We start from the raw sequence: 131,597 nt of genomic DNA, 5'->3' as shown, positions 1-131,597 counted from the left end.
TTATGAAGCTGGTCCACATGTCTGTTATCTCAGAGTTTATGAAGCTAGTCCACATGTCTGTTATCTCAGAGTTTATGAAGCTGGTCCATATGTCTGTTATCTCAGAGTTTAAGAAGCTGGTCCACATGTCTGTTATCTCAGAGTTTATGAAGCTTGTCCACATGTCTGTTATCTCAGAGTTTAGGAAGCTAGTCCACATGTCTGTTATCTCAGAGTTTAGGAAGCTAGTCCGTGTGTCTGTTATTGTCTCAGAGAGGTAGAGGATATAGCCATAGCTTGAAATTGGTGACCAGTATGTAAAGGGCCCATGTTGAAACATGGATTCAGAAGATCATGATAGAAGATGTTACTCCACATTATTCACAGTATTTAGTGGTATTTATGTGGTATTTGTCTTCAGTTAAGGTAAGTCGCTCTGGATAAGAGCGTCTGCTAAATGACTTAAATGTAATGTAAATGTAAAGGTAGATTTTTACATAAAGTTTGGAAACAAAAAAAAAACAATCCTAATTTCTCCCCCTTTGTGTGCATCTCTCTTTCTCCCCCATACCACCTTCCCAATGCTTGTTTTCTACTTTCTTCTCCCCTGTTCCATTAGCTACCCCCTTCTTCCTCTTTCCAATCTCTCTTGCTATCCTTCCTCCGTGCCCCCCCCCCCGTAACTGTAAATAGGAGACCCACCTGTTACTGTATATAGGAGACTGACCTGTTACTGTATATAGGAGACACACCTGTTACTGTATATAGGAGACCTACCTGTTACTGTAAATAGGAGACTGACCTGTTACTGTAAATAGGAGACCCACCTGTTACTGTATATAGGAGACTGACCTGTTACTGTATATAGGAGACCCACCTGTTACTGTAAATAGGAGACCCACCTGTTACTGTATATAGGAGACTGACCTGTTACTGTATATAGGAGACCTACCTGTTACTGTAAATAGGATACCCACCTGTTACTGTAAATAGGAGACCCACCTGTTACTGTATATAGGAGACTGACCTGTTACTGTAAATAGGAGACTGACCTGTTACTGTAAATAGGAGACTGACCTGTTACTGTAAATAGGAGACTGACCTGTTACTGTATATAGGATACCCATCTGTTAATGTATATAGGAGACTGACCTGTTACTGTAAATAGGAGACTGACCTGTTACTGTAAATAGGAGACTGACCTGTTACTGTATATAGGAGACCTACCTGTTACTGTAAATAGGATACCCACCTGTTACTGTAAATAGGAGACCCACCTGTTACTGTATATAGGAGACTGACCTGTTACTGTAAATAGGAGACTGACCTGTTACTGTATATAGGAGACCTACCTGTTACTGTAAATAGGAGACTGACCTGTTACTGTATATAGGATACCCATCTGTTACTGTATATAGGAGACTGACCTGTTACTGTAAATAGGAGACTGACCTGTTACTGTATATAGGAGACCTACCTGTTACTGTAAATAGGAGACTGACCTGTTACTGTATATAGGATACCCATCTGTTAATGTATATAGGAGACTGACCTGTTACTGTAAATAGGAGACTGACCTGTTACTGTATATAGGAGACCTACCTGTTACTGTAAATAGGAGACTGACCTGTTACTGTAAATAGGAGACTGACCTGTTACTGTATATAGGAGACCTACCTGTTACTGTAAATAGGATACCCACCTGTTACTGTAAATAGGAGACCCACCTGTTACTGTATATAGGAGACTGACATGTTACTGTAAATAGGAGACTGACCTGTTACTGTATATAGGAGACCTACCTGTTACTGTAAATAGGAGACTGACCTGTTACTGTATATAGGATACACATCTGTTACTGTATATAGGAGACTGACATGTTACTGTAAATAGGAGACTGACCTGTTACTGTATATAGGAGACCTACCTGTTACTGTAAATAGGAGACTGACCTGTTACTGTAAATAGGAGACTGACCTGTTACTGTATATAGGAGACCTACCTGTTACTGTATATAGGAGACTGACCTGTTACTGTATATAGTATACCCATCTGTTACTGTATATAGGATACCCACCTGTTACTGTATATAGGATACCCACCTGTTACTGTATATAGGAGACTGACCTGTTACTGTAAATAGGAGACTGACCTGTTACTGTAAATAGGAGACTGACCTGTTACTGTAAATAGGAGACCCACCTGTTAATGTATATAGGAGACCCACCTGTTACTGTAAATAGGAGACTGACCTGTTACTGTAAATAGGAGACCCACCTGTTACTGTAAATAGGAGACCCACCTGTTACTGTATATAGGATACCCACCTGTTACTGTATATAGGAGACGGACCTGTTACTGTATATAGGAGACCCACCTGTTACTGTAAATAGGAGACTGACCTGTTACTGTATATAGGAGACCTACCTGTTACTGTAAATAGGAGACCCACCTGTTACTGTAAATAGGAGACCCACCTGTTACTGTATATAGGATACCTACCTGTTACTGTATATAGGATACCCACCTGTTACTGTAAATAGGAGACCCACCTGTTACTGTATATAGAGGACCCACCTGTTACTGTATATAGGAGACCCACCTGTTACTGTATATAGGATACCCACCTGTTACTGTAAATAGGAGACCCACCTGTTACTGTATATAGGAGACCCACCTGTTACTGTAAATAGGAGACCCACCTGTTACTGTATATAGGAGACCCACCTGTTACTGTATATAGGAGACCTACCTGTTACTGTATATAGGAGACCTACCTGTTACTGTATATAGGAGACCCACCGGTTACTGTATATAGGATACCCACTTGTTACTGTAAATAGGAGACCCACCTGTTACTGTAAATAGGAGACTGACCTGTTACTGTAAATAGGAGACCCACCTGTTACTGTAAATAGGAGACCCACCTGTTAATGTATATAGGAGACCCACCTGTTACTGTATATAGGAGACCCACCTGTTACTGTAAATAGGAGACCCACCTGTTAATGTATATAGGAGACCCACCTGTTACTGTAAATAGGAGACCCTCCTGTTACTGTATATAGGAGACCTACCTGTTACTGTAAGTAGGAGACTGACCTGTTACTGTAAATAGGAGACCCACCTGTTACTGTAAATAGGAGACTGACCTGTTACTGTATATAGGAGACCTACCTGTTACTGTAAGTAGGAGACTGACCTGTTACTGTAAATAGGAGACCCACCTGTTACTGTAAATAGGAGACTGACTTGTTACTGTAAATAGGAGACCCACCTGTTACTGTATATAGGATACCCACCTGTTACTGTATATAGGAGACCCACCTGTTACTGTATATAGGAGACTGACCTGTTACTGTATATAGGAGACCTACCTGTTACTGTATATAGGGGACTGACCTGTTACTGTAAATAGGAGACCCACCTGTTACTGTAAATAGGAGACCCACCTGTTACTGTAAATAGGAGACCCACCTGTTACTGTAAATAGGAGACCCACCTGTTACTGTAAATAGGAGACTGACCTGTTACTGTAAATAGGAGACCCACCTGTTACTGTAAATAGGAGACCCACCTGTTACTGTATATAGGAGACCCACATGTTACTGTATATAGGAGACCCACCTGTTACTGTAAATAGGAGACCCACCTGTTACTGTAAATAGGAGACCCACCTGTTACTGTAAATAGGAGACCCACCTGTTACTGTAAATAGGAGACTGACCTGTTACTGTAAATAGGAGACCCACCTGTTACTGTAAATAGGAGACCCACCTGTTACTGTATATAGGAGACCCACCTGTTACTGTAAATAGGAGACTGACCTGTTACTGTATATAGGAGACCCACCTGTTACTGTATATAGGAGACCCACCTGTTACTGTAAATAGGAGACCCACCTGTTACTGTATATAGGAGACCCACCTGTTACTGTAAATAGGAGACTGACCTGTTACTGTAAATAGGAGACCCACCTGTTACTGTAAATAGGAGACCCACCTGTTACTGTATATAGGAGACTGACCTGTTACTGTATATAGGAGACCCACCTGTTACTGTATATAGGAGACTGACCTGTTACTGTAAATAGGAGACTGACCTGTTACTGTAAATAGGAGACCCACCTGTTACTGTAAATAGGAGACCCACCTGTTACTGTATATAGGAGACTGACCTGTTACTGTAAATAGGAGACCCACCTGTTACTGTATATAGGAGACCCACCTGTTACTGTAAATAGGAGACTGACCTGTTACTGTATATAGGAGACCCACCTGTTACTGTATATAGGAGACCCACCTGTTACTGTAAATAGGAGACCCACCTGTTACTGTATATAGGAGACCCACCTGTTACTGTAAATAGGAGACTGACCTGTTACTGTAAATAGGAGACCCACCTGTTACTGTAAATAGGAGACCCACCTGTTACTGTATATAGGAGACTGACCTGTTACTGTATATAGGAGACCTACCTGTTACTGTCAAAGCTGGTGAAATCCTGACCTTAACCAGGATCCACATGTGTTTTTTCAATGGAAAGCACCTCTTATTGTGTAATTTACCTGATCAGTTAAGGGATGAAAACGTAATCATCTGTGTGCCCTCAGGTAATTTCCAATGACTTGATGGGGTGAGGTTGGTGTGTAGGTACATTCTGTGGCATTTCTATGGAAGATAATTCCAGTTCTGTGAGAACACATCAGTATCTGTACTTTAGTAACACAATTTCACTGACTTTAACTCACTCACTTAGTCTAACCCTTCACCCCTGTCCTGTTCTAATCCAACCCTTGACCCCTGTCCTGTTCTAGTCTAACCCTTCACCCCTGTCCTGTTCTAGTCTAACCCTTCACCCCTGTCCTGTTCTAATCTAACCCTTCACACCTGTCCTATTCTAATCTAACCCTTCACACCTGTCCTGTTCTAATCTAACCCTTCACTCCTGTCCTGTTCTAATCTAACCCTTCACTTTTGTCCTGTTCTAATCTAACCCTTCACTCCTGTCCTGTTCTAATCTAACCCTTCACCCCTGTCCTGTCCTGTTCTAATCTAACCCTTCACCCCTGTCCTGTTCTAATCTAACCCTTCACCCCTGTCCTGTTCTAATCTAACCCTTCACCCCTGTCCTGTCCTGTTCTAATCTAACCCTTCACCCCAGTCCTGTTCACATCTCCACATCTCAACATCAACTGTTCAGAGGAGACTGTGTAAATCAGGCCTTCATGGTCGAATTACTGCAAAGAAACCACTTCTAAAGGACACCAATAAGAAGAAGAGACTTGCATGAAACACAAGCAATGGACATTAGACCAGTGTAAACTAGTCCTTTAGTCTGGAGTCCAAATTGGATATTTTTGGTTCCAACCGCTATGTCTTTGTGAGATGCAGAGTAGGTGAACGGATGATCTCTGCATGTGTGGTTCCCACCATGAAGCATGGAGGAGGAGGTGGGATGTTGTGGGGGTGCTTTGCTGGTGACACAATCAGTGATTTATTTAGAATTCAAGGCACACTTAACCTGCATGGTTACCACTGCATTCTGCAGCGATACGCCATCCCATCTGGTTTGTGCTTAGTGGAACTATCATTTGGTTTTCAACAGGACAATGACCCAACACACCTCCCGGGCTTTGTAAGGGCTATTTGACCAAGGAGAGTGATGGAGTGCTGCATCAGATGACCTGGCCTCCACAATCACCTGACCTCAACCCAATTGAGGTGGTTTGGGATGAGTTTGGCCACAGAGTGAAGGAAAAGCAGCCAACAAGTGCTCAGCATACGTAGGAACTCTTTCAAGACTGTTGGAAAAGCATTCCAGGTGAAGCTGGTTGAGAGAATGCCAAGAGTGTGCAAAGCTGTCATCAAGGCAAAGGGGGGCTACTTTGAAGATTCTAAAATCTGAAATATATTTTGAGTTGTTTAAACACATTTTTGGTTACTACATGATTCCATGTTTGTTATTTCATAGTTTTGATGTCTTCACTATTATTCTACTATGTAGAAAATAGTAAAATAAATCAAAGTGCGAGGACCGACGCTGGAGACGAGAAGCAGGTTGTAACGGGGGGAGCTGTATACTCTCCACCACCCAGCCCCTGTCCCCACCCAGCCCCTGTCCCCACCCAGCCCCTGTCCCCACCCTTCCCCTGTCCCCACCCAGCCCCTGTCCCAATCCAGCCCCTGTCCCCACCCATCCCCTGTCCCCACCCTGCCCCTGTCCCCACCCAGCCCCTGTCCCAATCCAGCCCCTGTCCCAGCCACTGTCCCCATCCAGCCCCTGTCCCCATCCAGCCACTGTCCCCATCCAGCCCCTGTCCCCATCCAGCCCCTGTCCCCATCCAGCCCCTGTCCCCATCCAGTCCCTGTCCCCATCCAGCCCCTGTCCCCATCCAGCCCCTGTCCCCATCCAGTCCCTGTCCCCATCAAGTCCCTTAACCGATGTAATTTCGCTTCAACGTGCTATTGGTTCTTCACATAAAAATGAATAGTGTAACGTGATCGATGGCTTCGCCCATGTGAGTCATTTCCCTCTGTGTGTAATGTAATGTAACGTACTGTAATGTAATGTAATGTAATGTAATGTAATGTAACGTAATGTAATGTAATGTAAAGTATTATATAGTAGTGTAATGTAATGTAAAGTAATATATTGTAGTGTAATGTAATGTAAAGTAATATATTGTAATGTATTGTAATGTAATTTTTTGTAATGTATTGTAATGTAATGTAATGTATTGTAATGTAATGTAATATATTGTAATGTAATATATTGTAATGTATTGTAATATAATGTAATATATTGTAATGTAATGTAATGTATTGTATTGTAATATAATGTATTGTAGTGTAATGTAATGTAATGTAATATATTGTAATGTAATATATTGTAATGTATTGTAATATAATGTAATATATTGTAATGTAATGTAATGTATTGTATTGTAATATAATGTATTGTATTGTAATATAATGTAATATAATGTAACGTATTGTAGTGTAATATAATGTAACGTATTGTAGTGTAATGTAATGTAATATATTGTAATGTAATGTAATGTAACATAGTGTAATGTAGTGTAATGTAATATATTGTAGTGTAATGTAATGTAACATAGTGTAATGTAATATATTGTAATGTAATGTAATGTAACATAGTGTAATGTAGTGTAATGTAATATAGTGTAGTGTAATGTAATGTAACATATTGTAATGTAATATATTGTAATGTAATGTAATGTAACATAGTGTAATGTGGTGTAATGTAATATATTGTAGTGTAATGTAATGTAATATATTGTATTGTGATGTAATGTAACGTAATGTAATGTAATGTAATGTAAAGTAATATATTGTAGTGTAATGTAATGTAAAGTAATATATTGTAGTGTAATGTAATGTAAAGTAATATATTGTAATGTATTGTAATGTAATTTTTTGTAATGTATTGTAATGTAATGTAATGTATTGTAATGTATTGTAATGTAATGTAATATATTGTAATGTAATATATCGTAATGTATTGTAATATAATGTAATATATTGTAATGTAATGTAATGTATTGTATTGTAATATAATGTATTGTAGTGTAATGTAATGTTATGTAATATATTGTAATGTAATATATTGTAATGTATTGTAATATAATGTAATATATTGTAATGTAATGTAATGTATTGTATTGTAATATAATGTATTGTATTGTAATATAATGTAATATAATGTAACGTATTGTAGTGTAATGTAATGTAATATATTGTAATGTAATGTAATGTAACATAGTGTAATGTAGTGTAATGTAATATATTGTAGTGTAATGTAATGTAACATAGTGTAATGTAATATATTGTAATGTAATGTAATGTAACATAGTGTAATGTAGTGTAATGTAATATATTGTAGTGTAATGTAATGTAACATATTGTAATGTAATATATTGTAGTGTAATGTAATGTAACATAGTGTAATGTAATTTATTGTAGTGTAATGTAATGTAATGTAATGTAGTGTAATGTAGTGTAATGTAATGTAATGTAATGTAATGTGACATATTGTAATGTAATGTAATGTAAAGTAATATATTGTAGTGTAATGTAATGTAAAGTAATGTAATATATTGTAGTGTAATGTAACATAGTGTAATGTAATGTAATGTAGTGTAATGTAATGTAGTGTAATGTAATATATTGTAATGTAATGTAACATAATGTAATGTAATGTAACATAATTAATGTAATATATTGTAGTGTAATGTAATGTAATGTAATGTAATGAAACATAATGTAATGTAATATATTGTAGTGTAATGTAATGTAATATATTGTAGTGTAATGTAATGTAATGTAATGTAACATAATGTAATGTAATATATTGTAGTGTAATGTAATGTAATATATTGTAGTGTAATGTAATGTAATGTAACATAATGTAATGTAATATATTGTAGTGTAATGTAATGTAATGTAATGTAACATAATTAATGTATTATATTGTAGTGTAATGTAATGTAACATAATTAATGTAATATATTGTAGTGTAATGTAATGTAACATAATTAATGTAATATATTGTAGTGTAATGTAATGTAATGTAACGTATTGTATTCTTATGTATGCTGATCTGTGGATATGAAGGGATATGAAGGGTAGTTAGTTACTCATGGCATTCAGTTCGACTTCTCTCCCCCTCTCCTCCTCTCACTGACTCAACCCGACACACAGGCAGCAATCCAGCCAGCTATCGTTATTTAAAGGGCCAGTGTAGTCACAATTCTGTTTTTTCCTTCTGCGTTAATTCCTGATAGTTGATGGTTGAAAATACATTCTGAAACAGGAACTGGTTGCATCACTGCCTGGTATGGCAACTGCTCGGACTCCAACCGCAAGGCACTACAGAGAGTTGTATATAGCCTCCACATTGACTCTGTAACGTAATGCCCTGTATATAGCCTCCACATTGACTCTGTACCGTAACACCCTGTATATAGCCTCCACATTGACTCTGTACCGTAACACCCTGTATATAGCCTCCACATTGACTCTGTACCGTAACACCCTGTATATAGCCTCCACATTGACTCTGTACCGGTACCCCCTGTATATAGCCTCCACATTGACTCTGTACCGGTACCCCCTGTATATAGCCTCCACATTGACTCTGTACTGGTACCCCCTGTATATAGCCTCCACATTGACTCTGTAACGTAATGCCCTGTATATAGCCTCCACATTGACTCTGTACCGGTACCCCCTGTATATAGCCTCCACATTGACTCTGTACCGGTACCCCCTGTATATAGCCTCCACATTGACTCTGTACCGGTACCCCCTGTATATAGCCTAAACATTGACTCTGTACCGGTACCCCCTGTATATAGCCTCCACATTGACTCTGTACCGGTACCCCCTGTATATAGCCTCCACATTGACTCTGTACTGGTACCCCCTTTATATAGCCTCCACACGGACTCTGTACCGGTACCCCCTGTATATTGACTCTGTACGGTACCCCCTGTATATAGCCTCCACATTGACTCTGTACAGGTACCCCCTGTATATAGCCTCCACATTGACTCTGTAACGTAATGCCCTGTATATAGCCTCCACATTGACTCTGTACCGGTACACCCTGTATATAGCCTCCACATTGACTCTGTACTGGTACCCCCTTTATATAGCCTCCACACGGACTCTGTACCGGTACCCCCTGTATATTGACTCTGTACGGTACCCCCTGTATATAGCCTCCACATTGACTCAGTACCGGTACCCCCTGTATATAGCCTCCACATTGACTCTGTAACGTAATGCCCTGTATATAGCCTCCACATTGACTCTGTACCGGTACCCCCTGTATATTGACTCTGCACGGTACCCCCTGTATATAGCCTCCACATTGACTCTGTAACGTAATGCCCTGTATATAGCCTCCACATTGACTCTGTACCGGTACCCCCTGTATATTGACTCTGTACGGTACCCCCTGTATATAGCCTCCACATTGACTCTGTACCGGTACCCCCTATATATAGCCTCCACATTGACTCTGTACCGGTACCCCCTGTATATAGCCTCCACATTGACTCTGTACCGGTACCCCCTGTATATAGCCTCCACATTGACTCTGTACCGTAACACCCTGTATATAGCCTCCACATTGACTCTGTACCGGTACCCCTTGTATATTGACTCTGTACCAGTACCCCCTTGTATATAGCCTCCACATTGACTCTGTACCGGTACCCCCTGTATATAGCCTCCACATTGACTCTGTACTGGTACCCCCTGTATATAGCCTCCACATTGACTCTGTACCGTAACACCCTGTATATAGCCTCCACATTGACTCTGTACTGGTACCCCCTGTATATAGCCTCCACATTGACTCTGTACCGGTACCCCCTGTATATAGCCTCCACATTGACTCTGTACCGGTACCCCCTGTATATAGCCTCCACACGGACTCTGTACCGGTACCCCTGTATATAGCCTCCACATTGACTCTGTACCGGTACCCCCTGTATATAGCCTCCACATTGACTCTGTACCGGTACCCCCTGTATATAGCCTCCACATTGACTCTGTACCGGTACCCCCTGTATATAGCCTCCACATTGACTCTGTACCGGTACCCCCTGTATATAGCCTCCACATTGACTCTGTACCGGTACCCCCTGTATATAGCCTAAACATTGACTCTGTACCGGTACCCCCTGTATATAGCCTCCACATTGACTCTGTACCGGTACCCCCTGTATATAGCCTCCACATTGACTCTGTACTGGTACCCCCTTTATATAGCCTCCACACGGACTCTGTACCGGTACCACCTGTATATTGACTCTGTACGGTACCCCCTGTATATAGCCTCCACATTGACTCTGTACCGTAACACCCTGTATATAGCCTCCACATTGACTCTGTACCGTAACACCCTGTATATAGCCTCCACATTGACTCTGTACCGGTACCCCCTGTATATAGCCTCCACATTGACTCTGTACCGGTACCCCCTGTATATAGCCTCCACATTGACTCTGTACCGGTACCCCCTGTATATAGCCTCCACATTGACTCTGTACTGGTACCCCCTGTATATAACCTCCACATTGACTCTGCACCGGTACCCCCTGTATATAGCCTAAACATTGACTCTGTACCGGTACCCCCTGTATATAGCCTCCACATTGACTCTGTACCGGTACCCCCTGTATATAGCCTCCACATTGACTCTGTACTGGTACCCCCTTTATATAGCCTCCACACGGACTCTGTACCGGTACCCCCTGTATATTGACTCTGTACGGTACCCCCTGTATATAGCCTCCACATTGACTCTGTACCGGTACCCCCTGTATATAGCCTCCACATTGACTCTGTAACGTAATGCCCTGTATATAGCCTCCACATTGACTCTGTACCGTAACACCCTGTATATAGCCTCCACATTGACTCTGTACCGTAACACCCTGTATATAGCCTCCACACGGACTCTGTACCGGTACCCCCTGTATATAGCCTCCACATTGACTCTGTACCGGTACCCCCTGTATATAGCCTCCACATTGACTCTGTACCGGTACCCCCTGTATATAGCCTCCACATTGACTCTGTACTGGTACCCCCTTTATATAGCCTCCACACGGACTCTGTACCGGTACCCCCTGTATATTGACTCTGTACGGTACCCCCTGTATATAGCCTCCACATTGACTCTGTACCGGTACCCCCTGTATATAGCCTCCACATTGACTCTGTAACGTAATGCCCTGTATATAGCCTCCACATTGACTCTGTACCGGTACACCCTGTATATAGCCTCCACATTGACTCTGTACTGGTACCCCCTTTATATAGCCTCCACACGGACTCTGTACCGGTACCCCCTGTATATTGACTCTGTACGGTACCCCCTGTATATAGCCTCCACATTGACTCAGTACCGGTACCCCCTGTATATAGCCTCCACATTGACTCTGTAACGTAATGCCCTGTATATAGCCTCCACATTGACTCTGTACCGGTACCCCCTGTATATTGACTCTGCACGGTACCCCCTGTATATAGCCTCCACATTGACTCTGTACCGGTACCCCCTATATATAGCCTCCACATTGACTCTGTACCGGTACCCCTGTATATAGCCTCCACATTGACTCTGTACCGTAACCCCTGTATATAGCCTCCACATTGACTCTGTACCGTAACACCCTGTATATAGCCTCCACATTGACTCTGTACCGGTACCCCCTGTATATTGACTCTGTACCAGTACCCCCTTGTATATAGCCTCCACATTGACTCTGTACCGGTACCCCCTGTATATAGCCTCCACATTGACTCTGTACCGGTACCCCCTGTATATAGCCTCCACATTGACTCTGTACCGTAACACCCTGTATATAGCCTCCACATTGACTCTGTACTGGTACCCCCTGTATATAGCCTCCACATTGACTCTGTACCGGTACCCCCTGTATATAGCCTCCACATTGACTCTGTACCGGTACCCCCTGTATATAGCCTCCACACGGACTCTGTACCGGTACCCCCTGTATATAGCCTCCACATTGACTCTGTACCGGTACCCCCTGTATATAGCCTCCACATTGACTCTGTACCGTAACACCCTGTATATAGCCTCCACATTGACTCTGTACTGGTACCCCCTGTATATAGTCTCCACATTGACTCTGTACCGGTACCCCCTGTATATAGCCTCCACATTGACTCTGTACCGGTACCCCCTGTATATAGCCTCCACATTGACTCTGTACCGGTACCCCCTGTATATAGCCTCCACATTGACTCTGTACCAGTACCCCCCTGTATATAGTCTTGGTATTGTTATTTCACTACTGCTGTTTAATGACTTTTATCTCTTATTCTTTACTCTTATCTCTTATTCTTATCTGTATTTTTTTAAATGCATTGTTGGTTAGGGGTTCGAAAGTAAGCATTTCACTGTAAGGTGTACAACACCTGTTGTATTCAGCATTTCACTGTAAGGTGTACTACACCTGTTGTATTCAGTATTTCACTGTAAGGTCTACTACACCTGTTGTATTCAGCATTTCACTGTAAGGTCTACTACACCTGTTGTATTCAGCATTTCACTGTAAGGTGTACTACACCTGTTGTATTCAGCATTTCACTGTAAGGTCTACTACACCTGTTGTATTCAGCATTTCACTGTAAGGTCTACTACACCTGTTGTATTCAGCATTTCACTGTAAGGTCTACTACCTGTTGTATTCAGCATTTCACTGTAAGGTCTACTACTACTGTTGTATTCAGCATTTCACTGTAAGGTCTACTACACCTGTTGTATTCAGCATTTCACTGTGAGGTCTACTACACCTGTTGTATTCAGCATTTCACTTTGAGGTCTACTACCTGTTGTATTCAGCATTTCACTGTAAGGTCTACTACACCTGTTGTATTCAGCATTTCACTGTAAGGTCTACTACCTGTTGTATTCAGCATTTCACTGTCAGGTCTACTACTGTTGTATTTGGCGCATGTGACAAATAACATTTGATTTGAACTTCTAATCAGCAGGTTTGAATGGTCAGGAGTTTCGGCTTTCCATGGTGACATCACCATGAGGTAAATTAGTGAAATAGACCAATAAGAAAGAGAGTTCCAATTCTCTCTGCCAATAACAGCTGGTTTTCAGTTTTACCCTCCCCCCTCAGACCACTCCCAGACAGTCCTAGAAAAATTATATTCTAATGAAAATCTATTACATTTCATTTCATTAAGCCACCATCTCAGATGCTTCTGAAATGGTTTATGTAGTTAAAAACAGATTAGATAAGCATTCCTGACACATTATTTTGTTGAAAGACAATTTTAACTCTCAGAAAGCTAAATGAGTGAACGCAAATTGGTCATTTCAATTGATATGATTCATATAGTATTCGATAAATATAGTACCCAACATTCAATTTGTACCAAACCTAAATGAATAAAACTTAAGGAATCAAAATAAATGGTCAAATCTCACCGACAGACCCCTCCTCATGTCTTAGCCATTTTTAAGAAGAGGTTTTGTATCCAAATTGAATGTTGTGTGCTATATTTATTGAGTATTACACAAATCCAACCAATTGAAATAGCCAATTTGGGTGCAATCAATTAGTTAATTTCCCAGAGTTTAAATTATCTTTCAACAAAATAATGCTGTAGGAATGCTAATCTTACCTGTTTCTAACTACAAAAACAACTTCAGAACAAAACCGAGATGGTGGGTGTTTAAGTCCGCTTTCTTGTACTTTTTAAGGTGGAATGACTTAACACGGCTGCCTTGGGCCTTTAACCCTTAACAGTGTTTCTGCCTGGCCCAGTCCATTCCCAGAAAAAGTGAGAAATACCAAATTTGCCTTACGGCATGCCACGCATTCTACAGCCAGACAGTGGAGACGATATGTCATGGTGAGAAAGGAGAGGGAGAGGGAGTAAGGGAGAAGGAGGTGAGGGAAAGGGAGACGGAAGAAGGCAGAGGAGGGATGTGAGAAAGTTTAACAGTGTGGCTCCATGGTTGGCACTCGCTCTCGCTCTCTCTCTCGCTCACTTAACCGTCTCTTTCTCTCTCTCTCTCTCTCTCTCGCTCTCTCTTTCTCTCTCTCTCTCTCTCTCGCTCTCTCTTTCTCGCTCTCTCTCTCTTTCTTGCTCTCTCTCTCACTCTCTCTCTCGCTCACTTAACCGTCTCTCTCTCTCTCTTTCTCGCTCTCTCTCTCGCTCTCTTTCTTGCTCTCTCTCTCTCGCTCTCTCTCTCTCGCTCTCTCTCGCTCTCTTTCTCCCTCTCTCTCTCTCTCTCTCTCACTCTCTTTCAATTCAATTCAATTCAAGGGCTTTTTTGGCATGGGAAACGTGTTAACATTGCCAAAGCAAGTGAGGTAGATAATATATAAAGTGAATATATAAAGTGAAATAAACAATAAAAATTAACAGTAAACATTACACATACAGAAGTTTCAAAACAATAAAGACATTACAAATGTCATATTATATATATATATATATACAGTGTTTTAACAATGTACAAATGGTAAAGGACACAAGATAAAATAAATAAGCATAAATATGGGTTGTATTTACAATGGTGTGTGTTCTTCACTGTGGCAACAGGTCTTTCTCGCTCTCTCTTTCTCGCTCTCTCTCTCTCGCTCACTTAATCGACTCTCTTTCTCGCTCTCTCTCTCTCGGTCTCTCTCTCTCTCTGTCTCTCTTTCTCTCATTGACCACGTTTACATGCGCACACTATTCAGGATAAGCTGTTTACATGCATCTTTGGTATCCCCCTCACGAGTATCCCTGTATCCCTGAATAAACAGAAGATTCCTTGTCTAAATTCATACGAGTTAAATGTAATATTAACTGAAATATGGACACTGACTGTCGACCGATAACCTCTCACATGTAACAGAATATAAACTCCTGCACAATTATGCATTTCTTCCATAAAATGTATGAACAAATGTTAATTTTATAAATGTTATTTATTTATTTCAGCATCTCTTGAGAAAATGTGAATGAGTCTGTACGGTGTAATAATTGACACAGTATTTCAACTGCATAAATGACGCACCCAAGATCAACTGAAGTCTTTCATCATTTTCTCAGTTTTTAATTTTCTGATGACATTTGGACATTTTGCACAGGACCATGGATATTTTTTTGTTTTGTTAATTATTGCGTTTTCTCCCAGGTCCCTAAACGAAACAGACAACTTTACCAGTGTTAACTAGATTACTCTTCATTCTATCAATATAAGACATTATTCTGGTGAGCACTACTTTATTTAGTCTCATAGGGCAACAAGGTGAGACAGAAGAGAAGCTGCGTGTATCTAACTAGATGACAAACAAATGGCCTACCAAATGTAGAAAATGATACGCGGAAATGTGTCTTAATTAGGAAGGAAAATAGTCAGTAGTCCAGTGTGGTGCAGTGGGGAGTATCAGCTAAATTAATTATTAAGGAATTATTATGTTGAACTGTGTAGATGTCCTTCTTTTTGAAGTGATTTGTTTCACAATCAGATCAAAACATAATCACTGAGCCTGCGCAGACCGTGAAAAACAACGGTCAGCCTAAATACGGTAAAATGTTAACATGACATAGCATCCCGTCTAAAATCAGCATAGCCCACAATCCGTTTCGGGTTATTGTAAACGGGATCTTCTGGTAAAATATATTGATTTGACTGTGTTTGCCTTGGTTTCCCCATTAAATCAGTCAAAATGCATTCCCGAGCTATAGGTGTTGTTGTTTAAAAAATAAAATAAAAAATAAAAATAAAAAAGTTGCATTATTAATCAAGAGACGTCATCAATAAAGGTGATTGGAAGTGGAAGTCTGGCGTGAATGTGTGGATGTGCGTGATGGCCACGTCACATGTTGTTGGGATGTTGGTGTTGTTGTTGACAAACCGAGGGGGAACAAACAAACCTTTGAACGCGCGTCAAGGTTGCCTGGCAACACGACTTTTGAGTTGCATTGAATCCTATGTGGGCCAGAAATCAACGTTTGCACCAGGAACGTTTCCTTTCACGTCACCTCTACAAGCCCAGAACGTTAAATAAAATGAAACGTGCCTGATTCAAACACGCATTTCTGCCAGACATATCATTCAATGCAATTACACATCGGGTTTCCGGGCAAATGTTATGTTGTTCAATCTGTATTCGACCTGGTAGATGCGCACATCATTGCACGAGCGCGATATCATTTTGCCAGTATTCTACACTCCTACTCACTCATAACGACTCTCGCCATTCAATCGCTCAATCCAGTCAATTGGAAGAGAGACCAGTGTAATATGATGTTGGAGAGAGAGACCATTATAATATGATGTTAGAGAGAGAGAGAGACCAGCGTAATATGATGTATGAGAACGAGAGACCATTATAATATGATGTTAGAGAGAGAGAACAGTGTAATATGATGTTGGAGAGAGAGAGAGACCAGTGTAATGTGATGTTGGAGAGAGAGAGACCATTATAATATGATGTTGGAGAGAGAGAGACCATTATATTATGATGTTGGAGAGAGAGAGACCAGTGTGATATGATGTTAGAGAGAGAGAACAGTGTAATATGATGTTGGAGAGAGAGAGAGACCAGTGTAATATGATGTTGGAGAGAGAGAGACCATTATAATATGATGTTAGAGAGAGAGAACAGTGTAATATGATGTTGGAGAGAGAGAGAGACCAGTGTAATATGATGTTGGAGAGAGAGAGACCATTATAATATGATGTTGGAGAGAGAGAGACCAGTGTGATATGATGTTAGAGAGAGAGAACAGTGTAATATGATGTTGGAGAGAGAGAGAGACCAGTGTAATATGATGTTGGAGAGAGAGAGACCATTATAATATGATGTTAGAGAGAGAGAACAGTGTAATATGATGTTGGAGAGAGAGAGAGACCAGTGTAATATGATGTTGGAGAGAGAGAAAGACCAGTGTAATATGATGTTGGAGAGAGAGAGACCAGTGTAATATGATGTTGGAGAGAGAGACCAGTGTGATATGATGTTAGAGAGAGAGACCATTATAATATGATGTTGGAGAGAGAGACCAGTGTGATATGATGTTAGAGAGAGAGACCATTATAATATGATGTTGGAGAGAGAGAGACCATTGTAATATGATGTTGGAGAGAGAGAGAGACCATTATAATATGATGTTGGAGAGAGAGAGACCAGTGTAATATGATCTTAGAGAGAGAGACCATTATAATAAATTGGAGAGAGAGACCAGTGTAATATGATGTTGGAGAGAGAGAGAGACCAGTGTAATATGATGTTAGAGAGAGAGAGGCCATTATAATATGATGTTAGAGAGAGAGAGAGACCAGTGTAATATGAGGTTGGAGAGAGAGAGAGACCAGTGTAATATGATGTTAGAGAGAGAGACCAGTGTAATATGATGTTGGAGAGAGAGACCATTATAATATGATGTTAGAGAGAGAGACCATTATAATATGATGTTGGAGAGAGAGAGACCAGTGTAATATGATGTTTGAGAGAGAGAGACCAGTGTAATATGATGTTAGAGAGAGAAACCAGTGTAATATGATGTTGGAGAGAGAGACCAGTGTAATGTGATGTTAGAGAGAGAGAGACCATTATAATATGATGTTGGAGAGAGAGAGACCATTGTAATATGATGTTGGAGAGAGAGAGACCCTTATAATATGATGTTGGAGAGAGACCAGTGTAATATGATGTTAGAGAGAGACCAGTGTAATATGATGTTTGAGAGAGAGACCATTGTAATAAATTGGAGAGAGAGACCATTATAATATGATGTCGGAGAGAGAGACCAGTGTAATATGATGTTAGAGGGAGAGAGACCAGTGTAATATGATGTTGGAGAGAGAGAGAGAGACCATTATAATATGATGTTGGAGAGAGAGAGACCAGTGTAATATGATGTTAGAGAGAGAGACCAGTGTAGTATGATGTTGGAGAGAGAGAGAGACCAGTGTAATATGATGTTGGGGAGAGAGAGACCAGTGTAATATGATGTTGGAGAGAGAGACCAGTGTAATATGTTGTTGGAGAGAGAGAGAGAGACCAGTGTAATATGATGTTGGAGAGAGAGAGACCAGTGTAATATGATGTTAGAGAGAGAGACCAGTGTAATATGATGTTGGAGAGAGAGACCAGTGTAATATGATGTTAGAGAGAGAGACCATTATAATATGATGTTGGAGAGAGAGAGACCATTGTAATATGATGTTGGAGAGAGAGAGAGACCATTATAATATGATGTTGGAGAGAGAGAGACCAGTGTAATATGATGTTAGAGAGAGAGACCAGTGTAATATGATGTTAGAGAGAGAGACCAGTGAAATATGATGTTGGAGAGAGAGAGAGACCATTATAATATGTTGGAGAGAGAGAGAGACCAGTGTAATATGATGTTAGAGAGAGAGAGACCAGTGTAATATGATGTTGGAGAGAGCGACCAGTGTAATATGATGTTGGAGAGAGCGAGAGACCAGTGTAATATGATGTCGGAGAGAGAGACCAGTGTAATATGATAATGGAGAGAGAGACCAGTGTAATATGATGTTGGAGAGAGAGACCAGTGTAATATGATGTTGGAGAGAGAGACCATTATAATATGATGTTAGAGAGAGCGAGACCAGTGTAATATGATGTTGGAGAGAGAGACCAGTGTAATATGATGCTGGAGAGAGAGAGACCATTATAATATGATGTTGGAGAGAGAGAGAGAGACCATTATAATATGCTGTTGGAGAGAGACCAGTGTAGTATGATGTTAGAGAGAGAGAGACCAGTGTAATATGATGTTGGAGAGAGAGAGAGAGACCAGTGTAATATGATGTCAGAGAGAGAGACCATTATAATATGATGTTAGAGAGAGAGACCATTGGGATATGATGTTGGAGAGAGAGACCAGTGTCATATGATGTTGGAGAGAGAGAGAGAGACCAGTGTAATATGATGTTAGAGAGAGAGACCAGTGTAATATGATGTTGGAGAGAGAGACCATTGGGATATGATGTTTGTGGGGAAATTTTTTTAGCGTCTTTTGAAGAGGGCGGAGAGAACTCATAAAGGCGCACATGATTGGATAGACTCGTGTGACCACGCCCGTTGGTGGTATCTTGGTCTATATTCAAGCGCTGCGTTCAACCACTGTTGAAACTAGTGGGTATCCTTCTACGGGAGCGACAGCTTGAAGTGCAAGGAAAAGTAAAAGAAACTTGCTATTATTTTTTTCTTCAAAGGATCCCCCCCAAAAAATATTATACGATCGCCTTTTATTTTTGCCATTGGATCCATAACACTGCGCGGGGCTGGATTAAATTGAGACCACTTTTTGTGTTTTTCCTTTGAAATTTTATTTAAAAACACCGAGCAACGATGGGTTCCCAAGCGTCCAAAGGAGAGGTAGTCGGGGAGGCGAAAGCTGCTGCCGCGGACGCGGCTGCAGTCGCGAATACGGCTTCCGTCAAAACGAACGGACAGGTATGAAACTCTCTCATCCCTGGGCCACCAGACGACACACCTTTTTTACTCAACTAACTAAAAAATAGCTTCGCTAATATTTTCTGTAGTATAATGTTGCTATTTAATTTTAAAATCGAGGTTGGTCTGTTTCGATTATATTATTAGGGGATAAATGTGCATCTTGGTTTAGTCTGGCTCGCATGGTCACCAGTGACGGGTAGCTAGTTACCAACACTAGATTGAGACGCGGGGGGGATGAAACTGCAAGCGTGCTTGCTGCTAAAGCCGTGATATAATATCTAAAATAACGTAGTTAATCGGGGTTTGGACCGGGAGCATATGCCACCGTTAACTAACCTTGGTTCTAGTTAGCCTCACTAGCTCGGTCACAGTTCCAAAGCCGTGGCCATGAGGGGGGTTGGAAAGGCGAGGGCGCACGTAGACAAGCTACCCCCTCATGCAGAAAATATCAGAGACAATTTGTGAATTATGGATTCAAAAGCAGCGTTTTAACAGTGGATATCAATCTAATCGCACCGAATTTATGCAAGCCCATCCATGATGGATGAAGTTGCAGACCCTCAAGACCGGGAGAGTCTAGACATGTCTCGATCAGTGACTGTAAACGTTATTTTATAGACAAATGCAAAATCGACATAAATCACATCTTCACCTTGTGAAATGAATGTACATTTTTGTTAATGCATCATCAGTTTCATTGAATTTTTTTAAATTTAAATATAATTTGTTTTTTTTTCATCGACTGGGCCAGGTCTTTATTGAAAAGATACCCCCCTCCTGTGTGTGATGTTGCACCGTCGCCGCCTGTCGTTTTCTTGTGGTTCTACAAGGCGTCGGCTTTTGAGCGACACGGTGGTTAATTGATGAGCACGACGAATCATCGTTATAAAGCTAAATGTGTTGATGGTTGTGTTTGAGTCACAGTGTAAAAATATAACGTCAATTGTATTTTCTTTATTAATTTAATTGTATTATATATATTTTTTAAACCATCCTCTAATTTAGTTCCTTCAATTTCCCTCCTTTCCTCCTAGGAGAATGGCCATGTCAAGTCCAACGGTGACGTCTCTGCCACAGAGACGGCCGCCACCAACGGTTCCACTGACGCCGCCGAGGAGCCCGAGGCTGGCGCAGGAGGGGACGCCATCGAGCCAGCGCCAGCCGCCGACAAGGATGCCCCCAAACCGGTAGGTGAAGCCGCCACCAAGGATGCCCCCAAGAAAAAGAAGAAGTTCTCCCTGAAGAAATCATTCAACTTCAAGGGCCTGAAACTGAAGAAGACCAAGAAAGAGGAGGTGGTGAAGGAGGAGGCGGCCGCTCCCGATGAGGAGAAACCAGCTGAGAACGGAGCCGCTGTGGCTTCGGAGGAGAAGAAAGAGGAGGTGGTGAAGGAGGAGGCTGCTGCTCCTGCTACAGAAGCCCCGAAGGCAGAGGAGGTGCAGGCTAAAGCTGAGGAGGTGAAGGAGGCTCCTAAGGAGGAGGTGAAGGTGGAGGTGAAGGAGGCGGCTGCCGCTGCTCCTGCCACAGAGCCCACCAAACCAACAGAGGAGACCAGCTCGACCCCCACGGCAGCAGCTCCCTCCCAACAGAAAGTAGAGTGATTGTATCTTTACCCACAACAAGGACTGTGAACTGTTTTTCAAGAGAGAGAGAAAAAATTGAGTTATATATATATTTATATATGTGTATATGTATACATATGTATAGATATATGTGTATGTAAATATATACACATTTATGTGAGAGACTCCTTCGTGCCACTTTTGTCATGGTAACAAGATGACAGACTAGATTCACTAGTTCACTTCCCTGGTTACGACCCCTGGTTACAGCGAGACATCTGAACCCGTTAGTATTATGTGCTGATTGCTGTGGGACAACGGGGAGAGTGGAAGACACAGTTATGGATGGGAGTTGAGTTGACGTGTCTTTCTCAAAACGCCCAGCTCAAAAAGATGCATCAACGCGAACGAGCGAGACACCAACCAACCACCACATGAAATAAAACAAATAAACAAAAAAGACTTGCCAACTTTATACATTCCTATATTTTAACCCAAAATTTGAAGTATTTTGTGGTGTTACAATAGAGAACCATTTTAAAGATTCAGAGAAGCTATGTCTTGTTTTGTTTTAAAGAAGAAGAAATCAATAAGTTTAGATTTTTATCTTGGCTATAAAAAAATAAGAGAGAAAAAAAAGAACAATTAAGCTTGCTATGTTCACTGTTGCAGTTTTAAAAGTTGTTGATCTGTCTGGTGTGTAAAGCCTGACTCTTGCTCAATGGTCTCTGTAAATACATTGAACTGATTCTGTTCTTTATTTTGCTAATGTTGACAGATGTTTATGGTTTTATTGTAAAGTTGAAAATGGTAAATAAATGTTGGTTACCAATACCTGCCCATTGTTGTATGGATACTGTTATTTTTAGTTGGGAAGGGTGATTTAGTAGTACAGCGCGCTGGCTGGGGAAAACAACATTCGGATTTATTGTTTATTCCTCTTTTACCCGAACAAAATCAATAAACACAGCATGCAACCATTTTGAAGCCTTTACAGTTCATATGAGGAAATCAGTCAATTGAAATAAATTCATTAGGTCCTAATCTATGGATTTTCACATGACTGGGAATACAGATCTGTATCTGTTGGTCACAGAAAAAGGTAGGGGTGTGATCAGGAAACCAGTCGGTATCTGGTGTGGCCACCATTTGTCTCATGCAGCGCCACACATCTCCTTCTCATAGAGTTGATCAGGATGTTGATTGTGGCCTGTGGAAGGTTGTCCCACTCCTCTTCAATGGCTGTGTGACATTGTTAGACATTGGCGGGAACTGGAAAACGCTGTCGTACACGTCGATCCAGAGCATCCCAAACATGCTCAATGGCTGACATGTCTGGTGAGTATGCAGGCCATGGAAAAACTGGGACATTTTCAGCTACCAGGAATTGTGTTCAGATCCTTGAGACGTGAAGCAGTACATTATGATGCTGAAACATGAGGTGATTGCGGCGGATGAATGGCACGACAATGGGCCTCAGGATATCATCACGGTATCACTGTATTCAATTTGCCATCGATAAAATGCAATTGTGTTCGTTGTCCGTAGCTTATGCCTGCCCATATCATAACCCCACCTCCACCATGGGACACAACATTGACATCAGCAAAGCGCTCGCCCACACGACACCATACACTGCGGTTGTGAGAGGCCAGTTGAACGTACCGCCAAATTCTCTAAAACTACATTGGAGGCGGCTTATGGTAGAGAATGGAACATTACATTATCTGGCAAGAGCTCTGGTGGACATTCCTGCAGTCAGCATGCCAATTGCACGCTCCCTCAAAACTTGACATCTGTAGCATTGTGTTGTGTGACAAAACTGCACATTTTAGAGAGGTCTTTTATTATCCCCAGCACAAGGTGCACCTGTGTGATAATCATGCTGTTTAATCCGTTTCTTGATATATCACACCTGTCAGATGGATCGATTATCTTGGCAAAGGAGAAATGCTCACTAACAGGGATGTAAACAAATTTGTGCAGAAAACTTGAGAGAAATAAGCTTTTTGAGCATCTGGAACATTTCTGGGATATTTTATTTCAGCTCTTCAAACACACTTCACATTTTGTGTTTATATTTTTGTTCAGTGTACAATGTGCTTTCCAATTCTAAGAATCAATGAGTTACAAGAATCACATTCCTATCGGAAAATGTAATGTAAAGAGCACATTGATGTGTTTTAGACTTCTCATAGTTCATAATCCCAAGATTAATGTCCATCTAAGAGATAGCCTGACATTCTTGACAAGCCTGACCAATTAAATATGTAATCAACCAATCACACATAGTAGTAAACCACCTACAACTGAAAGCAAGAGGGGACAATACCTAATTTGTCATCATTTATTACTTAGGCTATTAGTTCACACAGAGAATAAGTTTTGATGGAGAATTGGTAAGTGCTGATGGAGAGGAGAGACTACTGCAGAGTATTGAGATCCACCCCATGATCCTACATTCTAGGGCTATGGCACAATCTCAATATAATTTTCTTGACTCCTTGCGTCCTCTCTCCTCATCTCCTTTTCAAAAACATATTGGATAAGATAGTTAGAGGGACTTCCCTCTGACCTTCTCCTCCAATGTGTTTTGAGATGTGAGGAGTCAAGGAAATGCAATTGAGATTCTCCCTATGTACCTGTTTTGTCTCTCTTTCTTCCCAAAGTGTGGAAAACTCCCACTAGCCCATTCCTCCACCAATCCAATGCTTTTAGATTTGTAATAAGTAGTGAACAGAACAAGTGCACACTTCTGGAAGCAGCCAATGATCCTTGCATGCGCGCCCACATTATCCCCGTGACCTCTGTAACCCCTGTAGTGACAGTATCTCTCAAGACGTCATTGCTTAGGACATATATACCTCCTCAAATCACACAAGAAATAACTTCTCCTCGTGTAATTCTTCCTCAATAAAGTTAATTCAATTGAGTTTGTTGAACTCTTAAATCGTTGATCCTGATCTGGGTTGGTTGTAGGTTTGTATCCCAAATGACATCCTATTCACTATACTGTACATAGTGCACTAATTTGGACCAGAGTCCTATGGGGAATAGGGTGCCATTGGGGATACGCCCACTGACCTAGTTCACATGGTGATATGATGAGTTGAGATCAGAGTTATTTCTAGTCATCCCAGCCTTCAAACAATGATGAATTATTCAAACACAGATGTAGCTCCACATTTGTGTTGCTTCAGCCATTTTGCACAGATTGCAGAGGCATTTGTCGAACTCAGTCTATTAATCTAATCACTGAACTGACAATTTGTGAATACTTGAATGAGGTCGTTACGTAGCTTATTACTGTGGATGAGGTCTTTAGGAAGCTTATTACTGTGGATGAAGTCTTTAGGTAGCTTATTACTGTGGATGAAGTCTTTAGGTAGCTTATTACTGTGGATGAAGTCTTTAGGTAGATTATTACTGTGGATGAAGTCTTTAGGTAGCTTACTAATGTGGATAAGGTCTTTAGGAAGCTTGCTAATGTGGATGAGGTCTTCAGGAAGCTTGCTAATGTGGATGAGGTCATTAGGTAGCTTACTACTGTGGATGAAGTCTTTAGGTAGCTTACTACTGTGGATGAGGTCTTTAGGAAGCTTGCAACTGTGAATGAGGTCGTTAGGTACTAGCCTACTACTGTGGATGAGGTCATTAGGTAGTTTACTACTGTGGATGAGGTCGTTAGGTAGCTTACTACTGTGGATGAAGTCGTTAGGTAGCTTACTACTGTGATTGAGGTCGTTAGGTACTAGCCTACTACTGTGGATGAGGTCATCAAGTACTAGCCTACTGCTGTGGATGAGGTCGTTAGGTACTAGCCTACTACTGTGGATGAGGTCATTAGGTAGTTTACTACTGTGGATGAGGTCATTAGGTAGTTTACTACTGTGGATGAGGTCGTTGGGTAGCTTACTTCTGTGGATGAGGTCATTAGGTACTAGCCAACTACTGTGGATGAGGTCGTTATGTACGAGCCTACTACTGTGGATGAGGTCATTAGGTAGCTTACTACTGTGGATGAGGTTGTTAGGGAGCTTACTTCTGTGGATGAGGTCATTAGGTACTAGCCAACTACTGTGGATGAGGTCGTTATGTACGAGCCTACTACTGTGGATGAGGTCATTAGGTAGCTTACTACTGTGGATGAGGTTGTTAGGGAGCTTACTTCTGTGGATGAGGTCATTAGATACTAGCCTACTACTGTGGATGAGGTCGTTATGTACTAGCCTACTACTGTGGATGAGGTCGTTAAGTACTAGCCTACTACTGTGGATGAGGTTGTTAGGTACTAGCCTACTACTGTGGATGAGGTTGTTAGGTACTAGCCTACTACTGTGGATGAGGTTGTTAGGTACTAGCCTACTACTGTGGATGAAGTCGTTATGTGGATGAAGTCGTTATTAGGTACTAGCCTACTACTATGGATGAGGTCGTTAGGTACTAGCCTACTACTGTGGATGAGGTTGTTAGGTACTAGCCTACTACTGTGGATGAGGTTGTTAGGTACTAGCCTACTACTGTGGATGAAGTCGTTATGTGGATGAAGTCGTTATTAGGTACTAGCCTACTACTATGGATGAGGTCGTTAGGTACTAGCCTACTACTGTGGATGAGGTCGTTAAGTACTAGCCTACTACTGTGGATGAGGTCGTTATGTACGAGCCTACTACTGTGGATGAGGTCGTTAAGTACTAGCCTACTACTGTGGATGAGGTTGTTAGGTACTAGCCTACTACTGTGGATGAAGTCGTTATGTGGATGAAGTCGTTATTAGGTACTAGCCTACTACTATGGATGAGGTCGTTAGGTACTAGCCTACTACTGTGGATGAGGTTGTTAGGTACTAGCCTACTACTGTGGATGAGGTCGTTAGGTACTAGCCTACTACTGTGGATGTGTTCGTTAAGCACTAGTCTACTACTGTGGATGTGTTCGTTAAGCACTAGTCTACTACTGTGGATGAAGTCATTATGTACTAGCCTACTACTGTGGATGAGGTCGTTAAGTACTAGTCTACTACTGTGGATGAGGTCGTTAGGTACTAGTTTACTTGGACTATCAAGGAAGTGAGTTTTCATACTGAACCGTATCATGATCTAATGAATTCAAATGGTATATTTGTCAAAAATGTTAAGATTTTATCAATCATATCACATTTTAAACAAACGTATCACGGCTCAGGGTATGACCTAGATGTAGACACAGGAGGTGGATAGTTCTATTCTCGGAATAATTATTATATTAAAGTGGCAGGTCGAGGGCAGGTCGAGGGCAGACGGAGGTTGGCAAAGCCAAGGCATAGTCAATCAGGGACAGAACGGCAGGCAGGCTCAGGACAGATAGAAAGGCCAGAACCGGGAGACTAGAAAACAAAAACTTGAGCGCAGACGAACAGGGGAGACACGCTGGTAAGACCTGACAAAACACGACGAACTGGCGACAGACAGAGAGAAAACGCATGTATAAATACACAGGGGATAATGGGGGACAATAGGAGACACCTGGTGGGGGGGGGGGAGACAAGCACTAGACAGGTGGAACAGATCAGGGCGATACGAAACAAAGACAATCGATTATTCTCCACATCATCTTTGTTGTCGACTATTATCAAAAAATACAAAGGACGCACAGAAACTTAAAAAAACACAACAACATTTATTGAACTAGGCAAGTCAGTTAAGAACAAAATCTTATTTTCAATGACGGGCTGGGAACAGTGGGTTTAACTGCCTGTTCAGGGGCAGAACGACAGATTTGTACCTTGTCAGCTCGGGGGTTTGACCTTACAACCTTCCGGTTACTAGTCCAACACTCTAACCACTAGGCTACCCTGTCACCCCCCTTTAACCACTAGGCTAACTGCCACCCCCTCTAACCACTAGGCTACCTGCCGCCCCAATATCGGTTATTCAATGCCAACTGCACTTGTGTTTGTCATCACTCACTTTATACGAATGCGTGCTTGTGGTCGATTGATACTGTAAGATTAAATTAATAAAAAAGACAGTTGAATGAGAGTGATGAAACATCTGAAACTTGAAAAGTCTTAAACAGTACGAAATATTAAACACTGTAATGGTTGGTAAGGGAGGAGAAATTGTTGTGTCTGAGTCCCACAAGACACTGGCAAGGACAGGTACCCCCCTTTTCCCAATCTGTCGGAGGAAACACCGTTCAACTGACGGCAGAGGTCAGCCTGCAGGCGCCTGGCTCGCCATAAGGAGTCGCTAGAGCTCGAAGAACCCCCCGGGCCAAACCTTCCCCTAACCTGGACAGTGCTGGGCCAACCGGTTATGAGACAGCCTGGGATCGAACCCGGGTCTGTAGTGATGCATCAGTGCCTTATAACGCTGTGCCACTCGGGAGGCCCCACCCTCTTTTGTTTCTTGAACGTTGTTTCTTGTTTTAGCACAGCATTCCCTTTATTGAGCTCACTTACGTATGTAACCTTTGACATCAGAGATCTCCTAGTCCAAATATGTTTTGGTTTTTTTAGCTGAGAGATGTTCTTCAGTTCAGAGATCTCCTGCTCCAGCTCACAGATTAGCTTCTTCAGTTCAGAAAAGTTTATAAATCAAAATATTCTTCTTCTTTTTTTACCTACAAGCTACCTCTCCTCCTCAGTCCTGTCCTGAGGACAAATCATGACACACACAGTAATTATGGCATGTTACTACTGACCTGTTTGGGACTCTCAGACTTTATTGCATCATCATCATGACCTTTGTGTCCCCCGTCCCGTGACCTTGGCCAAGACATGTTTCTGCAGTGCTGGGACAGTGTTGCCTGACATGGCTTTCGCAGCAATAGGCAGTACAGGTCAGACAGGACTTGACTGCTCTGAGCTACACTGCCCAAATCAAATACCATAGGCCACGTTCCCAGGATCAGCATAGCCCAATAAAACAGGTCTGTAGTTCCAGTCTGCTGTAGTCCCAGTTCCAGTCTGCTGTAGTCCCAGTTCCAGACTAGTCTGCTGTAGTCCCAGTTCCAGTCTGCTATAGTCCCAGTTCCAGTCTGCTGTAGTCCCAGTTCCAGTCTGCTGTAGTCCCAGTTCTAGTCTGCTGTAGTCCCAGTTCTAGTCTGCTGTAGTCCCAGTTCCAGTCTGCTGTAGTCCCAGTTCCAGTCTGCTGTAGTCCCAGTTCCAGTCTGCTGTAGTCTCAGTTCCAGTCTGCTGTAGTCCCAGTTCTAGTCTGCTGTAGTCCCAGTTCCAGTCTGCTGTAGTCCCAGTTCCAGTCTGCTGTAGTCCCAGTTCTAGTCTGCTGTAGTCCCAGTTCCAGTCTGCTGTAGTCCCAGTTCCAGTCTGCTGTAGTCCCAGTTCCAGGCTAGTCTGCTGTAGTCCCAGTTCTAGTCTGCTGTAGTCCCAGTTCCAGTCTGCTGTAGTCCCAGTTCCAGTCTGCTGTAGTCCCAGTTCCAGTCTGCTGTAGTCCCAGTTCCAGTCTCCTGTAGTCCCAGTTCCAGTCTCCTGTAGTCCCAGTTCTAGTCTGCTGTAGTCCCAGTTCCAGTCTCCTGTAGTCCCAGTTCCAGTCTCCTGTAGTCCCAGTTCCAGTCTGTTGTAGTCTCAGTTCCAGTCTGCTGTAGTCCCAGTTCCAGACTAGTCTCCTGTAGTCCCAGTTCCAGTCTGCTGTAGTCCCAGTTCCAGTCTGTTGTAGTCTCAGTTCCAGTCTGCTGTAGTCCCAGTTCCAGACTAGTCTCCTGTAGTCCCAGTTCCAGTCTGCTGTAGACCCAGTTCCAGTCTGCTGTAGTCCCAGTTCCAGTCTGCTGTAGTCCCAGTTCCAGTCTGCTGTAGTCTCAGTTCCAGTCTGCTGTAGTCCCAGTTCCAGACTAGTCTCCTGTAGTCCCAGTTCTAGTCTGCTGTAGTCCCAGTTCCAGTCTGTTGTAGTCTCAGTTCCAGTCTGCTGTAGTCCCAGTTCCAGACTAGTCTCCTGTAGTCCCAGTTCCAGTCTGCTGTAGACCCAGTTCCAGTCTGTTGTAGTCCCAGTTCCAGACTAGTCTGCTGTAGTCCCAGTTCCAGTCTGCTGTAGTCCCAGTTCCAGTCTGCTGTAGTCCCAGTTCTAGTCTGCTGTAGTCCCAGTTCCAGACTAGTCTGCTGTAGTCCCAGTTCCAATCTGCTGTAGTCCCAGTTCTAGTCTGCTGTAGTCCCAGTTCCAGTCTGCTGTAGTCCCAGTTCCAGACTAGTCTGCTGTAGTCCCAGTTCTAGTCTGCTGTAGTCCCAGTTCCAGTCTGCTGTAGTCCCAGTTCTAGTCTGCTGTAGTCCCAGTTCCAGTCTGCTGTAGTCCCAGTTCCAGACTAGTCTGCAGTAGTCCCAGTTCTAGTCTGCTGTAGTCCCAGTTCCAGTCTGCTGTAGTCCCAGTTCTAGTCTGCTGTAGTCCCAGTTCCAGTCTGCTGTAGTCCCAGTTCCAGACTAGTCTGCTGTAGTCCCAGTTCCAGACTAGTCTGCTGTAGTCCCAGTTCCAGTCTGCTGTAGTCTCAGTTCCAGACTAGTCTGCTGTAGACCCAGTTCCAGACTAGTCTGCTGTAGTCCCAGTTCTAGTCTGCTGTAGTCCCAGTTCCAGTCTGCTGTAGTCCCAGTTCTAGTCTGCTGTAGTCCCAGTTCCAGACTAGTCTGCTGTAGTCCCAGTTCCAGACTAGTCTGCTGTAGTCCCAGTTCCAGTCTGCTGTAGTCTCAGTTCCAGACTAGTCTGCTGTAGTCCCAGTTCCAGTCTGCTGTAGTCCCAGTTCCAGTCTGCTGTAGTCCCAGTTCTAGTCTGCTGTAGTCCCAGTTCCAGACTAGTCTGCTGTAGTCCCAGTTCCAGTCTGCTGTAGTCCCAGTTCTAGTCTGCTGTAGTCCCAGTTCCAGTCTGCTGTTGTCCCAGTTCCAGACTAGTCTGCTGTAGTCCCAGTTCCAGTCTGCTGTAGTCCCAGTTCCAGACTAGTCTGCTGTAGTCCCAGTTCTAGTCTGCTGTAGTCCCAGTTCTAGTCTGCTGTAGTCCCAGTTCCAGTCTGCTGTAGTCTCAGTTCCAGACTGCTGTAGTCCCAGTTCCAGTCTGCTGTAGTCCCAGTTCCAGTCTGCTGTAGTCCCAGTTCCAGTCTGCTGTAGTCCCAGTTCCAGTCTGCTGTAGTCCCAGTTCCAGTCTGCTGTAGTCCCAGTTCCAGACTAGTCTGCTGTAGTCCCAGTTCCAGTCTGCTGTAGTCCCAGTTCTAGTCTGCTGTAGTCCCAGTTCCAGTCTGCTGTAGTCCCAGTTCTAGTCTGCTGTAGTCCCAGTTCCAGACTAGTCTGCTGTAGTCCCAGTTCCAGTATGCTGTAGTCCCAGTTCTAGTCTGCTGTAGTCCCAGTTCCAGTCTGCTGTTGTCCCAGTTCCAGACTAGTCTGCTGTAGTCCCAGTTCCAGTCTGCTGTAGTCCCAGTTCCAGTCTGTTGTAGTCCCAGTTCCAGTCTGCTGTAGTCCCAGTTCCAGTCTGCTGTAGTCCCAGTTCCAGACTAGTCTGCTGTAGTCCCAGTTCTAGTCTGTTGTAGTCCCAGTTCCAGTCTTCTGTAGTCCCAGTTCCAGTCTGCTGTAGTCTCAGTTCCAGACTAGTCTCCTGTAGTCCCAGTTCCAGTCTGCTGTAGTCCCAGTTCTAGTCTGCTGTAGTCCCAGTTCCAGACTTCTGTAGTCCCAGTTCTAGTCTGCTGTATTCCCAGTTCCAGGCTAGTCTGCTGTAGTCCCAGTTCCAGTCTGCTGTAGTCCCAGTTCTAGTCTGCTGTAGTCCCAGTTCCAGTCTGCTGTAGTCTCAGTTCCAGTCTGCTGTAGTCCCAGTTCCAGTCTGCTGTAGTCCCAGTTCCAGTCTGCTGTAGTCCCAGTTCCAGTCTGCTGTAGTCCCAGTTCCAGTCTGCTGTAGTCCCAGTTCCAGTCTGCTGTAGTCCCAGTTCTAGTCTGCTGTAGTCCCAGTTCCAGACTAGTCTGCTGTAGTCCCAGTTCCAGTCTGCTGTAGTCCCAGTTCTAGTCTGCTGTAGTCCCAGTTCCAGTCTGCTGTTGTCCCAGTTCCAGACTAGTCTGCTGTAGTCCCAGTTCTAGTCTGCTGTAGTCCCAGTTCTAGTCTGCTGTAGTCCCAGTTCCAGACTAGTCTGCTGTAGTCCCAGTTCTAGTCTGCTGTAGTCCCAGTTCCAGTCTGCTGTAGTCCCAGTTCCAGACTAGTCTGCTGTAGTCCCAGTTCCAGTCTGCTGTAGTCCCAGTTCCAGACTAGTCTGCTGTAGTCCCAGTTCCAGTCTGCTGTAGTCCCAGTTCTAGTCTGCTGTAGTCCCAGTTCTAGTCTGCTGTAGTCCCAGTTCCAGTCTGCTGTAGTCCCAGTTCTAGTCTGCTGTAGTCCCAGTTCTAGTCTGCTGTAGTCCCAGTTCCAGTCTGCTGTAGTCCCAGTTCTAGTCTGCTGTAGTCCCAGTTCCAGTCTGTTGTAGTCCCAGTTCCAGTCTGCTGTAGTCCCAGTTCCAGACTAGTCTGCTGTAGTCCCAGTTCCAGTCTGCTGTAGTCCCAGTTCTAGTCTGCTGTAGTCCCAGTTCCAGTCTGCTGTTGTCCCAGTTCCAGACTAGTCTGCTGTAGTCCCAGTTCTAGTCTGCTGTAGTCCCAGTTCTAGTCTGCTGTAGTCCCAGTTCCAGACTAGTCTGCTGTAGTCCCAGTTCCAGTCTGCTGTAGTCCCAGTTCCAGTCTGCTGTAGTCCCAGTTCTAGTCTGCTGTAGTCCCAGTTCCAGTCTGCTGTAGTTCCAGTTCTAGTCTGCTGTAGTCCCAGTTCCAGACTAGTCTGCTGTAGTCCCAGTTCCAGTCTGCTGAAGTCCCAGTTCTAGTCTGCTGTAGTCCCAGTTCCAGTCTGCTGTTGTCCCAGTTCCAGACTAGTCTGCTGTAGTCCCAGTTCCAGACTAGTCTGCTGTAGTCCCAGTTCCAGTCTGCTGTAGTCCCAGTTCCAGTCTGTTGTAGTCCCAGTTCTAGTCTGCTGTAGTCCCAGTTCCAGTCTGCTGTTGTCCCAGTTCCAGACTAGTCTGCTGTAGTCCCAGTTCCAGACTAGTCTGCTGTAGTCCCAGTTCCAGTCTGCTGTAGTCCCAGTTCCAGTCTGCTGTAGTCCCAGTTCCAGTCTGCTGTAGTCCCAGTTCCAGACTAGTCTGTTGTAGTCCCAGTTCCAGTCTGTTGTAGTCCCAGTTCCAGACTAGTCTGCTGTAGTCCCAGTTCCAGTCTGCTGTAGTCCCAGTTCCAGTCTGCTGTAGTCCCAGTTCCAGTCTGCTGTAGTCCCAGTTCCAGACTAGTCTGCTGTAGTCCCAGTTCCAGTCTGCTGTAGTCCCAGTTCCAGTCTGCTGTAGTCCCAGTTCTAGTCTGCTGTATTCCCAGTTCCAGGCTAGTCTGCTGTAGTCCCAGTTCTAGTCTGCTGTAGTCCCAGTTCCAGTCTTCTGTAGTCCCAGTTCCAGTCTTCTGTAGTCCCAGTTCCAGTCTGCTGTAGTCTCAGTTCCAGACTAGTCTCCTGTAGTCCCAGTTCCAGTCTGCTGTAGTCCCAGTTCTAGTCTGCTGTAGTCCCAGTTCCAGTCTTCTGTAGTCCCAGTTCTAGTCTGCTGTATTCCCAGTTCCAGGCTAGTCTGCTGTAGTCCCAGTTCCAGTCTGCTGTAGTCCCAGTTCCAGTCTGCTGTAGTCCCAGTTCTAGTCTGCTGTAGTCCCAGTTCCAGTCTGCTGTTGTCCCAGTTCCAGACTAGTCTGCTGTAGTCCCAGTTCCAGTCTGCTGTAGTCCCAGTTCCAGTCTGTTGTAGTCCCAGTTCCAGTCTGCTGTAGTCCCAGTTCCAGTCTGCTGTAGTCCCAGTTCCAGACTAGTCTGCTGTAGTCCCAGTTCTAGTCTGTTGTAGTCCCAGTTCCAGTCTTCTGTAGTCCCAGTTCCAGTCTGCTGTAGTCTCAGTTCCAGACTAGTCTCCTGTAGTCCCAGTTCCAGTCTGCTGTAGTCCCAGTTCTAGTCTGCTGTAGTCCCAGTTCCAGTCTTCTGTAGTCCCAGTTCTAGTCTGCTGTATTCCCAGTTCCAGGCTAGTCTGCTGTAGTCCCAGTTCCAGTCTGCTGTAGTCCCAGTTCTAGTCTGCTGTAGTCCCAGTTCCAGTCTGCTGTAGTCTCAGTTCCAGTCTGCTGTAGTCCCAGTTCCAGTCTGCTGTAGTCCCAGTTCCAGTCTGCTGTAGTCCCAGTTCCAGTCTGCTGTAGTCCCAGTTCCAGTCTGCTGTAGTCCCAGTTCCAGTCTGCTGTAGTCCCAGTTCCAGTCTGCTGTAGTCCCAGTTCTAGTCTGCTGTAGTCCCAGTTCCAGACTAGTCTGCTGTAGTCCCAGTTCCAGTCTGCTGTAGTCCCAGTTCTAGTCTGCTGTAGTCCCAGTTCCAGTCTGCTGTTGTCCCAGTTCCAGACTAGTCTGCTGTAGTCCCAGTTCTAGTCTGCTGTAGTCCCAGTTCTAGTCTGCTGTAGTCCCAGTTCCAGACTAGTCTGCTGTAGTCCCAGTTCTAGTCTGCTGTAGTCCCAGTTCCAGTCTGCTGTAGTCCCAGTTCCAGACTAGTCTGCTGTAGTCCCAGTTCCAGTCTGCTGTAGTCCCAGTTCCAGACTAGTCTGCTGTAGTCCCAGTTCCAGTCTGCTGTAGTCCCAGTTCTAGTCTGCTGTAGTCCCAGTTCTAGTCTGCTGTAGTCCCAGTTCCAGTCTGCTGTAGTCCCAGTTCTAGTCTGCTGTAGTCCCAGTTCTAGTCTGCTGTAGTCCCAGTTCCAGTCTGCTGTAGTCCCAGTTCTAGTCTGCTGTAGTCCCAGTTCCAGTCTGTTGTAGTCCCAGTTCCAGTCTGCTGTAGTCCCAGTTCCAGACTAGTCTGCTGTAGTCCCAGTTCCAGTCTGCTGTAGTCCCAGTTCTAGTCTGCTGTAGTCCCAGTTCCAGTCTGCTGTTGTCCCAGTTCCAGACTAGTCTGCTGTAGTCCCAGTTCTAGTCTGCTGTAGTCCCAGTTCTAGTCTGCTGTAGTCCCAGTTCCAGACTAGTCTGCTGTAGTCCCAGTTCCAGTCTGCTGTAGTCCCAGTTCCAGTCTGCTGTAGTCCCAGTTCTAGTCTGCTGTAGTCCCAGTTCCAGTCTGCTGTAGTTCCAGTTCTAGTCTGCTGTAGTCCCAGTTCCAGACTAGTCTGCTGTAGTCCCAGTTCCAGTCTGCTGAAGTCCCAGTTCTAGTCTGCTGTAGTCCCAGTTCCAGTCTGCTGTTGTCCCAGTTCCAGACTAGTCTGCTGTAGTCCCAGTTCCAAACTAGTCTGCTGTAGTCCCAGTTCCAGTCTGCTGTAGTCCCAGTTCCAGTCTGTTGTAGTCCCAGTTCTAGTCTGCTGTAGTCCCAGTTCCAGTCTGCTGTTGTCCCAGTTCCAGACTAGTCTGCTGTAGTCCCAGTTCCAGACTAGTCTGCTGTAGTCCCAGTTCCAGTCTGCTGTAGTCCCAGTTCCAGTCTGCTGTAGTCCCAGTTCCAGTCTGCTGTAGTCCCAGTTCCAGACTAGTCTGTTGTAGTCCCAGTTCCAGTCTGTTGTAGTCCCAGTTCCAGACTAGTCTGCTGTAGTCCCAGTTCCAGTCTGCTGTAGTCCCAGTTCCAGTCTGCTGTAGTCCCAGTTCCAGTCTGCTGTAGTCCCAGTTCCAGACTAGTCTGCTGTAGTCCCAGTTCCAGTCTGCTGTAGTCCCAGTTCCAGTCTGCTGTAGTCCCAGTTCTAGTCTGCTGTATTCCCAGTTCCAGGCTAGTCTGCTGTAGTCCCAGTTCTAGTCTGCTGTAGTCCCAGTTCCAGTCTTCTGTAGTCCCAGTTCCAGTCTTCTGTAGTCCCAGTTCCAGTCTGCTGTAGTCTCAGTTCCAGACTAGTCTCCTGTAGTCCCAGTTCCAGTCTGCTGTAGTCCCAGTTCTAGTCTGCTGTAGTCCCAGTTCCAGTCTTCTGTAGTCCCAGTTCTAGTCTGCTGTATTCCCAGTTCCAGGCTAGTCTGCTGTAGTCCCAGTTCCAGTCTGCTGTAGTCCCAGTTCTAGTCTGCTGTAGTCCCAGTTCCAGTCTGCTGTAGTCTCAGTTCCAGTCTGCTGTAGTCCCAGTTCCAGTCTGCTGTAGTCCCAGTTCCAGTCTGCTGTAGTCCCAGTTCCAGTCTGCTGTAGTCCCAGTTCCAGTCTGCTGTAGTCCCAGTTCCAGTCTGCTGTAGTCCCAGTTCCAGTCTGCTGTAGTCCCAGTTCCAGTCTGCTGTAGTCCCAGTTCTAGTCTGCTGTAGTCCCAGTTCCAGACTAGTCTGCTGTAGTCCCAGTTCCAGTCTGCTGTAGTCCCAGTTCTAGTCTGCTGTAGTCCCAGTTCCAGTCTGCTGTTGTCCCAGTTCCTGACTAGTCTGCTGTAGTCCCAGTTCTAGTCTGCTGTAGTCCCAGTTCTAGTCTGCTGTAGTCCCAGTTCCAGACTAGTCTGCTGTAGTCCCAGTTCTAGTCTGCTGTAGTCCCAGTTCCAGTCTGCTGTAGTCCCAGTTCCAGACTAGTCTGCTGTAGTCCCAGTTCCAGTCTGCTGTAGTCTCAGTTCCAGACTAGTCTGCTGTAGTCCCAGTTCCAGTCTGCTGTAGTCCCAGTTCTAGTCTGCTGTAGTCCCAGTTCTAGTCTGCTGTAGTCCCAGTTCCAGTCTGCTGTAGTCCCAGTTCTAGTCTGCTGTAGTCCCAGTTCTAGTCTGCTGTAGTCCCAGTTCCAGTCTGCTGTAGTCCCAGTTCTAGTCTGCTGTAGTCCCAGTTCCAGTCTGTTGTAGTCCCAGTTCCAGTCTGCTGTAGTCCCAGTTCCAGACTAGTCTGCTGTAGTCCCAGTTCCAGTCTGCTGTAGTCCCAGTTCTAGTCTGCTGTAGTCCCAGTTCCAGTCTGCTGTTGTCCCAGTTCCAGACTAGTCTGCTGTAGTCCCAGTTCTAGTCTGCTGTAGTCCCAGTTCTAGTCTGCTGTAGTCCCAGTTCCAGACTAGTCTGCTGTAGTCCCAGTTCCAGTCTGCTGTAGTCCCAGTTCCAGTCTGCTGTAGTCCCAGTTCTAGTCTGCTGTAGTCCCAGTTCCAGTCTGCTGTAGTCCCAGTTCTAGTCTGCTGTAGTCCCAGTTCCAGACTAGTCTGCTGTAGTCCCAGTTCCAGTCTGCTGAAGTCCCAGTTCTAGTCTGCTGTAGTCCCAGTTCCAGTCTGCTGTTGTCCCAGTTCCAGACTAGTCTGCTGTACTCCCAGTTCCAGACTAGTCTGCTGTAGTCCCAGTTCCAGTCTGCTGTAGTCCCAGTTCCAGTCTGTTGTAGTCCCAGTTCTAGTCTGCTGTAGTCCCAGTTCCAGTCTGCTGTTGTCCCAGTTCCAGACTAGTCTGCTGTAGTCCCAGTTCCAGACTAGTCTGCTGTAGTCCCAGTTCCAGTCTGCTGTAGTCCCAGTTCCAGTCTGCTGTAGTCCCAGTTCCAGTCTGCTGTAGTCCCAGTTCCAGACTAGTCTGTTGTAGTCCCAGTTCCAGTCTGTTGTAGTCCCAGTTCCAGACTAGTCTGCTGTAGTCCCAGTTCCAGTCTGCTGTAGTCCCAGTTCTAGTCTGCTGTAGTCCCAGTTCCAGTCTGCTGTAGTCCCAGTTCCAGTCTGCTGTAGTCCCAGTTCCAGTCTTCTGTAGTCCCAGTTCTAGTCTGCTGTATTCCCAGTTCCAGTCTGCTGTAGACCCAGTTCTAGTCTGCTGTAGTCCCAGTTCCAGTCTGTTGTAGTCCCAGTTCCAGACTAGTCTGCTGTAGTCCCAGTTCCAGTCTGCTGTAGTCCCAGTTCCAGTCTGTTGTAGTCCCAGTTCTAGTCTGCTGTAGTCCCAGTTCTAGTCTGCTGTAGTCCCAGTTCCAGTCTGCTGTAGTCCCAGTTCCAGTCTGTTGTAGTCCCAGTTCTAGTCTGCTGTAGTCCCAGTTCCAGTCTGCTGTTGTCCCAGTTCCAGACTAGTCTGCTGTAGTCCCAGTTCCAGTCTGCTGTAGTCCCAGTTCCAGTCTGCTGTTGTCCCAGTTCCAGACTAGTCTGCTGTAGTCCCAGTTCCAGTCTGCTGTAGTCCCAGTTCCAGTCTGCTGTAGTCCCAGTTCCAGTCTGCTGTAGTCCCAGTTCCAGACTAGTCTGTTGTAGTCCCAGTTCCAGTCTGTTGTAGGCCCAGTTCCAGACTAGTCTGCTGTAGTCCCAGTTCCAGTCTGCTGTAGTCCCAGTTCTAGTCTGCTGTAGTCCCAGTTCCAGTCTGCTGTAGTCCCAGTTCCAGTCTGCTGTAGTCCCAGTTCCAGTCTTCTGTAGTCCCAGTTCTAGTCTGCTGTATTCCCAGTTCCAGTCTGCTGTAGACCCAGTTCTAGTCTGCTGTAGTCCCAGTTCCAGTCTGTTGTAGTCCCAGTTCCAGACTAGTCTGCTGTAGTCCCAGTTCCAGTCTGCTGTAGTCCCAGTTCAAGTCTGTTGTAGTCCCAGTTCTAGTCTGCTGTAGTCCCAGTTCTAGTCTGCTGTAGTCCCAGTTCCAGTCTGCTGTAGTCCCAGTTCCAGTCTGCTGTAGTCCCAGTTCCAGTCTTCTGTAGTCCCAGTTCTAGTCTGCTGTATTCCCAGTTCCAGGCTAGTCTGCTGTAGTCCCAGTTCCAGTCTGTTGTAGTCCCAGTTCCAGACTAGTCTGCTGTAGTCCCAGTTCTAGTCTGCTGTAGTCCCAGTTCCAGTCTGTTGTAGTCCCAGTTCTAGTCTGCTGTAGTCCCAGTTCCAGTCTGTTGTAGTCCCAGTTCCAGACTAGTCTGCTGTAGTCCCAGTTCCAGTCTGCTGTAGTCCCAGTTCCAGTCTGTTGTAGTCCCAGTTCCAGACTAGTCTGCTGTAGTCCCAGTTCCAGTCTGCTGTAGTCCCAGTTCTAGTCTGCTGTAGTCCCAGTTCCAGTCTGCTGTAGTCCCAGTTCCAGTCTGCTGTAGTCCCAGTTCCAGTCTTCTGTAGTCCCAGTTCTAGTCTGCTGTATTCCCAGTTCCAGGCTAGTCTGCTGTAGTCCCAGTTCCAGTCTGTTGTAGTCCCAGTTCCAGACTAGTCTGCTGTAGTCCCAGTTCCAGACTGCTGTAGTCCCAGTTCTAGTCTACTGTAGTCCCAGTTCCAGTCTGTTGTAGTCCCAGTTCTAGTCTGCTGTAGTCCCAGTTCCAGTCTGTTGTAATCCCAGTTCCAGTCTGTTGTAGTCCCAGTTCTAGTCTGTTGTAGTCCCAGTTCCAGTCTGCTGTTGTCCCAGTTCCAGACTAGTCTGCTGTAGTCCCAGTTCTAGTCTGCTGAAGTCCCAGTTCTAGTCTACTGTAGTCCCAGTTCCAGTCTGTTGTAGTCCCAGTTCTAGTCTGCTGTAGTCCCAGTTCTAGTCTGCTGTAGTCCCAGTTCCAGTCTGCTGTTGTCCCAGTTCCAGTCTAGTCTGCTGTAGTCCCAGTTCTAGTCTGCTGTAGTCCCAGTTCTAGTCTGCTGTAGTCCCAGTTCCAGACTAGTCTGCTGTAGTCCCAGTTCTAGTCTGCTGTAGTCCCAGTTCCAGTCTGCTGTAGTCCCAGTTCCAGACTAGTCTGCTGTAGTCCCAGTTCCAGTCTGCTGTAGTCTCAGTTCCAGACTAGTCTGCTGTAGTCCCAGTTCCAGTCTGCTGTAGTCCCAGTTCTAGTCTGCTGTAGTCCCAGTTCTAGTCTGCTGTAGTCCCAGTTCCAGTCTGCTGTAGTCCCAGTTCTAGTCTGCTGTAGTCCCAGTTCTAGTCTGCTGTAGTCCCAGTTCCAGTCTGCTGTAGTCCCAGTTCTAGTCTGCTGTAGTCCCAGTTCCAGTCTGTTGTAGTCCCAGTTCCAGTCTGCTGTAGTCCCAGTTCCAGACTAGTCTGCTGTAGTCCCAGTTCCAGTCTGCTGTAGTCCCAGTTCTAGTCTGCTGTAGTCCCAGTTCCAGTCTGCTGTTGTCCCAGTTCCAGACTAGTCTGCTGTAGTCCCAGTTCTAGTCTGCTGTAGTCCCAGTTCTAGTCTGCTGTAGTCCCAGTTCCAGACTAGTCTGCTGTAGTCCCAGTTCCAGTCTGCTGTAGTCCCAGTTCCAGTCTGCTGTAGTCCCAGTTCTAGTCTGCTGTAGTCCCAGTTCCAGTCTGCTGTAGTCCCAGTTCTAGTCTGCTGTAGTCCCAGTTCCAGACTAGTCTGCTGTAGTCCCAGTTCCAGTCTGCTGAAGTCCCAGTTCTAGTCTGCTGTAGTCCCAGTTCCAGTCTGCTGTTGTCCCAGTTCCAGACTAGTCTGCTGTAGTCCCAGTTCCAGACTAGTCTGCTGTAGTCCCAGTTCCAGTCTGCTGTAGTCCCAGTTCCAGTCTGTTGTAGTCCCAGTTCTAGTCTGCTGTAGTCCCAGTTCCAGTCTGCTGTTGTCCCAGTTCCAGACTAGTCTGCTGTAGTCCCAGTTCCAGACTAGTCTGCTGTAGTCCCAGTTCCAGTCTGCTGTAGTCCCAGTTCCAGTCTGCTGTAGTCCCAGTTCCAGTCTGCTGTAGTCCCAGTTCCAGACTAGTCTGTTGTAGTCCCAGTTCCAGTCTGTTGTAGTCCCAGTTCCAGACTAGTCTGCTGTAGTCCCAGTTCCAGTCTGCTGTAGTCCCAGTTCTAGTCTGCTGTAGTCCCAGTTCCAGTCTGCTGTAGTCCCAGTTCCAGTCTGCTGTAGTCCCAGTTCCAGTCTTCTGTAGTCCCAGTTCTAGTCTGCTGTATTCCCAGTTCCAGTCTGCTGTAGACCCAGTTCTAGTCTGCTGTAGTCCCAGTTCCAGTCTGTTGTAGTCCCAGTTCCAGACTAGTCTGCTGTAGTCCCAGTTCCAGTCTGCTGTAGTCCCAGTTCCAGTCTGTTGTAGTCCCAGTTCTAGTCTGCTGTAGTCCCAGTTCTAGTCTGCTGTAGTCCCAGTTCCAGTCTGCTGTAGTCCCAGTTCCAGTCTGTTGTAGTCCCAGTTCTAGTCTGCTGTAGTCCCAGTTCCAGTCTGCTGTTGTCCCAGTTCCAGACTAGTCTGCTGTAGTCCCAGTTCCAGTCTGCTGTAGTCCCAGTTCCAGTCTGCTGTTGTCCCAGTTCCAGACTAGTCTGCTGTAGTCCCAGTTCCAGTCTGCTGTAGTCCCAGTTCCAGTCTGCTGTAGTCCCAGTTCCAGTCTGCTGTAGTCCCAGTTCCAGACTAGTCTGTTGTAGTCCCAGTTCCAGTCTGTTGTAGGCCCAGTTCCAGACTAGTCTGCTGTAGTCCCAGTTCCAGTCTGCTGTAGTCCCAGTTCTAGTCTGCTGTAGTCCCAGTTCCAGTCTGCTGTAGTCCCAGTTCCAGTCTGCTGTAGTCCCAGTTCCAGTCTTCTGTAGTCCCAGTTCTAGTCTGCTGTATTACCAGTTCCAGTCTGCTGTAGACCCAGTTCTAGTCTGCTGTAGTCCCAGTTCCAGTCTGTTGTAGTCCCAGTTCCAGACTAGTCTGCTGTAGTCCCAGTTCCAGTCTGCTGTAGTCCCAGTTCCAGTCTGTTGTAGTCCCAGTTCTAGTCTGCTGTAGTCCCAGTTCTAGTCTGCTGTAGTCCCAGTTCCAGTCTGCTGTAGTCCCAGTTCCAGTCTGCTGTAGTCCCAGTTCCAGTCTTCTGTAGTCCCAGTTCTAGTCTGCTGTATTCCCAGTTCCAGGCTAGTCTGCTGTAGTCCCAGTTCCAGTCTGTTGTAGTCCCAGTTCCAGACTAGTCTGCTGTAGTCCCAGTTCTAGTCTGCTGTAGTCCCAGTTCCAGTCTGTTGTAGTCCCAGTTCTAGTCTGCTGTAGTCCCAGTTCCAGTCTGTTGTAGTCCCAGTTCCAGACTAGTCTGCTGTAGTCCCAGTTCCAGTCTGCTGTAGTCCCAGTTCCAGTCTGTTGTAGTCCCAGTTCCAGACTAGTCTGCTGTAGTCCCAGTTCCAGTCTGCTGTAGTCCCAGTTCTAGTCTGCTGTAGTCCCAGTTCCAGTCTGCTGTAGTCCCAGTTCCAGTCTGCTGTAGTCCCAGTTCCAGTCTTCTGTAGTCCCAGTTCTAGTCTGCTGTAATTCCCAGTTCCAGGCTAGTCTGCTGTAGTCCCAGTTCCAGTCTGTTGTAGTCCCAGTTCCAGACTAGTCTGCTGTAGTCCCAGTTCCAGACTGCTGTAGTCCCAGTTCTAGTCTACTGTAGTCCCAGTTCCAGTCTGTTGTAGTCCCAGTTCTAGTCTGCTGTAGTCCCAGTTCCAGTCTGTTGTAGTCCCAGTTCCAGTCTGTTGTAGTCCCAGTTCTAGTCTGTTGTAGTCCCAGTTCCAGTCTGTTGTAGTCCCAGTTCCAGACTAGTCTGCTGTAGTCCCAGTTCCAGACTGCTGTAGTCCCAGTTCTAGTCTGCTGTAGTCCCAGTTCCAGTCTGTTGTAGTCCCAGTTCTAGTCTGTTGTAGTCCCAGTTCCAGTCTGTTGTAGTCCCAGTTCCAGACTAGTCTGCTGTAGTCCCAGTTCCAGACTGCTGTAGTCCCAGTTCTAGTCTGCTGTAGTCCCAGTTCCAGTCTGTTGTAGTCCCAGTTCTAGTCTGCTGTAGTCCCAGTTCCAGTCTGCTGTAGTCCCAGTTCCAGTCTGCTGTAGTCCCAGTTCTAGTCTGCTGTAGTCCCAGTTCTAGTCTGCTGTAGTCCCAGTTCCAGACTAGTCTGCTGTAGTCCCAGTTCCAGTCTGCTGTAGTCCCAGTTCCAGTCTGCTGTAGTCCCAGTTCCAGACTAGTCTGCTGTAGTCCCAGTTCCAGTCTGCTGTAGTCCCAGTTCCAGACTAGTCTGCTGTAGTCCCAGTTCCAGTCTGCTGTAGTCCCAGTTCCAGTCTGTTGTAGTCCCAGTTCCAGACTAGTCTGCTATAGTCCCAGTTCCAGTCTGCTGTAGTCCCAGTTCTAGTCTGCTGTAGTCCCAGTTCCAGACTAGTCTGCTGTAGTCCCAGTTCCAGTCTGTTGTAGTCCCAGTTCCAGACTAGTCTGCTGTAGTCCCAGTTCCAGTCTGCTGTTGTCCCAGTTCCAGACTAGTCTGCTGTAGTCCCAGTTCCAGACTGCTGTAGTCCCAGTTCCAGTCTGCTGTAGTCCCAGTTCTAGTCTGCTGTAGTCCCAGTTCCAGACTGCTGTAGTCCCAGTTCCAGTCTGCTGTAGTCCCAGTTCTAGTCTGCTGTAGTCCCAGTTCCAGTCTGTTGTAGTCCCAGTTCCAGACTAGTCTGCTGTAGTCCCAGTTCCAGTCTGCTGTAGTCCCAGTTCCAGACTAGTCTGCTGTAGTCCCAGTTCCAGTCTGCTGTAGTCCCAGTTCCAGTCTGCTGTAGTCCCAGTTCCAGACTAGTCTGCTGTAGTCCCAGTTCTAGTCTGCTATAGTCCCAGTTCCAGACTAGTCTGCTGTAGTCCCAGTTCCAGACTAGTCTGCTGTAGTCCCAGTTCCAGACTAGTCTGCTGTAGTCCCAGTTCTAGTCTGCTGTAGTCCCAGTTCCAGTCTGTTGTAGTCCCAGTTCCAGACTAGTCTGCTGTAGTCCCAGTTCCAGTCTGTTGTAGTCCCAGTTCCAGTCTGTTGTAGTCCCAGTTCCAGACTAGTCTGCTGTAGTCCCAGTTCCAGTCTGCTGTAGTCCCAGTTCTAGTCTGCTGTAGTCCCAGTTCCAGTCTGCTGTAGTCCCAGTTCCAGACTAGTCTGCTGTAGTCCCAGTTCCAGTCTGTTGTAGTCCCAGTTCCAGACTAGTCTGCTGTAGTCCCAGTTCCAGTCTGCTGTTGTCCCAGTTCCAGACTAGTCTGCTGTAGTCCCAGTTCCAGTCTGCTGTAGTCCCAGTTCCAGTCTGTTGTAGTCCCAGTTCCAGTCTGTTGTATTCCCAGTTCCAGACTAGTCTGCTGTAGTCCCAGTTCCAGTCTGCTGTAGTCCCAGTTCCAGTCTGTTGTAGTCCCAGTTCCAGACTAGTCTGCTGTAGTCCCAGTTCCAGTCTGCTGTTGTCCCAGTTCCAGTCTGCTGTAGTCCCAGTTCCAGTCTGTTGTAGTCCCAGTTCCAGTCTGCTGTAGTCCCAGTTCCAGTCTGCTGTAGTCCCAGTTCCAGACTAGTCTGCTGTAGTCCCAGTTCCAGTCTGCTGTAGTCCCAGTTCCAGTCTGCTGTAGTCCCAGTTCCAGTCTGTTGTAGTCCCAGTTCCAGACTAGTCTGCTGTAGTCCCAGTTCCAGTCTGCTGTAGTCCCAGTTCTAGTCTGCTGTAGTCCCAGTTCCAGTCTGCTGTAGTCCCAGTTCCAGTCTGTTGTAGTCCCAGTTCCAGTCTGCTGTTGTCCCAGTTCTAGTCTGCTGTAGTCCCAGTTCCAGACTAGTCTGATGTAGTCCCAGTTCCAGTCTGCTGTAGTCCCAGTTCCAGTCTGTTGTAGTCCCAGTTCCAGACTAGTCTGATGTAGTGCCAGTTGTTATTATGGTATTCTTACCTTAGATCAAGGGGACTGCATTGACCAGTTATTCCTCATAGACAGACAGCTGGTGAGTAGGAGACTTGAGCCTATGAATGAAATGAAAAACAAAAACATAGCTGAGATCACTGTAAATGAATACACTATACAGTGGGGCAAAAAAAGTATTTGGTCAGCCACCAATTGTGCAAGTTCTCCCACCTAAAAATATGGGAGAGGCCTGTAATTTTCATCATAGGTACACTTCAACTATGACAGACAAAATGAGAAAAGAAAATCCAGAAAATCACATTGTAGGCTTTTTAATGATTTTATTTGCAAATGCTCCTTAGTTCTAGACAGTTCTGTGCTTCCAATTTTGTGGCCAGCCACCCTATTCAGAGACTGTTCTCGCTGCTGCCGCACGGCAGGCGGTACCAAAGCTCCAAGTCCAAAAGGCTCCTCACTGAGCTTCTCCCCCCAAGTCATTAGACTGCTGAACAGTTAATCAAATGGTCACCCGCACTATTTGCATTGACCCCCATTTTTACGCTGCTGCTACTTGCTGTTTATTATCTATGCATAGTCACTTTACAACTACCTGCATGTACATATTACCTCAATTACCTTGACTAACTTGTACTCCCACACATTGACTCTGTACTGGTACCTCTTGTATATAGCCTCGTCATTGACTCTGTACTGGTACCTCTTGTATATAGCCTCGTCATTGACTCTGTACTGGTACCTCTTGTATATAGCCTCGTCATTGACTCTGTACTGGTACCTCTTGTATATAGCCTCGTCATTGACTCTGTACTGGTACCTCTTGTATATAGCCTCGTCATTGACTCTGTACTGGTACCTCTTGTATATAGCCTCGTCATTGACTCTGTACTGGTACCTCTTGTATATAGCCTCGTCATTGACTCTGTACTGGTACCTCTTGTATATAGCCTCGTCATTGACTCTGTACTGGTACCTCTTGTATATAGCCTCGTCGTTGACTCTGTACTGGTACCTCTTGTATATAGCCTCGTCATTGACTCTGTACTGGTACCTCTTGTATATAGCCTCGTCGTTGACTCTGTACTGGTACCTCTTGTATATAGCCTCGTCATTGACTCTGTACTGGTACCTCTTGTATATAGCCTCGTCGTTGACTCTGTACTGGTACCTCTTGTATATAGCCTCGTCGTTGACTCTGTACTGGTACCTCTTGTATATAGCCTCGTCATTGACTCTGTACTGGTACCTCTTGTATATAGCCTCGTCATTGACTCTGTACTGGTACCTCTTGTATATAGCCTCGTCATTGACTCTGTATTGGTACCTCTTGTATATAGCCTCGTCATTGTTATTTTATTGTGTTATTTATTTTTTCTTACTTTAGTTTATTCTTTATTTAGACTTTTTTTTATTTTTAAATGTGCATTGTTGTTTGAGTGCTTATAAGTAAGCGTTTCATGGTAAGGTCTACTACACCTGTTGTACTCGGCCCATGTGCCGAATACAATTGGATTTGTTTTGATTTTTGACATGGTTGCAGAGACATAAACTGTGCAATTTTATAGCAGAGTGACTGTCATAACAATAGAGACCCAGACTGAGTTCCTTAAAAATACAGCAGACCATTTATGTCACTTATGCCAGGACGATTTCAGCACAGATACTGAACTGCCCCTTTAAGAAGGGTGGGGTAGCAGACAGGTGGGGTAGCAGACAGGTGTGCTGTTGTTCAAACAGGTATAGTGCCAGAGATGATAGGACTATAGTTTGAAACTCTGTGGGAAGCTTTTTAAAAAACATATATATATATATATATAAGCTACAAACACGTGCAAAGCTGAGCAGACAAGCTTATTGTAGTACAATGGAACCATCTGGTGGCTAACAGTTGGACTTTTGAAAATGACGTATGAAGGCGCCTGTAGCAGACAATCATCAACATCATCATTTTTGTCCGATGCACTTCAATATACAGCTCAATGTGAGAGAAACAATACTGTGCAAGATCCTTAGTCTTGCAGTGTAGGTTGGAAAAATTGGCGTTCATCATACAACAATATGAGGAATTTATATAAGGATTTATTTATTCAACTTTTTTTTTTTTGTCGAATTGTTAGAAGCACATAAGTTGCCATCACAGACTATTGAACAGACAGAAACAAGTGTACACCCTTCACAAACAACGCCTTCGGGTGATTGGACGAGACGGTGGTGTAAAAAATGATCCAGTGTAGGGCACGAAGAACGGTGCCCCTGTTAATTACAGGAAAATGGCGCTGTCGTCTGCAGGAGGAACAAAGAAGAAAGTTTGCTATTATTATGATGGTAAGATGTACTGTTATGTAGCTTAGTGTGTGTCTTTCTGCAATAGTATTGATTGTATCGGCGAAGGATTTAGTGCTCGATAAAAAAATATATATTTTTTTGCTGTTGATCCACGTTGAAGTGCGGTAGGTGAGTTAGCTGCTAGCATGCTAACGTTACTGTAGCCGCAGAGTGGTGAGCTCGCTAGCTAAGTTAGTTAGCCTGGTTAACCTGGTTAGGAATACGTTTTTTTGGGTTAGCTAGCCAACGCAACTTGAATGGTCGTTCTTAGAATTTTTTCCCCCAAATGAGCTAAATTGCCGATATCTAGCTTGCTAGCAAGTTGATGCTTTTTTGAAAATTGGCGACAACTAGCCTAATAACGAAGTGATGGTTAGGAATTGAGTGTCTTTGAATCACAAATTGCCTCTTCATATTTATCTACACCATTTGTTTAGTAAAGTGGGGTTATCATGTAGCTAGGTGTGTGTGTGTGTGTGTGTGTGTGTGTGTGTGTGTGTGTGTGTGTGTGTGAGAGAGAGAGAGAGCCTGTAGATTCAGATCACTTTTCAGAGGCTGCCCATTTGATTACTGTTATAATTTGTGTTTCGTGCTGTGTAGCTACCAGGCTTGCATGTGTGATTCGGGCGTGATAGTGCTATAGCCTGGAACAAAATCCGGCACTTTAAATCGACCGGTAAGAGCCTGGGAGAGACCGTAATAGAAAGGCTGCTCGTTCGAATCCCAGCGACGACCAGGTGAACAGTCGGTCGATCGGTGTCTTTTATTAACCCTGTAAATCGCTCTGGGATAAACGCGTAAAGCTAAAATGACAAATGTTAAAGAACATAGTTCCATACCTTATCTCTGGGGCTAGGTGGAAGGAAATGTTGTTTCGGTAGTTTGTCTAAACCTCATATTTCCTCTCCCCAGGCGACGTGGGTAATTATTACTATGGTCAGGGTCATCCCATGAAACCCCACAGGATCCGTATGACCCACAACCTCCTGCTCAACTATGGACTGTACAGGAAGATGGAGATATATGTAAGCACAGCAGCTACAGGGGGTTTATACACTTAAAAAAATAAAAAATAATAATATATATACACACACACACAGCCTTCATATTAGTGATGCACACATTAAAAAATAATCCTAAACATCAAATAAGCCAAACGTTACTTTTCAGAACGTGGCCCAAGAGATGGGTCTATAGAGGATGGCGCAGCGTTCTAAGGCACTGCATCTCAGTGCTAGCGGCGTCACTACAGACCCTGGTTCGATTCCAGGCTGTATCATACCCGGTTGTGATTGGGAGGCCGATAGGGCGGCGCACAATTGGCCAAGCGCTGTTAGGGTTTGGCCCGGGATAGACAGTTATTGTAATTAAGAATTTTGTTCATAACTGACTTGCTTAGTTAGACAAAAAAACATGATATAAATATATTGTATAGGACTGAAGCTGATACGAGTGTACTCCTTATTCTTCAACACACTTCTACACTACAGGTCCAAAGGAACTTTCTGTATAGTTGAGATGTTCCTATAAGTACTATAGACTTATAAAGACCTAGATGGATCATTGTGGACAATAAGTTTTCTGACCTTCCATATATTTTGGGTTATTGATAATATCAGATGAAATTTAGGTGACCATTTTTAGCAACCAGGAAATGGTGGTGTTTTCCACCTTTTTCTATATTTTTAAACTGACTTTTTTCATCCCTTTTTGATCTCCTCTGTCCTCCAGAGACCTCACAAGGCCAGTGGAGAGGAGATGACCAAGTACCACAGTGACGACTACATCAAGTTCCTGCGTTCCATCCGGCCAGACAACATGTCAGAGCACAGCAAACAGATGCAGAGATGTGAGTAGCATTGTTTAGGTGGGGCGCCCTACGTGTTATATCTAAAGGGATAGTTCACCCCCCCCAAAACCAAAGTTTGACATACGTTTGAATAACTTGTTTGCCGTATGTTTTCATATGGGCTAATGTTGAGCTGACTTTAGACTGTACTCCACACTCACATCTGTTTAGGTAGTGCTTTCATGCATTGGAACAAATGTGCAGGATTCAATCACATCTCAAATGAATGTCTTCTATCCTTGCTGATCTCTTAACAGTTAATGTAGGAGAGGACTGCCCAGTGTTTGACGGCCTGTTTGAGTTCTGTCAGCTCTCAACGGGAGGCTCTGTCGGTAAGTCTCCTCTCCAGTTTGTCTCGCTCCTTATTGACTGTCTCTGTCCTCTCTCTCGCTCCTTATTGACTGTCTCTATCCTCGCTCCTTAGACTGTTTCTGTCCTCTCTCGCTCCTTGTTGACTGTTTCTGTCCTCTCTCTCGCTCCTTGTTGACTGTCTCTGTCCTCGCTCCTTGTTGACTGTCTCTGTCCTCGCTCCTTGTTGACTATCTCTGTCCTCTCGCTCGCTCCTTGTTGACTGTCTCTGTCCTCCCTCTGTGTGTGTAGCGGGGGCAGTGAAGCTGAACAAGCAGCAGACGGACATCGCCATCAACTGGGCTGGAGGACTCCATCATGCCAAGAAGTCTGAGGCCTCTGGGTTCTGCTACGTCAACGACATTGTCCTCGCCATCCTGGAGCTGCTCAAGTAAGAGCCCTGTGTGGCCCCCTCCTCGTCGGCCCCCCCCCCTCCTCGTCGGGCCACCTCCCCCCCCTCCTCGTCGGGCCACCTCCCCCCTCCTCGTCGGGCCACCTCCTCCCCCCCTCGTCGGGCCACCTCCCCCCCTCCTCGTCGGGCCCCCCCCCCCCTCCTCGTCGGGCCACCTCCCCCCCCCTCCTCGTTGGGCCACCTCCCCCCCCTCCTCGTTGGGCCACCCCCCCCTCCTCGTTGGGCCACGTTGTCTTGTCTTCAGTCTTTCAATTCTGGGGAAAGACACAGAATGTTGAAGTGTGTGTTGTTGAAATGAATGGTCTCCTGGCTCTGACGAGGAACACAGGACAGACAATTAAATCCACTCATCTATCAGGTATTAACATAATCTAGATATTGTAATGTTCTAAAATGAACCGAGTTTATTGATGTAAAGGGTCAGACGACTGAACAGACAAAGACGTGTTCTGGGGAGGCAGTGTAGCCTAGTGGTTAGAGCGTTGGACTAGTAACCGAAAGGTTGCAAGTTCAAACCCCCGAGCTGACAAGGTACAAATCTGTGGTTCTGCCCCTGAACAGGCAGTTAACCCACTGTTCCTAGGCCGTCATTGAAAATAAGAAATAGTTCTTAACTGACTTGCCTAGTAAAATAAAAAAAGGTAAAAGGTAAAAGGTAAAAAAAAAGTGTACTACTCCATCTCCTTCCCTCCTGAACATCTCTGTTTCTAGGCAGGAAGTTAAGTGATGTGGGTAATAAACTGTTCCTTCTCCCTTAATGTGACTTGACCTCACACCCCCCCCAGCCCGCCTCACTACTCCACTGCTCTCCATCCTTATCATCTCCATCCTTATCATTGTCGACAACCATGTGATTGCCTTTACCTCACACAGTAACATTCCAGGCCCTCTTTGGTTCATATCGACCTGTAGACGTTCCTCCTACAGCGAACCATTCACTTCTGGTGTAGACAACCTGACCGTGACCCTTCTCCTTTCTCTAGGATACCTGATGATTTACCCATATTGTAAAGGTTAGCGGTCAGAACCTATCGGAGTGTAATGAGTTGTCTGTCCTGTCAGGTAATCTGAATCTAACGTAGATGTTGTATGTAATGGGTTGTCTGTCTAAAGGTTAGAGGTCAGAACCTATCGGAGTGTAATGAGTTGTCTGTCCTGTCAGGTAATCTGAATCTAACGTAGATGTTGTCTGTCTAAAGGTTAGAGGTCAGAACCTATCGGAGTGTAATGAGTTGTCTGTCCTGTCAGGTAATCTGAATCTAACGTAGATGTTGTCTGTCTAAAGGTTAGAGGTCAGAACCTATCGGTGTGTAATGAGTTGTCTGTCCTGTCAGGTAATCTGAATCTAACGTAGATGTTGTCTGTCTAAAGGTTAGCGGTCAGAACCTATCGGAGTGTAATGAGTTGTCTGTCTAAAGGTTAGAGGTCAGAACCTATCGGTGTGTAATGAGTTGTCTGTCTAAAGGTTAGAGGTCAGAACCTATCGGAGTGTAATGAGTTGTCTGTCCTGTCAGGTAATCTGAATCTAACGTAGATGTTGTCTGTCTAAAGGTTAGAGGTCAGAACCTATCGGTGTGTAATGAGTTGTCTGTCTAAAGGTTAGAGGTCAGAACCTATCGGTGTGTAATGAGTTGTCTGTCCTGTCAGGTAATCTGAATCTAACGTAGATGTTGTATGTAATGAGTTGTCTGTCTAAAGGTTAGAGGTCAGAACCTATCGGTGTGTAATGAGTTGTCTGTCCTGTCAGGTAATCTGAATCTAACGTAGATGTTGTCTGTCTAAAGGTTAGAGGTCAGAACCTATCGGAGTGTAATGAGTTGTCTGTCCTGTCAGGTAATCTGAATCTAACGTAGATGTTGTCTGTCTAAAGGTTAGAGGTCAGAACCTATCGGAGTGTAATGAGTTGTCTGTCCTGTCAGGTACCACCAGAGGGTGTTGTACATAGACATCGACATTCACCATGGAGACGGAGTGGAAGAGGCTTTCTTCACCACAGACCGGGTCATGACTGTCTCCTTCCACAAGTATGGAGAATACTTCCCTGGTACCGGAGACCTGAGGGTGAGTGTGTGTCCTCTGGGATAATACTTCCCTGGTACCGGAGACCTGAGGGTGAGTGTGTCCTCTGGGAGAATACTTCCCTGGTACCGGAGACCTGAGGGTGAGTGTGTGTCCTCTGGGTTAATACTTCCCTGGTACCGGAGACCTGAGGGTGAGTGTGTCCTCTGGGATAATACTTCCCTGGTACCGGAGACCTGAGGGTGTGTGAGTGTGTGTCCTCTGGGAGACCTGAGGGTGAGTGAGTGTGTGTCCTCTGGGAGACCTGAGGGTGAGTGAGTGTGTGTCCTCTGGGATAATACCTCCCTGGTACCGGAGACCTGAGGGTGAGTGTGTCCTCTGGGAGAATACTTCCCTGGTACCGGAGACCTGAGGGTGAGTGTGTGTCCTCTGGGAGAATACTTCCCTGGTACCGGAGACCTGAGGGTGAGTGTGTGTCCTCTGGGAGACCTGAGGGTGAGTGAGTGTGTGTCCTCTGGGAGACCTGAGGGTGAGTGAGTGTGTGTCCTCTGGGAGACCTGAGGGTGAGTGAGTGTGTGTCCTCTGGGATAATACCTCCCTGGTACCGGAGACCTGAGGGTGAGTGAGTGTGTGTCCTCTGGGATAATACCTCCCTGGTACCTGAGGGTGAGTGTGTCCTCTGGGATAATACCTCCCTGGTACCAGAGACCTGAGGGTGTGTGTGTGTGTCCTCTGGGATAATACCTCCCTGGTACCAGAGACCTGAGGGTGTGTGTGTGTGTCCTCTGGGATAATACCTCCCTGGTACCAGAGACCTGAGGGTGTGTGTGTGTGTCCTCTGGGATAATACCTCCCTGGTACCAGAGACCTGAGGGTGTGTGTGTGTGTCCTCTGGGATAATACCTCCCTGGTACCAGAGACCTGAGGGTGTGTGTGTGTGTCCTCTGGGATAATACCTCCCTGGTACCAGAGACCTGAGGGTGTGTGTGTGTGTCCTCTGGGATAATACCTCCCTGGTACCAGAGACCTGAGGGTGAGTGTGTGTCCTCTGGGATAATACCTCCCTGGTACCAGAGACCTGAGGGTGAGTGTGTGTCCTCTGGGATAATACCTCCCTGGTACCAGAGACCTGAGGGTGAGTGTGTGTGCTGGGGGGGGGGCAGAAAAGCAAAGTAGATTTCAGTGTGTTCCTCTGTGTGTGATTACACTTCCCCCTTCAGAGTGTTGTATTGTCTGCCTATATTTGAGTCGTTTCTGTACTCCAGAATGTACAATAGGGTGTGTGTGTGTTGTTTAGGACATTGGAGCAGGAAAGGGGAAGTACTACGCTGTAAACTACCCTCTCAGAGACGGCATCGACGATGAGTCTTACGAAGCCATCTTCAAGCCTGTAAGTCTCCTGCTGCAAGTCATTCAGTGTTTTGGTTCACACACACACACACACACACACACACACACACACACACACACACACACGGTAACTTGTTGTTGTAATCAATGTGTGTTTGTTTGTGTTGCTAGGTGATGGCTAAAGTGATGGAGACGTTCCAGCCCAGTGCCGTCGTGTTACAGTGTGGAGCCGACTCTCTGTCAGGAGACAGACTGGGCTGTTTCAACCTGACCATCAAAGGTAACGCACCTGGAGGAGGGCTGTCTTCAGTGTGTGTGTGTGTTGTTCAACCTCACCATCAAAGGTAACACACATTTTACTCAACAGTGTTTTCAGGTGACGTGTGGCGTTACAGTAAGAGGAATAATGTAGTTTTATTGATCCTGCTCTAGCGGTGTTGGTATTGATGTGTAGGCTTGTTTACTGTCGGTCTGCCTGCCAGCCAGGCGTTCTGTCGGCAGACCTGCGCCACATGCATGTGAAGACACATTTCCATTCCAGATGAATGGACAATAAAGTTTTGGAACGTTGAACCCCTGACGCTGTGTTTCAGGTCATGCTAAGTGTGTTGAGTACATGAAGAGTTTCAACCTGCCTCTGTTGATGTTGGGAGGTGGCGGTTATACCATCCGTAACGTGGCTCGCTGCTGGACCTACGAGACCGCTGTGGCTCTGGACAGCATTATACCTAACGGTACACACACACACACACACACACACAGCATCATACCTAACGGTACACACACACACACACACAGCATCATACCTAACGGCACACACACACACACACACACACACACACACACAGCATCATACTTAACGGTACACACACACACACACAGCATCATACCTAACGGTACACACACACACACACACAGCATCATACCTAACGGTACACACACACACACACACACACACACAGCATCATACCTAACGGTACACACACACACACACACAGCATCATACCTAACGGTACACACACACACACAGCATCATACCTAACGGTACACACACACATCTCGTTCTACCATTAAGCATCGGTAAGATCTCAGTCTCGCTGCTTCACGTTTGACTTTATAATGACGTCTCGGTCTCTCGTCCAATCAGAGCTGCCTTACAACGATTACTTTGAATACTTTGGTCCTGACTTCAAGCTCCACATCAGCCCGTCTAACATGACCAACCAGAACACCAATGATTACCTGGAGAAGATCAAGTAAGTTACAGACAGCCACTGCGCTCTCGCACAGCAACACAGCGGGGTTTCTGTTGGGGAAAATGTGGTGCCGACTTCACACATCACATATTTAAATCACGGTTATTCATCTTGACAGAGGATGCAATGGCTCGCGTCCTTCTCACTGATTTCCGACGCTACAATAACAGTCCACATTTAGGTTACGTTTCCTCGGGCAACAAGACAATCACTTCGGCCTAATCTACTATTCCCCTATAGTACCGAAGTTGACCTAGTCTATTGGTCAGCTTGTCGTTCTGTGTGAAATAAAATGGCCTACTCCAAGCACACTGGGACAGTTGTGGGACGATAGATCCCAAATCACACAACCAGTAGGTCTTAAGCTACGTAAAAAAAGAAACTGTGGAATCATGAAGTAACCCAAAAAAGTGTTAAAGAAATCAAAATATATTTGAGATTCTTCAAAAGTAGCCACCCTTTGCCTTGACAGCTTGGCATTCTCTCAACTAGCTTCATGAGGTAGTCACCTGGAATGCATTTCAATTAACAGGTGTGCCTTGGTAAAAGTTAATTTGTGGAATTTCTTTCCTTAGTGAGTTGTGTTGTGACAAGGTAGGGGTGGTATACAGAGGATAGCCCTATTTGGTAAATCTTCTGTATACCCCCCCTACCTTGTCACAACACAACTGATTGGCTCAGACACATTAAGAAGGAAAGAAATTCCACAAATTAACTTTTACCAAGGCACACCTGTTAATTGAAATGCATTCCAGGTGACTACCTCATGAAGCTGGTTGAGAGAATGCCAAGCTGTCAAGGCAAAGGGTGGCTACTTTTGAAGAATCTCAAATATATTTTGATTTAACTTTTTTTGATTACTATATGATTCCATAGTTTTGATGTATACAGTATTACGGGGCGGCAGGGTAGCCTAGTGGTTAGAGCGTTGGACTAGGAACCGGAAGGTTCAAATCCCCAAGCTGACAAGGTACAAATCTGTTGTTCTGCCCCTGAACCCCACTGTTCCCAGGCCGTCATTAACAAATTCTTATTTTCAACTGACTTGCCTAGTTAAATAAAATAATTATACAATGCAGATATTTTTTTTTACTAAAGAAACACCCTTGAATGAGTAGGTGTTCTATAACTTTTGACTGGTAGTGTACATACGAAGCATCTCTCTCCCTCCCCAGACAGAGGTTGTTTGAGAACCTGCGCATGCTGCCCCACGCCCCGGGGGTCCAGATGCAGGCCATCCCAGAAGACGCTCCACACCCGGACTCTGGAGATGAGGAGGACGAGGGCCCTGACAAACGCATCTCCAGTAAGTACACACACACTAGCTCCTCCAACAAGAGTACTGTCGGCAGGGTAGCCTAGTGGTTAGAGCGTTGGACTAGTAACCGGAAGGTTGCAAGTTCAAATCCCCGAGCTGACAAGGTACAAATCTGTCGTTCTGCCCCTGAACAGGCAGTTAACCCACTGTTCCTAGGCCGTCATTGAGAATAAGAATTTGTTCTTAACTGACTTGCCGAGTTAAATAAAGGTAAAATAAATAAAATACTGTCTCACCACTGTTTCGTACGTGTGTGTTCCTGTATAGTTCGGGCCCATGATAAGAGGATAGCCTGTGAAGAGGAGTTCTCTGACTCTGAGGATGAGGGACAGGGAGGAGGGGGGAGGAGGAACGCTGCCAACCACAAGAAGACCAAACGCGTCAAGACTGAGGAGGAGAAGGAGGCAGAGGAGAAGAAAGGTAAACAACTAACACACTGACTGGCCCCGGGACATGACGACTGGCCGCGGGACATGACAACTGGCCCCGGGACCAGCCGACGGGCTCCGGGACATGACAACACACTGACATGTTCTGTTTTCCTCAGATGTGAAAGAGGAGAAAGAGACAGAGGAGAAGATGGACACAACAGGGTGAGTCGTCAACACAACACTTGACTTTACATGGAACTGATCCTGTCTAAGCCCAGTCAACTAGCATTTGTTCATTTCACCACCAGGCCGACAGAAGAAACGAAGACGTCCTGAAGTGGGAGCAGCAGATAAACAGGGGCTCCCAGTTGTGAATCTAATCCATCGAAATGGACTGTATAAATTATTCTCTTAACACAGTGTTTGTATTTCCTCAAACAGTCAAATGTTTTAGCCTGCGTCAGTGTTGAAATGCTCTTATTAACTCATGTCTCTGCCACCTATTTCAATGTTGTTGTTTTTAACCATGTGTTAGTTATGGAGCCTGAGGATCTGAAGCAGTAGGGTCCCATTTCAAGTCTAAAAAGCCTGGTTGGGATTCAATCCAAGTTCGTGCTGTCGTGCACACTGCTCTCTAACAGACGTAAGGTCGCTTCAAATCAAATGTATTTATAAAGCCCTTCTTACATCAGCTGATATCTCAAAGTGCTGTACAGAAACCCAGCCTAAAACCCCAAACAGCAAGCGTAGAAGGACGGTGACTAGGAAAAACTCCCTAGAAAGGCCAAAACCTAGGAAGAAACCTAGAGAGGAACCAGGCTATGTGGGGTGGCCAGTCCTCTTCTGGCTGTGCCGGGTGGAGAACAGAACATGGCCAAGATGTTCATAAATGACCAGCATGGTCCAATAATAATAATCACAGGCAGAACAGTTGAAACTGGAGCAGCAGCACGGCCAGGTGGACTGGGGACAGCAAGGAGTCATGTCAGCTTGAGCTGATGTTGTACCGTCGGGGGAAAATGCCTTTCCTGAAGGTGTGTTGTCGGCGGTCCAGTGCGCTGCTCTAACAGGGCTTGGATTGAATTCCTACCTTATTTCCGCTCTCTTCACTGACCCGAGGTAACTTGGTGAAAGCAAATCCCCCTGATTAGACTGAGGCCATACTGTTTTCACAGTTCTCAGATCAGTCCAGGTGAAGAGTAATCCACTTCCCACTGCAAACATTCCCCGTTGAACAATAGTCACCAGCTCGAAGTTATTTTAAATCATAGATCAACATATGTTGTGTTTGACTGTTGGCTTCCTCTTCTCCCAGGGTTAGTTTCTGACTGTACGCTCATGTTGGCTTCCTCTTCTCCCAGGGTTAGTTTCTGACTGTACGCTCATGTTGGCTTCCTCTTCTCCCAGGGTTAGTTTCTGACTGTACGCTCATGTTGGCTTCCTCTTCTCCCAGGGTTAGTTTGACTGTACGCTCCCTCTTCTCCCAGGGTTAGTTTGACTGTACGCTCCATGTTGGCTTCCTCTTCTCCCAGGGTTAGTTTGACTGTACGCTCCATGTTGGCTTCCTCTTCTCCCAGGGTTAGTTTGACTGTACGCTCCATGTTGGCTTCCTCTTCTCCCAGGGTTAGTTTCTGACTGTACGCTCCATGTTGGCTTCCTCTTCTCCCAGGGTTAGTTTCTGACTACGCTCCATGTTGGCTTCCTCTTCTCCCAGGGTTAGTTTCTGACTGTACGCTCCATGTTGGCTTCCTCTTCTCCCAGGGTTAGTTTCTGACTGTACGCTCCATGTTGGCTTCCTCTTCTCCCAGGGTTAGTTTGACTGTACGCTCCATGTTGGCTTCCTCTTCTCCCAGGGTTAGTTTCTGACTGTACGCTCCATGTTGGCTTCCTCTTCTCCCAGGGTTAGTTTCTGACTGTACGCTCCATGTTGGCTTCCTCTTCTCCCAGGGTTAGTTTCTGACTGTACGCTCATGTTGGCTTCCTCTTCTCCCAGGGTTAGTTTCTGACTGTACGCTCCATGTTGGCTTCTTCTTCTCCCAGGGTTAGTTTGACTGTACGCTCCATGTTGGCTTCCTCTTCTCCCAGGGTTAGTTTCTGACTGTACGCTCCATTTTGGCTTCCTCCTAACCTCATTTTATATTTCTAAAATTAACAAAATTTTGACATGTCTTTATTAGGTCATACAGAGGGCAGGGCTCCCCCAACTGGCAGGCTGAATTTGTCAGTCGCCCCCCCCCCCCACCCACATAAGACTGTAAAAACACATAAGATGTGATCGTGTGCAATGTTTTAGTCAAATTCTGTTTGCAAAAAAAACCCAACAGTTTAGAAAGTTTCTACTGTAAAGGTGACATGTGGTGCTTGTTTTGGGTGTCCAGTTGTGAAATGTGCATAACTTGTTTTTATATATTAAAAAAAAAAACATTTCTCATTGACTTCGTACTTTTTTTTGTGTGTTCTAAATAACATGTTATTTGAAAATGATAAAGGCAAGCATTTGGGTTTATCTAGACAACTTGGCAGTTCATTTCCATGCAAGTATAAAACTGATGTTGCCGATTTAAAAAAAAAAAAAAAAAAAAGCTGTGATGAGTGGCATGTCATTATTTAACTACTGATCGTTCTGTCACAATATAGCGACTCCTCCCACCTCAATGAGATTCCTATTATGGTCAAACGGCAATTATAAACTGGGTGGTTCGAGCCCTGATTGGCTGACAGCCGTGGTATAGCAGACCACCATTTTATTTGTACTGCTCTAATTACGTTGGTAACCAGTTTATATTAATAATAAGGCAACTGGTTTTGTAAAAAAAAAAAATACATATATATATATATATGGCCAATATACCATGGTTAAGGACAGCCCTTAGCCATATATCAAACCTGTTGAACGCAACCTGAGTCATAGTGGGAGGTCCACAACCTAAAAGATCCCGTCTGTTTTCGTCGACCTCTGGGAAGTTTACCTGTACTTCACTGGTATGGAAATCTGGTGACCATTTTCACTGTTTGGTAGTCATTAAAAATGAACTAAATCAGGGGGTCTGATTTGTGCATAATACAGACAAAATCATGTCGCAGCTCAATTTCCATTTATTTAGGAGAATCCGTTTAAATACTCTGGAATAGTGGGGAACAACTCTTCCTTTATCGTTGGGCTATTTGTTGATGACCAAATTATTCTGTGGCTTCCTTTCCTCCCAACTATTTTAAACATCTCCGTCTGTAGAAGTCTTTCTGAGTATAGCTGATAAGTTTGACTTGATGTTGATACAGGGATGTATTGCTGCTGGTCTTCTGTTTACGCCTCCAGCTGGGGGTCAAAGTGTAACCGTCTTCTCCTCCACTGGAATAGCTGAAGATGAGAAAGAGGGTCGAGTTAAACAGAAACACTGTTTTAGTTGTCTTCAGTGGGCTGAGAAGGATCACATACAAATGATCATTATGTATTAAATAATATATCATAATATATATCCCATTTAGCAGACGCTTTTGTCCAAAGCGACTTACAAGTCGGCTGGGGCCACTACTTTTACATATGGGTGGCCCCAGCGGGAATCGAACCCACGACGCTTGGCGTTGCAAGCGCCATGCTCTACCGACTGAGCCACACAGGACTCAAAAGACAACTCTTCTACATCATTGTTTAATGGACGTCACACTGCTTGCTGAGCGAGTAGCACTTCCTGATTCAGCGCATACCAAGTCCCCAACCCAGAACCTCTGCTCTCTGGGCGTGAGGGAGAGGGAGAAACCTCTGCTCTCTGGGCGTGGGGTAGAGGGAGAAACCTCTGCTCTCTGGGCGAGAGGGAGAGGGAGAAACCTCTGCTCTCTGGGCGTGGGGTAGAAACCTCTGCTCTCTGGGCGTGGGGTAGAGGGAAGAACCTCTGCTCTCTGGGCGTGGGGTAGAGGGAGAGAGGGCGTGGGGTAGAGGGAAGAACCTCTGCTCTCTGGGCGTGGGGTAGAGGGAGAAACCTCTGCTCTCTGGGCGTGGGGTAGAGGGAAGAACCTCTGCTCTTTGGGCGTGGGGTAGAGGGAAGAACCTCTGCTCTCTGGGCGTGAGGGAGAAACCTCTGCTCTCTGGGCGTGAGGGAGAAACCTCTGCTCTCTGGGCGTGAGGGAGAAACCTCTGCTCTCTGGGCGTGAGGGAGAAACCTCTGCTCTCTGGGCGTGAGGGAGAAACCTCTGCTCTCTGGGCGTGAGGGAGAAACCTCTGCTCTCTGGGCGTGAGGGAGAAACCTCTGCTCTCTGGGCGTGAGGGAGAAACCTCTGCTCTCTGGGCGTGAGGGAGAAACCTCTGCTCTCTGGGCGTGAGGGAGAAACCTCTGCTCTCTGGGCGTGAGGGAGAAACCTCTGCTCTCTGGGCGTGAGGAGAAACCTCTGCTCTCTGGGCGTGAGGGAGAAACCTCTGCTCTCTGGGCGTGAGGGAGAAACCTCTGCTCTCTGGGCGTGAGGGAGAAACCTCTGCTCTCTGGGCGTGAGGGAGAAACCTCTGCTCTCTGGGCGTGAGGGAGAAACCTCTGCTCTCTGGGCGTGAGGGAGAAACCTCTGCTCTCTGGGCGTGGGAGAGAGGGCGTGGGGTAGAGGGAAGAACCTCTGCTCTCTGGGCGTGGGGTAGAGGGAAGAACCTCTGCTCTCTGGGCGTGGGGTAGAGGGAAGAACCTCTGCTCTCTGGGCGTGGGGTAGAGGGAGAGTGGGCGTGAGGTAAGAAACCTCAGACAACTGATGGCTGTGAAACCAGATTCCTTCTGATCTGAAGGAATAAACAAGACAGCCGAAGCTCCAGAAAGCCCATTAGAAGGAACAGTTGCTTTTACTTTCTATCCCGTCCCTTCAGTTGTGAAACCAATACGGTTAAGGGCAGGGGAACTCAACTCATACCCCACGAGGTCCGGCGCCTGCTGGGTTTTCACAGCAAACTGGAACGCTATGTTGCCCTAAAACAGAGAGCACACAGTGGCAGAATACCTGACCAGACTGAACCAAACTTAAGGAAATCCTTGACTATGTACAGACTCAGTGAGCATAGCCTTGCTATTGATTAAGGTCGCCTCTCTCATCTCCTCATTGTTTTTTTTTAGGAGCACGTGGGTGATTGAAAGATGAACTGAGGTCAACACTCCAGTCCAGTTGGTGGTGGTAACACATTGGTTTCCAACCACCATAAAGTCCAAAGAAGAAGAAGCCTGAAGGAGGAGAGGTTACTAGAAACTAACTAGGTTGACCCTTTGATCTGTGGATTCATTGTCAGAGTAGAGGCATTGTGTATTTCAGGTAAAATAACAACCCAATGTTTATATCCCAGGACAAATTAGCTAGCAACAGCAAGCTAGCTACCTAAATTGCCATGAATGTTTAATGCTTTTTGACCTGTCCCCAAATTAATAGAGTTGGTATTTCAACCTGCGTGTCCTGAATTGCGTCTGGTGTGGTCAGCATGTCAGGGAGATCCACATGGTTGGATACAGTAACAGACCAACGGGGTTGTTTTGAGACCAATCAGAAGTGTACACTACTAATCAGATGTGTACAGTACTTACCGATCTGTTGAGGGTCGCGGAGGTCAAAGTAGTTGCTGAAACACTGGTAGCCCATCTGCTTGTCTGTAGAGAACATGATGATGTTGCCACTGAAGTCAAAGGCACAGGTCCTCACTGCCGAGCTGGTGTTCAACATGGCTGTTTACCTGGGAGAGAGAGAGAGAGGGGAGTGGGCCTTATACCACACACACACACACCAGGAAGTTGTACACCTAACCTCAGTCTCACACATTCAACACACATAGACGAGTAAACACAAAACACACACACCGATGTAACTAAAGTCCATCTTGTTCTCACTCACACGTACCCGTCTCACAGTCTACAGCTGGTGTCTGCTGACCCCGATGTCTGCTGACCCCGGTGTCTGCTGACCCCGTCAGCACGTTCTTGGTGTCCCCTGAGAGGTTAAGGACACGACGCCTGTATCCTGTAAACTCATGTTACCATAACAACCTTAGGGTTACAAGCAGGACCTTAACCCCAGGTGACCTACCCCCTGTAACCCCCCGAGTGACCTACCCCCTGTAACCCCCCGAGTGACCTACCCCCTGTAACCCCAGGTGACCTACCCCCTGTAACCCCAGGTGACCTACCCCCTGTAACCCCAGGTGACCTACCCCCTGTAACCCCCGAGTGACCTACCCCCTGTAACCCCAGGTGACCTACCCCCTGTAACCCCAGGTGACCTACCCCTGTAACCCCCGAGTGACCTACCCCCTGTAACCCCCGAGTGACCTACCCCCTGTAACCCCCGAGTGACCTACCCCCTGTAACCCCAGGTGACCTACCCCCTGTAACCCCCGAGTGACCTACCCCCTGTAACCCCCGAGTGACCTACCCCCTGTAACCCCCGAGTGACCTACCCCCTGTAACCCCCGAGTGACCTACCCCCTGTAACCCCCCCAGGTGACCTACCCCCTGTAACCCCAGGTGACCTACCCCCTGTAACCCCAGGTGACCTACCCCCTGTAACCCCAGGTGACCTACCCCCTGTAACCCCAGGTGACCTACCCCCTGTAACCCCAGGTGACCTACCCCCTGTAAACCCCCGGTGACCTACCCCCTGTAAACATCACATACAGTACATTAAGACCCCTTTACTTGTTCCAGTTTTTTACAGTACATTCTAAAACAGATTTAACATTTTCCCCCGGAGTCTAGACACAACAACCCATAAGGACAAAGCGTAAACAGGGTGTTAGATATTATACTTTTTTTTAAACCTTATTTACATTAGTATTCAGACCCTTTGCTTTGAGACTCAACATGGAGCTCAGGTGCATCCTGTTTCCATTGATCATCCTTGAGATGTTTCTACAACTTGATTGGAGTTCACCTGTGGTAAATGCAATTGATTGGACATTGGAAAGGCACAAACCTGTCTATAGAAGGTCCCACAGTTGACAGTGGATGTCAGAGCAAAAACCAAGCCATGAGGTCGAAGGAATTGTCCATAGACCGCCAAGACAGGATTGTGTCGAGGCACAGATCTGAGGAAGGGGACCAGAACATTTCTGCAGCAATGAAGGTCCATAAGAACACAGTGGCCTCCATCATTCTCAAATAGAAAACGGGCCTTGGTCAGGGAGTTGACCTGATGGTAACACTGACAGAGCTCCAGAGTTTCTCTGTGGAGATGGGAGAACCTTCCAGAAGGACAACCATCTCTGCAGCACTCCACCAATCAGGCCTTTATGGTAGAGTGGCCAGACAGAAGCCACCACTCAGCAAAAGGCACATGACAGCCCACTTGGAGTTTGCCAAAAGGCACCTAAAGGACTCTCAGACCATGAGAAACAAGAAATGTAAATGTGATATTTACATTTATTTTATTTTTAATACATTTGCAAAATGTTCTAAAACCTGTTTTTGGTTTGTCATTGTGTGTAGATTGATGAGGGGAAAAAACGATATAGTACGTTTAAGTTTTATCTTAAAATGTAACAAAAGGTGAAGCGTTCTGAACACTTTCCAAATGCACTGTACATGTACAGACGTGAACACATAACACACAGATTATATTGTGGTAAATTGTTTGATGACTAATGTAAAGGATACAGTCACAATCCACACATCACAAAGCTCCAGTATGTCCATTGTAAGTGCCGAGTCGCTCCCCGTTCACAGAGTGCCACACGTTCGCCACCTTTGAACAAAAATGACACATACTAAGATTCAGTTGTCAGATTTAGACAATCCCTCATTCTGACAAAACATGAAGTGAATTAGGAATTCAGACGATACCTGTACCTCAATATTTGTTCAATGGCAAAAAATGAAAACGCAGAGCAAACTCTTAGGTCCTTTACAAACCTTCTGTATGTATAATAGTGTCCGCTATAGCTTGGGAAAAAATAAATACGTGACAACATAAAATGTTTGTTTCCGACAGTAGGACTGTTTTCCTAAAGAAGTTTAATCCGCTTCGTGTTTCGTTTCCTTTTCCACGACACTAACGAGAATGGCAATACTGGTATGGTCCCTATGCGTGACAGGTCTTGTTTCTATAGACATGGCATTCCTCCGTGTCTCATTTCTCACCGTGTGTTTGGCCACAGAAAAGATCAGGTCTCCCTCTCGGTTGTATTTGATCTGTGTGATAGACCTCTCATGGCCCTGCAGCAAGATGGGTTTCTGCAGGACACAAGAACAACGTTTAACACCCAGCCAAATCCTTGCCACCTGCCTAAGACCAAATAGATTCCAACCATATTGTAGCGACCCGCACAGACAGCTGTGTGTTATGTCTTAGGCTAGGATGTGGTTGTGTTGTACTGACCAGTACCCGGTGTTCGCGGGGTCCGACATGTCAGTCAACCTGCTATCTGCCAATCACGGGAATGCCTGGAATGTTCTGATGCCGGGCATCCTGGTGGTTGGCGGAGTGGCGTGGAGGGGGGTTGGGCAGGGGGTGAGCATTGGAAGTTAAGACCAGGTTCAACCTTTATTCTCTCTCTTACGTCTGGGCTGCCCAAGAGAAGGTCACGATTGGCTTATGGGTTATCTGTTATCTTTTTGGCGTGTGCTACGGCCCTAACAGTAGCCTGTGTAAAGTTGGTTTAATAAACCGTCAATTCGCAAACTCAAGCCTCTGTCTGGACAATTGTTCCTTTATGATCTAGTCAGGTCATTACATTGGTGTCAGAAGTAAAAACGTTGATACAAGTTAGCCAGCTAGCTAGCTGACTTATGTGGCTAGCTACCGTAGGTGAGAACGGGGGTTGAAAATGCGTCGAGGGAATCCGAAAGTGAAGGTGGAGGTAGGGGACGATTATGGCCAAGGAGGTGCGTGTGAATGGACGTCGGGGGTTCTGTCTGAGGAGATCGCCAGGGCGTCGGAGCGCAGAGGCCGCTTGAGGGAGGACGTTAGAGCGATGGCGGCTGAAGCAGGCATGAGTGCTTCGTCGACTGTATTTCGCGCGGATTCTGGTGGGCGGACCGAAGTGGCGACGTCGACGCGGCGTGACGAGGAATCTGGGGCTCAGGATGTAAACAAACATGGCGGCGCCCAGTTCCCGGCTGCGTCCGTATCTGTTAAGACCCGAAGTATTCCGGTAAGGCGGATTGGGAAGCTTTTCATGCTCAGTTTGAACTGTTAGCTCATTTCAGGGGTGGTCGGATGAAGAAAGGGCACTGCAGTTGGCTTTATGCCTCACGGATGAAGCTCTGGCCTGTTTGATATTGATTAGCCCCGAGGACAGGCATGATTATGGTGCTTTAGTGGGAGCACTGAGGAGGCGCTATGGACAGTGTGTACAGCCCGGGCTACTGCGCTCCGAACTGAGTAATAGACGCAGGCAGCCTGGAGAGCCTCTACGGGTGCTAGCTAATGACATTGAGAGCCTCTCTCGGCGGGCATATGCTCACATGCCCCCCTCCGTGCAGAGCGAGCTAGCACGGGACCAGTTCATACGGGCGCTCTCTCCTACGGAGCTGCGCATACAGACCCAGCTGGCTCATCCTGAGTCATTGCAGACAGCCTTGGAGATGGCTTTGGAGAGGGAGCTGGTGTGGGCTGGGGCTTTGGTGGGGGTGCAGGGAGACACACCCTCTGTGCGAGCTGGGGGGCAGAGCAGCCCGGAGCCGGAAAAGCCTGCTTGGGTGGCCGAAATGACAAAACTCATTCGGGCTGTGTCGCTACAGGCGGCACGAAACACAAGCCCTGGTCCCAGGGTCTGCTGGGGTTGTGGCCAGCCAGGCCATCTGCGCCGAGATTGCCCCATGTCCCCCAGAGCTCAGGGAAACGGCTCGGGGTCCGCATAGACCGGGTAGTGCGGACCCTGGCTTTCTATCCCAACCACCATCATCTTCAGGAGGAGCCCACCTGCACAGACGGGAAGCAAGGCTCCACTTCCCCCAGAAGCAGACGAGGGCAAGCGGATGGAGCCTGTTGTTGTGGTGGGCCGGACCTGTGTTGGGGACTTTTGTCATGTCCCTGTCACTGTGGAGGGGTGCCCTGCTCCGCCCTGGTGGACACTGGGTCCACAGTAACCCTGGTGAGGCCAGATATTGTGCCAGGTTGGACTCAGTGTGAGCCTACAACTGTGCAGCTCCGCACAGTCACAGGTGAGCTGGCACCCATGAAAGGGAAGGGAATAATGACTCTGACAGTAGGGGGCAGGACTGTGCGTCATCCTGTGTGGGTGGCGGCTGTGCAGGACCCTTGTATCCTGGGGTTGGACTTTCTTAGGAGCACAGGCTGCCAGTTAGACCTAAATAGGGGCACACTGAGCTTCCAGGGAGGGACGGAAGTCACCATGGCCCCCCCTAATGTCACATTCACTCAACCCAACAAACCCTTTACTCCAACAGTTAAAGCAGCAGAGACTCATGGCTGCGCCCCCTACCCCACAGCTGTGTGTGACTTTTCCCCAGTCCCCCTGTCACCTACGGCGGTGTGTTACATTCCCCCAGCTACCTCCATGACACAGCCCTCTGTGAGCCCGGGCCGCAACCCCCCAGCCCAGCTACCCCAGATGGGAGAGGAGAGGACACTGTCTGCAGTGAGGGAGATATGGGGGAGGAACTGTGTTGGTCTTGACCCCGAGCAGCAGGAACGGTTGTGGCAGTTGCTGTTTGAATTCAGAGACAGTTTTGCGTTGAGTGAGGAAGAGGTGGGTCAGACTCATCTGGTGCAGCATGAGATCGACACAGGTGATGCTCGACCCATCAAGATGCGTCCCCGCCGTATCCCGCTGGCACGCCAGGAGGCGGCAGACAAGGCTGTGTTGGAGATGCAGCGGGCAGACTTCATTGAGCCCTCAGACAGCCCCTGGGCGGCGCCAGTCGTCATGGTTCCGAAGAAGGGGGCAAGCTGAGGTTCTGTGCGGACTACAGGCGGCTGAATGAGGTAACCAGGAAGGACTCGTACCCCATACCACGTATCGATGAGTCGCTGGACCTGGTTAGGGGTCCTCCTGGTTCTCCTCACTAGACCTCCGAAGTGGCTACTGGCAGGTGCCCCTCTCCCCAGAGGCCAGAGCCAAAACTGCGTTCTCCACTAACAGAGGACACTGGCAGTTCAAGGTCCTGTGCTTTGGCCTGTGCAACGCTCCAGCTACTTTTGAGCGTTTGATGGACAGGGTGCTGGATGGCATCCCCGACAGCAGTGTCTGGTATACCTCGATGACATCCTGGCCCATGGCAGCTCCTTCCAGTCAGCCCTGGAGGCGCTACGGCGTGTGCTGGAGAGGGTGGCTGCCGCAGGTCTGAAGCTCCACCCCGAGAAGTGCCACTTCATGAGGAGAGAGGTGTCCTTCTTGGGCCACCGAGTGGGGAAGGAGGGGATCAGCACCATGGAGGACAAGGTAGGGGCTGTCAGAGACTGGCCCACCCCCACCGACCAGCGTCAGCTGAAGAGCTTCCTGGGCCTGGCCTCGTACTACAGGAGGTTTGTACGGGGCTTCTCAAGCGTTGCTGCTCCACTGAACCGCCTGCTGCCGAAGGACAAGGCTTTCACTTGGACAGTGGAGTGTGAGGAGGCGTTCAACACCCTCAAACGTGCACTGATCGAGGCCCCCGTGCTCGCCTCCCCTGACCTCACCTTGCCCTTTATCCTGGACACAGACGCGAGCAATGTGGGCATGGGTGGGGTGCTGGCCCAGGTGGGGCCAGAGGGGGAGAGAGTGGTGGCGTACTTCAGCAAAACATTTGACAAACATGAGCGCCGCTACTGTGTCACCCGGCGGGAGCTCTTGGCTGTTGTGGCTTCCGTCAAACACTTCAAGTACTACCTGGGTGGTCTGCCCTTTACTGTAAGGACTGACCACTCTGCTCTCCAGTGGCTCATGTCTTTCAGAGAGCCAGAGGGGCAGGTGGCACGCTGGTTGGAGGAGCTTCAGCCGTATGACTTCACGGTGGTGCACAGGGCAGGGGCACGCCACTCCAATGCCGACGCCATGTCCCGTCGGCCCTGTACTGCAGACGGCTGCCGCCACTGTGAACGGAGAGAGGGACGGGAGAGAGAGCTGCGGGCAGAGGAGGGTGTCTGTGCCACAGTGTGTCGGGCGAGCGGGCCTGTCTGCTGCGAGCTGCAGACTGTCGACGTGGCTGAATGGCGGCAGCAGCAGGGACGGGACACAGACCTACAGCCAGTGCTACAGTGGGTAGAGGCGCAGGTGAGGCCACCATGGGAAGAGGTGACAGCGCTCTCACTCGCGACCAAAGGGTTGTGGTCGAAGTTTGAGAGACTGCGGCTGGCTGATGGCGTGCTACAGCGGGCATGGAAGGAGTCAGCTACGGGAGAGGAGAGGTGGCAGGTGGTGGTCCCAAAAGCATTGCGGGAGGCTGTGCTCCAGAGTACTCATGGGGGTGGGGACTGGACACTTTGGGGTCACAAAAACACTGCGCCGTCTCCGTCAGGGCTTCTACTGGGGGCAGCACAAGAGGGATGTGGAGGACTTTTGTCGCCGCTGTGACAACTGCACAGCGAGAAAGGGCCCCCAGGCCGCTCTCATGCTCAGCTCCAACAGTTCCCAGTGGGGGCTCCCATGGAGAGGGTGGGAGTGGATGTAGTTGGGCCGTTCCCCACCACAGACAGTGGAAACCGCTGGGTGCTCACGGCCATGGACTATTTCACAAAATGGCCCGAGGCCTATGCTCTGCCTGACCAGGAGGCAGAGACCATCGTCGACGCCCTGACAGCGGGGATGTTCAGCAGGTTTGGAGCTGCAGAGTCCATCCACAGCGACCAAGGCAGAAACTTTGAGTCCCGTGTGTTCGCCACCATGTGTGAGAGGCTGGGTATGCACAAGACCCGCACTACTCCTCTCCATCCTCAAAGTGATGGCCTTGTGGAGCGCTTCAACAAAACGCTTGGACAGCAGCTGGCCATCGTCTCTTCCAAACACCAGCGTGACTGGGACAAGCACCTGCCTATGGTCCTCATGGCATGCCGCTCCGCTGTCCAAGACTCCACCTCCTGCACGCCTGCCCTCCTCATGCTGGGGAGAGAGATCCGCACCCCTGCGGAGATGGCGTTTGGTCGGCCCCTGGATAGCCCTCATGTTCCTCCGGGGCCGGAGTATGCCCGGAGACTCCAGGACCGCCTGGAGACAGCCCACACCTTCGCCAGAGAGCAGCTGGTGAATGCAGGTGTGAGGCAGAAAAGGAACTATGACGTGCACACCCGGGGAAGGCACTTTGTGGCTGGGGAGCTGGTCTGGGTCTACAGCCCCCTAAGAAAAAAAGGCAGATGCCCCAAGTTGGACAGTCACTGGGTGGGACCCTGCAGTGTCCTGGAGAGGGTAGGGGAGGTTGTGTACCGGGTGCAGCTTCCTCCCAGGGGGAGAAAGGTGGCACTGCACCGGGACAGGTTAGCCCCATACAGAGGGGCCTCTTTTCCCCAAACCCCAGGAACCCCCACAATTCCCCTCTCTGGCAATGACATTCTCCAGGCACCCACCCTCAGGTGCCGCAGACAAGGCTCCAGACAGCCCACTCCCCCTGTCTCCCCCTGTGTCACCGCGTGGTTCCCCAGAGCCACGGACTGTATTACCCGTTCCCGCTTCCTTGTCCCCCATATCCCTGCCTTCATCCCCTGGTTCCCATGGGGGCACTCTGCGACCATCACGGCCACGCAGGCAAAGGAGACCTCCGGGTCGCTTCAGAGACTTTGTTTGTTCCCTCGGGGACGAGGGACTTTGTGGTGGGGGGGCTGTGTAGCGACCCGCACAGACAGCTGTGTGTTATGTCTTAGGCTAGGATGTGGTTGTGTTGTACTGACCAGTACCCGGTGTTCGCGGGGTCCGACATGTCAGTCAACCTGCTATCTGCCAATCACGGGAATGCCTGGAATGTTCTGATGCCGGGCATCCTGGTGGTTGGCGGAGTGGCGTGGAGGGGGTTGGGCAGGGGGGTGAGCATTGGAAGTTAAGACCAGGTTCAACCTTTATTCTCTCTCTTACGTCTGGGCTGCCCAAGAGAAGGTCACGATTGGCTTATGGGTTATCTGTTATCTTTTTGGCGTGTGCTACGGCCCTAACAGTAGCCTGTGTAAAGTTGGTTTAATAAACCGTCAATTCGCAAACTCAAGCCTCTGTCTGGACAATTGTTCCTTTATGATCTAGTCAGGTCATTACAATATGCTATATGCCTATGCTAGAAGTAGCCATTATGGAATGGCAGGTCTCTAGTTTAACAACAAAAAAAGGAGCTTATTGGCTGTAGCAGTCGCTCAATCTCCTCAGTGTAACAGTTAGGATAATGGGACAACTCAGAGCACAACGCATTAATCATCCCTGGGATGAGGTACGTTTTCTGAGCCATATCTCGTGGAGCTCGTGCCAGCTATGGGTGACACACCGCCAGGCACCAGAGTCATAACCATGGCAACTCGAACACTACACGGTTTATGTAGACATTGCCACTAACCACTGATACAGGGTCAGTTGTTTCACCTTCCCAATGGTCAGGGTTAGGAATGGACTAGAGTAATCTGATCCTAGATCTGTGGTTAAGATCAACTGAGTGTTTACGTCTGGTGGTGTGTATTCATTAGTGTACACCTTCGCAAACCATTTTACAACCGAAAACAAGTTTCTTATTGGATGAATTCAGGTAGTTCCCTCCCGGTTACATCCTGTTTAACGTTTGGTTCTTAGTGAATACACCCCAGGACAGTGTCGAGGACGGGAGGGGATAACACATTCTCAGTTAAGTTCTCGTCAAATCAAAATGCCACAAAACTAAATAGCGAGGCTGGGGTTGCATAGATATATCAGTTAAAATCTTTTATTACTTCCACCTGATTAACAAATCGAACTATCCGAGTTGTGATTCAACAAATCTTGCTAACATACGTACACTCACCCACACACAGGCATTCATTATTGGTAGCCAACCTTGGTCAGTACACATTTCAGTATCTGTTTTAGTGGTTATGGAATCTTACATCTTGAACATATACATGGCTCATGATAGCAAGGAAAGGCAGCATGAAAAAACATTCCATCGGGGCGGCAGTGTAGCCTAGTGGTTAGAGCATTGGACTAGTTACCGAAAGGTTGCAAGCTGACAAGGGACACAATCTGTCGTTCTGCCCCTGAACAGGCAGTTAACCCACTGTTCCTAGGCCGTCATTGAAAATAAGAATTTGTTCTTAACTGACTTGCCTAGTAAAATAAAAAAAATGTTGTAGAAAGACATTGGAAAACAAGGAATATGAGCGCGTGGAATGGATGCATGCATATTGTGGGAATGATGACGGGGAAAAAAAATCTAAATTAGTTAAATCTTTTTTTTTTTTACTAATATCTATATATAGTGGTGATTCTCCATTAGACACACGTGCTAAAATAACATATCAAGAACAGTCTACAAACTCTGCTGTGTAACATGATATAAAGAAACAAACCAAAACACAAGGCTATTCCCTCTATTCTTGGGGTGTATTCAGTAGTGCACACTGTAGTGAAACATTTTGCAATGGAAAACACGTTTCATATTGGACAAGTTCAGTTTAGTCCCTTCCCTGGTTTGCCCCTATTAGCTTCCTGTTGGTTCCCGAGACATTACACACCCCCTGGTTAAAGGGTACTTTCTGTAGATCCACCGAATGCGCAAGATTCCTACAGAATACGTACATAATCCATTAACACTCTGCATCTCTGGTTCTAGGATAAACAATGATATCTAGAACAGAATGGGAAAAAAGTGACATCACCAACCTAGAGATACACACACTGATCTTTGCACTGAAAATGTGATGATCCCTACATGCTCTGGGTTGAAGTCCAGCTGTGGCCAGACATCTGCTGCTTCACTGTATCTCTGTATGACGGACACACACACACACACACACACACACACACACACACACACACAAAAGAAAGACCGATGGAGACACGTACACACCTACTAAATGCTCTTGTGGTCCAACATCTAGGGTTCTGGTGAAATATAGGGCACTATTTAGGGAATAGGGTGCCAATTGTGACACAGCCTATTCCCATATGGTTCTGGTGAAATATAGGGCACTATTTAGGGAATAGGGTGCCAATTGGGGCGCACTCTTTCCTTAGATTGCGTACAGGAGTTCTCAAAGGAAAGGACAAAAAAAAAACAAAAAAAAACGCAGGATAAGATCCTTCAAGGCGGCACAATCTCCCGACTGGCATCACCTTCAACTCTCCAGGGGGGAACCAGAGTAAGTAGGAGCTGCTACCCGACTACAAATCCAGGATCAGGTTCTTGCGCCGCCCTATTGGGTTTTTAGTTAGGATGGACCCAAATGGAAACTGATTCCAGATCTGTGGTTAAGGGACAACTTCATCTTATTCTTGAGGGAATTACACAGACCCACACTCTTAATGCCTACGTTAGTGGCTTGGCTTGCAGGCTGGAAGTTGGTTGGTGAAGAGGAGAGTGTGAGCGTTGTTGCCCAGGCGAGAGGTTTCATTCCTGGGCAGTGAGGGAGGCTCCACAGGCCTGGTTCTCAGTGTCCCACTCTGGGCTGAAGTGGCAGCAGGGTGTGGGGGAACTAGGGGTGGTGGTGTCGGGGTCTGGGCTGGGCACCTGGGAGTCTATGGGGGCGAGGGAGGTGGATTCATCTCCTGGGCTTGTGTCGTCCTCTGGGCCGGCGCTAAGGCCCTGTACCTTCTTGCTGAGTTCGTTGCGTTCGTTCTGCAATGCTTCTCCAGCCTCCCTACCTTTCCCTGGAGGCTGTCAAACTCACGCTCCTGCAGAGTTTTCTAGGGAACACACACACAGTCAGTCAGACAGACACCTTGCACTTTTCACAACAAAACAAAAATGCACTCACACTAATCTAAAAGTCCCATTCAGAGATTCAAAATCCAGCCTACCTCCTCAGCCATGTTCAGTGATTTAAATCCCGAGTCCAGCCTACCTCCTCAGCCATGTTCAGTGATTTAAATCCCGAGTCCAGCCTACCTCCTCAGCCATGTTCAGTGATTTAAATCCCGAGTCCAGCCTACCTCCTCAGCCATGTTCAGTGATTTAAATCCCGAGTCCAGCCTACCTCCTCAGCCATGTTCAGTGATTTAAATCCCAAGTCCAGCCTACCTCCTCAGCCATGTTCAGTGATTTAAATCCCGAGTCCAGCCTACCTCCTCAGCCATGTTCAGCAGGGCCTTGTTGCTGCTCTCCCACCTGGAACGATACATGGTCGTCTCCTTCTCCAGCTTCTTGATCTTCTTCGTCATCTACGGACACACACACACACAGGGTCACATGACCACAGACTACAACAAAGATAGACAGACCTGCCAACCCGGGAATCGTTTTTTTTTTTTTACGAGTACCACTTCAGCGCGGCGGCACCCCCAGCCCCACAACGGCACACGTGCGACACCCACACTGCACAAATCATTTGGCACCTTTTTTTTATTGCCTAATAATGATGTTGGCAGAAGACTGCCTCAGTAGTCTACAGACTTATGGGTACTTGGTAATTGGCTGCCCCTCAGCAGCTAACTAGAAATACACTGAAATGTATAATCACAAAGTACATGAGGATGGCTGGGGGGGGTGATCAGGAATTTGGAGAATTGTTGTTGTTTTTTAACAACTGAAACAGCTTATTTTCTGCAATGCAGAATCATGATCGGTTTCATTCTAAAAGTATGTCTATTTTTCTGCATATCGAAGCATACATCTTGAGCTGTCTATTGGTTATTTAAAAATATATATATATATATATATCTAAAAAAAAACACTAATTATGTTGCTCTGCAAGGAATGTGAGTCGTATTCAGTACATTTAGTTATTGCTTTTCTAAAGTCCACCAACCTTGACAGCAGGCAGGCCAGCTAAGATCCAGGTAAAATAAATTACAACGTTTTGAGTAAACGAGCAGTCACTTGGTTTGATGAGCATGAAAACGAGGTAATATTCCCTGGCCGTCTCAGGGCACCAGATCTCAACCCAATCCCTGGCCGTCTCAGGGCACCAGATCTCAACCCAATCCCTGGCCGTCTCAGGGCACCAGATCTCAACCCAATCGAACACTTGTTGAAGACTCTGGAGAGGTGCCTGAGACAACGTTATCCACCATCAACAAAACACCAAATGAGAGAATTTATTGTGGAAAAATGGTGTTGTATCCCTCCACTAGAGCTCCAGACACTTGCAGAATCTATGTCAAGGTGCATTGAAGCTGTTCTGGTTCGTGGTTGGCCCAACCTCCTATTTAAGAGACTTCATGTTGGTGTATTTTATTAATTTAACTTTTATTTAACTAGGCAAGTTAGTTAAGAACAAATGACTTTTTACAATGACAGTGTTACCTTATTTTAAATGTTTGTTTTTTTAATAGACAAGCTAGCTACTCTAACTTGATTGATAGCATGAAATGGCTTCTGGGTACTTCATAAAATTGCCAGGTGGCTTGTAGTATTTTAACAGGACAAATCTGAGTAGCCATGTCCCCCCTATGGGCATGAAGCCTCTGTAGGCCTACGGTTGGGTGGGGGGGAGGTCCGGAAGGGGTCAGTCAACCCCCCCCCTCTCTCTCTCTCAAAAAAAAAAGTTTAAACCTGCCATTTTCTGAAACCTAGCAACTTAAATTATACCAAACAATGTAGCCAACACAGAAGTCTTATGTTTTGATCATAAATGACATTGAGGTGGTCTCAATAAAAAGTCCAGATTATTCTAGGTTAAATGTAGGGGTCATGATTATTCTAATTAAAAACTTCATATTCATCACCTCCAGCACCAACATGTGAAAACAGCTCGTTTCTATGTTTTGTAGTGAAGAAGAGTGAGGAAGACAAGTGTTCCTAAAGACATCAGTGTGCATCGTGTGATTTTAACCAATGAGGAGGCATTGCATACTAATTGATTGATGATGTCACTGTAAACACTTACCTTCCTGTATCTTAAAAAAAAAAAACACACCATTTTCACATACAGTGAGTTGATGTTGGGGTGCTGCTGGAGACGAACATGAAGTGGAACATCTTAGAAATAATAGGCGTCTTTATGCAGATAGTCGGGTGAAAATGTAAACTGGCTTCTTCATTTTGTTTTGCGATAAAATTCAGGATAATTCAATTACTGGATGTAATGTAGTCGTCTAGCTTACTGTATATAAAGGATATTTGGAATGTGAAACAACTGAACTAGGGCTATACGAGCTTGTTTCCGACCTCATCCACCCGGGCCCCGACCTCATCCACCCGGGCCCCGACCACTAGGCTACCATTCATTCAACGTGCCTCGTCGCCATCGGTGACCTGATTATTATGACATCGTTTTCAGCCTACTGTGTTGACCTCCAGAGGACTGATTCATTAACACAACTCTGCTAATCTTGAAACAGTTTAACATCACAACAGCTCTCTGCTATGTCCGTTTCCATCCACGCAGCACCGAAGTACCGCACGTTTCCTTGCTCGTCAATGCACTCGCCGACTAACGTCTTCGCGGAGATTATGTGCGGGCAAGAAGGTTCTCGCTTAGTAGACTAAACGCTGTAGCTCACTACCTTTTGTCGTAATGAAGCCTTAGCGAAGGAGCTAACTAGGAAAGAGCTCAGTGGTTACGTCAACGTTTACCGAACTCGGTTCTCGGGATCCCCAAGGGGTGCACGTTTTGGTTAACGCCAACAATACACAACTTACTCAAATAATCAACACGTTTTGGCAAAAAACAAAACGGGATCCCCAAGGGGTGCACGTTTTGGTTTTAACGCCTACAATACACAACTGACTCAAATAATCAACACGCTTTGGCAAAAACCAAAATGTGCATCCCTTAGGGATCCCGAGGACAGAGTTTGGTAAACCCTGGGGTATGTGCGTAACTTAACACACATACATAGTGGGAAATGTATTCGGCAAAAAAGTTTGTTCTCCATTTTCCCCTCACACATCAGTGGTATCAACAGACAAAGTGGAGAGCCGTCACCCAGGGAGAAAACAGTACCATGGTTACGGGGGGGGCGGACCGGAGAGATAGACTTTTTTTCCCCCAAGTCCTCTGATTGGCTCAGCTCCAACTTCAGACGGTTGAGTCAAAAACCAACCATGTGCCAACTTGAATCCTATTTACTGGATCGTTTTTCGTACCAGTGCACTTTGACTTCAAATTGTGTGTAGGTTGGCAGGTCTGCGGACTCAAACATGGGTGCGCCTCCATTTTAACACGCGCACAGGCTCACCTTCTCCATCTCCTGTTTGAATGTGGTGAACACCTCGTTGCTCTTGGACAGAGTAGTCTGGAACTCCTCAAACTTCTCTGTGTATAAGGACAGCTGGATGGGGGAACAGAGGGAGGAGAGTTCATTCACATATTACCTTTACAGCTCAGCAGAAACAGCGAGGATGTTTATCGTAGAGCATCCACTCTGTCCTACAGAGTTCTAGAGAGATTGTTACCTGTTGTTTGAGATGCACCTCCTGCTGCTTCATGAGCTCACACATCCTCTGAGACTCTGCCGCTTCCTTCAGCAGCTGGAGAGACACGAGACAACATGAGACCAACCCTAACACATCCTCTGAGACTCTGCCGCTTCCTTCAGCAGCTGGAGAGACACGAGACAACATGAGACCAACCCTAACACATCCTCTGAGACTCTGCCGCTTCCTTCAGCAGCTGGAGAGACACGAGACAACATGAGACCAACCCTAACACATCCTCTGAGACTCTGCCGCTTCCTTCAGCAGCTGGAGAGACACGAGACAACATGAGACCAACCCTAACACATCCTCTGAGACTCTGCCGCTTCCTTCAGCAGCTGGAGAGACACGAGACAACATGAGACCAACCCTAACACATCCTCTGAGACTCTGCCGCTTCCTTCAGCAGCTGGAGAGACACGAGACAACATGAGACCAACCCTAACACATCCTCTGAGACTCTGCCGCTTCCTTCAGCAGCTGGAGAGACACGAGACAACATGAGACCAACCCTAACCCATCGTCTGAAACTACCTCTTCCTTCAGCAGCTGGAGAGACACGAGACAACATGAGACCAACCCTAACCCATCGTCTGAAACTACCTCTTCCTTCAGCAGTTGGAGAGACACGAGACAACATGAGACCAACCCTAACCCATCGTCTGAAACTACCTCTTCCTTCAGCAGCTGAAGAGACAAGAGACTAGGGCTTTCCAAATACATATTGGGTCTACCAAGAGTCATCCTTTCCTTTAATCAAGACACAGAAATGACTAGAGGGAGTCCGACTGCAATTGATTTGATTGTGCCGGGCTCAGACTTGCTGTGCCGTCTAAAACCCCCCCAAAATTAGTTCCCTGCTGCAGCGACCGACACAGAACATCAACAGTATTTATCTCGCTGTCCAGTGTTACTGGAGCTGGAGCCATAATTATTATTATAAATACAACATCTTGACTATTGTGTAAACAGTAAATAAATACCAGAGAGGCTGGTCTAACACACAAAAGGGTAAAGCCTTTACTACAGCAAAGCAAAGATTTATTTTTAAATCAACGCAGTGCCTGTTCAATTTAACATCGAATCACAGCTTACTTCCACTTCGCCAAACAGGTGATGATTTAACAGAAGCGCATTTGCGAAACAAGGCACAACCGTTGCACAAATGTACCTCAAATGTACCTTATTAACCATAAACATGATTAAAATGAATACATATATATATATATATATATATATATATATATATATATATATATATATATATATATATATATATATATATATATATATATATATATATATCTATCTATATATATATATCTGCATATTTAGTTGAAATAAATTCATGTTAGCAGGCAATATTAATTAGGGAAATTGTGTCATTTCTCTTGCGTTCTGTGCAAGCAGAGTCGGGTTAAATGCAGCAGTTTGGTCCGCCTGGCTTGTTGCCAACTGTGTGAAGATAATTTCTTCCCAACAAAGATCGTAATTAATTATGACATTGAAGGTTGTACAATGTAACAGCAATATTTTTACTTTTCGGTTCCAAAATAATAAACGTTTTGTTTTTGAAATTTGGCCGTATTTGTGTATTTTTACATTATAATCAAGTCTATGATTTGATAGAGCAGTCTGACTGAGCAGTGGTAGGCGGCAGCAGGCTCGTAAGCATTCATTCAAACAGAACTTTACTGCGTTTTCCAGCAGCTCTTAGCAATGCTTGAACCACAGCGCTGTTTATGACTTCAAGCCTATCAACTCCCAAGATTAGGCTGGCCTTACTAAAGTACCTCTTAGAACATCCAATAGTTAAAAGGTATATGAAATACAAATGGTATAGAGAGAAATAGTCCTATAATTCCTATAATAACTACAACCTAAAGCTTCTTACCTGGGAATATTGAAGACTCATGTTAAAAGGAACCACCACCTTTCATATGTTCTCATGTTCTGAGCAAGGAACTTAAACGTTAGCTTTCTAACATAGCACATATTGCACTTTTACTTTCTCCTCCCCCACTTTGTTTTTGCATTATTTAAACCAAATTGAACATGTTTCATTATATACTTGAGACTAAATTGATTTTATGTATTATATTAAGTTAAAATTAAAGTGTTGATTCAATATTGTTGTAATTGTCATTATTACACACACACACACACACACAAATATATATCTAAAAAATAAAAATCTATATATATATATATATATATATTTCTCATCGAGTTGAATATGTTGACTAGAGTGTTCACCAAAAAAACATTATTTTACTGTTACTCACAAAGTCCTTCTCTCTGTGATGGCGGTCCTCTGACTCTATGAGCAAACCCTGAGCCTGGTGTAGCTTAGCATCCACCAACTGTTGCTGCAGTTCCTTATGCTTGAACACCTTGTCAATGTGCTGAGAGAGGACAGGGGGTTAACACTCACATGACCAGAACATCGTCAGACATTTACTGCAGTTGCACCTTGTGTGCTTTAGTTGTGTAAGTCAATGGACTTGTCCTAGCAGACCTCCCGCCTGCTCTTCCTAGAAACACGCACGCACGCACGCCGCTCTCCCCACCCGTAACGGCGCACGCACGCCGCTCTCCCCACCCGTAACGGCGCACGCACGCCGCTCTCCCCACCCGTAACCGCGCACGCACGCCGCTCTCCCCACCCGTAACGGCGCACGCACGCCGCTCTCCCCACCCGTAACGGCGCACGCACGCCGCTCTCCCCACCCGTAACGGCGCACGCACGCCGCTCTCCCCACCCGTAACGGCGCACGCACGCCGCTCTCCCCACCCGTAACCGCGCACGCACGCCGCTCTCCCCACCCGTAACGGCGCACGCACGCCGCGCTCTCCCCACCCGTAACCGCGCACGCACGCCGCTCTCTCCCCACCCGTAACCGCGCACGCACGCCGCTCTCCCCACCCGTAACCGCGCACGCACGCACGCCGCTCTCCCCACATGTAACCGCGCACGCACGCAGCTCTCCCCACCCGTAACCGCGCACGCACGCCGCTCTCCCTACCCGTAACCGCGCACGCACTCCGCTCTCCCTACCCGTAACCGCGCACGCACTCCGCTCTCCCTACCCGTAACCGCGCACGCACACCGCTCTCCCCACCCGTAACCGCGCACACACGCCGCTCTCCCTACCCGTAACCGAGCACGCACGCCGTTCTCCCCACTCGTAACCACGCACGCCGTTCTCCCCACTCGTAACCACACACCTCCTCTCGTAGTTCGTACTGTTGGATGAGTTTCTTGAGCTTCTCTGCCAGCTCAGAGTTCTCCAGCCTCAGAATGGTATTCGTCTCGTCATGATGCTCCACCTGGGCCTGGATGTCAAACAGAGTCACCTGGGAACACACGCAAACACACACACCGCACGCAAACACACCCACCGCACGCAAACACACACACCGCACGCAAACACACACACCGCACGCAAACACACACACCGCACGCAAACACACACACCGCACGCAAACACACACACCGCACGCAAACACACACACCGCACACAAACACACACACCGCACGCAAACACACACACCGCACGCAAACACACACACACACGCTAGAGGACGTTCCATCACAATAGACACCAACCGGTATTGAATCTTTGGCTGAACGTCCACAAAGTATTTCCTAGATTTCTCACCTCATTGGAGAAGACGGCGGCCCATAAATCAACGCATCAAGGAAAAGATTTGACATTCATCCCCTCTTTACATGACGCGAGTGGCTCACCTGGAAGTGTGATGTCACTTCCTTCCTCTTCTCCTCCTCCACACGCGCACGCTGCATCCCGTTGTCCTGCAAGAACAGGTTAAACTTTAGGCTCCATTTCAGTCCAGGAAGCTGTTCAACTTCATGAGTCTGAGATGACTGATTCGCTGGGGTGGCAGGGTAGTCTAGTGGTTAGAGTGTAGAGGAGGTAGGTAACCTAGTGGTTAGAGTGTAGAGGCGGCAGGGTAGCCTAGTGGTTAGAGTGTAGAGGCGGCAGGGTAGTCTAGTGGTTAGAGTGTAGGGGCGGCAGGGTAGTCAAGTGGTTAGAGTGTAGAGGAGGTAGGTAACCTAGTGGTTAGAGTGTAGAGGTGGCAGGGTAGTCTAGTGGTTAGAGTGTAGAGGAGGTAGGTAACCTAGTGGTTAGAGTGTAGAGGCGGCAGGGTAGCCTAGTGGTTAGAGTGTAGAGGCGGCAGGGTAGTCTAGTGGTTAGAGTGTAGAGGTGGCAGGGTAGTCTAGTGGTTAGAGTGTAGGGGTGGCAGGGTAGTCTAGTGGTTAGAGTGTAGAGGAGGTAGGTAACCTAGTGGTTAGAGTGTAGAGGCAGCAGGGTAGTCTAGTGGTTAGAGTGTAGAGGCGGCAGGGTAGTCTAGTGGTTAGAGTGTAGAGGAGGTAGGTAACCTAGTGGTTAGAGTGTAGAGGCGGCAGGGTAGTCTAGTGGTTAGAGTGTAGAGGAGGTAGGTAACCTAGTGGTTAGAGTGTAGGGGCGGCAGGGTAGTCTAGTGGTTAGAGTGTAGAGGAGGTAGGTAACCTAGTGGTTAGAGTGTAGGGGCGGCAGGGTAGTCTAGTGGTTAGAGTGTAGAGGAGGTAGGTAACCTAGTGGTTAGAGTGTAGAGGCGGCAGGGTAGCCTAGTGGTTAGAGTGTAGAGGCGGCAGGGTAGTCTAGTGGTTAGAGTGTAGAGGAGGTAGGTAACCTAGTGGTTAGAGTGTAGAGGCGGCAGGGTAGTCTAGTGGTTAGAGTGTAGAGGAGGTAGGTAACCTAGTGGTTAGAGTGTAGAGGCGGCAGGGTAGCCTAGTGGTTAGAGTGTAGGGGCGGCAGGGTAGTCTAGTGGTTAGAGTGTAGAGGAGGTAGGTAACCTAGTGGTTAGAGTGTAGAGGCGGCAGGGTAGCCTAGTGGTTAGAGTGTAGAGGCGGCAGGGTAGCCTAGTGGTTAGAGTGTAGGGGTGGCAGGGTAGCCTAGTGGTTAGAGTGTAGAGGCGGCAGGGTAGCCTAGTGGTTAGAGTGTAGAGGCGGCAGGGTAGCCTAGTGGTTAGAGTGTAGGGGTGGCAGGGTAGCCTAGTGGTTAGAGTGTAGAGGCGGCAGGGTAGCCTAGTGGTTAGAGTGTAGAGGCGGCAGGGTAGTCTAGTGGTTAGAGTGTAGAGGCGGCAGGGTAGCCTAGTGGTTAGAGTGTAGGGGCGGCAGGGTAGCCTAGTGGTTAGAGTGTAGAGGCGGCAGGGTAGCCTAGTGGTTAGAGTGTAGAGGCGGCAGGGTAGCCTAGTGGTTAGAGTGTAGAGGCGGCAGGGTAGTCTAGTGGTTAGAGTGTAGAGGCGGCAGGGTAGTCTAGTGGTTAGAGTGTAGAGGCGGCAGGGTACCCTAGTGGTTAGAGTGTAGAGGCGGCAGGGTACCCTAGTGGTTAGAGTGTAGAGGCGGCAGGGTAGTCTAGTGGTTAGAGTGTAGAGGCGGCAGGGTAGCCTAGTGGTTAGAGTGTAGAGGTGGCAGGGTAGTCTAGTGGTTAGAGTGTAGGGGCGGCAGGGTAGCCTAGTGGTTAGAGTGTAGGGGCGGCAGGGTACCCTAGTGGTTAGAGTGTAGGGGCGGCAGGGTAGTCTAGTGGTTAGAGTGTAGGGGCGGCAGGGTAGTCTAGTGGTTAGAGTGTAGAGGCGGCAGGGTAGTCTAGTGGTTAGAGGGGGGCGGCAGAGTGTAGGGGCGGCAGGGTAGTCTAGTGGTTAGAGTGTAGAGGCGGCAGGGTAGTCTAGTGGTTAGAGGGGGCGGCAGGGTAGCCTAGTGGTTAGAGTGTAGAGGCGGCAGGGTAGTCTAGTGGTTAGAGTGTAGGGGCTGCAGGGTAGCCTAGTGGTTAGAGTGTAGAGGCGGCAGGGTAGTCTAGTGGTTAGAGTGTAGGGGCGGCAGGGTAGTCTAGTGGTTAGAGTGTAGAGGCGGCAGGGTACCCTAGTGGTTAGAGTGTAGAGGCGGCAGGGTAGCCTAGTGGTTAGAGTGTAGGGGCGGCAGGGTAGTCTAGTGGTTAGAGTGTAGGGACGGCAGGGTAGCCTAGTGGTTAGAGTGTAGGGGCGGCAGGGTAGTCTAGTGGTTAGAGTGTAGGGACGGCAGGGTAGCCTAGTGGTTAGAGTGTAGAGGCGGCAGGGTAGTCTAGTGGTTAGAGGGGGGCGGCAGGGTAGCCTAGTGGTTAGAGTGTAGGGGCGGCAGGGTACCCTAGTGGTTAGAGTGTAGAGGCGGCAGGGTAGTCTAGTGGTTAGAGGGGGGCGGCAGGGTACCCTAGTGGTTAGAGTGTAGAGGCGGCAGGGTACCCTAGTGGTTAGAGTGTAGGGGCGGCAGGTAGCCTCGTGGTTAGAGTGTAGGGTCGGCAGGTAGCCTAGTGGTTAGAGTGTAGGGGCGGCAGGGTAGCCTAGTGGTTAGAGTGTAGGGGCGGCAGGGTAGCCTAGTGGTTCGAGTGTAGGGGCGGCAGGGTAGCCTAGTGGTTAGAGTGTAGAGGCGGCAGGGTACCCTAGTGGTTAGAGTGTAGAGGTGGCAGGGTAGCCTAGTGGTTAGAGTGTAGGGGCGGCAGGTAGCCTCGTGGTTAGAGTGTAGGGTCGGCAGGTAGCCTAGTGGTTAGAGTGTAGGGGCGGCAGGGTAGCCTAGTGGTTAGAGTGTAGGGTCGGCAGGGTAGCCTAGTGGTTAGAGTGTAGGGGCAGTAGGGTAGCCTAGTGGTTAGAGTGTAGGGACGGCAGGGTAGTCTAGTGGTTAGAGTGTAGGGACGGCAGGGTAGCCTAGTGGTTAGAGTGTAGAGGCGGCAGGGTAGTCTAGTGGTTAGAGTGTAGGGGCGGCAGGTAGCCTAGTGGTTAGAGTGTAGGGGCGGCAGGGTAGTCTAGTGGTTAGAGTGTAGAGGCGGCAGGGTAGTCTAGTGGTTAGAGTGTAGGGGCGGCAGGTAGCCTAGTGGTTAGAGTGTAGGGGCGGCAGGGTAGCCTAGTGGTTCGAGTGTAGGGGCGGCAGGGTAGCCTAGTGGTTAGAGTGTAGAGGCGGCAGGGTACCCTAGTGGTTAGAGTGTAGAGGCGGCAGGGTAGCCTAGTGGTTAGAGTGTAGGGACGGCAGGGTAGCCTAGTGGTTAGAGTGTAGGGGCGGCAGGGTAGCCTAGTGGTTAGAGTGTAGGGGCGGCAGGGTAGTCTAGTGGTTAGAGTGTAGGGGCGGCAGGGTAGCCTAGTGGTTAGAGTGTAGGGGCGGCAGGGTAGCCTAGTGGTTCGAGTGTACCGCAAAGGGTGTACCGCAAAGGGACAGTGTACCGCAAAGGGACAGACCGCTGTTCAGCAGGCTACCGCAAAGGGACTCAGACCGCTGTTCAGCAGGCTACCGCAAAGGGACTCAGACCGCTGTTCAGCAGGCTACCGCAAAGGGACTCAGACCGCTGTTCAGCAGGCTACCGCAAAGGGACTCAGACCGCTGTTCAGTAGGCTACCGCAAAGGGACTCAGACCGCTGTTCAGTAGCCTACCTCAAAGGGACTCAGACCGCTGTTCAGTAGGCTACCGCAAAGGGACTCAGACCGCTGTTCAGTAGGCTACCGCAAAGGGACTCAGACCGCTGTTCAGCAGGCTACCGCAAAGGGACTCAGACCGCTGTTCAGTAGGCTGCCGCAAAGGGACTCAGACCGCTGTTCAGTAGGCTACCGCAAAGGGACTCAGACCGCTGTTCAGTAGGCTACCGCAAAGGGACTCAGACCGCTGTTTGCTGGAAGAGTCCGCTGTTTCAGCCTATGTAAAGGTGCCTATTGGATTTCTTTGCTGTGCATACATAATTTCAGATTTTAGAAATCTCAAATCTAGTGCAAAGTCATTTTAGAAGCATTGCCTCTACAGCTAATACCGGACACTAGGGTTGCAAAGGGTTGGAAACTTCCATGGGAAGTTAAGCCCGGGAATTTTGGGAATGTTTCTTAAATTCATCAAAAAAAAGTTGGCTTATAACAGTGAACTTTTTTTGTGGGATACACAAGGCAATTCTAGGTCTTGTGCCATATTTTGGTTAAACTCCCCAATTCAATAGAATTGCAACCCTCTACATGCACAGTGCATTCTTCCATCACATGTACAGCTGATTCTCAAGATCTTACACACTAATGAGATGCTATTGAGCCCACACTACTACACTGAGCCAAGGACTACATGCTTTCTGGTAAATTTTGATTACAATACTGGGTGGGGTGAATATATTTTATATGACATACGTGATTTTTGTTAACTAGTAAATAGTAGCCTACATCAAAGTGTGTTTAAATCATTTCTAACTTTTTAACAATTTCTGCTAGCTAGTTTTAGCTTGCTTGAGCCTGCTAACTGAGTGTTAATTAACCTGTTTCCATACATGTTTAATTTTAAAACATTTATCTTGCAAAGGAGTTGTTTAATCCAACTGCTTAACTATATCTGTACATCTGAGGCTTTTTGAGCCTTACAACGAGCCACCCTCAACAAGGTTGGAAAGTGACAGTGAAGATGAGGCCTCAAGAGTCTGATGTTCAAGAGGTGGACATTGAGGAGGTCCAGGGAGAAGACATGGAAGCCTGAGAGGAAGACCCAACCAAAGCTTTAGTTTCTCGACTATCATTTTACAGATGTTGAAAACATCGCAAATAAAAAATGTTTTATCAGGCCCTATTCATTTCTGCATACTTCTAACTCGGATCTCGTACATCGACAAGGAATTGCGTAGCTGGTACGCAAAATGCGTGCATGTTTGCAGGTCTGAAAGCGTACTGTGCATGTCTGTGTAACCAATGTGAAATGGCAAGCTTGTTAGCGGTGGTGCGCGCTAATAGCGTTTCAATCGGTGATGTCACTCGCTCTGAGACCTTGAAGTACTTGTTCCCCTTGCTCTGCATGGGCTCTTGTGGCGCAATGGATAACGATGCTTTGAGGTTGACTGTGTGCAGAGGGTCTCTGGTTCGAGCCCAGGTAGGGGCTATACTGTTACATCTGCATAACCCTTAACACAGCCCAGCTAGCCCTAACTCAACCCAGCTAGCCCTAACTCAACCCAGCCCGCCCTAACCTAACCCAGCCCAGGTAGGGGCTATACTGTTACATCTGCATAACCCTTAACACAACCCAGCTAGCCCTAACCCAGCCCAGCCAGCCCTAACCTAATCCAGCCCTCCCTAACCTAGCCCAGCTTTAGCTCAGTAGTGTGACAAAGGTACAAGTGTGAGCAACCGCGTCACCATCCTTTACCGAGAGAGGAAGTACCGGCTTCACCATCCTTTAGAGAGGAAGTACCGGCTTCACCATCCTTTAGAGAGGAAGTACCGGCTTCACCATCCTTTACCTAGAGAGGAAGTACCGGCTTCACCATCATTTAGAGAGGAAGTACCGGCTTCACCATCCTTTACCTAGAGAGGAAGTACCGGCGTCACCATCCTTTACCTAGAGAGGAAGTACCGGCTTCACCATCCTTTAGAGAGGAAGTACCGGCGTCACCATCCTTTAGAGAGGAAGTACCGGCGTCACCATCCTTTAGAGAGGAAGTACCGGCTTCACCATCCTTTAGAGAGGAAGTACCGGCTTCACCATCCTTTAGAGAGGAAGTACCGGCTTCACCATCCTTTACCTAGAGAGGAAGTACCGGCTTCACCATCCTTTACCTAGAGAGGAAGTACCGGCTTCACCATCCTTTAGAGAGGAAGTACCGGCTTCACCAACCTTTAGAGAGGAAGTACCGGCTTCACCATCCTTTACCTAGAGAGGAAGTACCGGCTTCACCATCCTTTAGAGAGGAAGTACCGGCTTCACCATCCTTTAGAGAGGAAGTACCGGCTTCACCATCCTTTAGAGAGGAAGTACCGGCGTCACCATCCTTTAGAGAGGAAGTACCGGCGTCACCATCCTTTACCTAGAGAGGAAGTACCGGCGTCACCATCCTTTAGAGAGGAAGTACCGGCGTCACCATCCTTTAGAGATGAAGTACCGGCTTCACCATCCTTTACCTAGAGAGGAAGTACCGGCGTCACCATCCTTTACCTAGAGAGGAAGTACCGGCTTCACCATCCTTTACCTAGAGAGGAAGTACCGGCTTCACCATCCTTTACCTAGAGAGGAAGTACCGGCTTCACCATCCTTTAGAGAGGAAGTACCGGCGTCACCATCCTTTACCTAGAGAGGAAGTACCGGCGTCACCATCCTTTAGAGAGGAAGTACCGGCGTCACCATCCTTTAGAGATGAAGTACCGGCTTCACCATCCTTTACCTAGAGAGGAAGTACCGGCGTCACCATCCTTTACCTAGAGAGGAAGTACCGGCTTCACCATCCTTTACCTAGAGAGGAAGTACCGGCTTCACCATCCTTTACCTAGAGAGGAAGTACCGGCTTCACCATCCTTTAGAGAGGAAGTACCGGCTTCACCATCCTTTACCTAGAGAGGAAGTACCGGCTTCACCATCCTTTAGAGAGGAAGTACCGGCTTCACCATCCTTTAGAGAGGAAGTACCGGCTTCACCATCCTTTACCTAGAGAGGAAGTACCGGTGTCACCATCCTTTAGAGAGGAAGTACCGGCGTCACCATCCTTTAGAGAGGAAGTACCGGCGTCACCATCCTTTAGAGAGGAAGTACCGGCTTCACCATCCTTTAGAGAGGAAGTACCGGCTTCACCATCCTTTAGAGAGGAAGTACCGGCGTCACCATCCTTTAGAGAGGAAGTACCGGCGTCACCATCCTTTAGAGAGGAAGTACCGGCGTCACCATCCTTTACCTAGAGAGGAAGTACCGGCTTCACCATCCTTTACCTAGAGAGGAAGTACCGGCTTCACCATCCTTTAGAGAGGAAGTACCGGCTTCACCATCCTTTAGAGAGGAAGTACTGGCTTCACCATCCTTTACCTAGAGAGGAAGTACCGGCTTCACCATCCTTTAGAGAGGAAGTACCGGCTTCACCATCCTTTAGAGAGGAAGTACCGGCTTCACCATCCTTTAGAGAGGAAGTACCGGCTTCACCATCCTTTACCTAGAGAGGAAGTACCGGTGTCACCATCCTTTAGAGAGGAAGTACCGGCGTCACCATCCTTTAGAGAGGAAGTACCGGCGTCACCATCCTTTAGAGAGGAAGTACCGGCTTCACCATCCTTTAGAGAGGAAGTACCGGCTTCACCATCCTTTAGAGAGGAAGTACCGGCGTCACCATCCTTTAGAGAGGAAGTACCGGCGTCACCATCCTTTAGAGAGGAAGTACCGGCGTCACCATCCTTTACCTAGAGAGGAAGTACCGGCTTCACCATCCTTTACCTAGAGAGGAAGTACCGGCTTCACCATCCTTTAGAGAGGAAGTACCGGCTTCACCATCCTTTAGAGAGGAAGTACTGGCTTCACCATCCTTTACCTAGAGAGGAAGTACCGGCTTCACCATCCTTTAGAGAGGAAGTACCGGCTTCACCATCCTTTAGAGAGGAAGTACCGGCTTCACCATCCTTTAGAGAGGAAGTACCGGCTTCACCATCCTTTAGAGAGGAAGTACCGGCTTCACCATCATTTAGAGAGGAAGTACCGGCTTCACCATCCTTTAGAGAGGAAGTACCGGCTTCACCATCCTTTACCTAGAGAGGAAGTACCGGCTTCACCATCCTTTAGAGAGGAAGTACCGGCTTCACCATCCTTTAGAGAGGAAGTACCGGCGTCACCATCCTTTACCTAGAGAGGAAGTACCGGCGTCACCATCCTTTAGAGAGGAAGTACCGGCTTCACCATCCTTTAGAGAGGAAGTACCGGCTTCACCATCCTTTACCTTGAGTGTGCGGTTGTGTCTCTGCAGCTCCCGACAGAGTGACTCCAGTTTGCTGCGTGCCAGGATGGTTTTGATGTGTTCGTTCCTCAGGTGGTCCGTCTCCTGCACCAGCTGAGACTGTTTCTTCTGCAGGACCCTCATTAGCTTCTGATTGTTCCGCCGTTCCTCCAGCTAAACACACACATACAGGGGGACGAATGCACACACACACAGGGGGACGAATGCACAACATACACAGGGACACGCGCACAACATACACAGGGACACGCACACACAGACACACACACACACACAGGGACACGCACACACACACACACACACACAGGGGGACGAATGCACAACATAGACAGGGACACACACACACACACACACACACAGGGGGACGAATGCACAACATACACAGGGACACACACACACACACAGGGGGACGAATGCACAACATACACAGGGACACGCACACACACAACATACACAGGGACACGCACACACACACAGGGGGACGAATGCAAAACATACACAGGGACACGCACACACACACAGGGACACGCACACACACACAGGGACACGCACACACACACAGGGACACGCACACACAGGGACACACACACACAGGGACACACACACACACACAGGGACACACACACACACAGGGACACACACACACACAGGGACACACACACACACACAGGGACACACACACACAGGGACACACACACACAGGGACACACACACACAGGGACACGAACGCACAACATACACAAGGACACGCACACACAGGGACACACACAGGGGGACGAATGCACAACAAACAGGAACACAAACACACACACAGGGGGACAAATGCACAACAAACAGGGACACAAACACACACACAGGGGGACGAATGCACAACATACACAAGGACACGCACACACAGGGACACACACACACACAGGGGGACGAATGCACAACATACACAGGGACACACACACACACACACACACACACACACAGGGGGACGAATGCACAACATACACAGGGACACACACACACACACACAGGGGGACAAATGCACAACATACACAGGGACACACACAGGGGGACGAATGCACAACAAACAGGGACACAAACACACACACAGGGGGACGAATGCACAACAAACAGGGACACAAACACACACACAGGGGGACGAATGCACAACAAACAGGGACACAAACACACACACAGGGGGACAAATGCACAACAAACACAGGGACACACACACACACACAGGGGGACGAATGCACAACAAACACAGGGACACAAACACACACACAGGGGGACGAATGCACAACAAACACAGGGACACAAACACACACACAGGGGGACAAATGCACAACAAACACAGGGACACAAACACACACACAGGGGGACAAATGCACAACAAACACAGGGACACACACACACACACAGGGACATGAACGCACAACATACACAAGGACACGTACACACACACAGGGACACACACACGCACACACACAGGGGGACGAATGCACAACATACACAGGGACACACACACATACACACGGAAAATAGTTTAATGCAATCCTATTACAGCTGTTCAGTTCCACCTAAATGAAAAGCTATTGATAAAATGGCTCCAATAAGTCCACTGATGGAAGTCCAGGGGGGAAACAAGTCAGGCTGCCAAGGGAAGCTGGGTGTGTCGGCCGTGTCCTTGGCCAGTGAAGACACTGTACAGCGGTTTCCCCTCTAGCCCATTCTAACCGCGGCAGTTTCTCCCTCTCGCCCATTCTAACCGCGGCAGTTTCTCCCTCTAGCCCATTCTCACCGCTGCAGTTTCTCCCTCTAGCCCAGTTTCTCCCTCTCGCCCATTCTAACCGCGGCAGTTTCTCCCTCTAGCCCATTCTCACCGCTGCAGTTTCTCCCTCTAGCCCAGTTTCTCCCTCTCGCCCATTCTAACCGCTGCAGTTTCCCCTCTATCCCAGTTTCTCCCTCTAGCCCATTCTCACCGCTGCAGTTTCCCCTCTATCCCAGTTTCTCCCTCTAGCCCATTCTCACCGCTGCAGTTTCCCCTCTATCCCAGTTTCTCCCTCTAGCCCATTCTAACCGCTGCAGTTTCCCCTCTATCCCAGTTTCTCCCTCTAGCCCATTCTCACCGCTGCAGTTTCCCCTCTATCCCAGTTTCTCCTCTAGCCCATTCTAACCGCTGCAGTTTCTCCCTCTAGCCCATTCTCACCGCTGCAGTTTCTCCTCTAGCCCATTCTAAGCGCTGCAGTTTCTCCTCTAGCCCATTCTAAGCGCTGCAGTTTCCCCTCTAGCCCATTCTAAGCGCTGCAGTTTCCCCTCTAGCCCATTCTAAGCGCTGCAGTTTCCCCTCTAGCCCATTCTAAGCGCTGCAGTTTCCCCTCTATCCCAGTTTCTCCCTCTAGCCCATTCTCACCGCTGCAGTTTCCCCTCTATCCCAGTTTCTCCACTAGCCCATTCTAAGCACTGCAGTTTCTCCCTCTAGCCCATTCTCACCGCTGCAGTTTCCCCTCTAGCCCATTCTAAGCACTGCAGTTTCTCCCTCTAGCCCATTCTAAGCGCTGCAGTTTCTCCTCTAGCCCATTCTCACCGCTGCAGTTTCCCCTCTATCCCAGTTTCTCCTCTAGCCCATTCTCACCGCTGCAGTTTCCCCTCTAGCCCATTCTCACCGCTGCAGTTTCCCCTCTATCCCAGTTTCTCCTCTAGCCCATTCTCACCGCTGCAGTTTCCCCTCTATCCCAGTTTCTCCTCTAGCCCATTCTCACCGCTGCAGTTTCCCCGCTATCCCAGTTTCTCCTCTAGCCCATTCTAACCGCGGCAGTTTCTCCCTCTCGCCCATTCTAACCGCGGCAGTTTCCCCTCTAGCCCATTCTAAGCGCTGCAGTTTCTCCCTCTAGCCCATTCTAACCGCTGCAGTTTCCCCTCAGTGTTGCTCCATTCCCCTGTAGGTCACCCCTGACCATTCCCCTGTAGGTCACCCCTGACCATTCCCCTGTAGGTCACCCTGTGTTGAGCTACCCTGACCATTCTCCAACACAAGGAGACAAACTACTACTGTCTGATACACAGATGGAGGCTATAAATAAGAGGTTGGCTAGCATGCCGAAATGAAAAGATATTAACTAAATCAAACAGCCTTTGAACCACACCGGAGTCAAAGCATCTATTAGAGTCACTAGTTACCAGATCAGCATACTTCTTACAGAGGCCTCTGGAGTACTCAGAGTATTCAGGGTCTGCATTAGCAGGGTGATCTCTTTACCTGCAACACACAGGAGAGGGAACACATTCAGCGCAACACAGGGGGGGGGCATATTCAGCGCAACACCACCCCAACACAACAGGGACCCAACAACATACAAGGGGAAGCTATCCAGCCCTAAACCCCTAGCCACCACATGTATGACTAAAATAATCTGGATGGATGACAGCTAGATATTAGTGACCAATCCTGGTCCGGAAGACCATATCGGTCTCCAGGATTGGAGGCGACTGACCTACACTCAGCCAATCATTTCAGATTAACAGCATCCAGATCAACAAGCATCCAGGAATACGGCCCAGGGATTGATTTCAGCCAGAGTAACAGCACCAGTCCTTACCCAGCCCCTTCACCTTCTTCTTCTCTTGAATCTTCACTTTCTCCACTCCGCCGGCGTTCACTTTGACCTCCTCCGGCTTGGCATCCAACTCCTTCTCATTGGCCAGGCCGTTGAGCACGGGGCAGTATGATTGGCCGTTGGGCAGGTTAACCCCGTCCTCCCCGTTGTCCTCCAGGCAGTAGGTGTTGAGGATGTTCTCCAGCTGGCGGCTCAGCTCCTCAGCCATGTCACAGTGAGACGACACCCCCTCCTCTATAGTGGAGACTGGGAGGGGTACAGGGCCTGCTACAGTGGAGACTGGTACAGGGTCTGCTACAGTGGAGACTGGTACAGGGCCTGCTACGGTGGAGACTGGTACAGGGCCTGCTACGGTGGAGACTGGTACAGGGCCTGCTACGGTGGAGACTGGTACATGGTCTGCTACGGTGGAGACTGGTACAGGGCCTGCTACGGTGGAGACTGGTACAGGGCCTGCTACGGTGGAAACTGGTACAGGGTCTGCTACGGTGGAGACTGGTACAGGGCCTGCTACAGTGGAGACTGGTACAGGGCCTGCTACAGTGGAGACTGGTGCAGGGCCTGCTACAGTGGAGACTGGTACAGGGCCTGCTACAGTGGAGACTGGTACAGGGCCTGCTACAGTGGAGACTGGTACAGGGCCTGCTACAGTGGAGACTGGTACAGGGCCTGCTACAGTGGAGACTGGTACAGGGCCTGCTACAGTGGAGACTGGTACAGGGCCTGCTACAGTGGAGACTGGTACAGGGCCTGCTACAGTGGAGACTGGTACAGGGCCTGCTACAGTGGAGACTGGTACAGGGCCTGCTAGTGGAGACTGGTACAGGGCCTGCTACGGTGGAGACTGGTACAGGGCCTGCTACAGTGGAGACTGGTACAGGGTCTGCTACAGTGGAGACTGGTACAGGGTCTGCTACAGTGGAGACTGGTACAGGGTCTGCTACAGTGGAGACTGGTACAGGGCCTGCTACGGTGGAGACTGGTACAGGGCCTGCTACGGTGGAGACTGGTACAGGGTCTGCTACAGTGGAGACTGGTACAGGGCCTGCTACGGTGGAGACTGGTACAGGGCCTGCTACGGTGGAGACTGGTACAGGGTCTGCTACAGTGGAAACTGGTACAGGGCCTGCTACAGTGGAGACTGGTACAGTGGAGACTGGTACAGGGTCTGCTACAGTGGAGACTGGTACAGGGCCTGCTACGGTGGAGACTGGTACAGGGCCTGCTACAGTGGAGACTGGTACAGGGTCTGCTACAGTGGAGACTGGTACAGGGTCTGCTACAGTGGAGACTGGTACAGGGTCTGCTACAGTGGAGACTGGTACAGGGCCTGCTACAGTGGAAACTGGTACAGAGTCTGCTACAGGTGGGACCGTGGGGACGGCTGCAGACTCTGCTGTGTTGGAAACGGCAGCCACTCGACAGGGGACAGAGAGAAAGATGTAAACAAAAAATTAAATTCAGCAATAACAATTACTTATTGGACTTTCAAGTATGTAAGGGGGACATAAAAATGAATTAAAATAACAAAGCAAACAAACACTCAAAGAACAATCAAAGAAAGAACCCACAAAGCTAAACTGCTAGCTACACACACTTATGGGCCTAATCATATAATTCCATATATAATCCCTAATCATTTAAAAAGGAACTCAGTTGGTCTAACAGTAAAGATGTGTCATTTAACTTTTAAAATATATTATTTTATTGTGCCATGAAACACAACTAGCTAGACATCTCTCAGCCTGGCTACCTGCACACATTCATCCTGTATCCATAGAACTGTACTGCACACCTGCCATTGATGAACGGAAAGAGACTGTTACAATGAATGACATTCAGTGACTGTCAAATAGGTCCCACAGAATTGATGAGTCCACTGCTGTCCGCACACGTCTCAAACACACATCTACACTGTGGCAAAATGGAACTGTTATCGTCGAATCCACTTCGCATTTGGGAACGTATTTCCATGTGTTTTCAAGTCCATTCACGACTTACAGCCAGTAAGGATGCTTTAATTTTTGCGATAGGCTTGCGTTCTTCCCTGGTACGGCTTCCCCTTACCATTTCTTTCACCTCAGTAATAATTGCCATGTAAAGGTTTGTTGAAAAATGTGCTTTACACTAGCTAGGGTGTTAACGGCTGTATGGAAGGCTTCACATATCAATGTCACAATGTATAGCTATGCTGCTGCCATAGTTGTGATACCCTGCGGTCGTAACGGTCCGTTCATGAATTGAATAGTAGCAGACTTGACTTTGTGGATAGGAGCAGTGATATCTATTCAATGCTAGAGAGAGAAAGAGCCAGCCCAGTCTCAAGAAGTCCACTGTAAAATGACTGCATTTGACTAGAGCTATTATGCCGCATTCAACATGCTAGTTAGAACTCTGCCATTTCAGACTTGCCCACTGGTTGTAGTTATACGCATGCCGCGTTCAACCAGTTAGGTCAAAAAACTCCCAGAGTTACCTTGTTCTGACGAGACTAGCACATGAACGTGGCCAATTGGTTGCCACTGATGTGATGGAACTATGACACACAGCGCTAACTTCACCTGCGCCTTCAGCCCCATTAGCTTGTGAAGGCATGTCCTGCTCTTGCTCTTTTGGGCTACTGGTCTCTGTAACCTTGCTTGCCTCCATCTCTCCCGTGCCAGGTGCTACATCACTGCCCTGCGTGGACGACTCTTGTGTGTCCCGTTTTCTTCATGATGAAACGCCTGAAACAGATATCCAAATTGTTCATCGAGTACTGTGTTTGTATAGGGGAAAAGTCCAACTGTGGCGTGAGTTACAGAACCGAATACGCAAGTGTTGGCTAACGATCATAACTCGTAACCGTGCTTGAGAAAAGCAAGAAATTAAACTGCCAAACGTCAACGGGGATGTGTTAGTGTCGTCTAAATCTATTAGTTAGCGGACTAAACTCAACTGTATTGGTGAACTCAGTCATTCACCAAGGAGTGGAGTTTAGTTGGAAATCAAGACCGTGCACCTTACCAGAAAATGTGTTGAAACATTTTACAGAAGCAATATTACATTTATCTGAAATGGCGAACAATTGCTTGCAAGCAAAGCAACGAATAAATAAATATGTGGTATACTAACGAAGTGAAATTGCAACTCGGCCAAAGTGTAGCTAACTACACGAATAGTTGACATATTGGAAAGTCTACTAAATATCTTTGTCTAGTAAGTGAAACAAGACCTCTTCTCTTAGCAACCAAATACATAACTAGGTTTCACTTTAAACAGACATTCGTAACGTTGATAACGTTAGTTAGAAAGCTAAATGCTAAGTTAGTTATTATCTTAGCTCTACGCTACCCAAAAAAAGACGACACTTCATATCGAAATAGTCATTATACATAACTTGGAAAAATATTTAGGTACTTTATTAGAACATAAAAATGACTGATTATCTTCTTGATCCAACTCAATAAACACACTCCAGCGTTGCCTGCTGCCTTTCCTCCTGCCAAACGATACAGGAAATACGCAATGAACCACGGAAGTGCGTAACTGACAATCTTGTGGAAAATGTAGTTCAAACCCTCAACTCAGAACTACAAAAACGTTCATTCAACGATTCTATATCTTACACATGCGGCAACAAAAAGTACGATTACGTTTTCGTATCTTTTAGTCATTCAAAACTTGTTAAGGAATTGGAAAAACAGGAGAAAAAGGGTTGCAACATTTTATTTCTCGGGGATTTGTTTTGTACAGTTTCCACTGGACAAGTTTATTTTTTATACATTTCTAATATTTGTTAATGCATTTGTTTTGTTTCTGTGTTCATGTATGTGTCATGTTCAGTTGAAGTGTATCAGTCACTCATTCATACCGTCGGTAATGTCAAGTCACAGTATATGGGTTATCATAAGCAAAAAAAGAAAAAAATTTGTTTTGTAAATAAATACATTGAAAGAGAGCGAAATGAGAGGACCAGAGAATACATCAGGACTGGTCAGTTATGAAAAAAACACTTTATAAACATGTAGCATTGTAAACAATCATAGCATAATTTATTTGACAAAGCCAAGCACTAAGGCGTGGCTTAGGATTTTCAGACACCGTTGTCTCAGTTATACACAATCTAGGCCAGAAGACAAAAAAAAAAAAAAAATCCCATTTCAAAATGTATCTTAATTATATATTTTTTTCAAATCCATGCCTAGGAGTTGTTCCTGACCAAAGGGTCTGACAGGGAAACAGACACTAGAGCAAATGGCACCCCATTCCCTATGTGGTTCGCCATTTTTGACCAGGACCTAATAGGTCTCTGGTCAAAAGTAGTGCACTATATAGGGTATATAAGTGCCCATTTGGGACAGACAGTTTCCCCTTGTCATTTGGTCAGGGGAAAAACTCATATCCCTTTACTATGCCTTAAAAAGCATTTTAGCAGTCATTAAAAAGTATGGATGATTCCTCCAGCTAATGTACATATTTCCAGGGGCACTGTACAAATGGCGACCCTGGCTGTGACCCAAATCCCTGCAGTTGTCTCAGTGGGAGTCAGATATGCAAAAACAAAATATATATATATATATATTTCCATTACACACTTGTGTGTAAGAGAACAAAATATAAGCACCCCCCCCAAATTATAAATCATACACATAGTTCCACTTGGACACTTGATTATCATTTTTTTTTAATGTAAATTTCACATTCCTGCATCCCAGATTTGTTCTAGGAAACTGTTGACCAGTCATCTCTGTTAATTGCCCTCTTGAAGAGGGCAAACACCTGAAAAATAAGTATTAAGCTCCCTCCCAAAAATGCCACTATTCCCTCTATAAAATGTACCACAGTATGAGTCATAATGCCTATAAAACAGTGGTCAAACAGGGAAATGGCACCAATTGTTTTCCCATCATCCATTTTTCCCAGTTATTTTATTTAGGAACACTTAAAACATGGGCTGTGTTCCGTGTAGGCTGACCCTGACGTGATGTTTTGCTAACCGCTAAAATCTCTACCGGACAAGGTGACTTAATAGGTTTGCCTGTACTCCCCCACCAAAACAAAATGCTAATTAGCTGCTAATGTGGCTATCATAAAGAACTACAAATACCATGATGACTGACGTATCGAGGAAAAAGGTAAGAATCTCTGGATTAATTATCTAAGGCTAGCTAAATGGATTAATGAATAAATTAGGTAGATTTCTTTAATTAAAATGTACAATTCTGTGAACTGTCTTGTGCACGTTTTAAATTGACACAATACCTGTTAGCAAAGACGTCAGCTCGAGATGACGTGGAGAAGCATGCAGGGATTTGTAGTCTTGTCTACTTTAAGTATTTTCAATTCTGCGAGTAAAAAGAGAGCCGAATAATATTGAGTCACCTTGTCCTAGAGAGATCTACACGGTTATCAACACATCAACCCAGGGTAAAGCCTACACAAAACACAGCCCTTATTTTAAGAGTTTCTAAAAAAAAATTGCCTATGGGGAAAAATCAAATGGTTGGAAAAAACACAATTAGAATTATTTCCGTTTGAACACTGGGTTTTATGGGTATTATTACACCGTCACTGTAGGGGTATATTGTGCACTATTTTTGACCAAAACTTCATGGACTCCTGGTCAAAAGTTGTTCATTAAATAGGGAATAGGGTGCACTTCGGGACGCAACTTAAACCTCTTGGGATGGACGACTTTTGGAGAATATTTATTGCATTACTTGTTAGGTTGTTCCTTCTCAGCCAATAACGTAGCTTCCATTTAGCGTCCCATCTCAAGAGAAGTGTCTGAGTCCTTGTGCTAAATCAAGAAATAGCTGAGAGAAGTCTCAGGACAAGTGATTGGTTGTTTTAGTTGATTGACTGGGTCTGGACAGCCAATAAGATTATGCCACTGAAACATTCTAGAACCATCCATATCCATGTAATGGTATAGCTGCTCAAAATCAAGAAAGAAAAAAATAATGTAAAAAAAAAAAAAACCTTCAGTGAGTAGTGTCCATTTTGAATTGGCTGTTTAGTTCTTCGTGATAAGATGGGTTTGACTCATTATGTGCAAACATGGTAGTTTAGGTGGAGAAACCCCGAGGCACGTTCATTTGCAACGTTTGGCTACTGAACGTGGCCCTGTATTGGCCTGATACGATAGCTGACCTGATAAACAGGGCCGGGAGCTTTTCCAGACCATGTGACCTGACTAGGAAAAATCTCAGGGCCCTAATAATGTGCAGTGCAGTCTTTGCCTCAGGCTAAAATTACACTTGATGGCCCTGCATCTTTCTAACGAACGTCTAGGCTGTCTGTCTCCCAGCTGCAGTGTGAGGTCTGCACAGTGAAATCAACAATGCATTACACTGTAACAAATAAGAAGAAAGAGCATCAATATTTAGTTAGATGGATCAGCATGATGGAATAAATTAGTTATTTTTTTTTAGCCGATTTAAAATGACTGTTCTGGCCCCAATCCCAAAGCAGTAGAGAATGCCACTTTCAGAGAAACCACATCATGGAACTATAAGACGAGGAAAATAGAGCAGCAATGTTTTTGCACAAAACGTGTGCACATTCAAGGAAATATTAAGAAAATTAAATGAATCAAGTCAAAAGTTATATGTAAATCACCCTCAAGTCTTTAGTTGGTCAGGATTGGCACTTCAGTGAATAGGAGTGCATTTTGTTTTTCTTCATAAATATAAATATATTTGGTTTATTTTGTATTTTTATTTTACTCTTCTGCAAGTCTGTTGGTAGACTGCACGCAGAAGTCGAGAGAGAAAACAAGGAGAGGATTTCTGATTTTATAAATGCTCCTCCCACTTGTTAGTAATGTAGAGTCAAAAGTTCTTTAGCAAATTTTTTCATGTTTTCCAATATTTATTTAGTCTCAAAATGTCAGTTTGGAACACTTGTTCTGTGGACAACCATTTCCCTTTAGAGTACCAAAGTGCATAGACTCCTATAATAGCCTATTACTGTTACTTACTGTCCATGTTAGATCAATGACAAGCTTAGTCTCTTACCAACGTCAATACATTTTGCATGTCAACCAAAGGGCAACGTGTCCGTAACCATTGCAGACCATGAAAAAACACCATTTTGCAGACCATGAAAAAACACCATTTTGCAGACCATGAAAAAACACCATTTTGCAGACTGAACATAATATAACAAGCTATGACATTGTACAAAGTCATGGCCCACAGGGTCAACCTGCCGAGACATCACGTCAGGAAGGACAATATAACCATAGGGGATGATTTTCTATATAAACATGTGCAATGACTAGGGTCCTCATAGCTAGCATATCAAGTAAAATATATATTTTTTTAAAGATGAGTTACAGATGCCCTTCCAAAATGAAAGTTTAGGCATTAAGTTTGAAATAAAAACAGCTCTGTAAATTCTGATTTTCTTTACCTCAAACCAGTTTGGTTCTGCTCAACCAGGGGAAACAGTGGATCCACAGAACAAGCTGTGACTGATGAGGACATGCAAATTGTACATATACCGCTTCCTCACACAGTGCCGGTCGGTCAAACTGTCACCACTAAACTGTTTAGGCTCCACTCAACCCAGAGACTGATCTATGATCAGTTTAGCTTTTGCCCCATTAAAATGTTACAGGTCAGGATTTAAGGGAGGGCAAGCTGATCCTAGATCTGTGTCTTAAGGGCGTATCAATCTAACCATCTGTTCAGTCATGTAGCAGAAAGGAGAAAAGGCTTCCATAATACCTAGGTTGAAGATAACAAAAAAAAGTTTAAAAGACAATGCGTAATAATTGACATGCGGAAGCATTTGACAAATAAACAAATTAGAAAATGACAAAAGTGAATGTTAAGCAGTCCACCAACAAAGTGGGAAATAAACAATGAATTTCAGCTAACTGCTCAGCAAACAACTTTTACATTTTCATTCTATGAATTTGAAACGTTGTCCCATCCACTTTATAAGTTGATTTCTCGCCGGCTGGTCACGTTTTCAATGCTAATCTAACGAACGTGTTTATTTTCCAACTCGCCACATGAAATCACTATAATGTTTTTATCCTGTATATTTTTCAACTGAGCATATTACCAGACAATACACACCACTGCACTTCCTCAAGAAAAAAATGTCAAAACTAAATGTCATTTTCCCCTAAAAAAATAATGAAAAAAAAAAAATAGATTTTAAAGGATGCTGTGAATGTGATGCATTGTGGGTAGGTGCATTCTTAAAAATAAAAACCTAAGCACATAATCTCAATAGTGCCGATAAGGAAGTGGCAAAACCATTGAGTGAACATACCGCATTGAAAACCCAATACAGCACAGAAAGAAAACATGCAACAACGTTCCTTCAACAAGGTGGATTATGGAAGTTGATTCTCCTTGCGTAGCACTCATCCGTGTGAGCTGTGTGCAGTCTGCTGGCGTTGTGTGCATGTGTGCATGAAGTGTCTGTGCAAATACACCTTAACTTAATTTCTGTTGCGGTTAGTTTCATCACGGTCTAAATTAAAAAAAAAAAAAAAAAAAAACACGTATCCCTTGCCAAACCCTGGTTGTCGTTAGATGCATGACACCTTGTCTGATATAGTGCCTTCACCTCTGGCCAGAGACTCCCGAGGTGGCGAATAGTGCACTAAGAGGAATAAAGTGTCATTTAAAATGCACCCTATGAGAAGAATAAGGGGAGTTGTACACTTTTCTAATGCGACAGTGAATAATAGATATCAATACCCAGTGCGCATGGCCACCACAATGGTACCCAGTGCGCATGGCCACCACAATGGTACCCAGTGCGCATGGCCACCACAATGGTACCCAGTGCGCATGGCCACCACAATGGTACCCAGTGCGCATGGCCACCACAATGGTACCCAGTGCGCATGGCCACCACAATGGTACCCAGTGCGCATGGCCACCACAATGGTACCCAGTGCGCATGGCCACCACAATGGTACCCAGTGCGCATGGCCACCACAATGGTACCCAGTGCGCATGGCCACCACAATGGTACCCAGTGCGCATGGCCACCACAATGGTACCCAGTGCGCATGGCCACCACAATGGTACCCAGTGCGCATGGCCACCACAATGGTACCCAGTGCGCATGGCCACCACAATGGTACCCAGTGCGTATGGCCACCACAATGGTACCCAGTGCGTATGGCCACCACAATGGTACCCAGTGCGTATGGCCACCACAATGGTACCCAGTGCGTATGGCCACCACAATGGTACCCAGTGCGTATGGCCACCACAATGGTACCCAGTGCGTATGGCCACCACAATGGTACCCAGTGCGTATGGCCACCACAATGGTACCCAGTGCGTATGGCCACCACAATGGTACCCAGTGCGTATGGCCACCACAATGGTACCCAGTGCGTATGGCCACCACAATGGTACCCAGTGCGTATGGCCACCACAATGGTACCCAGTGCGTATGGCCACCACAATGGTACCCAGTGCGTATGGCCACCACAATGGTACCCAGTGCGTATGGCCACCACAATGGTACCCAGTGCGTATGGCCACCACAATGGTACCCAGTGCGTATGGCCACCACAATGGTACCCAGTGCGTGTGGCCACCACAATGATACCCAGTGCGTGTGGCCACCACAATGATACCCAGTGCGTGTGGCCACCACAATGATACCCAGTGCGTGTGGCCACCACAATGATACCCAGTGCGTATGGCCACCACAATGATACCCAGTACGTATGGCCACCACAATGGTACCCAGTACGTATGGTCACCACAATGGTACCCAGTGCGTATGGCCACCACAATGGTACCCAGTGCGTATGGCCACCACAATGATACCCAGTACGTATGGCCACCACAATGATACCCAGTACGTATGGCCACCACAATGATACCCAGTACGTATGGCCACCACAATGATACCCAGTGCGTATGGCCACCACAATGGTACCCAGTACGTATGGCCACCACAATGGTACCCAGTACGTATGGCCACCACAATGATACCCAGTGCGTATGGCCACCACAATGATACCCAGTACGTATGGCCACCACAATGGTACCCAGTACGTATGGCCACCACAATGGTACCCAGTACGTATGGCCACCACAATGGTACCCAGTACGTATGGCCACCACAATGGTACCCAGTACGTATGGCCACCACAATGATACCCAGTGCGTATGGCCACCACAATGATACCCAGTACGATGCAACGCTGAGTGCCTGGACACAGCCGTGGTATAATGGCCATATACGCCACACCTCGGGCTTTATTATAAACTGGTTACCAATGTAATTAGAGCAGTAAAAATACATGTTGTCATAACCGTTTTATACGGTCTGATATACCACATACGTCGGGTCAATCAGCATTCAGGGCTCGAACCACCTAGTTCATAATAGCAATAAGGCACCTTGGGGTTTTGTGGTATATGGGCAATATAACACGGCTAAGGGCTGTTTCCAGGCACTCCGCGTTGCGTCGTGCCTAAGAAAAGCCCTTCGCCGTGGTATATTGGCCATATAACACAACCCCCTCGGACCTTATTGCTTAAAAAAATAATATTTTGGTTCAATTTTCTAAGACTTAAATTATGGCACTCTCACACCCCGACTCTCTCACTCCCTCTCCCAACAATAATTCCAGGTGTTTGGCAAAAGGATACTGCGTGACTGTAGGTAGGGCAATAGGAACACCATGCGAACCCTAGCATACATACACACCGGGGGGGACACACACCAAATCACAGGGCCTAATGCAACTCAGCCAGCACAAACATATCCATTTACACTGGAGCTCTATCCAAATGACACCCTATTCCCTATATAGTACACTACTTTAGACCAGGGGCCCTATATAGTACACTATTTTAGACCAGGGCCCTATATAGTACACTACTTTAGACCAGGGCCCTGTATAGTACACTACTTTAGACCAGGGCCCTATATAGTACACTACTTTAGACCAGGGCCCTATATAGTACACTACTTTAGACCAGGGCCCTATATAGTACACTACTTTAGACCAGGGCCCTATATAGTGCACTACTTTAGACCAGGGCCCTATTTCCTATATAGTACACTATTTTAGACCAGGGCCCATAGGGCTTAGTGTGCCATTCAGAACGCATCCTGGGCCCAAAACCCCCCAACCTTACATGCAGGTGAGTAAATAGGATCACAGTGAATCTGACATTGATGCCTGATTTACGTGAAGCTGAGTTACATGTTTTTTATCAAGTTAGTGTCGCCCCCCCGCCCCCCCAGCGGTCTGCCGTTTTAATAGTTAGAATCACGTCATAATTCAAATCTATCGTTATTAAGAACACAGCACACAACGAACATTATATCTCTAGTTATATCAACTTCAGATCAAGCTAGCAACCTAGGTATTTTAACTGTTATACGATTCAATATGGACCCCCCCCCCCTCACCTTAAATCCCCTTCCCCATCGACGCCCAGAAGTTTCCCTGATTTTACGAGTTAGACCCCAACATTTTGCTCCACCCTCGTCATCCCTCCCCAGGTCCAAGAAATCATCTGATGCAAACAAACAAAAAGTTGCTAAAAGTTGTAGGAAATTAAATAGCAGAGAAAGGACCGTCAGTTCTAGAAGGAGAGAACCTTGGGTCAACACTCCAAACCATAATTCTAGAATTACAAAGAATCCCCAGAATTGTTCTAGTGGAACCCTGTATGTCTGATCAGACAGAAACCAATGTGAATGAGGGTTTGGCCTCTGACTTCTATTGCTAACAGTAAGGTAGTCTTCAGTCTGGGGACACTAGTCTTCAGGTGGTACACGGGGATGTGCTTCAGAACAGGCCGGGGGGGGGGAACAGGGCTGACAAAAGCTAAATGAGGGGAAAGGATAAATAAGAGAAATAACACTCATCACTCGAGGTGAGATTTGACCCCCCCCCCATCCTAAAAGGTCATCCCTAAGGGCCGACAGGGAGCAGTAAAAACCACAACAAGCCACTGCTACTGTCAGAAGAGAATCAGGACTATCAACAGTACTGGCGGTATTTCTCAATGTATCTACGCGTTTCAAACCTGCCCTGGTGTGTGATCACTGCCCTGGTGTGTGATCACTGCCCTGGTGTGTGATCATTGCCCTGGTGTGTGATCACTGCCCTGGTGTGTGATCACTGATCTGGAAGAGCTGTGTTTTAATCATCAGGTCATGTGGTGCGAGTTCAGCTCTCCGATTGGCTCCTCGGCCGAGGCGTGGTGTTCTGTTAGAAGTCTCTGATCTGTTTGGGTAGGTAGACACGCTCACGGGGATTGGGTAATATAGGTTGGATAAAGCCTTCCATGGGATAGGAGGGAGAGGAGAACGTTCTATCTTCCACGGTTGAGCCTGGAAGGTCACAGTGGAGAAAGGATAGGGTACAGGAGGCCCTGCATCAGTAGAGGTTGGGGTAGCAGAGCTAGCCACGGGCATATAGGATGGGTGGTGGTTGGAGGGACACAGGGACCCTAATTTACCTCAAAACCCTCCATTGGTAGGGGATATGGGGGAAGAAGTTAACCGAAAGCCTTCCAATGGGATCCATGGGTAAATGAGTGATGTTTGGATGAACCAAAGGGAAGGGAGGGCGTTATAGCTGGAAGCCCTCCATGGGTGCTTCCTGCTGGGGGAAGAGGAACTGCTGGTTGACCTGGTCTACCTGAGGAGCCAGGTTCTGGTCCTCCTCCTCCACTCCAAAGTAGTGCTCTATCAGATCAAAGGCCTTCTGGTAGATCTCTTGGTTCTCATGGCTCTGAAGGAACTCGATCTTATCCAGACCTGGAGATGGAGAGGAGAGTTTATTTATTCATACACCACGGTATGTATGCGGAAGTGCGTGTCTGCCTGTCTGCCTGCCTGTCTGCCTGCCTGTCTGTCTGCCTGCCTGTCTGCCTGCCTGCCTGCCTGTCTGCCTGCCTGTCTGCCTGTCTGCCTGCCTGTCTGCCTGTCTGTCTGCCTGTCTGCCTGCATGTCTGCCTGCCTGCATGCCTGTCTGTCTGCCTGCCTGTCTGCCTGTCTGTCTGTCTGTGTTTGTATACATGTACCTCAGAACAGTAGCAGTTGTTTGTATTATACAGTGCATTTCAGCAAGTATTCAGACCCCTTGACCTTTTCCACATGTTGTATAAATCTACACACAACGCCCCATAATGACAAAGCAAAACGCATGTTTTTTAATTAACCCCCCCAGAAATACCATAAGTATTCAGACCCTTTGATATTAGAGTACAATTGAGCTTAGGCGCATCCTGTTTCCATTGATCATCCTTGAGATGTTTCTACAACTTCATTGGAGTCAACCTGTGGTATATTCAACTGATTGGACATGATTTGGAAAGGCACACACCTGTGTATATAATGTCCCACAGTTGACAGGGCATGTCAGAGCAAAAACCAAGCCACGAGGGTCGTAGAATTTTCCATAGACCTCCAAGACAGGATTGTGTCGAGGCACAGATCTGGGGAAGGGTACCAAAACATTTCTGCAGCATCAAAGGTCCCCAAGAACACAGTGGCCTCCATCATTCTTAAATGGAAGCCACCAAAACTCTTCATAGAGCCACCCAGCCAGACCGAGCAATAAGGGGAGAAGGGCCTTGGTCAGGGAGGTGAAGAACCCAATGATCACTGACAGAGCTCCATAGTTCCTCTGTGGAGATGGGAGAACATTCCAGAAGGACAGCCATCTCTGCAGCACTCCACCAGACCTTTGTTAGAGTAGCTAGACAGAAGCCACTCCTCAGTAAAAGGCACATGACAGCCCGCTTGGAGTTTGCCAAAAGGCACCTAAAGGACTCTGAGCATTAGAAACAAGATTCTCTGGTCTGATGAAACCAAGATTGAACTCTTTGGCCTGAATGACAAGCGTCATGTCTGGAGAAAACTGGCACCATCCCTGCTCCAGAGCGCTCAGGACCTCAGACTGGGGGCGAAGGTTCACCTTCCATCAGGACAACGCAGGAATGGCTTTGGGACAGGTCTCATGAATGTCCTTGAGTGACCCAGCCAGAGCCCGGAATTTAACCCGATCAAACATTTCTGGAGACCTGAAAATAGCTGTACGGCGGCGCTCCCCATCCAACTTCACAGAGCTTAAGAGGATCTGCAGAGAAGAATGGGAGAAACTCCCCAAATACAGGTGTGCCAAGCTTGTAGCATCATACCCGCGAAGACTCGAGGCTGTAATCGCTGCCAAAGGTGCTTCAACAAAGTACTGAGTCTGAATACTTACGTAACTGTGATATTTATGGGGTATTGTCATTATGGGGTATTGTCATTATGGGGTATTGCCATTATGGGGTATTGCCATTATGGGGTATTGCCATTATGGGGTATTGCCATTATGGGGTATTGTTTGTAGATTTAAGTGGTATGAATACTTTCCAAATGTACGTACTACAGTGAGGGGGGAAAAGTATTTCATCCCCTGCTGATTTTGTATGTTTGCCCACTGACAAAGAAATGATCCGTCTATAATTTTAATGGAAGGTTTATTTGAACAGTGAGAGACAGAATAACAAAAAAAATCCAGAAAAACGCATGTCAAAATGTTGTTATAAAATTGACTTGCATTTTTAATAAGGGAAATAAGTATTTGACCCCTCTGCAAAACATGACTTCGTACTTGGTGACAAAACCCTTGTTGGCAATCAGAGGTCAGACGTTTCTTGTAGTTGGCCACCAGGTTTGCACACATCTCAGGAGGGATTTTGTCCCACTCCTCTTTGCAGATCTTCTCCAAGTCATTAAGGTTTTGCGGCTGACGTTTGGCAACTCGAACCTTCAGTTCTGGAGACTGGCTAGGCCCCTCCAGGATCTTAATGTGCTTCTTCTTGAGCCATTCCTTTGTTGACTTGGCTGTGTGTTTTGGGTCATTGTCATGCTGGAATACCCATCCACGACCCATTTTCAATGACCTGGCTGAAGGAAGGAGGTTCTCACTCAAGATTTGACAGTACATGGCCCCGCCCATCGTTCCTTTGATGCAGTGAAGTAGTCCTGTCCCCTTAGCAGAAAAACACCCCCAAAGCATAATGTTTCCACCTCCATGTTTGACAGTGGGGATGGTGTTCTTGGGGTCATAGGCAGCAGTCCTCCTCCAAACACAGCGAGTTGAAATGATGCCAAAGAGCTCCATTTTGGTCTCATCTGACCACAACACTTTCACCCAGTTGTCCTCTGAATCATTCAGATGTTCATTGGCAAACTTCAGACGGACATGTATATGTGCTTTCTTGAACAGGGGGACCTTGCGGGGGCTGCAGGATTTCAGTCCTTCACAGCATAGTGTGTTTTCAATTGTTTTCTTGGTGACTATGGTCACAGCTGCCTTGAGATCATTGACAAGATCCTCCCGTGTAGTTCTGGACTGATTCCTCACCGTTCTCATGATAATTGCAACTCCACGAGGTGAGATCTTGCATGGAGCCCCAGGCCGAAGGAGATTGGCAGTTCTTTTGTGTCCCTTCCATTTGCGAATAATCGCACCAACTGTTGTCACCTTCTCACCAAGTTGCTTGGCGATGGTCTTGTAGCCCATTCCAGCCTTGTGTAGGTCTATAATCTTGTCCCTGACATCCTTGGAGAGCTCTTTGGTCTTGGCCATGTTGGAGAGTTTGGAATCTGATTGATTCTGTGGACAGGTGTCTTTTATACAGGTAACAAACTGAGATTAGGAGCACTCCCTTTAAAAGTGTGCTCCTAATCTCAGCTCGTTACCTGTATGAAAGACACCTGGGAGCCAGAAATCTTTCTGATTGAGACGGAGTCTAATACCTACATTCCCCCATTAAAGCGCAAACAATTTATAACATTTTTGACATGCATTGTTCTGGATTTTTGTTCAAAGAAACCTACCATTAAAATTATAGACTGATAATTTCTTTGTCAGTGGGCAAACATACAAAATCAGCAGGGGATCAAATACTTTTCCCCCCTCACTGTATAGGCCTCAGAGAGAGCAGTAGGGGTTGATGTTTGTATGTACATACTATAGGCCTCCTCTATGAGAGAGCAGTAGGGGTTGATGTTTGTACATACTATAGGCCTCCTCTATGAGAGCAGTAGGGGTTGATGTTTGTATGTACTATAGGCCTCCTCTATGAGAGAGCAGTAGGGGTTGATGTTTGTACATACTATAGGCCTCCTCTATGAGAGAGCAGTAGGGGTTGATGTTTGTACATACTATAGGCCTCCTCTATGAGAGCAGTAGGGGTTGATGTTTGTATGTACATACTATAGGCCTCTATGAGAGCAGTAGGGGTTGATGTTTATATGTACTATAGGCCTCCTCTATGAGAGCAGTAGGGGTTGATGTTTATATGTACTATAGGCCTCCTCTATGAGAGAGCAGTAGGGGTTGATGTTTGTATGTACATACCATAGGCCTCCTCTATGAGAGAGCAGTAGGGGTTGATGTTTATATGTACTATAGGCCTCCTCTATAAGAGAGCAGTAGGGGTTGATGTTTGTATGTACCATAGGCCTCCTCTATGAGAGCAGTAGGGGTTGATGTTTATATGTACATACCATAGGCCTCCTCTATGAGAGAGCAGTAGGGGTTGATGTTTGTATGTACATACCATAGGCCTCCTCTATGAGAGCAGTAGGGGTTGATGTTTGTATGTACATACCATAGGCCTCCTCTATGAGAGCAGTAGGGGTTGATGTTTGTATGTACATACCATAGGCCTCCTCTATGAGAGCAGTAGGGGTTGATGTATGTACATACCATAGGCCTCCTCTATGAGAGAGCAGTAGGGGTTGATGTTTATATGTACATACCATAGGCCTCCTCTATGAGAGCAGTAGGGGTTGATGTTTATATGTACATACCATAGGCCTCCTCTATGAGAGAGCAGTAGGGGTTGATGTTTGTATGTACATACCATAGGCCTCCTCTATGAGAGCAGTAGGGGTTGATGTTTGTATGTACATACCATAGGCCTCCTCTATGAGAGCAGTAGGGGTTGATGTTTGTATGTACATACCATAGGCCTCCTCTATGAGAGCAGTAGGGGTTGATGTATGTACATACCATAGGCCTCCTCTATGAGAGCAGTAGGGGTTGATGTTTATATGTACATACCATAGGCCTCCTCTATGAGAGCAGTAGGGGTTGATGTTTATATGTACATACCATAGGCCTCCTCTATGAGAGCAGTAGGGGTTGATGTTTGTATGTACATACCATAGGCCTCCTCTATAAGAGCAGTAGGGGTTGATGTATGTACATACCATAGGCCTCCTCTATGAGAGAGCAGTAGGGGTTGATGTTTGTATGTACATACCATAGGCCTCCTCTATGAGAGCAGTAGGGGTTGATGTTTGTATGTACATACCATAGGCCTCCTCTATGAGAGAGCAGTAGGGGTTGATGTTTGTATGTACATACCATAGGCCTCCTCTATGAGAGCAGTAGGGGTTGATGTTTGTATGTACATACCATAGGCCTCCTCTATGAGAGAGCAGTAGGGGTTGATGTTTGTATGTACATACTATAGGCCTCCTCTATGAGAGCAGTAGGGGTTGATGTTTGTATGTACATACCATAGGCCTCCTCTATGAGAGCAGTAGGGGATGATGTTTGTATGTACATACCATAGGCCTCCTCTATGAGAGCAGTAGGGGATGAGGTTTGTACATACCATAGGCCTCCTCTATGAGAGCAGTAGGGGTTGATGTTTGTATGTACATACCATAGGCCTCCTCTATGAGAGCAGTAGGGGTTGATGTTTATATGTACATACCATAGGCCTCCTCTATGAGAGCAGTAGGGGATGATGTTTGTATGTACATACCATAGGCCTCCTCTATGAGAGCAGTAGGGGATGATGTTTGTATGTACATACCATAGGCCTCCTCTATGAGAGCAGTAGGGGATGAGGTTTGTACATACCATAGGCCTCCTCTATGAGAGCAGTAGGGGTTGATGTTTGTATGTACATACCATAGGCCTCCTCTATGAGAGCAGTAGGGGTTGATGTTTATATGTACATACCATAGGCCTCCTCTATGAGAGAGCAGTAGGGGTTGATGTATGTACATACCATAGGCCTCCTCTATGAGAGAGCAGTAGGGGTTGATGTATGTACATACCATAGGCCTCCTCAGGGAGAGCAGTAGGGGTTGATGTTTATATGTACTATAGGCCTCCTCTATGAGAGAGCAGTAGGGGTTGATGTATGTACATACCATAGGCCTCCTCTATGAGAGAGCAGTAGGGGTTGATGTATGTGCGTACCATAGGCCTCCTCTATGAGAGAGCAGTAGGGGATGATGTTGGTATGTGCGTACCATAGGCCTCCTCTATGAGAGAGCAGTAGGGGTTGATGTTTGTATGTACCATAGGCCTCCTCTATGAGAGAGCAGTAGGGGATGATGTTGGTATGTGCGTACCATAGGCCTCCTCTATGAGAGAGCAGTAGGGGTTGATGTATGTGCGTACCATAGGCCTCCTCTATGAGAGAGCAGTAGGGGTTGATGTTTGTACATACCATAGGCCTCCTCTATGAGAGAGCAGTAGGGGTTGATGTATGTACATACCATAGGCCTCCTCTATGAGAGAGCAGTAGGGGTTGATGTATGTACATACCATAGGCCTCCTCTATGAGAGAGCAGTAGGGGTTGACGCCAGTACCACTGGGTCCTGCATCCTGCTTGGCCTCTTGGTCTCCCAGTCGCAGAATGTTCTCCAGACCGTTCAGAGACACCTGGACTATCTTACTGTCCATCACCGTCAACAGGTCACACAGAGGCTTGATACAGCCCAGGTTCACCAGGTACCTAGAGAGAGAGAGATCAGAGAATTAAAGATGGAGAAAAAGGGAGAGACAGGAAGAGATTGTGTCGGACCTGGGCCCTGACAGACCTGGGCCCTGACAGACCTGGGCCCTGACAGACCTGGGCCCTGACAGACCTGGGCCCTGACAGACCTGGGCCCTGACAGTATATCTCAGAAAGACAAAAAATAATGGCGTTCCAAAAAAAGGTCCAGTTACCAGGACAACGAATAAACAAATTCTTTCTCGACACCGTTGCCCTAGAGCACAAAAACAACTATACATACCTCGGCCTAAACATCACCACCACGAAGCTCTGAAAGACAAGGCAAGGGCCTTCTAATCCGGCAATTCAAATGTAATGTTTTACTGTTTATATTTATAAAAACAAAATGTAGCCCCTTTTTCTCCCCAATTTCATGATTACGATCTTGTCTCATTGCTGCAACTCCCCTGGAGGCTCGGGAGAGCCAAACCGTGCTTTTTAACACCTGCTCGCTTGACCCGAAAACCAGCGACACCAATGTGTTGGATGAAACTCCAGCAGGTATATTTCACTGGTCATCTCCAAAGCCAACAACTCCTTTGGCCGCCTTTCCTTCCAGTTCTCTGCTGCCAATGACTGGAACAAATGGCCAAAATCACTGAAGCTGGAGAGACTCATATCTCCCTCAATTGGTTTAAGAACCAGCTGTCAGAGCAGCTCACAGATCACTGCACCTGTACATAGCCCATCTGTAAAACAGCCCATCTAACTACTTCATCCCCAATTTAGCTATTATTTTGTGTTCTCTTTTGCACCCCAGTATCTCTACTTGCATATCATCATCTGCACATCTTACACAGTGTTAACGCTAAATTGTAATTATTTCACCTCTATTGCCTTACCTCCCTAATCTTCTACATTTGCACATACTGCACAGATGTTTCTATTGTGTTAATGACCGTACATTTGTTAATGTGCAACTCTGTGTTGTTTTTGTCGCATTGCTTTGCTTTATCTTGGCCAGGTCTCAGTTGTAAATGAGAACTTGTTCTCAACTGGCCTCCCTGGTTAAATAAAAGGTGAAATAAATAAATAATACACTGCTCAACTGACAACCGACGTCAGCCTGCAGGTGCCCGAACCCACCACAAGGAGTCGCTAGAGAGCGATGAGCCAATGACTACAGCCTGGGATCGAACCCCAGGCTGTAGTGACGCCGCAACACACTGGGAGGACTACTGTTAATTTTTTTTTTATTGTTTATTTCACTTGCTTTGGCAATGTAAACATATGTTTCCCATGCCAATAAAAGCCCTTTGAAGAGAGAGAGCACGAGAGAGAGCAGGACTTGTGTGAGTGACGGCAACATGAACCCTAGATAATGAATATGGAATGTGTTTGGTACAATCCAGACGCCTGACAAAATGCAGCGGCCCGAGACAGAACGTGTGTTTGTCTCGTGACATTCCACTGACGGGGGGAAAAAGAACTGCAACGTAATTCAACATAGACAAAAAGCTTTCAACTAGGCCTCACACACACACACACACCAGAGGATAGCTCCTGTTTGATATAACGGGGACAACTTTGGTATTACCGAATGCAGACCATGGAAACACTGCTCAGACTGGAATCACAGACTCCAGGAGGAAACAGTGAAGAACGAACACCAATCCCATAGACCCCCCCCCCCTCTAATCCTGTCCTGGTGAGGAGCGTCCCCCTCTAATCCTGTCCTGGTGAGGAGCCCCCCCCCTCTAATCCTGTCCTGGTGAGGAGCGTCCCCCTCTAATCCTGTCCTGGTGAGGAGCCCCCCCCCCTCTAATCCTGTCCTGGTGAGGAGCGCCCCCCCCCCCTCTAATCCTGTCCTGGTGAGGAGCGTCCCCCCCCTCTAATCCTGTCCTGGAGAGGAGCGCCCCCCCCCTCTAATCCTGTCCTGGTGAGGAGCCCCCCCCCCCCCTCTAATCCTGTCCTGGTGAGGAGCGTCCCCCCTCTAATCCTGTCCTGGAGAGGAGCGCCCCCCCTCTAATCCTGTCCTGGTGAGGAGCGTCCCCCCCCCTCTAATCCTGTCCTGTTGAGGAGCGCCCCCCCTCTAATCCTGTCCTGGAGAGGAGCGCCCCCCCCCTCTAATCCTGTCCTGGTGAGGAGCGTCACCCCCCCTCTAATCCTGTCCTGGTGAGGAGCGCCCCCCTCTAATCCTGTCCTGGTGAGGAGCGCCCCCTCTAATCCTGTCCTGGTGAGGAGCGCGTCCCCCCCCTCTAATCCTGTCCTGGTGAGGAGCGTCCCCCCCCTCTAATCCTGTCCTGGAGAGGAGCGCCCCCCCCCCCTCTAATCCTGTCCTGGTGAGGAGCGTCCCCCCCTCTAATCCTGTCCTGTTGAGGAGCGCCCCCCCCTCTAATCCTGTCCTGGAGAGGAGCGCCCCCCCTCTAATCCTGTCCTGGTGAGGAGCGTCACCCCCCCTCTAATCCTGTCCTGGTGAGGAGCGCCCCCCCTCTAATCCTGTCCTGGTGAGGAGCGCCCCCTCTAATCCTGTCCTGGTGAGGAGCGCGTCCCCCCCCTCTAATCCTGTCCTGGTGAGGAGCGCGTCTCCCCCCTCTAATCCTGTCCTGGTGAGGAGCGTCACCCCCCTCTAATCCTGTCCTGGTGAGGAGCGCCCCCCTCTAATCCTGTCCTGGTGAGGAGCGTCGCCCCCCCTCTAATCCTGTCCTGGTGAGGAGCGTCCCCTCTAATCCTGTCCCCCCCCTCTAATCCTGTCCTGGTGAGGAGCACCCCCCCCTCTAATCCTGTCCTGGTGAGGAGCGCCCCCCCCCCTCTAATCCTGTCCTGGTGAGGAGCCCCTCTAATCCTGTCCTGGTGAGGAGCGTCCCCCCTCTAATCCTGTCCTGGTGAGGAGCGCCCCCCTCTAATCCTGTCCTGGTGAGGAGCCCCCCCCCCCTCTAATCCTGTCCTGGTGAGGAGCGCCCCCCCTCTAATCCTGTCCTGGTGAGGAGCGCCCCCTCCCCCCTCTAATCCTGTCCTGGTGAGGAGCGTCCCCCCTCTAATCCTGTCCTGGTGAGGAGCGTCCCCCCTCTAATCCTGTCCTGGTGAGGAGCGTCCCCCCCTCTAATCCTGTCCTGGTGAGGAGCGTCCCCCCCCCCCTCTAATCCTGTCCTGGTGAGGAGCGTCCCCCCCCCTCTAATCCTGTCCTGGTGAGGAGCGTCCCCCCCCCCCCCCTCTAATCCTGTCCTGGTGAGGAGCGTCCCCCCCCCCCCTCTAATCCTGTCCTGGTGAGGAGCGTCCCCCCCCTCTAATCCTGTCCTGGTGAGGAGCGTCCCCCCCTCTAATCCTGTCCTGGTGAGGAGCGCCCCCCACCCCCCCCTCTAATCCTGTCCTGGTGAGGAGCGTCCCCCTCTAATCCTGTCCACCCCCCCTCTAATCCTGTCCTGGTGAGGAGCGTCCCCCCCCCTCTAATCCTGTCCTGGTGAGGAGCCCCCCTCTAATCCTGTCCCCCCCCCCCTCTAATCCTGTCCTGGTGAGGAGCGCCCCCCCCTCTAATCCTGTCCTGGTGAGGAGCGCCCCCCCCTCTAATCCTGTCCTGGTGAGGAGCGTCCCCGTCCCCCCTCTAATCCTGTCCTGGTGAGGAGCGCCCCCCCCTCTAATCCTGTCCTGGTGAGGAGCGCCCCCCCTCTAATCCTGTCCTGGTGAGGAGCGCCCCCCCCCTCTAATCCTGTCCTGGTGAGGAGCGTCCCCCCCTCTAATCCTGTCCTGGTGAGGAGCGTCCCCCCCTCTAATCCTGTCCTGGTGAGGAGTGCCCCCCCCTCTAATCCTGTCCTGGTGAGGAGCGCCCCCCCCCCCTCTAATCCTGTCCTGGTGAGGAGTGCCCCCCCTCTAATCCTGTCCTGGTGAGGAGCGTCCCCCCTCTAATCCTGTCCTGGTGAGGAGCGTCCCCCCTCTAATCCTGTCCTGGTGAGGAGCGCCCCCCCTCTAATCCTGTCCTGGTGAGGAGCGTCCCCCCCTCTAATCCTGTCCTGGTGAGGAGCGTCCCCCCCCTCTAATCCTGTCCTGGTGAGGAGCGTCCCCCCCTCTAATCCTGTCCTGGTGAGGAGCGTCGTCGTCCCCCCCCCTCTAATCCTGTCCTGGTGAGGAGCGTCCCCCCCTCTAATCCTGTCCTGGTGAGGAGCGTCCCCCCTCTAATCCTGTCCTGGTGAGGAGCGCCCCCCACCCTCCCCTCTAATCCTGTCCTGGTGAGGAGCGTCCCCCCCCTCTAATCCTGTCCTGGTGAGGAGCGCCCCCCCCTCTAATCCTGTCCTGGTGAGGAGCGTCCCCCCCTCTAATCCTGTCCTGGTGAGGAGCGTCCCCCCCCCCCCTCTAATCCTGTCCTGGTGAGGAGCGCCCCCCCTCCCTCTAATCCTGTCCTGGTGAGGAGCGCCCCCCCTCTAATCCTGTCCTGGTGAGGAGCGTCCCCCCCTCTAATCCTGTCCTGGTGAGGAGCGTCCCCCCCCCCCCCCCTCTAATCCTGTCCTGGTGAGGAGCGCCCCCCTCCCTCTAATCCTGTCCTGGTGAGGAGCGCCCCCCCCCCTCTAATCCTGTCCTGGTGAGGAGCGTCCCCCCCTCTAATCCTGTCCTGGTGAGGAGCGTCCCCCCCTCTAATCCTGTCCTGGTGAGGAGCGTCCCCCCCTCTAATCCTGTCCTGGTGAGGAGTGCCCTCCCCTCTAATCCTGTCCTGGTGAGGAGCGTCCCCCCCCCCCTCTAATCCTGTCCTGGTGAGGAGTGCCCCCCCTCTAATCCTGTCCTGGTTTGGAGCGCCCCCCCCTCTAATCCTGTCCTGGTGAGGAGTGCCCCCCCCTCTAATCCTGTCCTGGTGAGGAGTGCCCCCCCCCCCTCTAATCCTGTCCTGGTGAGGAGTGCCCCCCCCCCCTCTAATCCTGTCCTGGTGAGGAGTGCCCCCCACTCTAATCCTGTCCTGGTGAGGAGTGCCCCTCCCTCTAATCCTGTCCTGGTGAGGAGTGCCCCCCCCCCTCTAATCCTGTCCTGGTGAGGAGTGTCGCCCCCTCTAATCCTGTCCTGGTGAGGAGCGTCCCCCCCTCTAATCCTGTCCTGGTGAGGAGCGTCCCCCCCTCTAATCCTGTCCTGGTGAGGAGCGCCCCCCTCTAATCCTGTCCTGGTGAGGAGCGCCCCCCTCTAATCCTGTCCTGGTGAGGAGTGCCCCCCCCCTCTAATCCTGTCCTGGTGAGGAGCGTCCCCCCCTCTAATCCTGTCCTGGTGAGGAGCGTCCCCCCCTCTAATCCTGTCCTGGTGAGGAGCGTCCCCCCCTCTAATCCTGTCCTGGTGAGGAGCGTCCCCCCCTCTAATCCTGTCCTGGTGAGGAGCGTCCCCCCCTCTAATCCTGTCCTGGTGAGGAGCGTCCCCCCCTCTAATCCTGTCCTGGTGAGGAGCGCCCCCCTCTACTCCTGTCCTGGTGAGGAGCGTCCCCCCCTCTAATCCTGTCCTGGTGAGGAGCGTTGCCCCCCCCCTCTAATCCTGTCCTGGTGAGGAGCGTCCCCCCCTCTAATCCTGTCCTGGTGAGGAGCGTCCCCCCCTCTAATCCTGTCCTGGTGAGGAGCGTCCCCCCCCTCTAATCCTGTCCTGGTGAGGAGCGCCCCCCCTCTAATCCTGTCCTGGTGAGGAGCGTCCCCCCCTCTAATCCTGTCCTGGTGAGGAGCGTCCCCCCCCCCTCTAATCCTGTCCTGGTGAGGAGCGCCCCCCCTCTAATCCTGTCCTGGTGAGGAGCGCCCCCCCTCTAATCCTGTCCTGGTGAGGAGCGCCCCCCTCTAATCCTGTCCTGGTGAGGAGCGCGTCGTCCCCCCTCTAATCCTGTCCTGGTGAGGAGCGTCGTCCCCCTCTAATCCTGTCCTGGTGAGGAGCGCCCCCCCTCTAATCCTGTCCTGGTGAGGAGCGTCCCCCCCCCCCTCTAATCCTGTCCTGGTGAGGAGCGTCGCCCCCCTCTAATCCTGTCCTGGTGAGGAGCGTCCCCCCCCTCTAATCCTGTCCTGGTGAGGAGCGTCGCCCCCCCTCTAATCCTGTCCTGGTGAGGAGCGTCCCCCCCTCTAATCCTGTCCTGGTGAGGAGCGCCCCCCCTCTAATCCTGTCCTGGTGAGGAGCGCCCCCCCCCCTCTAATCCTGTCCTGGTGAGGAGCGCCCCCCTTTAATCCTGTCCTGGTGAGGAGCGTCCCCCCTCTAATCCTGTCCTGGTGAGAAGCGCCCCCCTCTAATCCTGTCCTGGTGAGAAGCGCCCCCCCCCCCTCTAATCCTGTCCTGGTGAGGAGCGCCCCCCCTCTAATCCTGTCCTGGTGAGGAGCGTCCCCCCCCTCTAATCCTACCCTGGTGAGGAGCGTCCCCCCCCCCTCTAATCCTGTCCTGGTGAGGAGCGTCCCCCCCCTCTAATCCTGTCCTGGTGAGGAGCGTCCCCCCCTCTAATCCAGTCCTGGTGAGGAGCGCCCCCCTCTAATCCTGTCCCGGTGAGGAGCGTCCCCCCCTCTAATCCTGTCCTGGTGAGGAGCGTCCCCCCCCCTCTAATCCTGTCCTGGTGAGGAGCGCCCCCCTCTAATCCTGTCCTGGTGAGGAGTGCCCCCCCCCTCTAATCCTGTCCCGGTGAGGAGCGTCCCCCCCCTCTAATCCTGTCCCGGTGAGGAGCGCCCCCCCCCCCTCTAATCCTGTCCTGGTGAGGAGCGTCCCCCCCTCTAATCCTGTCCCGGTGAGGAGCGTCCCCCCCCACCTCTAATCCTGACCCGGTGAGGAGCGCCCGCCCCCCTCTAATCCTGTCCTGGTGAGGAGCGTCCCCCCCCCTCTAATCCTGTCCTGGTGAGGAGGAGCGTCCCCCCCCCCCCTGTAATCCTGTCCTGGTGAGGAGCGTCCCCCCCCTCTAATCCTGTCCCGGTGAGGAGCGTCCCCCCCTCTAATCCTGTCCCGGTGAGGAGCGTCCCCCCCCACCTCTAATCCTGTCCCGGTGAGGAGCGCCCCCCCTCTAATCCTGTCCTGGTGAGGAGCGCCCCCCCCCCCCTCTAATCCTGTCCTGGTGAGGAGCGTCCCCCCCTCTAATCCTGTCCCGGTGAGGAGCGTCCCCCCCCCCTCTAATCCTGTCCTGGTGAGGAGCGTCCCCCCTGTAATCCTGTCCTGGTGAGGAGCGTCCCCCCCTCTAATCCTGTCCTGGTGAGGAGCGTCCCCCCGTCCCCCCTCTAATCCTGTCCTGGTGAGGTGGGCGTGGCTTTTTCCTGATCTGTCCTGGTGATGTGGGCGTGGCTTTATTACCTGATCTGTTCTGGTGAGGTGGGCGTGGCTTTATTTCCTGATCTGTCCTGGTGAGGTGGGAGTGTCCTGGTGAGGTGGGCGTGGCTTTATTACCTGATCTATTCTGGTGAGGTGGGCGTGGCTTTATTACCTGATCTATTCTGGTGAGGTGGGTGTGGCTTTATTACCTGATCTGTTCTGGTGAGGTGGGCGTGGCTTTATACCTGATCTGTTCTGGTAAGGTGGGCGTGGCTTTATACCTGATCTGTTCTGGTAAGGTGGGCGTGGCTTTATTACCTGTTCTGTTCTGGTGAAGTGGGAGTGTCCTGGTGAGGTGGGCGTGGCTTTATACCTGATCTGTTCTGGTGTTCCCCCAGAGGTGGCGTTAGTAATGGCCCAGGCTGCTTCCTTCCTGGTTCTGAACTCTGCCTTCTGCAGGATGTCGATCAGCACAGGGAAGATGTTGGCGTCGATCACCGTCTTAGGAGAGGAGAAAGGAGAGGAAGTGAAACGGTTGAGTGGAGACAGAGATGCCCGCAGCCTAAACTGGAGAGGCAACACAAGCCCTTTATGCAGACTGAGATAAGACCCAGAAGACCTCTTTGGACCCGTCTGGACCTCACCTGTATCTGAGCCCCGTTGCCAGGGGTGATGTATAAAGTCTGGACCTCACCTGTATCTGAGCCCTGTTGCCAGGGGTAATGTATAAAGTCTGGACCTCACCTGGATCTGAGCCCTGTTGCCAGGGGTGATGTATAAAGTCTGGACCTCACCTGTATCTGAGCCCCGTTGCCAGGGGTGATGTATAAAGTCTGGACCTCACCTGTATCTGAGCCCCGTTGCCAGGGGTGATGTATAAAGTCTGGACCTCACCTGTATCTGAGCCCCGTTGCCAGGGGTGATGTATAAAGTCTGGACCTCACCTGTATCTGAGCCCCGTTGCCAGGGGTGATGTATAAAGTCTGGACCTCACCTGTATCTGAGCCCCGTTGCCAGGGGTGATGTATAAAGTCTGGACCTCACCTGTATCTGAGCCCCGTTGCCAGGGGTGACGTATAAAGTCTGGACCTCACCTGTATCTGAGCCCCGTTGCCAGGGGTGACGTATAAAGTCTGGACCTCACCGGTATCTGAGCCCCGTTGCCAGGGGTGATGTATAAAGTCTGGACCTCACCGGTATCTGAGCCCCGTTGCCAGGGGTGATGTATAAAGTCTGGACCTCACCGGCATCTGAGCCCCGTTGCCAGGGGTGATGTATAAAGTCTGGACCTCACCGGTATCTGAGCCCCGTTGCCAGGGGTGATGTATAAAGTCTGGACCTCACCTGTATCTGAGCCCCGTTGCCAGGGGTGATGTATAAAGTCTGGACCTCACCTGTATCTGAGCCCCGTTGCCAGGGGTGATGTATAAAGTCTGGACCTCACCTGGATCTGAGCCCTGTTGCCAGGGGTGATGTATAAAGTCTGGACCTCACCTGGATCTGAGCCCCGTTGCCAGGGGTGATGTATAAAGTCTGGACCTCACCTGTATCTGAGCCCCGTTGCCAGGGGTGATGTATAAAGTCTGGACCTTACCTGGATCTGAGCCCTGTTGCCAGCAGTGATGTATAAAGTCTGGACCTCACCTGTATCTGAGCCCTGTTGCCAGGGGTGATGTATAAAGTCTGGACCTTACCTGGATCTGAGCCCTGTTGCCAGCAGTGATGTATAAAGTCTGGACCTCACCTGTATCTGAGCCCTGTTGCCAGCGGTGATGTATAAAGTCTGGACCTCACCTGTATCTGAGCCCTGTTGCCAGGGGTGATGTATAAAGTCTGGACCTCACCTGTATCTGAGCCCCGTTGCCAGGGGTGATGTATAAAGTCTGGACCTCACCTGGATCTGAGCCCCGTTGCCAGGGGTGATGTATAAAGTCTGGACCTCACCTGGATCTGAGCCCCGTTGCCAGGGGTGATGTATAAAGTCTGGACCTCACCTGGATCTGAGCCCTGTTGCCAGGGGTGATGTATAAAGTCTGGACCTCACCTGGATCTGAGCCCTGTTGCCAGGGGTGATGTATAAAGTCTGGACCTCACCGGTATCTGAGCCCTGTTGCCAGGGGTGATGTATAAAGTCTGGACCTCACCTGTATCTGAGCCCTGTTGCCAGCGGTGATGTATAAAGTCTGGACCTCACCTGTATCTGAGCCCTGTTGCCAGCGGTGATGTATAAAGTCTGGACCTCACCTGTATCTGAGCCCTGTTGCCAGCGGTGATGTATAAAGTCTGGACCTCACCTGTATCTGAGCCCTGTTGCCAGGGGTGATGTTTGTATGTCTGTGTGTGAAGTCTGGACCTCACCTGTATCTGAGCCCTGTTGCCAGCGGTGATGTATAAAGTCTGGACCTCACCTGTATCTGAGCCCTGTTGCCAGCGGTGATGTATAAAGTCTGGACCTCACCTGTATCTGAGCCCTGTTGCCAGGGGTGATGTTTGTATGTCTGTGTGTGAAGTCTGGACCTCACCTGTATCTGAGCCCTGTTGCCAGCAGTGATGTATAAAGTCTGGACCTCACCTGTATCTGAGCCCTGTTGCCAGCGGTGATGTTGGAGACGGTCCAGCAGGCCTCTTTCCGGATGGATTCTTTAGGACTACTCAGCAGGTGGAGCAGACAGGGCAGGGCTGAACAGTTCAACACCACCTGCGTCTGGATGTCGTCTCCAGTGACGATGTTCCCCACTGCTCTCAGAGCAGGAGACGCCACCTTGTAGTCCGTGTGCCTGACAGAGGGAACACTCAAAAGTTACTACGCTGAGGCCCCTGAAGTCTGCATGCACAACACACACACACACAACTCTACGAGGCGCCTGCAGAAACACACACACTTACATGAGCAGCTCTACGAGGCGCCTGCAGAAACACACACACTTACATGAGCAGCTCTACGAGGCGCCTGCAGAAACACACACACTTACATGAGCAGCTCTACGAGGCGCCTGCAGAAACAAACACACTTACATGAGCAGCTCTACGAGGCGCCTGCAGAAACACACACACTTACATGAGCGGTTCTACGAGGCGCCTGCAGAAACACACACACTTACATGAGCGGTTCTACGAGGCGCCTGCAGAAACACACACACTTACATGAGCAGCTCTACGAGGCGCCTGCAGAAACACACACACTTACATGAGCAGCTCTACGAGGCGCCTGCAGAAACACACACACTTACATGAGCGGTTCTACGAGGCGCCTGCAGAAACACACACACTTACATGAGCAGCTCTACGAGGCGCCTGCAGACGCCGGAGTCGATGACAGCCTGGATCTTCTCGTTGGGTCCGTCAGAGAGGTAGGACAGAGCCCAGCAAGCATCTGCTAACAGATCTGAATCACTGCTGAACAACAGTCTAGACAGGACCTGCAGACAAGGGGACACCTGGGGGACAGAGGACCGACAGGGGGATAGTTAGTGTATTCTAAATCAAATCAAATTTATTTATATAGCCCTTCGTACATCAGCTGATATCTCAAAGTGCTGTACAGAAACCCAGCCTAAAACCCCAAACAGCAAGCAATGCAGGTGTAGAAGCACGGTGGCTAGGAAAAACTCCCTAGAAAGGCCAAAACCTAGGATGAAACCTAGAGAGGACAGACAGGGGGACAGTTAGTGTATTCTATCAGAGAGGTAGGACAGACAGGGGGACAGTTAGTGTATTCTATCAGAGAGGTAGGACAGACAGGGGGACAGTTAGTGTATTCTATCAGAGAGCTAGGACAGACAGGGGGACAGTTAGTGTATTCTATCAGAGAGGTAGGACAGACAGGGGGACAGTTAGTGTATTCTATCAGAGAGCTAAGACAGACAGGGGGACAGTTAGTGTATTCTATCAGAGAGGTAGGACAGACAGGGGGACAGTTAGTGTATTCTATCAGAGAGGTAGGACAGACAGGGGGACAGTTAGTGTATTCTATCAGAGAGGTAGGACAGACAGGGGGACAGTTAGTGTATTCTATCAGAGAGCTAAGACAGACAGGGGGACAGTTAGTGTATTCTATCAGAGAGGTAGGACAGACAGGGGGACAGTTAGTGTATTCTATCAGAGAGGTAGGACAGACAGGGGGACAGTTAGTGTATTCTATCAGAGAGGTAGGACAGACAGGGGGACAGTTAGTGTATTCTATCAGAGAGGTAGGACAGACAGGGGGACAGTTAGTGTATTCTATCAGAGAGGTAGGACAGACAGGGGGACAGTTAGTGTATTCTATCAGAGAGGTAGGACAGACAGGGGGACAGTTAGTGTATTCTATCAGAGAGGTAGGACAGACAGGGGGACAGTTAGTGTATTCTATCAGAGAGCTAGGACAGACAGGGGGACAGTTAGTGTATTCTATCAGAGAGCTAGGACAGACAGGGGGACAGTTAGTGTATTCTATCAGAGAGCTAGGACAGACAGGGGGACAGTTAGTGTATTCTATCAGAGAGGTAGGACAGACAGGGGGACAGTTAGTGTATTCTATCAGAGAGGTAGGACAGACAGGGGGACAGTTAGTGTATTCTATCAGAGAGCTAGGACAGACAGGGGGACAGTTAGTGTATTCTATCAGAGAGCTAGGACAGACAGGGGGACAGTTAGTGTATTCTATCAGAGAGGTAGGACAGACAGGGGGGCAGTTAGTGTATTCTATCAGAGAGGTAGGACAGACAGGGGGACAGTTAGTGTATTCTATCAGAGAGGTAGGACAAGACCCAGCAGGCGTCTGCTGACAGATCTGAATCACTGCAGACAGGAGGACACCTGGGGGAGGGGCAGACAGGACACCTGGGGGGGGCAGACAGGACACCTGGGGGGGGGCAGACAGGACACCTGGGGGGGGGGCAGACAGGACACCTGGGGGGGGGGCAGACAGGACACCTGGGGGACAGAGGAACTGTTGGTCTGGGTTCTAAAAGAGTGTGAGTGAAGTTTGACGGTTTCCCGAAGAGACCCTGAACCCCCCCCCCCCCCCCAAAAAATGTACCCTCAGTAAGAATAATGACATGACGATCGACACGTCTCAGAACAATTACAGCCAAAATCTTCACATTGACACAGTGTGGACACACCTAACTACATGATTGACACCGGTCCACTGTCACCATTTCAAGCGGTCACTAAAGAGAACCTGAGCAACACTTCTGAAGAGGTCAAAGTTAACCGTGTTGACGTCACTGAAGGCGCCTCAGTGGTGGGAGTGTCCCAGCCTGGCACGTGTTCCTGTCCAAAAGCTGATTAGAAACATCGGCCCTCGCAGAGAAGCACGAGATTGAACTTCCCCATTAGTCAGGGCCAGTCCTGCCGCACTTGGCGAGACCAAAACTAGCGAGACCAAAACTAGCGAGACCAAAACTAGCGAGACTAAAAACCAACATGCTAAATGACGTTGAAAATAAGAGGCAAAAACACATTTTCCAGATTTTGAAGTTAGGTTCAATTTAGTTTCTGAATAAAAAGTGAAAATACATTTTCCAGGATGTTGAAAATAAATCAATATTTTCCAGATGTTAAAAGTCAGGCCCATTTTTTGGTTCTGAACGATTAAAGTTAAGAAAATAAGTACATTTATAGACGTTAATGTTTGGGCCCAATCAAGGCTGGTCCAGACAGGACCAAATCTGAACCAAACAGACGTCCGTGATTGGTTCAGATTCGGACCCGACCAAAAACCAATGTCTGTGGACATGGAAATCAAGGCCGGTCCGAACAGAATTAATAAATACATTTTAAAACGATGTCGACAATGGTCCGTGCTTACTGGGCTGTAGCCTACCACGTCGGTCCGTGCTTACTGGGCTGTAGTCTACCACGTCGGTCCGTGCTTACTGGGCTGTAGCCTACCACGCCGGTCCGTGATTACTGGGCTGTAGCCTACCACGCCGGTCCGTCCTTACTGGGCTGTAGCCTACCACGCCGGTCCGTGCTTACTGGGCTGTAGTAGCCTACCACGCCGGTCCGTCCTTACTGGGCTGGAGCCTACCACGCCGGTCCGTGATAACTGGGCTGTAGCCTACCACGCCGGTCCGTCCTTACTGGGCTGTAGCCTACCACGCCGGTCTGTGATTACTGGGCTGTAGCCTACCACGCCGGTCCGTCCTTACTGGGCTGTAGCCTACCACGCCGGTCCGTGATTACTGGGCTGTAGCCTACCACGCCGGTCCGTCCTTACTGGGCTGGAGCCTACCACGCCGGTCCGTGCTTACTGGGCTGTAGCCTACCACGTCGGTCCGTGCTTACTGGGCTGTAGCCTACCACGTCGGTCCGTGCTTACTGGGCTGTAGCCTACCACGTCGGTCCGTGCTTACTGGGCTGTAGCCTACCACGTCGGTCCGTTCTTACTGGGCTGGAGCCTACCACGCCGGTCCGTCCTTACTGGGCTGTAGCCTACCACGCCGGTCCGTGATTACTGGGCTGTAGCCTACCACGCCGGTCCGTCCTTACTGGGCTGTAGCCTACCACGCCGGTCCGTGATTACTGGGCTGTAGCCTACCACGCCGGTCCGTCCTTACTGGGCTGTAGCCTACCACGCCGGTCCGTCCTTACTGGGCGGTAGCCTACCACGCCGGTCCGTGATTACTGGGCTGTAGCCTACCACGCCGGTCCGTCCTTACTGGGCTGGAGCCTACCACGCCGGTCCGTCCTTACTGGGCTGTAGCCTACCACGCCGGTCCGTCCTTACTGGGCTGTAGCCTACCACGTCGGTCCGTGCTTACTGGGCTGTAGCCTACCACGTCGGTCCGTTCTTACTGGGCTGGAGCCTACCACGCCGGTCCGTCCTTACTGGGCTGTAGCCTACCACGCCGGTCCGTGATTACTGGGCTGTAGCCTACCACGCCGGTCCGTCCTTACTGGGCTGTAGCCTACCACGCCGGTCCGTGATTACTGGGCTGTAGCCTACCACGCCGGTCCGTCCTTACTGGGCTGTAGCCTACCACGCCGGCCTGCTATGGAATTGTATGACAGTCTCATCCATGGTGGCCCATCGTTTGTAAAACAGGCCGTTGCGTCGACTTTATTTTGTACCCTCTGCCTTTGACAAAAGTGGGCACTGCTTACCATAGGTCACCATAGGTCACCACAGGGCGGCATCAGCGCTCACCTAATAAAGCCCATATACCACTGGTTGAGAGAGAATTGGTTATTGTTTTTTTTTGTGAGGTTTTATGTGATGTTCGAGGTGAATCTTGGTCAGCTGAGCACGGAAAATGCTACCCTCGTCAATATTTGGGCCCGATCAGAATGAGAATTAGGTGGCTGCCTAAATCCTGCCCACTGAGCGGGCCGGCCACGCCGTCACTTAACACTATCATCGTTTCCCTTTACTTTGGGAATTGTGATCGAATCAATGCAAATATTAGCCACTTTCAAACGAAACATACCCAAAACAAACTATGCAAGTGATTTAGTTGTAGGTAGAGTGCATTGGAATAGGATTCTATGACACTGAAAGACAACTCAGGCCTGTACTCTACACAGACCGGTGACCCATAACCAATCAGAGCTGCAGTAGGCCTATATGCAAATAGACTATTGCCATATATGGATTTATGCCATTCTCTAAACTGGACTGTGTTTACAGCATGAGCGGTCGTGAGTAGATGTCCTTGTTGAGAGATCAAAGCGAGAGCTGCATGTAGCCACGAGGGCACATCCTTTGCTAGTTAGTGAGTCATTGCTTCCTACAAGAAAACAAAACATGTACATTTCTAGACATCTTTCAGTCAGCTAAAGAGCTTCTTTTTTTTTATTATGTCTTAAAGTGACAGTGTTATTTTTTTGAGACAGCATACTCAAGTCTAAGTAGGCAATATTATTTTTTCTCTCCAAACGTCTCATGTAAACGCAGGTACAACCTCCGTGTTCACAGTAAACACACACTGGGAGAAATTTGCTGTACCCCTCCCCCCCAAAAAATAATTTATTGAGGGAACATTTATGAGAGTAATGGCTTGTTAGGGGTAGAGGGCTTGTTAGGGGTATGGTATCATGTGACATCACGCTCTGAACGCTGATATTCTCATTCTGATAGGACAGATCTGACATCACGCTCTGAACGCTGATATTCTCATTCTGATAGGACAGATCTGACATCACGCTCTGAACGCTGATATTCTCATTCTGATAGGACAGATCTGACATCACGCTCTGAACGCTGATATTCTGATAGGACAGATCTGACATCACGCTCTGAACGCTGATATTCTCATAGGACAGATCTGACATCACGCTCTGAACGCTGATATTCTCATAGGACAGATCTGACATCACGCTCTGAACGCTGATATTCTCAATCTGATAGGACAGATCTGACATCACGCTCTGAATGTGGATAGTCTCTTTGTGGAATGCGTAGGGATGCATTCTGTGCGAGGTCAATGATTTCAATATGAAAGAAAAAAAACGACACTCTTAACATGCTCTGTTCTCCTCATCTCATTTAGTACAACTGATAGGGCTCAATACTACGCCCTCTCTGACACTATAACAGCCCATTAAATGGACTTACTGAGACTAAGGGAACGGGAACCATCTAAGAGTAGGCTATTGGGACACAGAGACTGGATCTCCCCACCCAGGGTGAATCTCAAGTTTTAAAAATGGCTTCCTGTCCCTCTTCTATTAAATGCCAACAGAGAAACAGGGCTGACGAGAGGTATACCTCTTCAGACTACGGAGAGTCACACAGGTTGAGAGAAACTTCCGCCCCTTCACGTACCGTCCCCTTGGTCACATGCTGCCAGTTAGTCACTGGGGCTTTTATGTTCTGGCTGGCTTGAGTCACTAGCAGATTACACCATTAGCTAGCTAGCTAACAGGAGGGAATAACACAGCATTACAGACTAGCTCCATGGAATCCAGACTGAGGCAAATAACACCTCATCTCCTACATAGGGCCCTGGTCACTAGTAGATTAAACCATTAGCTAGCTAACTAACTAACTAACTAACTAACTAACTAACTAACAGGAGGGAATAACACAGCATTAGACTAGCTCCATGGAATCCAGACTGAGGCAAATAAACACCTCATCTCCTACATAGGGCCCTGGTCACTAGTAGATTAAACCATTAGCTAGCTAACTAACTAACTAACTAACTAACTAACTAACAGGAGGGAATAACACAGCATTAGACTAGCTCCATGGAATCCAGACTGAGGCAAATAAACACCTCACCTCCTACATAGGGCCCTGGTCACTAGTAGTGCACTATAAGTGTCAAAAGACTGACTTCACCGAGCTAGAGGTCACGGTTTACATTCAGAACTCAATGAGTCCACTGCTGTCAACTACAAGCGGTTTGGAAAGTCTTTATACCAATTATGGAGTTAACCTACTTCTTTAGGCTTAGCTAGCTGTTACCGTTTAGATTGGAGCACACACACAGAGAGAGGGGTAGTGATATTAAGGACACACACAGAGAGAGGTAGTGATATTAAGGACACACCAATCAGAGATCAGATTTATATAACACTAATCCTTATCCTATTAGAATGTTCTGACTACACCAACATTCCTTCCTGGCTCCAAACCATTCTACAAATGTGAACTATGACACCATGCCTATTTTCAGCTGGGGGGGGGGGTTGGGAATCAGACAACAGAAGCTATGTTAAAGTAGTGGAGACCTATGCAGAGACAATGAAGCAGAGGGTTGCCTTGCCCCTTAACATCCTCCTTCCCTAAGCCCCTAGACTCTTTCCTGATTGGATATATCTAATATAGAGATACTTTCATTTAGACTTCCATAGGGCTCTTTGGATACATCTAATATAGAGATGCTTTCATTTAGACTTCCATAGGGCTCTTTGGATACATCTAATATAGAGATGGGGGCGGGGGGGTTTGGGACAGTGGGTGGGATTAGGGTGTTACCTTCTCAAATACAGGTGGGGGGCTCTTCCCCCTGCACAGGTTAGACAGAGCCCACACTGCATTCCTGGTCATGCTCAGTCTGGTGGATTTAGTCAGAAGCCTGGAGAGGAACCGGGGAGAGGAACCGGGGAGAGGAACCATGAGAGTAGCAGATATCAGAGGACACAGGACCTCCACTCTGATTTCACTGACACATCAACATAAACAGTCGTGTGTGATTGTGTGCGCTCACATTAATAGTGGTGGCAGGATATTACAGTTGAGTACGTAGTCTCTGCACACTGCACTGTCCCCTGCTATGTTACCCAAAGCCCACACTGCCTGAGAGGAGGGGAGAGGAGGAGAGAGAAGAGGAGGGGAGAGAGGGGAGGGAGAGAGGAGAGAGGGGAGGGAGAGGAGGGAGAGAGAGAGAGGAGAGGGGAGGGAGAGAGGGGAGGGAGAGGAGGGAGAGAGAGAGGGAGAGAGAGAGGGAGAGAGAGAGGGGAGGGAGAGAGGGGAGGGAGAGAGGGGAGGGAGAGAGAGAGGAGAGGGAGAGAGAGAGGAGAGGGAGAGAGAGAAGAGAGAGAGAGAGAGAGAGAGAGAGAGAGGAGAGAGAGAGGAGAGAGAGAGGAGAGAGAGAGGAGAGAGAGGAGAGGGAGAGAGAGCAGGTTCTGATCGTACTAGTTCCAACACCACAGCTAGGTATAAATTATAGATGGTCTTGTAATAAAATAATTCCATGACTGTTTATATGAACACGCGGTCTGCCTTTACCTGTTCCTGAACATCTTCAAAGTCCGAGGTGAGTAGTTCTATAAAGATGGGGACTGCTCCTGCCTCGATTACTATGTTCGTCTGCATGGATGTACCTGATGCTATGTTGGTCAAGGCCCAGGCTGCCTCAAACTACACACACACACACACTTTATCAATGACACATCGGTATTGTGCAATAAAACTTGACGACATAAATGTTATTGTAGACAGCAATAATTCACAACGATATCCACAATGTATTAGAGGTAAATGAAAAGCCTGACCATCCTCTTAAGTTTCTAGTATTTGTCTGGGTTAACTTTTCTAATACAAACTGTTTCCTAATATTTCCAAGGTCTCACCTGTAATGTGCAGTTGACGCTCATCTTGAGGAACTCTACAAACCTCTCTACAATGCCTGGGGTGTTGATGACCTCGTCAATAGGTGGATTGGGTTCTGGAACACAGACAGACTATATGAGTAATGATCTAACAATTAGCACCATGGACTCAATCTTTACCACCCCAGAGGGAGGTAGCCAAATCAGCAGAGTTAGTGCCGGGCTTGGAGCAGGAGGGGCAACAGCCTCCTGCAGGAGGGACAACAGCCCCCTCCCCCCTCCAGGAGGGACAACAGCCCGAGGGTCCCTCCCAGGAGGGCCAACAGCCCCCTCCCCCCTCCCAGGAGAGACAACAGCCCGAGGGCCCCCCCCCTCCCAGGAGAGACAACAGCCCGAGGGCCCCCCCCCTCCCAGGAGAGACAACAGCCCGAGGGCCCCTCCCCAGGAGAGACAACAGCCCGAGGGCCCCCCCCAGGAGAGACAACAGCCCGAGGGCCCCCCCCAGGAGAGACAACAGCCCGAGGGCCCCCCCCCCAGGAGAGACAACAGCCCGAGGGCCCCCCCCAGGAGAGACAACAGCCCGAGGGCCCCCCCCCCAGGAGAGACAACAGCCCGAGGGCCCCCCCCCCCCAGGAGAGACAACAGCCCGAGGGCCCCCCCCCCCAGGAGAGACAACAGCCCGAGGCCCCCCCCCCAGGAGAGACAACAGCCCGAGGGCCCCCCCCCCAGGAGAGACAACAGCCCGAGGGCCCCCCCCCCAGGAGAGACAACAGCCCGAGGGCCCCCCCCCCAGGAGAGACAACAGCCCGAGGGCCCCCCCCCCCCAGGAGAGACAACAGCCCGAGGGCCCCCCCCCCCCAGGAGAGACAACAGCCCGAGGGCCCCCCCCCCAGGAGAGACAACAGCCCGAGGGCCCCCCAGGAGAGACAACAGCCCGAGGGCCCCCCCCCAGGAGAGACAACAGCCCGAGGGCCCCCCCCCCAGGAGAGACAACAGCCCGAGGCCCCCCCCAGGAGAGACAACAGCCCGAGGGCCCCCCCCCCAGGAGAGACAACAGCCCGAGGGCCCCCCCCCCAGGAGAGACAACAGCCCGGGGTCCCTTGGACAAGGAGTGAAGGGCACGGCTATACACAGGGACTACAGAATATCCTGGTGATATTCACTGAACAGCCTGGTACCTTTACCGAGGGTCCCCCCCCCCCCACAGGAGAGACAACAGCCTGAGCCCCCCCCCCAGGAGGGACTACAGAATATCCTGGTGATATTCACTCAACAGCCCGGTACCTTTGGACAGTAGTTTCCTGAACGACTGTGTGGTGGTGAGTTGCAGCTCTGGGTCCTCTGAGAAGAGCATTTCCACCAGGCGTCTCGTTAGGACACCTTCCTCTGTGGCTGTGGAGTCCACATACGAGTCGACCAGGGGACTCTCAAACATGACTCCCTCCTCGTTCAACACGTCAACGTTTCTCCTCTTGAACAGCTGCCAAATACAGGAGAGCAACAGCAGATCAGTTTCCGTGTGTGTGTGTGTGTGTGTGTGTGTGTGTGTGTGTGTGTGTGTGTGTGTGTGTGTGTGTGTGTGTATTCTGCCTAGGAAGAGGATAGTAAACTCTGCTAGGTGTTATACAGGTGGGTTAGGTTCTGTACCTCCTGTATAGACACTAGCAGTAGGCTAGGTGCTATACAGGTGGGTTAGGTTCCGTACCTCCTGTTTAGACACTAGCAGTAGGCTAGGTGCTCTAGGCTAGGTGTTATACAGGTGGGTTAGGTTCTGTACCTCCTGTATAGACACTAGCAGTAGGCTAGGTGCTCTAGGCTAGGTGTTATACAGGTGGGTTAGGTTCTGTACCTCCTGTTTAGACACTAGCAGTAGGCTAGGTGCTCTAGGCTAGGTGCTCTAGGCTAGGTGCTCTAGGCTAGGTGCTCTAGGCTAGGTGTTATACAGGTGGGTTAGGTTCCGTTCCTCCTGTTTAGACACTAGCAGTAGGCTAGGTGTTATACAGGTGGGTTAGGTTCTGTTCCTCCTGTTTAGACACTAGCAGTAGGCTAGGTGCTCTAGGCTAGGTGTTATACAGGTGGGTTAGGTTCTGTACCTCCTGTTTAGACACTAGCAGTAGGCTAGGTGCTCTAGGCTAGGTGTTATACAGGTGGGTTAGGTTCTGTACCTCCTGTTTAGACACTAGCAGTAGGCTAGGTGCTCTAGGCTAGGTGTTATACAGGTGGGTTAGGTTCTGCACCTCCTGTATAGACACTAGCAGTAGGCTAGGTGCTCTAGGCTAGGTGTTATACAGGTGGGTTAGGTTCTGTACCTCCTGTTTAGACACTAGCAGTAGGCTAGGTGCTCTAGGCTAGGTGTTATACAGGTGGGTTAGGTTCTGTACCTCCTGTATAGACACTAGCAGTAGGCTAGGTGCTCTAGGCTAGGTGTTATACAGGTGGGTTAGGTTCTGCACCTCCTGTATAGACACTAGCAGTAGGCTAGGTGCTCTAGGCTAGGTGTTATACAGGTGGGTTAGGTTCTGTACCTCCTGTTTAGACACTAGCAGTAGGCTAGGTGCTCTAGGCTAGGTGTTATACAGGTGGGTTCAGTTCTGTTCCTCCTGTATAGACACTAGCAGTGGGCTAGGTGCTCTAGGCTAGGTGTTATACAGGTGGGTTAGGTTCTGTTCCTCCTGTATAGACACTAGCAGTAGGCTAGGTGTTGTCTGCTAGGTGTTATACAGGTGGGTTAGGTTCTGTACCTCCTGTTTAGACACTAGCAGTAGGCTAGGTGTTGTCGGCTAGGTGTTATACAGGTGGGTTAGGTTCTGTACCTCCTGTTTAGACACTAGCAGTAGGCTAGGTGCTCTAGGCTAGGTGTTATACAGGTGGGTTAGGTTCCGTACCTCCTGTTTAGACACTAGCAGTAGGCTAGGTGCTCTAGGCTAGGTGTTATACAGGTGGGTTAGGTTCTGTACCTCCTGTTTAGACACTAGCAGTAGGCTAGGTGCTCTAGGCTAGGTGTTATACAGGTGGGTAAGGTTCTGTACCTCCTGTTTAGACACTAGCAGTAGGCTAGGTGCTCTAGGCTAGGTGTTATACAGGTGGGTTAGGTTCTGTACCTCCTGTATAGACACTAGCAGTAGGCTAGGTGTTGTCGGCTAGGTGTTATACAGGTGGGTTAGGTTCTGTACCTCCTGTATAGACACTAGCAGTAGGCTAGGTGCTCTAGGCTAGGTGTTATACAGGTGGGTTAGGTTCCGTTCCTCCTGTTTAGACACTAGCAGTAGGCTAGGTGTTGTCGGCTAGGTGTTATACAGGTGGGTTAGGTTCTGCACCTCCTGTTTAGACACTAGCAGTAGGCTAGGTGTTGTCGGCTAGGTGTTAGCTTTTGAAAATGCCCAAAGAGCATTTAACATCCTACAACAGAATCTGTATGATTTAAAGCTGGTTCTAATTCGGGTAAAACAAACTGCATGGTATTTTCAAATACCAGGCATGTTACTAATCATGTCATTGCTACATTGGCTGGACATACTATAAAGCAAGTTAAAAAAAGTGTACAAATATTTGGGTGTGTGGGTTGATGACAAGCTGAGCTTCACTGAGCATGTAGAGAACTGGATAAGGAAGCTCAAGCTGAGAATAGGTTTTATTACCGGCGTGAGGTTTGTTTTTCTTTTGAGGCCAGGAAGGAGCTGGTACGATGGTGGTTACTGGCGGTTTTACAGATGTCATCTATATATGCAGGCCTCAGCCACGACCCTGAGAGCACTTGATTCAGTGTATCATGCAGCCCTCAGGTTCATTACAAATCAGAAACGTCTA

General features: G+C 48.1%; 4 protein-coding genes and 1 long non-coding RNA gene across 5 annotated transcripts in view; 2 read left to right on the top strand and 3 right to left on the bottom strand.

The window, feature by feature from the left end:
- The first annotated feature begins 19,598 nt into the window (after positions 1–19,598).
- LOC135549509 (MARCKS-related protein 1-B-like) lies at positions 19,599–22,398 on the top strand. Its single transcript, XM_064979523.1, has 2 exons — positions 19,599–19,993; positions 21,031–22,398. Exons 1-2 carry the CDS (start codon positions 19,889–19,891, stop codon positions 21,595–21,597), a joined length of 672 nt encoding a protein of 223 aa, XP_064835595.1. The 5' UTR covers positions 19,599–19,888; the 3' UTR covers positions 21,598–22,398.
- A 23,634-nt stretch (positions 22,399–46,032) lies between these two features.
- LOC135549506 (probable histone deacetylase 1-B) lies at positions 46,033–57,501 on the top strand. The gene is made up of 14 exons (XM_064979521.1): positions 46,033–46,143; positions 47,056–47,168; positions 47,875–47,992; positions 48,250–48,324; positions 48,593–48,731; positions 50,672–50,813; positions 52,069–52,161; positions 52,293–52,401; positions 52,715–52,855; positions 53,269–53,377; positions 54,553–54,683; positions 54,963–55,115; positions 55,243–55,288; positions 55,375–57,501. Exons 1-14 carry the CDS (start codon positions 46,089–46,091, stop codon positions 55,400–55,402), a joined length of 1,452 nt encoding a protein of 483 aa, XP_064835593.1. The 5' UTR covers positions 46,033–46,088; the 3' UTR covers positions 55,403–57,501.
- A 205-nt stretch (positions 57,502–57,706) lies between these two features.
- LOC135549508 (uncharacterized) lies at positions 57,707–63,517 on the bottom strand. The gene is made up of 5 exons (XR_010456982.1): positions 63,154–63,517; positions 61,991–62,758; positions 60,920–61,046; positions 60,610–60,755; positions 57,707–58,424 (listed from the first exon to the last, which is right to left on the bottom strand). It is a non-coding gene; the product is annotated as an uncharacterized LOC135549508 (long non-coding RNA).
- Positions 63,518–69,829: 6,312 nt separating this feature from the next.
- LOC135549507 (alpha-taxilin-like) lies at positions 69,830–91,124 on the bottom strand. Its single transcript, XM_064979522.1, is given in 12 exon segments — positions 69,830–71,732; positions 71,735–71,801; positions 72,180–72,275; positions 75,237–75,329; positions 75,454–75,528; positions 77,760–77,879; positions 78,703–78,831; positions 79,226–79,291; positions 87,211–87,381; positions 90,400–90,425; positions 90,428–90,478; positions 90,819–91,124. Coding segments are annotated over 12 exon segments (1,347 nt in total). The 5' UTR covers positions 91,045–91,124; the 3' UTR covers positions 69,830–71,505.
- An 11,098-nt stretch (positions 91,125–102,222) lies between these two features.
- LOC135549505 (importin subunit alpha-7) overlaps positions 102,223–131,597 on the bottom strand; it is a 49,939-nt gene continuing 20,564 nt past the window's right edge. The window contains exons 3-12 of the mRNA XM_064979520.1: positions 129,075–129,270; positions 127,812–127,906; positions 127,468–127,599; positions 126,947–127,035; positions 126,715–126,814; positions 120,078–120,241; positions 119,377–119,581; positions 117,178–117,305; positions 109,408–109,598; positions 102,223–103,592 (exon numbers count right to left, since the gene is read on the bottom strand). Coding sequence (XP_064835592.1) covers positions 103,405–103,592; positions 109,408–109,598; positions 117,178–117,305; positions 119,377–119,581; positions 120,078–120,241; positions 126,715–126,814; positions 126,947–127,035; positions 127,468–127,599; positions 127,812–127,906; positions 129,075–129,270 — 1,488 coding nt within the window. The 3' untranslated portion in view covers positions 102,223–103,404. The remainder of the gene's footprint in view (positions 103,593–109,407; positions 109,599–117,177; positions 117,306–119,376; positions 119,582–120,077; positions 120,242–126,714; positions 126,815–126,946; positions 127,036–127,467; positions 127,600–127,811; positions 127,907–129,074; positions 129,271–131,597) is intronic.

This window comes from Oncorhynchus masou, chromosome 12 (genome assembly GCF_036934945.1).
Source record: "Oncorhynchus masou masou isolate Uvic2021 chromosome 12, UVic_Omas_1.1, whole genome shotgun sequence".
Lineage (NCBI taxonomy): Eukaryota > Metazoa > Chordata > Actinopteri > Salmoniformes > Salmonidae > Oncorhynchus > Oncorhynchus masou.
Note: the sequence above shows the minus strand (reverse complement) of the source record. Positions and strands in the feature narration are given on the sequence as shown.

Coding starts and splice junctions, on each gene's coding strand:
- LOC135549509 (XM_064979523.1), top strand. CDS start 19,889: ATGGGTTCCCAAGCGTCCAAAGGAGAGGTAGTCGGGGAGGCGAAAGCT. Junction 19,994..21,030: donor CCGTCAAAACGAACGGACAG/GTATGAAACTCT, acceptor CTTTCCTCCTAG/GAGAATGGCCATGTCAAGTC.
- LOC135549506 (XM_064979521.1), top strand. CDS start 46,089: ATGGCGCTGTCGTCTGCAGGAGGAACAAAGAAGAAAGTTTGCTATTAT. Junction 46,144..47,055: donor AGTTTGCTATTATTATGATG/GTAAGATGTACT, acceptor TCCTCTCCCCAG/GCGACGTGGGTAATTATTAC. Junction 53,378..54,552: donor GATTACCTGGAGAAGATCAA/GTAAGTTACAGA, acceptor CTCCCTCCCCAG/ACAGAGGTTGTTTGAGAACC.